General features: G+C 45.1%; 2 protein-coding genes across 8 annotated transcripts; one reads left to right on the top strand and one right to left on the bottom strand.

Annotated features, from left to right (window-relative positions):
- Positions 1–11525: 11525 nt before the first annotated feature.
- Positions 11526–30780, bottom strand: SPMIP8 (sperm microtubule inner protein 8). 2 transcript variants are annotated; one of them, XM_059713699.1, is made up of 8 exons: positions 30698–30780; positions 28589–28813; positions 20528–20589; positions 17449–17623; positions 15819–15880; positions 14252–14316; positions 14133–14165; positions 11526–11891 (listed from the first exon to the last, which is right to left on the bottom strand). In XM_059713699.1, the coding sequence occupies exons 2-8, from the start codon at positions 28809–28811 to the stop codon at positions 11861–11863; spliced, it is 651 nt and encodes a 216-aa protein (XP_059569682.1). In that variant the 5' UTR covers positions 28812–28813; positions 30698–30780; the 3' UTR covers positions 11526–11860. The 2 variants fall into 2 exon arrangements, with proteins under 2 accessions (XP_059569682.1, XP_019352822.1); XM_019497277.2 differs by having other exon boundaries at positions 28589–28816; positions 30694–30772.
- Positions 30781–49658: 18878 nt separating this feature from the next.
- Positions 49659–118746, top strand: CNGB1 (cyclic nucleotide gated channel subunit beta 1). Of its 6 annotated transcripts, XM_059713693.1 has the most exons (30): positions 49659–49715; positions 49856–50815; positions 52627–52702; positions 54779–54826; positions 58539–58581; positions 59685–59838; positions 60343–60412; positions 60955–60991; positions 67839–68004; positions 68578–68634; positions 70986–71042; positions 75068–75299; positions 77291–77345; positions 82089–82242; positions 92611–92697; positions 94569–94726; positions 95454–95636; positions 96424–96632; positions 102961–103011; positions 103672–103758; positions 104983–105047; positions 105898–106020; positions 107846–107987; positions 108346–108505; positions 109490–109587; positions 109681–109764; positions 110754–110872; positions 112177–112323; positions 114001–114196; positions 115709–118746. In XM_059713693.1, coding segments are annotated over exons 2-30 (3267 nt in total). In that variant the 5' UTR covers positions 49659–49715; positions 49856–50813; the 3' UTR covers positions 115916–118746. The 6 variants fall into 6 exon arrangements, with proteins under 6 accessions (XP_059569676.1, XP_019352816.1, XP_059569675.1 ...); XM_019497271.2 differs by lacking the exon at positions 49659–49715 and having other exon boundaries at positions 49727–49898; XM_059713692.1 differs by lacking the exon at positions 49659–49715 and having other exon boundaries at positions 49727–50815.
- The last annotated feature ends 4782 nt before the right edge of the window (positions 118747–123528 follow it).

The following is a 123528-nucleotide window of genomic DNA, read 5'->3' as shown; positions in this document are numbered from 1 at the left end:
GGAAGCCCTGGCTAAATTCTAACTGGAATAAGTATTGGAGCTGGTCAACTGATGGGGAAAATGACTGCTTCTGGTTTTAAACTTCTTCCTGTTTACTGGGGTTCAACATCAGACCCATTTGTCTGGGTGACGGACATTTTTGCAGTTTTCTAATTAAAATTATATTGAAATAGCTCTTGAAACAATTATAGAAATTTGTCATCTGCTAAAATCCATTTTCTTATTGGAAACAGGGCTGTCAAAAAGGACCACTTTCCATAATTAAAAAAAATGAGTAAAATATGTCAACTAAGACTACAGAGATAGGAGAATTTTCACAGTGCTGGCAATCTTTCATAAAACTTGATATTTGAAAGGAGATGTTCTGTCATAGCAAAATCTATGGTACACAGAATTTGACCAGTTCCAATCATTTCATTCTGCTTCTCTAAAATTCTTCCACCAATTTTACTTGCACATGGTATTATTCTCATTGTTCCTAACTCCTTTGCACAGTGCACCTTTAGACTCTTTATGGGCTATACTCTTTATCCCCAAAATGATCTTATTTCAGGAAAGCTGAAGACCAGAGGTCTATTCTTGCCTCTAACTGATCAGGTGAGTTACCATTGGACTCTCCTCATTTGTCTCCTTATGAAAGGACACATCAAGATTTTTAAAAGCAGGTGCATCTTTAGCTTGCTCCCTGGTGGGTGGGGAGGGGGAGAAGCACTGCCAGAACAGGGGTTTGCTTGGAGCTAGCCCTCCTGCTCTTCAGGACAATATGACCTGGTAGGGATCATGGAGACCAGGTGGGACTCCTCGCATAACTGGAGTGTAGCTTATAGTTTCATAGTAGCTAGGGTCAGGAGGGACCTGAACAGATCATCTAGCCTGACCCCGTGCCACAGGCAGGAATGAATGCTGGGTTCACAAGACCCCAGACAGGTGATCATCCAACCTCCTCTTGAATTTGCCCAAGGTAGGGGCGAGGACCACCTCCCTGGGAAGTTGGTTCCAGATTTTGGCCACCATAACTGTAAAATATTGCCTTCTGATCTCCAACCTAAACCTATTCTCCATCAGCTTATTACCATTGTTCCTTGTCACCCCAGGTGGTGCTGGGGAGAAAAGAGCTCTGCCTATTTGCTGTTGATCCCCCCTGATGAACTTGTAGGCAACTACCAGGTCCCCCCTCAGCCTCCTCTTGCTGAGGCTGAACAGGTTCAGGTCCTTCAGTCTCTCCTTGTAGGGCCTGTCCTGCTGCCCTCTCACCAAGCAGGTGGCCCTCCTCTGAACCCTCTCCAGGCTGGCCACATCCCTTTTGAAGTGCGGCGCCCAGTACTGGATGCAATACTCCAACTGTGGCCTGACCAAAGTTGCATAGAGGGGGAGTATCATCTCTCTGGACCAGCTTGAGATGCACCTTTGGATGCATGACAAGGTATGGCTAGCCTTGCTGGCTGTGGTCTGGCATTGGCAGCTCATGTTCATCTTGGAGTCATTAATGACTCCAAGATCCCTTTCTGCCTCTGTGCTTTCAAGAAGGGAACTCCCCAGCCTGTATGTATGCTGTGGATTCCTTCTCCCAAGGTGTGGCACCCTGCATTTGTCTACGTTGAACCCCATCCTATTCTCGTCTGCTCACTTTTGTAGTCTGTCTAAATCTAGTTGCAGCCTCTCTCTCCCTTCAAGTGTGTCCACCTCACCCCACATCTTAGTGTCATCAGCAAACTTGGACAGCATGCTTTCCACCCCCTCATCCAAGTCGCTGATGAAGATGTTAAACAGTGCGGGCTCGAGGACCAAACTTTGGGGTACCCCGCTGCTCACATCTCGCCAAGTTGAGTACAACCCGTCCACCACTACTCTCTGGGTGCACCCCATCAGCCAATTTTTTACCCATCCAACTGTGCAGGCATCAATGCCGCAGTCACTTAATTTATTGATGAGGATGGAGTGAGAGAGCTGTAGAGGGCTACACCCTGCACAGAAGGGACAGAGCGGGAGAAAAGGCAGAGGGGTAGCTCTATATATGAGGGCAGTACACCTCTCTGGAGGCTGACATTGGCTCCAGAGATAAGCAGCTTGAAACCCTCTGGGTCAAGCTATGAGGGAGGGCGTGGAGGGTTAAAGCGGGGGGGCAAGGTGAGAGAAACCTAACTAGGCATTTACTGCAGGCCCCCAAACCAAGGAGGGGAGCTGGATCTGGAGTTCTCTAGAGAACTGACAGAGGCCATGTGTGCAAGGGACTTTTTTGTCATGCGTGACTTCAATTACCTGGACATAGATTGGGAGGAACACTTGGCTAGATCCGATCATTCATGCAGTTTCCTGACTGTGATTGAGGAGCAATTTCTGACCCAGGAAGTGCAAGGGCCAACCAGAGGTAACGCTCTCCTAGACTTGGTCTTGGCCAAAGAAGATGATCTGGTGTGTGGCTTGAACATTGAGGGTAACCTGGGTGACAGTGACTATGAAATGATCAGGTTCACCATCTGCTACAAGGTCAACAAATCAACCAGCAGGATCGAAGTCCTGGACTTCAAAAATGCTGACTTCAACAGGCTCAGAGCATTAGTAGGGGAGGTGATGCGGGACCAGGAAGGGAAGGCGAATGGGGTGCATGAAGAGTGGTCGTTGCTCAAGGATATGATCCTCAAAGCACAAAAGAAAACTGTTCCTGCAAAGAGGAAAGGAAGCAGAAGGGCTGACAAGCCCTCCTGGCTTAATAGGGACATTGCGGTCCTCTTAAAAAAGAAAAAAGAAGTGTATGCACAGTGGAAGCTAGCAGTGGTCCTCCTTGAGGACTATACAACAGTCCTCCTTGAGGATTATACAACAGTGGCCAGCACTTGTAGGGAAATGATCAGGAAAGCCAAGGTGGTGACTGAGTTTAGGTTAGCCATGGGAATCAAGGACAGTAAGAAGTCCTTCTTTAGGTATGTAGGCAATAGAAGGAAAACAAATGGAAGTGTGGGACCCCTGCTTAACACCTCGGGGCAGCTGGTAACTGACATTCAGGACAAAACTCAACTCCTGAATGTCCATTTTGTTTCAGTATTTCACTGGACCAAGGGGAAAGTCAAGCGATATAAGGTTTATAGGGGGCATGCTGGGAATGGCAGCCTCCCCACTGTGGATGCTGAGCAGGTGCAATACCAACTAGAAAAGCTAGATATTTATAAGCCAGCAGGACCGGATAGACTTCATCCGAGAGTGCTGAAGGAGCTGGCTGAGGTCATCGTGGAGCCCCTGGCAAAGCTCTTTCAGAATTTGTGGCACACAGGGGAAAATCCCTGAGGACTGGAAGAGGGCCAACATTGTGACTGTCTTCAAGAAGGGGAGGAGAGAGGACCCAGGCAACTATAGGCCAATCAGCCTAACCTCTATCCCAGGGAAAATTCTGGAAAAGCTCATTAAAGAATCTATGTGCGATATACTCGTGGAAGGTAAGAATCTGAATGACAGCCAGCATGGCTTTGTCATGGGTAGGTCTTGTCTTACCAATCTCATCTTCTACTATCAGGTCTCTTGCCACCTGGACATGGGAGATGAGGTAGACATTATATACCTAGACTTCCAAAAGGCTTTTGATCTAGTATCCCACGATATCCTTGTGGGAAAACTGGAAGATTGTGGGCTCAGCTGCTTGACAGTTCAATGGGTGGGAAACTGGCTACAGGATAGGACCCAGAGAGTTCTCATGAACAGATCTGTGTCATCCTGGCATGAAGTGGCCAGTGGTGTCCCTCCCTCAGGGGTCTGTGCTTGGACTGGTGCTTTTCAACATCTTTGTCAATGATTTGGATGGGGGAGTGAAAAGCTCGCTGGCCAAGTTTGCGGATGACACCAAGTTATGAGGAAGTGTGGTCACGCCAGAAGATAGGTTGCAGATGCAGGCGGATCTGGACAGGCTCGAGAGTTGGGCAGACCAGAACCAGATGAAGTTTAACGCTTCCAAGTGTAAGGTGCTTCATCTGGGGTCAGATAACCCTCAACATGCATACAGGCTCCGTGGTGACCGCTTGACTTGCATCACAGCCGAAAGGGACCTAGGGGTAATGATTGATCGTCACATGATTATGACCAATTAGTGCGAGGCGGTGGTCAGCAGGGCAAACAACACGCTGGCATGCATCAACCGATGCATCTTGTGTAAAACTAAGGAAGTGATACTCCCGCTCTACTCAGCACTGGTGAGACCACAGTTGGAGTACTGTGTCCAGGTCTGGGTGCCACACTTCAATAAGGACGTGGAAAAACTTGAGAGGGTCCAGAAAAGAGCCACCCGTACAATCAGGGACTTGCAAGGCATGCCATACAAGGAAAGGCTGAGGGACCTGGGCCTCTTTAGCCTAAAGAAGAGAAGGTTGAGAGGGGACTTGATAGTGGCTTACCACTATATCAGAGGAGGGCATCAGGAGGTCAGTGAACAACTGTTCACTAGGGCACCCCTGGGGAAGACCAGGACCAGTGAATACAAACTCCTGGAAGGCCGCTTCAAGCTTCATACCAGGAAAAACTCCTTCACAGTCAGGGTGTCCAGACTGTAGAATAAACTTCCTCCAGAGGTGGTGCAGTCACCTACCTTGGAGGTTTTCAAGAGGAGACTGGACAGTCACCTCGCTGGGGTCACCTAACCCCAGTTGTCCTCCTCATTGTCTTCCTGCCTAGAGCAGGGGGACTGGACCCAATGATCTGCAAGGTCCCTTCCATCCCCTAACAATCTATGAATCTATGGCAGTAGGGTGCCTGTATTTGTTCTTAGGCAGTTGGTAAAGGCATAGTTTGGCTGAGAAGTTCTGGGTCTGTTTATATGCATGTGCCGCCTAGGGCTAGTGCCTGGAGTTTCAGAGGCATGCTTGATGGGTACAGTTGGTTACCTTTTCTGGACCCTGCTGGAGATCACAAAGCTTAGTCTCATACTGTTAACCCTTTAAAAGTCAGTATTTCTCTCCATTAAAACAGGCTCTAGCACAATTTATAAAAGGTTTTTATTTAAAGAATGCCTGATTGTTAAGAATGCATTAGTGGGAAAAGTATGCAGGTTATTTATGGTCTGTAGGCACTATAGGAATGCTATCCCTTTTAATTCATTCTGCTGTGATAGAATACACCATTGGCTTTACCTCTTCTATCTATCCGCATGTAGCTCCATAACTGTACCTCCAGGCTTGACGGGCTTGACAAGCAGCATTAGTCTGTTCACAGTATGCAAACTGACTGTTGGCACCAGAAGACTGCTTGCAGAAGTACATGGAGGCATGCATGTGACTGCATGTCACTTGAAATCAGCACTGATATGCATTATTGATATGAGATGGTTGGGATACTTAGTCAGAAGGAAGGCCACCTGTGGAGACTGAACACATGTGCACACATTCAACTAACACAATATTCTGATATGGTTTTAAAATGAGCTGCATGACAGCCTAACCGCAGATTTCTGTACCAACAGCCCCCTTCACACCTTTTGATTTTTTTTTTTCCAACCCTTTAGTACTTTTTTTCTTTGTGTTGAAATCTCCTGGCAAGTCTCGGATCACTGAGGATGTCTCAGGAAGTGATGGCTCGGACAACAGTCATCTTGCAGATACTCCTGGTCTCCCAAGAATTATTTTCAGAAATTCCAAGTATGTTCCAAGTACTAGATGTTTTTGTCCTCCTCTTGGCCTTATTTTGCCAATGAAACTCTCATTTGAGAAGCTCCTTGGCCTAAAGGGAATGTAGCTAAAATCTAGGGCTAAGGTACCACCCACCACATAGGGGACAAAATTGGGACTTCTCTGACTGTCATGTTTTGTACCTATAAAATTATATCAAGTAGAGAAGGAATATGTTTTTATTTTGACTTTTTGTCCCCCATCCCCACCACAATTGCATGAACTTATGTCCAATAATATACATTTAATGACTTTTTAAAGCCAGAGAGAGAGAGTTAGCTATGTTAGTCTGAAGTCAGGCAGAAGGCAGATAGATTTGCACCTTGTAGACTAATCAGCACTATATAACATAAGCTTTCACGAACCCAAGCTCAGTTCATCCAATGCTATGAAAGGGCATGGGTTCATTAGCGGCAGGTCCTGTCAGACCAACCTGATTGCCTTTTACGACCAGGTCACACAATCCTTAGATGCAGGTGTCACGGTGGACGTAGTTTCTCTGGACTTTAGGAAGGCCTTCGACACTGTCTCTTACCCCATTCTCATTAAAAAATTAGGTGATTGTGACGTTGATGCCTACACAATCAGATGGGTCGCAAATTGACTAGAGGGCCGCACCCAGAGAATTGGTCAGGCCGCAGTTGGAGTACTGCGTCCAGTTCTGGGCTCTGGTCTTCAGGAGGGATGGGGACAGCATGCAGAGGGTCCAAAGGAGGGCCACTCACATGGTCAGGGGGCAGCAGGGCAGACCCCACAAGGAGAGGCTACGGGACCTGAACCTGTTCAGCCTCCACAAGAGAAGGCTGGAAGGGAATCTGGTGGCCGTCTATAAACTTACCAGGGGGGACCTGTGGGGAACGGGAGAGTCCCTGTTCCCTCTAAGCACTACCAGGTGTAACTAGGAATAACGGCCCCAAGTTGATTGAGAGTAGGTTCAGGCTAGACATCAGGAAGCACTACTTCACAGTCAGGGTGGCTAGGATCTGGAACCAACTTCCTAGGGAAGTGGTTCTCGCTCCTACCCTGGGGGTCTTCAAAAGGAAGATACATAATCACCTAGCCGGGGTCATTTGACCCCAGTACTCTTTCCTGCCTATGGCAGGGGGTTGGACTTGATGATCTGCTCAGGTCCCTTCCGACCCTACCAACTATGCAACTATGAGACCTGCACAGACCAGGGTATAACATGGAGAGAATGATTTGAATACAGAAGACAGGGATGGGAGATGGGGAAGTGGGGCAGTGCTGGGAGAAGCAAACAAGCTATAAACCCATAGGGACAAAAGGGTCACAAAGGCTAACCCAGGTAATGGGCTAAGAATCTGTAGTTCCTGTTTGAACCATACTTCCTGGAGTCCAGTCTGTGGGTGATTTCTTGTTCTGCAATTTCCTGTTCAAGCTGTTTTTTAAGGTTTTGCTAAGAACAACTGCCTTGAGGTCAGCAGTGGAATGTCCAGGGAGGTTAAAGTGTTTGGCTGCGCCAAGTCTTGGATCTAATGTCAGATCAGCTTTTTAAAGCCATTCAGAATTGGTCACTAAAAGCTGTTCGGAGTCTTACATAATGTACTCTTGTATTCAAGTGAACTTGCCGTTTGAAGCTGAATATGAATAGCCCACAGCAAAGCTGTGCTACAGGCATTCACTCTCCCAACGAGCTACTTCTTTTGTCACTGAGTGGGAGTAGCTGAATAAGCTTGATAGTTTTTTACTGCATTGTGTGCTTCTGTAGTGTGTCTGTATTCAGTCCAGTAGCTTGTCATCTCTATGCTAGGGCTGCATCACCTGCTGTTGTATTTTTAAAAAAATATGGCATCAAGCTCTGGCATTTTTCTAAATGCATACTGTATATTTTGGGGTATCCTAAGCCCTTTGGAAAGGACCCATGAAAACTACTGAAATAGCTGAATTCATTCACCAGTGACAATGTAGCATCTTGTGAGGCATTATGCATGCTAACGTATGATGCATAAGTTAAAACCAGACCAAACTTCACTGGGAAGATACTAAATAGAACAAAATTTAAGGAGAAGAGTTTGTTATACAATACCAACGGCTACAATTTGCTGTATCAAACTTAAGGGCACGGAGAATAGTGGATCAAATAAAGCTTAAAAGATAACAGGGAACAGTATACAACCCCATCACTTACAAGTCATAGAACGGTATCAAACTTAAGAGTAGAGACACAGTAATGTATTAAAGCTTAATAAGAAAACAGTGTGTATTGTACAATACCAACAGATCCAAGTTAGTGAAAAAACAATGTTACCATTTGGGTAACTTCTGAGGCTCAGATAAGGGAGGGTGATCTGTACTGCTTATCATGGAAAGTGAGGGTTGGAAGGGACCTCAGGCAAACATCTAGTCCAACTTCCTGCTCAAAGTAAGACCATACCCAACTAGACCATCCCAACCAAAGCTTTGTCTAGCTGGGTTACGAAAACTTATTTTGATTCCCTCCCCTGCCTCCCACCCTCTCCAGGTCCCATCCCTTGTATTAGCTGCTTCATAATATTTTGTACAATCTAAAATGTTCCAGTACCACCTGGAAGGTGTGACCAAGATCAGGACCTCTATTTGCCAGGTGCTGCCCACACAGACAATGAAGACTTTACAGTCTAAATCAGGGGTCAGCATAGGGTGACCATCTTTTCAAAATGAAAAGGTGGGACATGCCTGCCTTTCCTTCCCCCCCGACTTCTCCTCCCTCTTTGCCAGTGGCATGGCCAGGGCAGATGGGGGCTGCTTGCTGCAAGCTCACAGTTCCCCATCCTGCTGCCCTTCCCTTGGGAGGCCTGCACTGGCCATGCACCTGCTGCCCGTTTGACAGCAGTGGGGGGCACGACTCTATGCCCAGGCAGGGGGTGCCTCGCCATGGTGGCATAGCCAATGCAGGGCTTCCTGGGCATGGCTGCAGGTTGGGGATCCCCAAGCCCACAGTGGGCAGCCTGTACACCAATCTGGGGTGGGGGGCATATACCCCCCCATATCCTCCCTGAGGGGGTGTGCGCAGCAGCAGGGAGCTGCCCCTCCACCCCTGTCAAGCTGCCCTTGGCTCCACCTGCTCCATGCCTCAGCCCCATACACTGCCCTGGCTGGGCAGCACCCCCAGCCCCACTCCCTCCCTCTCCATGGGGGGCCTCAATCTTTCCTGCCCCCCTGCATTCCCCACTCCCCCATGCCCCTCCCCACTATAGACTTACCTGCAGAGAGCTTCTCTCCACACTGCCTGCCTGTATCCCTGGTCACGTGCATGTGTGCAGGTGCGCATGTGCACGTGGTGCCCCCTGCATTCTGCTCCCCACAGCACCTTGCAGGCTGCAATGCTGCTAGCCTCCAAGGGGAAACCTGCAGTTTTCTATGGTTTTCTGCAGTGAACAGAAGACCCAGATCCCTGCAGGATACTGCGAAGCTGGGATAAATGCTGTCCCAGGGTCACGCAGCCCAGGACTGGGACTTGATGGTCCCATTCTGGGACTGTCCTGTCCAGTTAGGGATGGGTGGTCACCCTAGGTCAGTACAGGATACCCTTTGTGATGCAGATCCTCCATGGCTTGCAAGTCTCCACCCCCAGGTGAAGCCATCTGCCTGCACTTACCTTTACTACTGATGCACATCCCCTCTGCAGTGAGGTTAAGCATGGATGTGGTGGGGCAGCAGGTTTTGTAGCCAAGGGGAATGCTGCAGAAGTGATGGGTGACACAGTGTAGCTGCGTGTCACACAGCTACACTGTACTAGCACTGCTAAAGCAAGTACTAAATGACTCCACAGTAACTGCCATTACTGAGTAGTCCCAGAGGCGCATGGGTCGTTTCTAACCATACTACACAGTAGTAACGAACTAGTGTACAGTAGCTCATTGCTACTGTGCAGCAGCATTGGCGTCATGGTTTGTGCTTGCCAATTGTTGTCTAGACACACCCACTGAATCTCCATCAGACCTTTGTGAGCTGAATTGGACCTCTTTGTGGGCCAGATGTCGTCTGTGGGCTATAGGTTGCTAAGCCAAAGGGACAAGACACACAGCAGGAGGGGGAAGTGAAATCAGAGAAAGGTGAAGTGACTTGTCCAAGTTGCACGCAGGTTAGTGGCAGAGCTGGTAAAAGACGTCAGCTATCCTAGACTACTAGTTCTGTGCCCTCTTCATTAGGCCACGTTGTCTTCCCCTAAACCACTACAATGCACATATTTAACTGTGCATACAGCCTAGTCGAAGGCATGCCGCATGAACAAATGCATATTTGATGTGATAAACCATAGCTTAATTCAATCCAAAGATAGTTCCCCAACAATACAGCATGACCTAATGTTGGGCTCCTATATACTATGTGGGCCCGATCTTGGGCCACTGAACTGAACATCTGGTTTGTAATGGTTCCTTTTCCTTTACAGCAGAGTCTTCCCGGTGTGTTTGGTATGCATTAATATACAGCCCTGAGCTCACCACACTCAAAGCCAAGCCACAGAAATAGGTATGTTATACTAGTAACATGGAGATTTGAGACTTCTCATTTTAGTACTAATGGTTAAGACAATGTTTTCAACCTTTTTAGACTCCAAGCACCCCTTGTAAAATGCCAGCTCTTAGCTTTCACTTATTTTTTGAGTATGGAAAAATAATACAGCATTGTGTCTGTTGCAAAGAACTCCAAAAGGCCACAACAGGGAAGACTGTATTTAATACTGTGAAATCCTGTTTGAAATCTCTGGGTTTATTTTGTGAATCTCTTTGTACACCTAATAGTGCTAACATTGCGTGGCAGCCTGCAATACCCTTGAAAGGATCTCAAGACACCCGAGGGTGCTGCAGCACAGTGGTTTCAAGTCAACTGTGTTAAGAGGTGGACTTCAAAATACGCTGGCTTAGTAAGTAATGTATGTCTCCCTCTTGTGGCTTGCCACAGCTGCTCAAACTGCCTGCAAATAATGCTTCCTCTGCAGTGCAGTCAGTCACTGCAGTGTGTTGTAGAGATGCCTGGGTTTGCTTAACACTAGCTAGCTTGAGCACTGATAGCAGGCTGGCTGCAGCAGCATGGATCTCCATGCAGGCTGCAAAACTCACTGGAGGAGCAAAGTAAATTAGCACATGCTGAGCTCTGAACTGCTGTGGCTGGGCTGCTACTGCTGCAGTAGGGACATCCCTTTAGGCAAAGCAGCAGTGCTGAAGTCAGCCAAAATGAAGGGGGAGCTACGTTCCATTAGCTTTTTAAAGAAGTGAAAATAACGCTTAATGCAAAGGCCAGTGGGGGTAAAGTTAAGCAGCTTCTTCCTCTTTGTCTGACAACAGTGCACTGGCCTTGGTATCATGTAGAGGCCTTTGTTTGCTCAGCAGGGTCAAATTCCAGTACTGGCATTCAAACTTTCTGGTTATGTGTTCTGTTACCTGCAATACGTATCTATGTGCTTGGTAGCTCAGAGAGACTGATGGACTCAATTGAGAGATCCATTGGTTCCATTTTTAGGTCTGCACCCATTCTAAAACCACAGTCTAAAAATACTGAATCTATCCCAGGGCTGAGTCCATTCTGCTGCACTGTGGAGAACTCAGAGCTGACCTGGGGCTGAGAGTTTCTGTTTGGTGACAGCCTGTGCAGTGGTAGAACATGTTTCCATCCCAACAGGATCAAAAGAAGCTCTGGGAAGAGGACTGGATTGGAGAGTGGAAGGCAGACCCATCCCAGTGCCACACAGAGCTCTCTGGAGGTAGGGTCTGGATAGGTGAGGGACTAGACACTGGGTAACGGACAGGCTGAGGCTGGAATGGAAAGGGAAGAGACCATCTCTGTATGTGTCCAGTGTCTTGCTGAATGGTGCTCTATTCCTTGACTGGAGCTTTTCAGGGTTTCTGCAGTGCAATTAATGAATTGGTGTCTATGAAAATGCCCAGAAAACATTTTTCTTCAGCTCATGGTGCCCCACAAACAAAAAGGCATGGGCTGTTGTTTCCATTCCTCATAGCTCATGTTAAAAGGGCACTGGGGGAAAAGGGAGAAAGGTCTGAAAATCCCTGGGAAGTGCCTTCTAGTTCAGCCTCTTCTATTTAGGCATCTTTTGTTTTCAGAGACATTTTTATTTGCTAGGAAGCACCATGTGTATATACTGGTCATCCACAGGGCTGCTGTTAGATCCTATTCTCATGGGACTTGTGGAAGCTGGCTGCCAAATGCCGATCAGATTCACCTTGGGCTCCACACCCTTTCCTGTTTCCTGCTGTCTAGCGCCAAGGCTGTAGGTAGTGAGAGCGGCTAGGAAGGAAAACAGGCACAGTGTTTGATAAAGCCCCAGTAACAGGCTTTAAATGCTTTCACCATGTGAGCTGAACAACTTGAACAAAGGACATCCTGGCCTTGGGCTTTGGCAGTGCTGAGAGGAGCCTTCTGCTCACCTGGAATGAGGGGAAGACAAATCTTCCATTCCTGTGGGAGCGTGCTGGGGGCCCTCTGAGACTGACCCATGTCCCCTGGATTGTGATGTCCCGGATTTCAAAATGAACAGAAAATAAGGTGCTCTGTGATATGCTGCTCTTCACAACCCTTAGGAAGGCCTTGGCCAGGAATTCCACCTGCCCTCCAGCTCTTCATAGCTGTTTCTTTGTTGTATATTCTTTTCCACTCACCTATCAAAGGCCTGTACAGCCTTGGAAAACTCTGTAAGAGTGTGCATTAAGTCAGACAAGCTACTTCTCCCTTCTTGGTTCATCTACACATGCAATAAACTTTGGAGCTTATTGCTCCCAGGCACACCATTTGAACATGTGCCTGGGACCGCAGCATGTTGAGCCAGGTTGGAGCAGTCCCAGCTGGTAGGGGGCCCCAGAAGCCAACCTGCCAGCCCGAGGCTGCTCCCCCCAGGCTCTGTGTGCTGTAGAGGGGCTGGCTGGGGCATGAGGATGATCCACTGTGGGGCTAGACAACAGGGCAGCCCTCTCAGTGAAGCACCCTCATGTCCCAGCCACCTGGGGGAGCATCTACACATGCACTAATACAGAGTAAAAAATCTTATTTAGTTTACTCCAGCCTAATAGGGCCACATATGTAGACATGCGACACTGCACAGCTAATTAGTCTACTCCACAGTAAATGTCTCATGTAGATGCACCCTCTGTGAACACCTCTCTCAGTGGATAGGCTGTAGCCTTTTTTGTCTTAAGCTCTTTCTTTCCCATGTCTCACCTTGGCTCTTATTCTGTCTCCAAGGACCCTCTGTTTCAAGAAGATCCAACCCTTCTCCTCTTGTACATGCACAGTCAATGTACACCTGTTTGCAAATAAATGTATTTCTGTGTCTGATGGATGGACTACATTATGTGCCTGACTTGGAGTTCTATAGAACTATCACCCGTTTTCAGCTTGTACCCTGAATTTTATTTATAATGTGAAAAATATGTGCTATAGTAATGACATGTAGTGGCAGGGAAGTTAAACACAAAACTCAGCAAAAAGAAAACTTATGACTTGTCACAGTGATTGTGACAATGTATATTTCCCTATAGTATATGCACTGTGTTAATTATGGTGATCTATGCCCTATTGGTAAGGGAAAGAAAGTGTACTTACTGCAAAGATCAAACATTTCAGCTTTCCTGAATACTGTGCTTCAAAACTTATAACCATAGTGTGGCATTTGATACTCTGCTACACTATGACACTTCTTGTAGGGTATTTATGCTGCATACAAAAAGGAGTCTGACACTGTAAAAGACTTTAAACTGCCGGGAAAATGGAAGATGAATGACTGCTCTTCATGCATTCCCTGTATGCACTAGTTGTATGCACATGTTCATGATAGAAATGGTGTCTTTGTCAAGAATAATAGTAGAGTTGCTTAGTAAATCATTTTCTTGCCTATTTAGGCAATGCCAGGGGATCAACGAGAGCCACTTCCATGTAGTGATTGATCCCTGGTAATGCTTGATGGCGAAGAGCTTCCAAATCGACAAAAAATGCACAAAGATAAAAATACAGACACCATTTTTGTCATACGAAAGAAGGCAGTGATGCCAATGGCAGCATGGTGAGGTTTACTCTATCATTCAGAAAGCAGGAATAAAATATCTGATCTTCCTGGCATGTATATGTGCATGAAAAGTCCAGATTGGCACTTGCATGCTAGAAAGGGAGGAAGAAACAAGCATGTTCCATTTCCTTCCTACGTGGCTGTAACCTGGAGACTGGCAGTTCTGTGCTTCCAAGCCAGGCTCACTTTCCTCCCGTTTGTGAGTGGTTACTCACATGAGTAGTGCCAGCAGAAGGAGCATGGAGCTCACCATCTGCCCTCTCTGACTATCAGACAGAGGGAAGGCTACAAGGGATTCCATGCAAATGATTTTCTTCTCTTTTGGCAGTTTCCCTTTGGTAAGACCAAGCATATTACTCTTTGGTGAACTCTTCTTCCAAAGGCTCAGTCCATCTCTCCCTCTCCCTTATTCATGCTTGGTAGTTTTTACTACTATGCCTGTTCCACCTGATGGTCTCAAAAGCACTTACCTGTATGCTGTCCCAAAGCTCCTAAATATGTTGCTGTAAAGGAATAGAAAACAAAGTGTGACTGGCAGGAAAGCCCAATGCTACCAGCAGCAAAAGAAAACAAGCCCAGGGATACTTACTTGCTGGTGTAAGGGATGGGCTTCTGACCATATTGATCCAGGCTGGGGTTCTGATTGAGGCAGTACTGGAATTACACAGGCAAGAGTGGAGAATGAGACATGTTCACCGCAACCAGTTTGTACCACTCTTCCCATCGAAACCACTTTATTGCCACACATCCAGCTACAAGAACCTAGATACTCCTGGCAGCTGGGTGTGGAGGTAAAGTGTTTCACTGCTTTCCCTAGCAGGCTCTGTGAGGTGTGCTGTATGACCCCCTTGGCCCCTGGCCTACTTCTCCTACACCCATTTTGTGCCAGTGTAATTCACTAACTTCAATGAAGTCACTTCAGAATTATGCTGGGCTGTTTATAAGGGGTGCATATGCCTTGAGAAGAGTAACTGAAATTCAGTTTCCCAAGAAAAAATGTACCCTTGCTGTGAGCTGGCAAAACCTCTGAGAAGAGCCAGGACGGGTCATACTTTGAGTTGGGAATGATCATCTTGGAAAACCAAGATGCTCTAGGCAGTGGTGCTAGTGTTTCAATAGATGGCGCTGTTGACTCAGCCAGTTCTGAGCCAATGCCTTTGCTGCATAGTTGATCTTATAAAATGTAAAGCTCAACTCCTGGCTTCTTCTAGTCAACTAAAGATCCTATAGGGCCTCCCCTCCCTCATACACAGCAACAAAAAGCTTTGTTGCAGGTATAGTAGGGCTGCAGTTTTCCACCCCAGAAGCAGCAACATTTTGTTGGACAGGAAGTGGGCAGTAAAGCTTCCAGGGAAAAATTCCCAGACAAACAATGAGGGTGATGAGCCTTGGGAAGAAAATGCAGAACTTCTAAGCAGCCTTCCCATTCCATTCCTGTGATTTAGGCTGTTGCAGATATTCTACTGGTGGTCCTGACTGCCATGCTCTGTACTGTCCTTCACTTCCTCCTTTTGATCTCTCCTTGCAAATGGGCAAACGGGCAAGCTGTGTCTATTAATACAGATCTCCAGAGACTGGCTTTGTAGGGGCAGCCATGTTTGAGTGTGTACCGTGTGAGGGCAGTGCGCACAACAGGGCCTCTGGTGTGTTGGGCTGTTATCTGCAAGAGTGGATCCCAAGAGGCCTGTGAGATGTTGAGCTGTCTGCAGTGGGGGAGCTGAGTGGGACATGAGAGAAGTTCATAGCTGGGGAAAGACCGAATTAACTGACGTGGGTCACTGAATTCCAGAAGGCCAGGAAGGAACCATCCTATCCTCCTCCTGTGTTCATGCAGGTCCATCTGAGTTTTCCCCATAGATGGCCAACAAGCCCCAGAACTGAACTGAGTGACATGGCTCCATTAAACCAGTGGGTCTCAATTTTCCCTAGACAGGGACCTCCCAGAACTATCCTCCTCTGTAGCTAGGGCCTCCAACTTGTATAGGAATATGGAAAGAGCAGGGCAGGTGGTATCACCTCACACTTCCCTCCTTCCACTTGCCCAACAGGCTGAGAGCCTTTGTGGAGGAACAGAAAAATACTATGCAGTGCAACACACAGCTTCCAGTCAAAATTCCCCTTGCAATGCATCACAGTGCACAGGCAATAGAACTCACCCTCCATGTCTGTGTGACTTCAGGCTTTAGATATCTAACAGCATAATAACTGAACCCAAGCACTGTGGAGAGAGAGAGAGAGGTGCACACATCATCATCGGTGATAGTATCCCCTGTGCTCCCCAGCCCTGTACCCTCATACTTTAATTGTGGGCTTAACCCATTGTCTTCTGTGCACTGACACAACATTTAGCAGTAGAAGGTGCTGGGAGAGCTTGTCCGGGCAACTGAAGGGGGATGGAAAAGACTGATTTCTGCATTGTTAATATCTAACTGGCATTTTGGAGTCTCTCAAAGGCTCAGAGAGATGAGTGTGAACCTCCCTCCAGACTCATACCAAAGGCTGATTCCCATTATCCCAGGTGTGAATGGGCACTTGGTCATTCAGGCTGGGGAATCAAAGATAGCTAGGTGTAATATTAGCCGTATCACTTCCTTGTGTGCCATTGGCTATGAAAACTGGTGTGTCTTAACCAAACCAGCCCAGCAGGCTGCTAGACTCAGGTGGATTTTTAACCTTGATTCTACAGATCAGTCTTCTCCAAGGCTGAGAGCCAGAATGGCACCTCTTCTGAGGCCTACCAACAAGGTGGAAAAAGGTCTGGTTTTAATGTGCAATGTAGTCAAAATAAATGGCCTCTCAAGCCCTCCCCCCTTCACTGCCCTTTGCAGTCCAATCCCTCCAGGTTCCCACTATGGACCTATGGTTTATTTTAATATTAGTTTTAGTATATCTTCACTAGGCAGTTTGTTGCCAATTTTGGAACACTGCTATAACTGGCTGACACAGAAGTTGTGAGGGGAGGAAAAGGCTGAGCCAGTTGAGTAGCGGATAATTAGGGCTTGGGCTTGGGGTTGATGTAAGCACTTTAATCAAATGTTCCTGCTGAACTGATCAGCAGGGAAATACTTAACACTGACTTTTCATTTGTTATCACCCTACTACCAGGTTAACGCCTCAGCAATCACAGGGAAATTTCATACCTTTTTGAGTGATGTAACTTCTGACCCAGGTACTGGTTATATTCATTTCAAGCAAGGAAAGTTGTCTTTACAGCCATAAGGGCTAGATACTTGATATTTTCAGATGAAAAATAAGAATAAAGAATACCATTCAGGGACAGCTAAACCAAACTGAAAATCTGCAGCAGCTATTTGCATGGCTACAGAAAGAACAATTAACTAATTATTTTTTAAAATAGAAGGAACTGGAAATGGCTTTCTGCATCAAGCTAGTCTAGGTCTTTGGGTCAGATGCATATGGAATAAGAAACCATCTGCAGCCTGATCCAACAGCATGGATATTCCAGAAAAGAGAGAGATGCTCATTGTGTGGGTAGGTGGCACATCTGCCAGGAAACTGTGGAAATGCCACACTTAAAGCATGCTGGCCATATAGACAGGCCACTGGCACATGCAGCAAAGTATCAGTATCTTTGCTGCATATGTTATCAGAGTTGTAACATTATAGTCTTGTTTTACCTTCAGTTTACTCCCCAGAGGAGGCTCCAATTCTTTAACCCTAGCTCAGACCTCAAGAGAATTAGACATTGGCTCAGCCTGTCTCCGATCCCAAATGGAAGGGGATGGGGGTTGTGGAAGCTTTGTTTCTAGCATGTGCCAGTTGTACCTTTCTTATTGATGCTGGGCAGCCTGTACTCTCCAGCAGAAGAGACAAATCGTGACCAGTCATCCATTGCACATGTGTAGCTTGGCCATTCATCCTGGCCAGTGCCAGGGAGGAAAGGAGCCATCTTCCTGGCTTGGTACTTTGCAGTCAGTGACCTTCCCAATTCTGTCATCCCCTGAACAGAGAAAGGCAGGCAAGATGTTATTACAAGCCTCCACCCTGGGCCTTGCCTTGTGCTACAAATATGGGGCTCAGCAGAGAGGGGTAAAGTTCAGGACAAAAGATAATACTTTGCATTCTCACCTAGGTGTGCAGGCAACTACAAAAATAAATTGCACCCTGGTTTCAAGAGATATTTTAGGCCTCTCCCTGTGGGCAGTGTGAAGTCATGGATGAAGAAATTAACTGTGGCCTAGGAGACTTGGGTTCTATCCCCCGGTCTTCCATTACTCTGCTGGGTGACTCAGACAAGTTGGTTCTCAGCTTCTTTAGCTGTACAATGGAGCTTGTGATATGACCTCTCTTTGTAAAGAGCTTTGAGCTGAGATCCATGAAAGGCAAGTATTATAATAACCATGTTGTTGTTGTTATTATCAGTTTACCAACCTCCAGCCAGTAGGTAGAAAATCCAGAGCCATGTTTTCCCTCTGGTAGCCTCTTCCTGTCACTCATCCATGCCCAGCTGCAGGGACCTGGCTCCAGAGCCTTGCCTGATTAGTTTATCCTTATGCAGTAATTTTCTCAAAGTTGGAGTGCTATAGACTTGGCAAAATGCTCTTCAGCATTAACTAATTAAAAGGGGAGAGGTGACTTTGTGCTTATGCAAGGGACTTGAGAGCCAGGAAATGTGCTTGTGGTTCCCTGAAGTACCACACATTAACTTTGCCTCAGTTTCCTCATCTATTATGTAAATCCAATATTACTTAGTGACCTCCAACTCATCAGCAGTTGGAAAATGTTTATGGAGCCTTGGATGGAAGGTGCTACAGAACAGATCAGAGAGATATGAAAATGATTATCCCATTTAACCAATGGGGAAACAGAGGCACAGGCCCATATCATGATTTGCAATTTGAAATCGGGGGTTGCTGTTGCCTATGCTCAACTCAGTTCACCATGCTGCCTTGAAACAGAGGAAACTTTGGTTTCTGTATCAGTCCCAACATAAAGTTAAACAATGGAATGCATCTGAATGGGTCAGTGTGTATATAGTGAGGACTTCCTTCATCCTATTGTCTGCCAGCTAACCTATTGCAAAGCATTTTGTTTAATAAATGGCATCACTTTGTCTGCCCTGAAAAGGATCCCACTTTTGGGTATGAGTTATTGATTGAGCATCCAAAAATGAACAGCAGCATCTGCTATGCCCTGCTCAGAGCAAACAGGTCTTTATGGTACAATCCAACATCCTTCACCTTCTTCCACAGCAAAATTGCCAGTGGTCATGTTTGCTTATGTCTCAAAAACCCTTGTATGAATGGTTGTTGTGGGCTTGCTTTGGATTCTACAATCCTTAAATAATGGGACCCACAGAGGTTATCTTGCTGCCTTACCCTCTATGCCCTGTAGTTTAGCATGCACTAAGAAAGAATTCAAGGGCATGGGAGTTAACCAAGAACAGACTTGCAAGCTACTGGTTTCTCTTCCAAAACAGGAAAGTCTGAAGCCTGACAAAGCTCAAAGCCAAATGTATCAAACCCTATGGTGAAGGGAGCATAGGGGAATCCTGCTTATAATCAAAGCTTACAAATGAGTTCATCTTTATCTTCAGTTGTTCTTAGCAGATACATTTGGAGAAATTGAAGCCTTGGGTTAGGGACCTATGAAACAAAACTGAGGCTAAGCTGCCTCTCAGTGACCATATGGAGAACAAGAACCCTTTTTAGGAGGGGGGGGGTGGACACACACACGCGCACGCATGCACGCGCACACACACACACATACACACACACACACACAGCGCATTCAGAAAAATTGGGGTTGTGCCTCTTAGAAAGAAACCGCTTCATTTGGCATGCAGTTAAACATCTTAGTCCCACTGCCGTTCCCAATATCACCACTTCACCTGACCCCCTTCCTTCACTCTTCCCACCTCCTCTCCCCAGGCTTTTAAATCCTTTCTGGTATAATATGTTTCTTTCCCAGAGCTTTTTGGCAATGGTCCTGCCCCATTCCAGCCCCACCTAGCACCCAGTGTCATGGCCCTCATGGGAGAACACCCACAGTGGTTATTCCATGTGTCCACATTAGGACCCCGAGTCTCATTTGTGTGAATGTCATTGTAAGTAAGCAGAAAATCCTTTCATTCTGGTTAGTACAAATAAGAGAGAGGACCTAGATGCCTTTTCTTACAGATTCCCCCTTCTCGTACCCCTTGTTCACGTCAATCATTTACTAGTCACAGTGAGATTGGTGGGCTTTTTAGCTACCTTGCTATTTGGCCCTGCTCAGATCAGGTCTAATGACATGGTGGTGTCATGTCCACCTTAAGACTCCCACTAGTGGAACTAGGCTGAGGATAGCAACAGTCTAATACCAAAACAGGCAAAGACTGCCAGCCACTGGTCCTCTCCCAAGTCATCCCTTCCCTCCTGTTACTGCCAGCATGCCAGCAGTACCCTGGGTGGAATGATGCATCTGGTATGTTTGGGTAGCCGGGGTTGGAAATGATTTGGCCCTGTCTAGTAGCAACCACATTATTTTCAACCCTAGTTGAGGGGAAAACTGGAAATTAATAATTGATGCCTACTGCCAAGTAACAGAACAATTTCTAGCATAAGCAGGGCCGTGTTTATCTGAATTGGCTTGTCTGTATCTGTTGTACACATTGGCATGTAGGCTGTATCTTCATATTTGTTTGTACAGAAATGAGCATAGGGCTGATGTTCAATAGCAGGGATCATGTGGAAACCACTACTGATGTTTACACAAAGATGGACCCAGGTAAGATCCAGAATTTCACTTTCAGGGTGGGAAAGGTACAAGATGGATATGTGAACACCACGACAGAGACCCACAGGAAGTCGGCAGGATGTGAGTGTTCCCGCTAGTGCTCTGCTCTTTGGCTGATGTGACTTACCAGGCTTGGGAGGCGCATGTTGGGAACTCCCACCAATGTGAACGTTGAATTGTTGAAATCCTCTGGGAACAGAAAGGAGAGAAATGAGGACCATGGGCTGCTTGTTCACCTCCAGTGAGCAGAGAATGGGCTTTCTCTTCCCCATAGGTTTAGCACAGTGCAAAGCACTGGGCTCTGAAGCCTGTTTGAAAACTGGTTTTGAAGTGATTTAAGTTTCAGCTGAACTGGTGTCAGACTCAGCTCTGCCGGCCTTAGTGGGCACAGAAGCCAACTCATTTAAAACATGTCATGGAAAACATCATAGGTTTTATTCTAGGCCCAGAGTGGAACAGTCCTGATCTGCATTAGAGCAGGACCTGAAAATGACTTAAAACAGTTTGGCCCTGCCCACACTGGTCAACAAAACCCTAATGAGAGCAGTGTGGCCTATAGGATAGGACACAAGGTAAAGGGTCAAGAGACCTCAGTTCTGTGCCTGGGTTAGCCATCCACCTGCTGTGTGACCTTTGGCAAGTCACTTCTCCTTTTTGTGCCACTGCTTCTCCTTCCCTTCCTTTGGCTGTTTAGGACAGAAGCTCTTTGAGCCATGGACTGTGACTTACTACACGTCTGTATAGCACCTAACTGAATGGAGCCCTGCTACTGGCTGACACCTCTACAGCTCTTCCCTTGTACTACTAATAAAAAGCAATGTTGCAAGCTGGTTTAGCCAGCACTTGGTTAAGGTCAGATTTGAACAGACAGAGCTGCCAAGGGTTTTTAATCTTCTGGGAACATCCCAGACTGGGTGCAGCAATATCAGTGGTCATAAGACTGGGCTGTGAGTGCAGACAGGACACAGAGATTAATGCAAGCATCTTAACCTACTTGGGTGCGTCTACATATACATTAGATCCAGGAGCAGTTTACTCACAAGATATCCACACATGCAGGGAAGCGGGAGCAGATTTGCTGCTATTGGCAGCAAACTGCTTCTGCTTCCTAGGTCCTTGCAATGGGTGGCAGGGGCTTGCAGGGAGCACCAGGCCAAGAGACAGCTCTCTCCTGGCCGGGGCTGGGACATTGCACATTGCTCCTGGGGGACTGCCTGCTGCCAGGGTGGAAACAATGTCCCCCTGCCCAGCAGCAGGGAGCTCCTGGCCCTGGCTCCCCAATCACCCAATCGGGGCATGGGGCTGGGACCTGCCCCTGACCAGGACAGTTCCCAGCTTCTGCTCCATAATCACAGGGCCGGGGACTGGAGAGCTTGTTCCGTGCTCAGCTTTGTGAGCGTGGAGCTGGATCCCCTGCCTGTTCCCCACCCAGCTCCATAATCATGGAGCTGAGCAGGAAACAGGCTTTCCAGTCCCTGCCAGCAGGGAGCTCTCAGTGCCAGCTCCACAACAGCAGGTCAGGCGCACTGCCAGTTCCATGGTCATGGGCCTGGCACTGGGAGATAAAGATCTTCCAGCCCTCACTCCCTGATTTCAATCTCAGAGCGGAGGGCTTAGAGCTCCCTGCTGCTGGGGCAGGGGACGTAGTCCGTACCTGGGCCCCGGTAGCAGAGCCCACCCTGTTAGCAGGCAGTTCCCGGGGGCAGGGAACAATCTCCCGCTCCCTGGTGGCTGGCTGACCAGGAGCAGATTTGCTCCAGGCCAGGCATCGACAAGAGTGTTACTGCGCAGTAACTAATTACAAGTAAATTTGCTACTTGCATTTGTAGGTAGAAAATTTACTCGCAAAAAGCAAGGCTTACTGTGCAGTAAGTGTGTGCACATGTAGAAATCAGGACTTGTGGTAGAGTGACATCTTTTATTAGACCAACTAGATATTGCAAAAAAAATTTCTTTAATTGCAAGCTTTCGGGCACAAACACCCTTCATCAGGTATAGGACAAAAGATTATAAAAGTTCTCCTGGGTAGAAATGAAAGTTCATATTTCATAGGAGAGTTGAAGGTATGCTAAAATCTCCTGTTTGGAACAGTTCATTTTATATGTAGATTAGGCTCAGATGCACATGCTTACTGCACAGTAAACTATGCTATTGCATAGTAAAGGGTCTCGTGTAGATGCACCACATGTTACTAGGCCTCTCCTCCTCTGGATTAGACAGCACTGTGGTAAAAATGCCACTCCCCTGAGCACACTTACTGCTCCCACTGTTTTGCCACTAATAGAAGTGCCCCAACACATTTCTGCATCTTCTCACCAACAATGGTGGAGAGACCGGAGCTGGCCCATGGGAAGTCCTGCAGTTCACTTCTGCAACTGTTATGGGGTGCTGCCAATATCCGTATGTGGATCAATTACATAATGGTCCAAGGTGAGTCCTCTCAGACACACTGGGATTGAGCTGGGCTCAGACTATTGAAACTTGATTGATAATACATTTTAATGGTGAATGAGGCCTGCTCTACACACACAGTTTAGTATTTTTAGACTGCTAACTCTACACCAAAGGAAGTGGTGGTTCTTCTCTTGATCTCTTCACATCAAGACCAGACACCTTCCAGGAAGATGCAATAATATTGGATTAAATCCTGGGGTAACTAAGTGAAATGTAATGGCTAGTGATAAATAAGAGAGCAAACAAAATGACTTTGGGGTCCCTTATGGCCTTAAACTCTGAGTCTCTGAATCTATGGAAGTTTGCATAGACAGCATCTATCTTTTTGTTCAGTGTTTGTACAGAACCTAGCACAATCAGGGCCTGATCCAGCTTCTACAGTGCAATTACTTAATAAACCAGTGCAACCCTCTAAATCCGTCTCAGCCATGCTTATAATTGACTTAGCTTAAATCAGCAAGGAACTGAATTCAGTTAAACCAACATAAACTGACATGAAACATAAGTTAAGTGTGTTCATACACTGTGTGCACAGCAGGGAGGTGCATCAGTTTCATTAAATCAGTTTGGTGCAACTGGTACAATGTTCTCATGTAAATGAGGCCTGAAAGGCGCAGGCCAAACCCAGAGGGATAGTTTTAAATGGATGTAAGTCTGCCCATGTAGCAGCAAACGCTGAAGGTTTGTCAGCATTGGGAAGGTTATGAGTTTACTGCCCTGCGATTTTACTACCATAATTAAAGAGGCATGAATCCTTGTGTACATGCTGCTAAGTAGCTTTACTATAGTTCATTGGGACTTTCACTTGAATGTTACCCTGAAGACTTCCTTCCCCTGATTTTATGCAAACCTTGAGTTTGGTGTTGCTTTAAACTGAGGCTGGCTGACCTTGATGGGATGAAGCCTATGTTTTGCTTTCTCCTAGATTGGGTATCCCACCTGCTCCAGAGTATGGATGCAAGCTAAACCACTTGAGTGCTAACTATCTGCCAGTACCTTCCCACAGTTCCCTCTGTGTGGCCAGAAGGACAGACAAGGCCTTCCACAAACCGCTGGAAAAGCAGTGAGGATGAAGTAATCAGGTATGCTTTTGCAATGTTCCTATTCACACCAGGGATTTGCAAACCAGGGTTCTCAGGGCCCAGGAGCCCATTATAAGAGTTAACCCTGCACTGATGAGATCCCCTTATTCCAAAACGGGAGTGTTTCTTTCCATGTTAGTCTCTCCCACTTTATGCTGCATTGTACAATTATATGGCACAGGTAGGCTGGTAAATGTTACACACTTCAATTAAATTGACTCAACTTTGTATGCAGACAAGGTGAAAACTTATGCTACTCTCCCTGCTCAGGCAGGGAAAAAGGTGTTACATAAGTATTTAATAATTAATAATTATTCATGAGAACCTTAATAGTTCTTATTCAAAGGGGAAGTTTGCTTACAATCACAGCAGGAAATAGTTGCCTCACCACCATGCCAAAAAACACCTTCAGGAGGATACTGTTAATTGTATATTGCCGAGGTGTTAGAGAAGATCAAAAGATCTCTTTGATATGGTAACCACACCCCATTGCTAATTAAGGAGGAATTCTCAGTTTTGGGGGGTGGGATGGAAAACTTTATTAACAGTGTCTGGGTGCTAATTGAGCCAGGGAGATTGACTGGAAGTCTGACATTTAATGAGGAATTCTGGCACCTCCAGACAAAGGAGGCATTGTTTCTAAAGGGGAGGATACAAGCCCAGGGGAGACCTGCACTGATGGTGGGCCTCAACAAGCAGAGGGAAGAACTTCTGATGTGGTATTTGTGAAGGTGGTGTTGCTGCCATTGCTTCTGTACACTGCACTGGTCTTCCCCCCAGGGACCCAAGTGTGTCGCCCATAGAATCCAGAGAACTGTGTGCGTCTTCTGGGGATCCAGAATGGAGAAGGTGGCAAGAAAGACCCTGCACATGAAGAAATGGGCCAGGGGCAGGGGGATGCCAGACATCCACCTGTTCCTGTGGGCACAGTACACGAGTCAGATCTGCAAGCTGGTGACTGGGCCAGCAATCAAAACAGCCTGTCTTGCCAAGTAATTTACAGGTCACCATCTGAGACTGGGGGGGGGGGGTGTATGTACCAGCCAGAGGGAGACTGTGCACCATGGAATACCGTTGGTTCTATAGTGTGCTGAAGGAGTTCTGGAGCGGGTATGGGCTACAGAAGGAAAGCCCAGAGAACATGTCTAACCACAGGAAGATACAAAAGGCAGTCAGAGACAGAGACAGGCTATCGACCATGGAGCTGCTCCCTGATGATGACTGCCAGGCTGTCTGGAACCAGATCTTCCACAAAGACCGAAGAAAAGACCACAGAGACATGAACTGACTCATAACTCACGGTGTACTCCCAGTGAAGGCATGGAAGCACAGAGCGAGATAAGAGTCTAGATCCAGCTGCCCCACAGCAAACTGCCAAGATGAGAACAAGAACATTGACCACCTCTTTTGACTCTGCCTTTGTGCCAAGGGAGTGTGGAAAAAGCTAAGCTGGCTCCTTGAGTAAGTGACAGGAGTCAGGCTGATGACAGGGGAGGTGGCGCTGTACGGACACCTGACTAAACATCAGGGGTCCCAGACAGCCCGCTTAAACCAGATTGGGTCCTGCGTCAGGAGCACCCTGTGGCAATGCAGGAACCTCCTAATGTACAGTCACATTAAGCTTGAGCAAATGGACTGTGTTAAAATGTTTCTGAGTGAACTCCAGCCCTACTACCAGAAAGCGATGGCAGAGGATGTAGAGGATGCAGCCAACTCCACCTGGAAAAGGGATGCGTGGTGCAGGGTGTTCAAAGTCCCCCTGAGAAGGGAAGTGGACAGGGAGAACAAAGGGGACAACGACACAACTGGACCTGGAGACAACGAGGAAGACAACGACAGGATCAGCAGTAGGGGTGTGTGAAATGGGTGCTATTTGATTCAGATTTGGATTCAGATTTGGCCCATATCGGGGGCAGTGATTCGATTCATTGATTCCAGTTGCTGTCCCTGATTCAATTCGGCCAAATCTGAATCTGAAGATTCAATGCTGATTCAGAGAATCAGCGATTCGGACACAGACACAGCTTTAAAAGTTTTTTCTACATACCTTGAGGTACCAGGCATGGCTTGTGATCACTGTGATGCTGGGGAGCATGAAGCATCCCATGGGAGTGCAGGGGCCCGCCATGTGCTCGGCAGTGAACCCAGAAGTAGACTGGAAGTACTTCCAGTTCACTTGCGGTTCTGTTGGGGAGCATGCTGGAGGTACGTAGAAAAAACATTTAAAGCTGTGTCTGTTCGAATCTCCAAATCTTTCCGAATTGATTCAGAGGGTTCCGATTTGATTTGGAGAGATTAAAGGGTCCTCTGATTCCATTTGGATTTGGAGATTCGGCCACTGAATCGGGCTGAATCTCTGCTGAATTGAATCGGATACCAAAGCTTTGCACAGCTCAGACCAGCAGCAGTAGAAATGGCAGAGACATCAACAATGATAAGGACAGTGAATGAACTGAGAAGGGAAACCCCAAATCAGGCCCTTGACTGACTAAGGGACTGTGTTTGGGTTAGGGAAGAGCAGAGGGTGGGTGTGTGTGGGCGCAGGGGAGCAGGTGCGGTTATTGTAATGGGTGCGTGTATTTCTTCAGTTGGTTTTTTAAAAAAAAGGTGCAATGGAAGCCTATAATAGAGGAGATATATTCTAATTTAAATAATCTGATGAAGTAAGCTGCTGCTTACCAAAGCTTGTGCATCTCTGATTTAGTTAGTGAATAAGGTACAAATCTACCCTGCCTTTTGCAAGGGCAATCTCAACCATGGCTGAGATGAAAGACTCGTACCAATAGTGGTTGCTGCAGAACATGGCTCAGCTATGTAGGCTTTGTGGAGTCTCCAGCCAGTTGTGTCTTATTCTTCTTCATGCTGATTTACTTGAATGTTTTTCTCAGACAAATGAATCTTTTTTTTTTTTCTGATCATTGGAATTGCATGTTGTGACTGGGGGTTAGGGGCTGTTCCCTCCAAAGGAATCAAGCCATGTCTGGTCCCCAAAGAAGGGGAATGAGGTCCTATCTTCCAAAAATGACTGAAAAGCTGCTGGCTGAGAGTACAGGGAGACTCTGGAAGCCCAGAAAGCATACCAGCCTTGAGCTGACTTAATGTGTATGAAGAGGTAGGGCAGAACTGACACTGGAACCTGTTGGCTGTGCCATGCTTGTCCAAATGATAAGCAAATCTCAAAGCCCTTTACAAAGGTGGATCAGAATAATTGCTTCCATTTTCATAGTTTCATAGTTGGTAGGGTTGGAAGGGACCTGAGCAGATCATCAAGTCCAACCCCCTGCCATGGCAGGAAAGAGTACTGGGGTCAAATGACCCCAGCAAGGTGTTCTTCTAGCCTCCTCTTAAAGACCCCCAGGGTAGGAGCCAGCACCACTTCTTTTGGAAGTTGGTTCCAGATCCTAGCTACCCTGACAGTGAAGTAGCGCCTCCTGATGTCTAGCCTGAACCTACCCTCTGCCAGGTTGTGACTGTTATTTCTAGTCACTCCTGGTAGTGCTCAGGGGAACAGGGACTCCCCTAATGCCTGCTGGTTCCCTCTGACTAGTTTGTAAACGGTCACTAGATCCCCCCTCAGCCTTCTCTTGTGGAGGCTGAACAGGTTCAGGTCCCTTAGCCTCTCTTCATAGGGCCTGCCCTGCTGTCCCCTGATCATGTGAGTGGCCCTTCTCTGGACCCTCTCCCTGTTGTCCACATCCCTCCTGAAGTGCGGTGCCCAGAACTGGATGCAGTACTCCAACTTCGGCCTGACTAGTGTCGTATAGAGGGGGAGGATCACCTCCTTGGACCTGCTTGAGATGTATCTGTGGATGCATGACAAGGTATGGTTGGCCTTCCTGACTGCGTCTCCACACTGTTGGCCCATGTTCATTTTGGCATCAATAATGACTCCCAGATCCTTTTCTACCTCTGCACTAATGAGAAGGGAGCTCCCCAGCCTGTAGGTATGCTGCTGGTTCTTCCTCCCCAGGTGCAGTACCTCGCACTTGTCAGTGTTGAAACTCAACCTGTTCTCATCTGCCCACCCCTGTAACCTGTCTAGGTTCACTTGCAGCCTATTCCTCCCTTCTAGCGTGCCCACTTCCCCCCACATCTTAGTGTGGGGGAAAACTGAGGCAGAGAGGAAGAGTGATTGGCCAGCAGCACTCAAGTGCCCCGAGTCCCTGTTCTATGCTCTTATCAAGTAGGGATTTGTAACGTGCACCTATAGCTCACTTCCTGCGAGCTGCAGCCGCAACATTACCAGTGGATGTACCGTGAATGTCTAAGGCAGACAGATTATCAGGAACCTGATTTCAAAAGTGCGTTTCCCCTGCTCACTTTAGCTTCAATGGAGGCTGGAGCATCTCAGAAACTTTGAAAATTAGGCTGATTATTTAAAGAAGATGAAAGGAGAATGGCAGAGCTGGAGTCATATTGGTGTTATTTGCTACGAGCAATAGTAAGACTGAGGGTCTCAAAGCATTTGCATAGGGGGTAAGGATTGTTATCTCCATTTTATGGATGGGACAACTGATAATCAGAGAGGAGGTGTCACACAGGAGCTCACTAGCAGAGTCGGAAAGAGAGTCCTTGTCTTCTGCATCCCAGTCCAGTGTTCTCTCCTCCCCAGGACTGTCCTGCTGCCTTCCAAAGCTCAGTGCTGACATTACCTTTGGTGCATGCAGTGGCTGTCTGGGAATGTTCATCAGGGAGTTTGTTCATTGCCGTGTCCATGTCCATCTGACGTAAGGTTGGCAGGGCTGGGTGGTAAAGCCTGTCCTTTACTCCAGCCAGTCTGGAAGTCCTTGGCTCCACGGGCAGGAGAACAGCAGGGATGGCACAGATATTATGGCCATCTTTTGGCCATGGGACCAAATCAAGTATTTGGGCCATTGCTGCTGAAGAGAGAGGACAGTTAAGTGAACAAGTCTGTAGAGGCAAGGCTTATGTGTAAGCAACTGACAGGCTGCATCTCCTGATGACAATATGCACAGACTATAACTCATAATAACATCATGGACTCAGGCTGTCCACATTGTTCGAGTCCCTGATTGTACTGCGCTAACAAATCGCATGCAATAAAAGGAGTACTGTTGGCTCACTGGGTATATCTAGAATCTTGTGGCCCCTTTTGAGCCTTCAGATGCCTGAGAGAGACCCACAGCATCCTGCAGCACATTGCACAAGTGGTTAAGAGGCACCACAGGGATACTCTCACTCTGTGGTTCCAGTTCTGTCCCCAGACCCAGCTCCTGCTGGCATCGTGGGGGGGCTGTATATGCCCTCTGAGCACAGGAGTGCCAGTATGTGCTTCTATGTTCCTCAGTTTTTCAGTGATGACCTGAGATGCCAAGGGGTTAATATTTAGGCATATCACTCTAAGGGAAGTCTGCAGGAATGGTGAAGGCATGACACTTCTGGAAGCCAGGCGAAAGCCACCCCGACTCCAAGGCTGCTGTATCAAAACCTGGCCTTTAACATTTGTTTGTGCCCATGATTCCTTCTAGGTGCTCCCCTGGTTCTTTGCTTCCCTCAGTAGCTCAGTCAGTGTTGCCCTTTATCCTGGGAACAGTTTTCAATCTCACGTGAACCAGGTGCTCCCAAAGATCTAAACCTTGTGACTCCTACAAGCTGCACAGTCCATTACACACATCTGGCCTTGTTCTGTAAGGTATGGATCTACTCTATATCTTGTTAGGGCCTGAGCTAGCTGTCCCTGATGTCAACTGTAAGACTCTTGCAGCAGTAGCAGTCAGACTGGGTCCTTAGTTTGTAACCTCACAGGGTAAAAATTCTGATCTTGCACACTTTCCCACCTGCACCCACACATTGCATTAGTATTATAATCTTCCTCAGGGCCTGCAGAGGGTACATGCTTCCAGAGAAAGGGAAGGGGAGGAGGGGGGGAGGTGGAGGGTGCAGAGTACTTCCACTTTCCAAAGCAAGAAAGAAGAAGAAATGCAGACTGATAGGAGCTTGGAAATCTAATAAGCAAGCCCTCCAGGAAGAAGAGCAGAGTTGATTTAATGTGGAGAGCTAGAGAAGAACTTTGTTAAAGTCAGTGCAAAACCTCAGTCTCTTGTAGATCAGTAAAGTTAATGGTGAAAATAACCCAGAACACAAAGGCACAGTGAAGCACTAAAATGTGCAACTTTTATTCAAGAATCATCTTCTTTCTTGGGCTGATTCCATTCTCAAGCACCTTAATTTGCCATAAACTAGTGATGGACCGGAAGCAAAGCACTAAATCTGCTCATCCCCAAACATAAAGTTCTCTTTCACATCTGAATTATTTCATGGATAACCCCTGGTTCCAAAATAGGACTGAGCCAAAACCCCAAGCTCCTAATTCCTCTGAATTCAGAAGTGTTCAGCTCCAAATCTGCATTTTAGTCCTATCTCTCAACTGTTTTCAGGCTTGCTCTTCAGCCCCAGGCTAACAGTGAACACTTGGCATGGAGCCCACTGGATGTTTCCTTGCACTGCTCCACTGGAGCTGTGTGGAGTAACTTTGGCTTCCAGGAGAAAACATTGCTGCAGTTTAATAGAGACACCTCCATCTCAAGGTGGGAAAGTTTTACTGGCTCTATTTTTTTAGTTTCCTTCCCTTTGAGTGATACCAACTGAAAGTGAGGCTAAATAGAAGGCAAAGGCAAAGAAAGAGCACTTTAGAATAGATTATAAATATTTCTCTGGTGCATACACATGTGTAGAGCCAGCCACAGATTTGAGTGCACACACTGCAATATAAATAATAATAAATGGTCATAAATACCTACACTGAAGTGATACTTATTTTCTCAGCCTTCTTTGCATGAGCCTTGTCTCAGGCCTGACTTGGGCTCTAGTCATTCTGTTTGCTGATCTCTTATTCCCATGGCAACAGGCCACCAATATCAAATGTAGTTGTTAGGTGATGAGGACAGGGTTGCTAGGTAACCAGAGCAGTGTCCCTGCAGTTACCTGGTAACTGGTGACCCTCATTCATCCTGGCTCAAAAAGAAGGTTACAAGCCCTGCAGGCCTGCAGCCAGCTGCTGCCATGTCCAGACAAAGCTGGTTTGTTTTTGTGGAGGGGGGAAGTCACAGAGCTGGGCTGCGTCCCCTGTCTGGAGACTAACACAGGGCTGGTGGGGGGAGCATGCTGCCCTGTGATCAGAGCTATCGCCCCCACCTGGAGTGCAGAGGTCCCAGGGACCTGACACCCTACTGTACTGTTGTCAGCTGCATCTTTACTTGGCCATGCACGCTCTTAGCCAGCAGCATGGAATTATTCCTCAGACAAGTGAAGAGCCCTGGTGTCGCACTGCTGGGATAGGAAAATACCTGACCTCACTGTAAATAAGTGGACCAAGCCCACTGGGGTCAGTTGGTCCCACTAGGCCAAAGCCAAGGGTCTGTCCCAATAAACTGATAAGGTATATGCCTGTTAGGGACACCTCATTTTGCAAGGGGCCTCTCAGTTTGTGAACACATGTCTGAGGGTGTCAAAAGGGCACAGCAACCCCCTTGGCTCAGTAGAGAGCTCATAGACCTTGTACACCAAAAAAGAGAGGTGTATAAAGGATGGAAGACAGGAATCGCCACAAAGGAGGAGTATTTTGCGCTGGTCCGCACCTGTAGGGGGCGAACCAGGAAAGCCAAGGCTGCAACCGAACTTCAAGCGGCTACACGTATCAAGGACAATAAAAAGTCCTTTCTCAGATATGTGGGGAGTCGGAAGAAAAGCAAGGGTAACATTGGACCCCTGCTAAACCAAATGGGACAACTGACAACCGACACCAAGGAAAAAGCCAACCTGCTTAATGGGTACTTTGCACCAGTTTTTCATCAGCCCAAAGGGACCGCCCTGCATAGCATGATATGGGACAGCCAGGTTGAGGGTGAATTTATATCCAGCATTAGGTAGACCTTGTAAAGGAACACCTTGAGAGGCTGGACACCTTCAAGTCAGCTGGTCCTGACAGATTGCACCCCCAAGTACTTAAGGAGCTGGCAGGCGTTATAGCCCAGCCACTGGCAAAGATATTCAAAAACTTGTGACACTCAGGTGAAGTACCTGAAGATTGGAAGAAAACCAATGTGGTGCCCATCTTCAAGAAAGAGAGAAAAGTAGGTCTAGGGAACTACTGGCCAATCAGCTTGACCTCAATCCCTAGAAAGATTCTAGAAAAAATGATCAAAGAGACCATTCTTGACAAGCTGGCTGATGACAACATCCTGAGGGGTTTGTTGCAGGTAGGTCTTGCCTGACCAATCTCATCTCCTTCTTTGATCCGGTGACATATCACCTGGACAAAGGAGAAGAGATTGACATCGTATTATCTGGACTTCAAAAAGGCCTTTGATCTGGTGTTCCGTGATCTCATGGAAAAATTGGCCAACTGTGGCCTCAGATACATCACAATCTGATGGCTGGGAAATTGGCTCTGACGTGGGACCCCGAGAGTGGTAGTTGACGGAAGTGAATCATCATGGCGCTTTGTGACCAGTGGTGTCCCCCAAGGCTCTGTCCTTGGACCTGTTCTTTTTAATGTCTATTAACGATGTGGACACCAGTGACAGAAGTGGACTGGCCAAGTTTGCCGATGACACTAAACTTTGGGGTAGAGTGTCCACACCTGAGGATAGGTTGGTGATCCAGGCTGACCTGGATAGGCTTAGAAACTGGGTGGATATAAACCTGATGCCCTTCAATACAGAAAAATGCAAAGTACTCCACCTCGGGGGGAGGAGGGGGACCCGCAGCGTGTTTATAGGCTCAACAGTGCTACACTCGCTAGTGTGCAGGCCGGGCCCCGATCCCACCTTCGTCGCCACGTACGGCGGTGATTCCAATCCTATTCTCGCTGCCATGTGCGAGCCGGGGGCGAACCGGGGCAAACTGGACCCGTCTTCATTGCACACGGGCTGTGGCCAGCAGCCCGGGCTCACGGGGCTGGAGAGAACCGCGGGGCGGTTTAGCGCATGCGAGTTAGAATTAGTTACGGAGGCGTAATGGTTGATTGAAAAGATTGTTTACTTACACCCAAAGATGGTATTGGTGTAGGCTGGACAGGTTTCCAGGCACAGCTCCCGCTTGAATCCCCGTTGGAGGATTACGACAAACTCAGTTGCTCCCGCGGAGTTACTGAAGCTCCGTGGGTTTTGTTATTTAGTTCCCAGGCCCCCGGAGCTGTTAAGACTCCGTGGGTTTGAAAATTGGGCTCGGTCCGGTTTCTATTCCCCGGAGTTGCTGAAGCTCCGTGGGTCCGGTTCGGTTAGGTTCGAAAAGTTTCCCCGGAGTTACTTAGGCTCCGCGGGTCCCAAGTTACAGGAAAGGGATACGTCTAGGATTGCGCTCAGCGACGGGGAGAGGCTAGAAGCTAAAGCTCCGTAGGCTCGGTTCTATTGCCTCTATTACCTGCTTAGGGGAGGCGCGTCGGGTCCGCGAGGGTCCGCAGCGCTTGGAGATCTTCACGCAGAATCTCTCTCGTCCTCCCTCTTCCGACTTGGGCGGAAACTACCCAAGCCTTTTATATGACTAGCAAGCCAATCGCTAGCCGCCACGTGTGCCTACATTAGGAATGGGCCAATAATGTGGCGTAAATCCTAATACAAATGGCAGGAACTTCTTTACAACGTGTATCACTACGATGCCAAAGAGATGCACCCTGCAAAGAAGCTGTAATCTGGCGGGAAATCCCCCGTTGCACCAGAGTTCTCTCTTGCAGCAGAGAACTCTACCGTGCAAAGAAAGCGACAAATTGGTGGGAAATAATTTAGCGGTGCCGAAGCGCGCACACAAACAAAAAATCACAACTTTGGGTTGTGACAGCTAGCACCACGGCTGAAAGAGACTTGGGGGTCATAATTGAACACAAGATGAACATGAGCCACCAATGCATGTTGCAGCTGGTAAAGCAAACAACATTCTGGCTTGCATCCATAGATGCTTCTCAAGTAAATCTCAGGATGTCATCCTCCCATTGTACTTGGCTTTGGTGAGGCCATAGCTGGAGTACTGCACCCAGTTCTGGGCTCCACAATTCAAGAAGGGGTGGAGAAGCTTGAGAGAGTCCAGATGTGAGACACACGCATGATCAGAGGGCAAGAAAATAGGCCTTATGATGAGAGGCTGAGAGCCATGGGACTCTTCAGCCTGGAAAAGCACAGGCTCAGGGGTGACCTGGTGGCACCCTATAAATACATAAGGGGTGTGCATGAGGATCTGGGGGAATGTCTGTTCACCAGAGCGCCCCAAGGGATGACAAGGTCCAATGGTCACAAACTCCTTCAAGACCATTTTAGTTTGGACAGAAGGAAAAACTTCTTTACTGTCTAAGCCCCCAAGGCCTGGAATAGACTCCCTCCAGAGGTGGTGCAAGCGCCTACTCTGGACTCATTCAAGAAACGCTTGGATGTTTATCTTGCTGGGATCCTTTGACCCTAGCTAACTTCCTGCCCCTGGGCAGAGAGCTGGACCTGATTATCTTCTGAGGTCCCTTCCAGCCCTAATGTCTACGAAACCTATTAAATAAATGCACCCGCCATCACCCAACTGCATCCACTCACAACCACTGTACCAGCCAACCCTCTTCAGGTATGTCTATGGCACACACTGAAATACAGTGCCAACTGTATGTGCCAGCTCCAGACCGATGTGGAGGCCTCTACCCCATGGACGATATGGGTCTACCTCACTGTCTACCCTGCAGTGTTTGCCTGGATGTTCCCAAGTGTGTCCTGCCCACCTGCTCTGGCTTGCATGCTCTAAACCCAGTTGTGTGCTGGTAAAGCCTCTCTGATTGCTGCAGTCTCTCTCAAGCATGTGATAAACCATGGTGCAAACATACTCACCCGTTCTGGTCCCAGCACCAGTATGGCTACCGCAGTGTGGAACTCTACCTGGGATACAGTTAGTTCTGTTTCCGAATGTGGCCAGTGCTGACATGGCTACACAGAGTCAAGAAACAGTCTAGATATCTTTGCACAGCACTGTCTGCTCCGTATCGATGTTACCTGATGTCACGAAGCTGTGTGCAGTTGTACAGCCGAAGGCTATGGGCCATCATTTGGCTGCCTGCAATAGCTACTTACACCCTTACCTAGGTACTGGAAGCAGTGAATGCTGTGCATCTCTGTATGAGGCATCTCCTCTGATGTGCACAGGCTCTTGATTCAGTGCCCTATCAGGCCTCCTGGGCCCTTCACTCCTTTGAAGGTTGGGGACTGGGAGAGCCAGGGGTACCTTGGATGTCTGGGGACATCTCTTTCATAAACTTCATAGATTTTTAGGGTCGGAAGGGACCTATTAGAACATTGAGTCCAACCCCCTGCCCTGGGCAGGAAAGAGTGCTCTGGGGTCTTTCTCAGTCTCTGCCATATCTGACCTACTGTGAATAATCACAAGCCACATTTAATGAGACATTATTGCTGGCAAGGGGTCAAACGGCTTTTTTTTTTTAATTATAAAACCATATAAATTACAAATATAATACACATCACACTTTCCCATACATACATCAAAATTAAATTTCAACACCCATTATCAACATTTCTAAACATCACAAACAATTTAAAAAAACACCATTTTTACTCTCAGACAAATTATGTATCCCTCTCCTTATTCCACACAAAACTACACGGTCCCATCGTCCCTTTCTCTCCATCCCTCCACCCCCGACCACACCAGACTACTCACTTAACTTACTCCAGTTGGCCTAAGCAGGGTTCTCCAATTAACTGCTCCCAAACAGCCACTTTGATTTCTCCTCCCCACCCTGGCACCGTCACCCCCTTAACCCCACTGTTCCTCCAGATGCATTGGGCCACCAGTTTGATTCCACAGACAAAGTGCCAGGGACAAAAGGCACCCCTGCTGCACCCCCTTGTCCACCTTAAACTCATCTCCCAATAATCCATGAACCAATACCCAACTCGTTGCATTCCCATACAATACCCGTACCCACTCAAAATGTTCCAGGAACCCCATCTTTTCCAAAACCCTAAACAAAAAGTCATGCAACACACTATCATAAGCTTTCTCTAAATATATACTACCCACCATCACTTTCCATTTTCTGTCCCCCACATAGCACAGTGCATCTCTTAAGATCCACTGACTATCTGTCAGTCGTCTTCCTCTAATGGCACATGTTTGGTCCTCTCCCACTACCTGATCAAGTACCTGCCCCATGTGTTGCGCTAGCACTTTTGCTAAGAGTTTATAGTCAACACTGAGTAGAGTTATGGGCCTCCAATTTTGCAAAAGCTGCTTCCCCTTTTTATGTAACAAAACTACCCCATCCACTGCAAAACCCTTTCCTGCTTCCCCCTTCCCCAGTGCTTCTTTGTATACCTCCACTAAATCCCTCCCTACTAAGTCCCAAAAACTTAAATAAAATTCAACTGGCAGCCCATCCAACCCTGGTGTCTTATTTCATTGCAGCAGGCTCAGTGCTGCTGGTACCTCTTCCAGTGTAATGTCCGCTGGCAAGAGAGGCTTATCCTCCTCTTTTAACTTTCTTCTGCAACATTTCCATGAAATGGTCCTGCTCGGCCCTATTCACCGGTTGTGCTTTATATAAATCCTCATAAAAATGAGTAATCTCCCCCAATTTCCCCCAATACACCCTCCTTTTCAAGCCATAACCCTTCCCCGGTCTTCAGCTTCCCCACTTCCCCTTTCCCTTTCTGTACCTGCTTCTCAAAATATTTCCCCCATGTCTCCCTTTGCCCCACCCATAGTGCACGTGCCAAAAAGATGTGTCCCTGTTCCCTATCTCTGAACCAGTTCTCAACTGTTTGTTTAGCTTCGTGCAGTTCTTGTTTCACCTCCTGCCCGTTCATTGCTTCTTTGATTAAACCTTGTACTTTTCCTTGCAGTTTGGTCAAGGCCCTACTTTTTTCCCTTGACTGCTGTTTCCTGGTGGCAAGAAACCATTTCTTAACTCTGTTCTTGACTACCACCCACCAGAAAGAAATTCTTCAGTATACGCCAGCCTTCATATTCCTTTCGAAAGAACCCAGAATCCCAGTCATCTTCCAACAGGAGTGTATTTAAACGCCATACTCCCTTCCCTCTCTCTCCCCTGGTTCTCAGTTGTAAATCTACCCGGAGCAGACTGTGGTTGCTAAAGCTCACGTCTACAGCCTCTTTCCTGCCCACTCCCACACCCTCTGAAATAAAGATATAGTTAATCAGGGATACTTTACAACCCCTCGGATCAACCCTTGTTCCAACTTTTTCCTCCTCCCACACATCCCTCAACCGTTCTTCCCACAATCACCCTTTCAGCCATTGCCCCGTGCTGTCCAGTTTTGCTCCCCCAACTCCCTCTCCTCAATAATACAGTTCACAGTCCCCTTCCTCAATGATAGTTATGGTCCCCAACCACCACTCGTTACCTGCCTCCCCCGGCACATATTCCTAATTTCCGGAAACACCCCCCCCCTCACTCTGGTCACTCCGTGGGGGCATAGACATTGAAGATATCCACCCCACTACCACCCTCATTTTCTGTAATCAGCCCTGTATAAATGTTTGCACTGATTTTACATTAACCCACCCTGCATCAACCAGGATACCCAGCCCTGCAGCCTTATTGTCGTCCAGCTCTGCCCACCAAGATGGTCCCCCATCCCACCTCTTTCTCAAATGGGTATATTCTCTTGCCAGTGCTATTCTGCATTCTTGCAGACATATAATGTCTGCCTTAAGTGCCTGTAAAGTCCCTTTCGTTCTCTCCCAGTGGTTCCTTCTCATGAGGCCGTGAACATTTAATGATACAATTGTGAAAGCCATGGTCAAGCATTTAAAAAGTTAGTTCCTCCCCCACCACCTTCATCTGAGCTGCTGCTTGCAGAGGACTTGGCTGGGATGGCTGTCTCTCCCTGCCACATGTTGGTTGCTTCAGCTAGGTTCTGGATTGCCCTGGGGTTTAAGAACCCCTGTGTGTCCTCCATCCCATCCTCTCCTTCGTGACATGCAGCTGTTTCGGGGTGGTAGTTTTATTCTCCTCCCCTTAACCTGTCCCTTCTTTTCTCCCCCTACTTTCTTTTTCTTAGGTTTCCCACTTAAGTTCTTTTTCCTCTTACTCGAGCCTATTTCTTTTCTGGCAAGGGGTCAAACAGCTGCTGCAGCTGTAGAGCACAAATGAGTGGCCTGTTTGGGGAGAGCTGCACTCTAGGGCAGCAGAAGGAGGTTGCAGGTGGATGCCAGCAATGGTATGGAGAAATAAGTGATCTCTGTTTGGAGGGAGAGGGGGAAAATCTACAGTGTCTCCAGGGGAGGGGCAGGCTGGTGGAAGGGTATCCCTGGTATGCAGGGATCTCATAGGATACAGTGACCTTGTCCTTCTCTGCTGAGCTGCTTCCAGGCCTGGAATTTGGAGCTAGTGGGTCAATCTCTCTTGTAATTAGGGCATTTACATGCAGGTTCAACTCCCTCCTCTCCTGAAGGGACTTGAACCCACATCCCAGGGCGGTTCTTTATCCACAGGTGTAGGCTCTTTCAGGGATGGGACAGAGTGGAGCATGAGACCCCTTAATGTCTCCTGCAATGCTGTTTCACTTTGCATAAATAATTAAGCATGCACCAGAGCATGGACTAGCACTAAGCTGTCCAACCTTCCGGGTAAGCCTCCTACCCACCAGACCAGAGCATCAATCTCTCTGCCTCAATGAATATCCAATTATTTATATATACACAGTGGAACAATTCTAGCAGGAAAGACTGAGGGAGACCCAGCACAGACAAGCAAACCACCTAGGGTGCTCCTCTGGGAGTTCCAGGCTGTGGGTTCAAATCTGCTGGGTGGGTGGGGAGCAAAGCCTTGCTCTTACACAGCCTGGTTGAGTGCTTCAACTACTGGGTTAAAAGGGGGGAGTGGGAACCATGCCTCTTCCTTTCAGGATTCTAGCCCTCTGCTTGCTTTGCTGTTCTCATGAGGGCTTCACAAGGAAATGTGCACTGATGGAATAATTTTCTCCTCACAAAATGGAATATTTGAATTTTGGTTTCACCTTCCCTGACAACTTGAAAAATGTATTTTGCTTGGATCCTGAGCAATCTCCCTCCGACTTCTTTTGCTTTGGGTGCTGACCCCCCAAATCACCAATCCCTACCAGCTCTATTTGGAAGTGGCCTCAGGGAACATGTGCTGTCCTGGTCTCAGGGAATATCTGGGGGCTGCTCCTGAGCCCTGCTGCAGCGGGGGTCCATGCTCAGGGTTTGCACCTCTCCACAAAGAATGTGAACGTGTAGGCCTCAACGTGGGAGGATTAGGGACAGTGGGGAATCCAGATAATTCACAGTGTCAGTGGTAAATGGATCAGCCTGCAACTGGCAGCCTCAGCAAGCTAAGCATTAGCTCAATGACAGTTAGCCCCAATCTGCCCCCAGACTTGCTCATTCTCCTGCTTGGGTTGGCTCATGGAGCGGTGGTCCTGAGAGAGGGGCAGTGCCCTGCATCTCCCTGCCTTATCCTACCCCTAGTTCTTCTGACAACTCTCTTTCCCTGTTTAATGTCTTATACTTGCATGCTCCTACAATCAGAGGCAACCATGTACCTCAGTTTGTTTGGCTTGGGATACAGCTTTGCAGATATCTATTTGGGAATGCAGCCCTGTAGTGGACAATGACAGCAGGCCTCCATTCCTGTAGTTTGTGTCTGCTCCATGTTTTTTGTTTGTTTGTTTGTTTTTAAATAAAATTCATTTCCAGGGCCAGATCAGTTCTGAATTAAGTTGCAAATTTTGACTAAGCAGAACTCAGTTGTTCAAGTCTGTGTGGTGCTAGCACTGGCAAGTATTCTACTGCCCAGACTCATCAGTCTGGGGCTTCAGATGCTCCCAAATCCATGGCAGGCATCCTATGTGCAAGCCCTAAACCTGGAAGCCTTGGAGTTCAGATGCTTCTAGCCTTGCCCCCTCCAAAAGGCCAAAAGAACAAGCTAGAGAGAAAGCCCAAAGGCAATCCCGCATCGCCATAAACTGTGTAGCTGAGATCCTTGCATTTGGAGGCATTTGTAGACTCTTGCAGGGGTCAGCCTGCCTGCAATGCAAGGGACAGGCCTTTACCCTCTAACTACACCAAGTCATTCGAGGCTGAGAAGATGCCATCTCCCCTGGCGTGACTGATTTTGGGGCAGCCTTGTACCACTGCCTTACAGTATCATTCTCTCATCTGTGTTAGACATAAAAATGGAGGAGTGGGGGAGAGAGAGAGTATTCATAGATTCATAGATTGTAAGGCTGGAAGGGACCTCAGAAAATCATCGGGTCAAGCCCCCTGCACCAGGCAGGAAAGACAGCTAGGGTCAAGTGACCCCAGCAAGGTGACTGTCTAGTTCCCTCTTGAAGATTTCCAGGGTAGGCGATTGCACCACCTCTGGAGGGAGCTTATTCCACAGTCTGGACCCTAGCTGTGAAGAAGTTTTTCCTAATGTTGAGCCTGAAACAATCTTCCAGGAGTTTGTGGCCATTATTCCTGGTTTTCCCTAAGGGTGCCCTGGTGAACAGTTGTTTACCGAGCCCTTGATGTACTCCTTTCATGTAGCGGTAAGCTGCTACCGAGTCCCCTCTCAGCCTTCTCTTTTTCAGGCTGAAGAGTCCCAGGTCTTCAGCCTTTCAGTTCCCGAGCAAGTGCTGTTTCGGTGAAGCAACAACGGAGTCCTGAGGCAAAGACTCCCCAGCAAGCCTCATGAATGGTGACTTCTAAGTAACAGCAGTGGTATTAGGCATGGATGTAACATATTACTGCGCAGGTGGATCCTTAATCTCCCGGATTCATAGGAATCTGCAGATCCACAAGTGTCTGGGGGCTGGCCCAGGGAGAAGCAGAGGCTGGTGGTTGATTAGATATCAGACTTTCTTTTGGTCAGTTGTGCCCTGGCATTTGAGTGACAAATCTGCTCACACCTATGCCTGGAGTGATTGGGGCTCTGAGCAGTGTAGATATGGGACAACTCTGCCCTGTTAATCCTATTTGCATATGGTGCTGTCTGCTAATCCCCAGCAGAGCCCTTGAGAGGATTGCTATCGGTTAGCAGAGGAGCAATATTGAGTTCAGGGTGATTCAGGGTCTTTCACTAGCTGCTGCAACAGGGAACAACAGGGAAGGAAACCAGTCCTTACCTTAGCTTATTTTCTTCTGGGTGTCTTGGACAGGTGGATTCCTATGACACAGGGAAGAGCAGGACCTCTTTGTTACTCTAGAACATCCTTGAACACAAGTCTTGCAACATCAAGACTTCTGTGAGTCTGGAATTAGCAGGGAGGTGAGTAAAAGTCAGAGCAGAGCAAGCAGAAGTGATGTTGAGGAAACACCTCTGGGGGGCTGTAGCACAGGGTGTGCTGCAGTGCAGATGGTGCAGGCTGAATCCAGCCTTTAGACCGTAACTGTGTTGTTTAAAGAAGGTCTTTGAGATTGAGTATAAAGGGAAAGTGGGAGGGGGATAGGAAGGGGTTTACTGGAATGAGGGAGAGGCCATGCAGTTGGGGTGACTACCTTGCTGTGCTCCTTGTGATATGTGGCTATCTGAGCATTTTGGACTAGAGGTTCAGTACTGGGACTCACCCCCTAATCAGGAGCATGACTGACCTCCTGCCCTGCATGTCCAGGGGAACTGGAAAGCCAGATCCTACAAGTGGTGGCAAGGGGACTGGTTAATGGCAATGATGTTGAAGAGGAGGGGGTGGCTAACATTTCCAAGGCCTCCCTCAGAGGCAGAAACTGCACAGCAGCCCCTTTCCTTGACTTGCCTGAGTTAGCTACTGGAGTGGGGAGGTAGATCTGCATAAGTTAGATGGTCCTAAATCAGGACCTTGGAATCAAACACCTCCAACGGGCGATACTCTGCTCAGCGTGTGTGTGTGGGGGGGGGAGGGAGAGAGGGGGGAGTAGCGGATATTGCAGAACTGATTATTTAACAATGGATGTATGTAACTGAGTATGCAAAAATATCATCATGATTGTGCATATAATTTTCTCATGCAGTTCTTCAATTGCTATATTCCTGGCTGTTCATGTGGGCAAATCCTTAGCTTTTCAGTATTCATATTTCTCCTGACAACTACCTTCTCATTATACCCACAAATATTAACCTACCTCTCTATCATACCATTATCTTCTTAGTACTGCACCTACCCTTTAAGATAGGAGGGACTGTTTCTGCCTGTCAGTGCAGGACCTAGCACAGAGTAGGGCTCTGATGATAATCATCACATATGATAAACAGCAAAATTCCCAGTCAGTGATGTTATTTATGCTTGCAATTTTTTCTGCACTTCTGACCATGTCACCTGCACCTAGCTGTGAAACAAGTCCCTGCTGAATCTAACTTTAATATTCCAAACCTCCAAGGTAGCTGTATTTCATGTAAATGACCCCAGAGAGAAATGCTTCCATCTTTCCTGCTGCTTTGCCAGTCCCACCGCCTATCTTCCTGCAGAATCCTACCTGATTAGTGCAACAGTGCGCCAGGGAAGGCTTTAGGCTCCAGTATTCCATGACCCACTGGGCTTCATAGCAATAGGGAAAGAGAGAAATTTCAAGTTTTCCTGCATGATACAGTATTCACCTCTGGCCCTGGATGGTTTAATTCATGTCCAGATGGGATGAACTGCATAACTTTCTCTTGGCTTTGCTACTGGTATGTGATGTGACTATTTCAAAGCCAGAGGGTTAAGCTGCTATCACACGTATAAACCCATCACCTGTTCTTTCTATCACCCCATTTACCCAGAGGTTCCTCCAAGAGAACTGTCACATTTTGGTTCTTCAGACCTCCCAGGATGCTTTTGTCTAACATCATTGTCTTTTTAGGAGTTCTTTGAAGAGAGATGAATCTGTGGCTCTCCCCCTATTCTCCATATTTTGTATCACGCTGAGCCCACAGCCATCTTGTAACTAATAATGAAATAGCCTGTCTGCTGAATACGTAGCCAATTGCCACCTGCACTCTTGGTCATCCATGAGAATTGCTCATGCAAATTTGGTGTGCCACTGAATGTATATTTGTACACCCAGAAAACATTTATACCACTAGTAATTGCTGTGCCTAACTCATTAATTGGCTAATTGTGTGCCTAAATATGGATTTGGTACTGGGCTTTACATATCTACGTTTTAAGAGGTTTCTCTTGGTTCAAAAATGTTGTGATCATGCAAGCTGCTGCTTTGCTAAGGTGGAATTCCAAATGCTGAGCTGTTTCCATGGAGCAGGAGAAGTTTATAACCTGCAGGGTACAGAGGATTGTGGCTGTGCATTAACATAGGATCAAGTTGTCCTTTGGCTCCCAGTGAGCATGTGTGGATTAAGGAGCTCCAAATAACCCAAGTTCTTGTTGTCTCGTACCCTGGTGGAGTCCACCAGTTTAACTGAGAGTTCTTTTTAAAAACAGATGGTGTGATATGGTCCAAACTAATTGTTAATAATTTGGTCTTGAATAGGATCTTATGGAAGTCTGTTTGGGATTTAATATTATTCAATGTCTTCATTAACAAGATGGTGGTTGGGAAAGGCACAAAACATATCTGCTGTTGCTACAAAGGGATTGCCAGTAATTGAGAGGAGAGGATTTAAACACCCTACAATCTTGGTGACCTGAACAACCAGGCAAAAATCAATAATGCAACATTCTTTGAGGAGAAATGGAAAAGAATTCTTACAGCAAGAAATGCTCCAGTGTACAGTCAGATATAGAGAGAGAGCTGGGTACAGGCCCACAATAAGTTAACCATTATACGGCACAGTGCACAAAGTATGAATGAACAATATAATGTTAAAATAAAAGGTAAATGTTATGTTTTGTTACATTGAGAGGTGTCATGTATCACACAGCGATATATTTATCCACTTTATTGGGTACCAAAATTATTACTATAACTTGCACTCAGGAAAATATATGTTAAATGTTAGTAATTGAAAAAGTTCCCAGAGGATGCTTTGGAATAATTGTCAATGTAGATGATACAGTATTGAAGGTTGTGGCGGAGCACCTTTGGGGTGCTCGCCACTTGAGGGCTCTCACAGGAGCTGAGGGGAGCCTACTTTGGAGGAGCAGCAGGGGAAACCTCTCTCAGGAACTATTTTAAGGGAGAAGGTATATGGCAGGGCACTGTGGGTGCCTGCCACTTTAAGAGCAGAGCCAAGCAGCCAGCAGGTGCTTGATTGCGGTGCCCATTTTAGATCTCTGACTGCCTATATAAACAGGGCACTTCATTGCTGGCAGCCTAGGCAGTAACATCTCCTGGAGATAAGGGCAGGAGCTGTAGGGGATGGCTAGGAGGCTCCTGAGCGTGACCTAAAACTGCACCTTGCTGGGAGTGGGTAATCTGGTGGGGCTCTCAGTGGCGTGGGAGCCCCCCGGAAATGCCAGGCCAGTTACCACTCCAGTGAGAGGCAGGTCGGGGTGCCTTAACCCCAGCCCTCACGTTCGGGTGGGTTACATAGCATCAGAGGGAGTTGGGGCCAGGCATGGCTGCGGCCACTTGAGCCCTGTGGGGTGCAAGACCCCGAGGAGGCAGAGTGGGGGCCAGGCATGGCTACGGCCACCTGAGCCCACCGGGGAGAGAAGCCCTGTGGCCCCAAGTGAAGGGGGCAGTGTGGAGCCCCGAGTGAAGGGGAGTAGGCCTAGGTATGTCTCCGGATGCCTGAAGCTGTAGTTTGGGCCAGAGGCTGAGTAAGGGGGCTCAGTCCAAGAGATGGGGATGAGTTCTGACCCTGGTAAGCCCTCCACTGCTGGGAGGCCGAGTGTGGGTCGAAAGTAAGACCTATAATAGAGCACAATGACGTGCTGCTCCAGTGGGGGAGTGAGAGTCCCCATGAGACCCTGGAGCACCAGTTGTGGTGTGGGATAAGAATGCCCTGGTGAGGGGTAGCCCCAGAAAGGGGGCGGAGATGAGGAACCCCAGTGGGGAAGAAGAACCAGAGAGCTGAAAGCCCAGTATGTTTTACATGTATAGAGTTACCCCCAGAAGGGGCCAGAGCAAGCTTAGACCCGTTTGGGTAATTGACTGGCCACTACCCTGGTGAGGGTTGCGGGAGAGGCCCAAAAGACCTCTCCTGCAACCCGTTTGCCACCCAAGGTATGAACTGGATAAAGCCTAAGGCCTAAGGGGCCTGCTCCAACAGGGAGCAAGGCAGTATAAGTTGTTGACTCATGAAAGAGACACTGAGAGAGAGGTTGGAGTGTGAGAGGCCCTAGTGAGAGGAGGGCGGTATGAATGTGTGTGTGTCTGAGGCCTGACAATGAGGCCTAAGCTCAGTGCGGCGGTAAGCCAGGAGAACTGTGTCATCTGGATGCCATCTGTGAGGCTTGGGCTGCGGTGTAGGGGAGGAACAGAGCTGCAGATAGTGCCCCCTGGCATCGGGGTAAGAATGGGCAGCCTCCCGCCGTAATTAATTATCAACAAGGCATGGTGGGTGAGACAGCTAGGTGGCGTGCCTAAAGGCAAGTGGGGAAACTAGCACTGTGGCCAGTTGGGGAGCCCCACCTTGCCACGAAGGCTAAGACTAGGCACTTTCTGGTATCCCTGAGTAGATAAATTCTAACCCCCCTGAAGGCCAAGGAAAGGATAAGATGACTTACTTCAAGTCCCTTCCAGTTCAGGTTATTCTTTTTATAACCTTTCTCTATTAGATGTTCCATTAATGGCTTCCATTCATAAAAGAACGGGGCCAAGCAGTTGAGTCATCCATTTATTCATCCATCCATCCACCCGCCCAACATCACCACAGAACCTCCCAGGCCATAAAGATATTAGTATGTGCTTCATTCTCTTCTCCATTCACCACCACGTTGGTGGTTGGATACTATTTATGAATAAATCTGAGAATAAGCATGCTATTATGGAAAGGCTGGATAAAGAGAAGGCAGTTGTACGCAACTCTGAATGTGACTCTGATGATTATAGTGCTCATTCTGATATCTTCCAGCAGTTCATAACTTACCTTTGTCTAGCTCCTAGAAAAATTCTGTCTCCTGTATTCATGACCCTACATCCATTGGTCAACAGTTTCAGGAAGGTCATTGTTGCAGAGAGTAAGTCCATCTTTTTGGTAGCCAGGACTGATGCTGTGCCTGGCTATGACAATCAAGATAGTGACCTTTAACTGGACTCTGTGTGCAATGGGAAGCCAGTGCAGAGAATTGCAGATCAGGTTGTCATGTTCAGGTTGACCAGTGCTGCTGAGCAATTTTGCTGCTCCATTGTGAACCAAGCTGGAGCTTTCTCAGGGCTCCCTTCATCCTGGAAGAAATCCAACAGTCTAATTGAGATAAAGCCAGGCCTGCATTTGATTAGATGATGTGGATGCATTTAGCTGGCTGCAGTTGGTGAGCATTTCTTAGGTGTCTTGGGGTGTATCTACACAGCTAATTCACCTCAGGCTAATTCACCTGTTTCTTGGCTGCTTGTTCAGAGTCTTGCAGGTTTCTGCATAGCACTGCATTATGCAGTGGGTACCCACAGGTCCACAAGATGCCTAGTGGCATCTTGCTTTTTTATCTAGTGCCTCAGAGAGGGCAGCCTTTTACTGCTAGGCTTTTGCCATTCTTTGCCTCAAGCTTTAGTTACACTGTTTGACTATCATTGCTCTACCATCTCCATGTGCTGATGGACATTGATAGGGAAGCCTGGGGTGGGTTGGATGAACTCTGTGACTCCCTTTGCAAGGGGGAGCCCTGCAGTTTTACTGCTCCAAGACTGAACCCTGGGTCAGCACTGATGTTTCTTATCATGGCCATTTTCAGTAAGTCCAGAAAAACTCAGGCTCCTGTTAAAAACTTGTTTCCCTGGGGGAGATCTGCATCCAGCAGATGTTCTGCAGCAACACAGGAAAGGCTTTCAAAATGAGTCAGCTTTAACTGGTTCTTGGGCCCACAGTAGTTCAGGGCCCTTAGAAGTTTGGATAGAAGAGCTAGATTTAGGTGCCTGTACCTGCTGGCAGCATGATCTGCTTCCAAGGCCCCAAACATCCAGAACTCCCTCTTCCCCCCTGCACTGTTCAGCAGAGAGTTGTTATCCCCATGTCCTTTCTCTTCTATTATTTGTCTCCTTGGCTGCCATTGTCTTTCTGTGTGTTTCTGTGAGTAGTCTTTGATAGGGAAACCTGGGTTGGTGTGGATGAACTGTATGGCTGATACCCACCTCCTGTTCTGATGTCCCAGAAAAGAAATCCACCCTTTGGGTCCTGGTATCTTACAATACAAAAGTGGGTAGGGAAAAGAAGACACTTTTTTCATGCAAGTTATTAAGAAATTCCCCATATTTCCCCCAGCATCCAAATACAGAATATAGCCTGGAAGGGTTGCTAGTTTCTGCCTGATTCCACAATCTGGGGGCAGACTCCTTTGTTGGAAGGGATGATTATGAGCTGACAAGTTGCTTCCCAGCAGGATTACTTCAGTCTTCTCTGGGTTCCATGTCCATAAGCTGCTCTTCCTCCAGAAGCATCCAGATACCTTGGGGATGGAGTTCTTATCAGTTGACATAATGGAGATTCAGAGCTAGGTGGTGTTTTGCTAGCTGTTGTGGGGTCTTTGTGGTTTTACTGATGCATGTTTCTGGGAAGAAGCACTGATGTAACTTTACCTTTAGCAGGTGACAGGATGCTTAGCTGGCTCGAGAAGGTTGTGCCTCAGCCTCCTGAGACTGCCCATGTCCCAGGAGAAAAGGATGAAAAAAAAGAGGAACCCAAGGTAGTGATTGTGGAACCCCAGTCTGCAAAGGTGGAGCAGGTGAGTAGGGAGGGAGCAGCCCCAGGAGATGGGCTGACCACTGCCTTGATCACTGAGTCTGGGATGAGTGAGGACATTAAGTGTGTGATGCATATACACTAGCTCATTTGACCAGTTGATACTGATCAAACTAAGTCAACTGCAATTCTTGGTTGAACAGATGTCAGGGAGACTCTGGAGACTGGCTAAGAGAGAGATTAGCAGAGGGACTGCTGGTTAGGAGTGAGCTACTTTTGCAAATGGTGCTAGTGAGGCCTTTGTAGTCTGTGCCAGTGCCATAATGTGCAGTTGTGCTATCACCTTTATTCTCTTTCTTTCATGAACAAATTTTCTGGCTGCTTTGAAATGTGACTACTTTGGTGTGAGCACTTGAACACCTGGGTGTGAGAACTTGTGATCCAAGAAGTGAAACTGACTGAAACCAGGACATGACCTTGTAGCTGGAGACACGTGGATGGGTGCTTGTATTGGTTGTCTTCAGTACCTGGAAGCTACCAATTGCAGGGCACAGGCTTAAAGAGAAACTGAGTGGCAATGACCTTTGTTTCCATGGTCTAACCTGAATGAACAGTAGAAAAGGAGCAGAGAAGGCAGAAAGATCTCTGGATTTTAAAAATACTTTCAGTTTGGGTCAGCTCAGGTGGTGTCATCAGTAGCAAAGATAAGGACATTACAATATGTGACTTTTCACTTCAAGCTGTCTCTTCTGTGTTTTGACCTTTAAAGCCACCAGAAAGAGCCACTAAAGCAGCAGAACCTCCCAAAAGCAAAGGCACAGAAGGTGAGTCCTTGTTAATAGCATCCATGCAGAATGTAACTACCACATGATACTGTGAGCATTGGTGGGAGTATCCATAGCTTAGCCAGTCAGCCAAAGTGGAAAGGACCCTGGAGTAGGCAGTTGGCTACTCGTGTTTGGGAGTGGGAGTGTGTGGGTGAGGTGTGCCCCTGGGAGCACTGGGGAAGCAATGCAGGTATATCCTGAGGAGCCTGTGCTAACATCCATATGCAAGAATAGACCTCTCCAGTTGCCATCAGAGCATGTTGTACACAATCACTGGTGCTACCTGGTTGAACTGGCATCTCTCTACACAAAGAGAAACAGAAGAGTGGCAGATCTGAACAGAGTATTTTAAAATGCTTTTCTTGGACGTAGCTGCCAGGTTGACCTGGATAAATGACACATGGTTACTTAGATCAGTGTTATGGTGGGTCCTTCTTACACATGACCTTGCTTTACTTTCATTTAGGAGTAGAGAAGAAAGTAGAACCTGCCATGACCCATGACCCAGGACCACCACCAGCATCTGCAGTGGAAAGGTTTTTGTCTATCATGTGTCCTTCCTGCTAGTTAGGAGTTGGGATTTAACATGCCAGCTGGTAAGGGACTTCAAACCAATGTGAATTCTGGCTCTATCTCAGACACAGGCCTGTGGACAGATGTGGTGGTGGTAGGTGGGGAGATCCCTGTGGAAAGGGGTCCTTTGTTTCTAGCTTACATACAGAAAGGAGTTGGCTGCCTCTGTGGCACCTCCCTAGCCGATGGTTCCTGAGCTCATATGGGTGCAAGGATTGGAGGAACGAGTGGGTAGGTTAAGGGCAGAGCCAAAGGTTCATGTGCTGTTCCCCACTGAGCTGTCTGGAGCTGACTAAGAAAGTCTGGAACTTCATTAATTTTACTGTGGAGCCCACTCTGCAACAGGAAATACCCAGTCAGGAGCCTGTGGTAGAGTAGTTTGTCTGGAATTGAGAAGGGGCAGGTGGAGCTGTGGAGCTCACCCTGGTCTCCTCCAGGTTTCACAAGAACCACAATGTTTCTAGAGGATTCTGCTGCCCTCACTCTGCTGATGGAATGTTACAGGGAGCCTTCACAAGGAGAAGCCTATGGGATGATTTGGTCCCTGGGGTTCACCTCACCTGGTGTATTTGAGCCCTTCCATTCTCTTGCAGCACTGGAGGAACTGTCCTCTCCTGGCTGTCTCAGGGGCTGGAAAAGTTTGTTCCTCAACCAGCAGAAAGGCTGCAGAGCCTTGGGAGGAGCTTTGAGACCAGTTTGGATATCCTTCAGCAGGTAGGTCTCACAACCCGTGGAATCAGTCAGCAGAGGAGTCTGGTGTTCATGCATTGATTTCTGTTATGAGAAGACGAAAAATGGTCTTTACCAGTTTTGCTGGTGGTTTTAATTGTGTTTTGTGTGTGTGCACTCTGCAGCCTGAAGTCCCACCTGTCCAGCAGCTGGATGTTGTCGTACAAGGTAAAGTTATGAATGATACCATCATATTGATGCCAAACTCCTTGGGATCTTTATTTCTCACAGATCCCAAAGCATTGTGCAGAGCAGGCCAGTGTAATTAACTGAACCACAGGCAGGCAAAGCAGCTTTCCTGAGCAAGTCCAGTTGCAGATTTAGGCACAAAACCCAGGATTCCTGAGTGCCTGTCCAATGCTCTCTCCAGTTGGACACCCCTCCTAATATAGATGTGTGAATGGAGTGACATAGCTTCTTCTGTATCATCAAAGGCTTCCTAAAAGGGAGCAACTTTCCTCCTCCTGCTTGGGACAACCAGGATGTACCCAGTCAGGAGAGAAGGTGTCACCTTGCTGCTCTCTCAGTGCTGGGAGTGACTGTATTGTTTTCAGAATGCTCCAGCATATCTTCAACCTTCTCTTGTCTGTTCTGTTTGTGATTCCTCAAAGCAGTTCTAGGGGCTGATCCCAAGTGCTCACAGTGTCTGTGTGTGTTAGAGAGAGAGAGAGGATCTTCCATTTTCATGCCTTGCAAACGTAACTGGCACTGAACTATCTGTAGTAATGGGAGAGACAAAGCTGTCTTTGCCTTCCCATCCAGTACCACTTCCAAAGGAGGACAAGTCCCTGCCCAACCTCCCTCAACAAGTTGTAGGACTGGGAGAAGAATTCCCCAGGCTTTTGGGTCCTCATAGCCATCTCCTTGCTTGATGCCCCTGATTAAAGTCCAGTTTTAAGATCACTGTTGGGAAAGCAAAACATAAGATTAGTCAGGAAGCTCTTCACAGTCCTGTATTTAGCACACCTCTGTGAGACGGTTAACTCTCCACATACTGTCTTTCCCCCTCAAGAGCCTCCTGCACCCAAACCAGAGGAAAAGGAGCCTCAAGATTCTAAAGAGTTGCAATCCAGCTCAAACCAAATGTAGGTTCTCCCAGCAGTGTAGAGATACCTGTGTAGCATGGCAGTGCTTGTAGACCTAGTTGCTGTCCCTTTTTATTTCAAGTAAAGTGATGTTAACCACTAGAATGCCAATCTAATAGAAAACCCCATGTACTGGATTACCATTTGTTTTCTTGACTATCAGCCAGGTTGGATTTAAGGTGACTCTGACAGCCATACTGCTGGGGGGAGAGAGGAGGGGTGTTACTTTAAAAGATAATAAAGATGTTGACTGAAAGATCTACTTTTTTATTCACTGAACTCTGTCTCTGGTTATAAGAGAGGATGGTCCCACTATATAGGTTTGGGCCCCAAGGGCTGAATGGATACAGAGCCTTGACTCCACTCTGAATGCATAAAGAGATAATCTCTTTGGGTATGTATGTGCTACATCCCCTGTACATCAAGGGTGCCCACCCATTCCTGCTCTCTGGAGATAGAGGTCCCAAAAGACATAGTGAGGAGGAGTCCCTGGAGCAGCTTCACCACTGCATTTCCAGGTTTGTTGTGTGAGTGGCATGTACTCACCAGCAGTCCTCTGTGAGAGTGCTGGAGATGTCATTTAGACACAGCCAGAGGTCAGTGCTAGGATCCTGGCTGACAAAGGGTGTCTTTCTTTACAGCACGAAGGAGGATACATTTTTTTTAAAGGGTTGATTTTCAAATACTTGTAGTAGTGTCTTGCCACCAGCTCTCGACTGTCACCCTCCAGTGGTGTATGTCATCACTGAGGCTGTACTTTTCTAACCTTGCTAGTCCTATCCTGTAGGCTTGACATTGTTCTGCCCTCCTCCTTGAGCAGCGAATGCAATGAGATGCAAGCAGGCAGAAGGGCTATAGGATCAGCAAGGGGATGTTGGAGAACTGGTAACAGTTCCCTCATGGTGGAGGAGGAAGAAGTGAGCCATGGCCATTTTTTCTCTTTAGTTTAGTTTACTCCAGTATGAGAGGCCTCATGTAGCCCATAGCTCTTCAGTAGCAGGCTTGGCCAACCTTCCTAAAGAACCTCAGAGAGTTCAGACCTCTACCTCCCTTAGGCCACAAGCCCAACCTGTGGCATTTCCCATCCTCACATCTCAGGGTGGGCATTGCTTGACAGATAAAGAGAACTTTAGCGATTTGCTGTAGATCACAAGACCTTTGCTCAAGATCTGTTAGTGCCAGAGTTGGGAATTAAATTGGGTTGTCTGATTTCCTAGTTCATTATTCACTGGATAGCACTGCCTCCACTCTTACATCTGCCTATCTGAACCTTCACCAAAGTTTCTGCACCCTTAGGGCTACAAAAAAGGGTGGAGACATCACAAGAATGGGCTTTTCTGTAGTTTTTTTACTACTAGTCAATGTCAACTCAGCAACAGTGAGATAGAGACTACTTATTATTAATAACTATTAATGCTCAAGAGAGGTTTAAAGTAGCTAACCAGGAGCTGTGGCAGTTCAGACTCCAGCTGCAAAGCATTTACCCAGGATACTGGTGTGCTCATACAGTCCACTTTGAAGCCTGTGTTTCTGTAGCCAGTGTGCTACCATGAAGCACAGTCTCACTCCTGACTGCAGGTTAGATAGAGCTTCTGCATTCTGGCTCTGAGTTATGTGTGTTGAGGGCAAATTCTATCCCTTCCTCCCTACACATTGAATGGACCCTGGTTCTGAGGGTTAGCCCTGAATATGTTCCTTTGTCTCTGAGCATAATTCCCCAAGGGCGGCAGAGGAAAGGAAAGTGGGTCTGCTATGGTTGTAGTGAGGGTGTAGGGAGAGCTGTTATGACTGTGTGTGTTCTCTTTCTGCAGGTTTGGGAGCGGAGTCATTAACTGGCTGGTGCAGGGTTTTGAGAAAATGGTACCTCAGCCAGAGAAAAAGCCTGAGGTGGGTGCAGCAAAGACCAAGAATGTGCTTAGTTACTGTAGCACAAGTTATGTCTTAATACATGCTCAGGAGTTTACTGGGTACTAGAGTATGGAGGCATTCATTCCCTTTCATAGACTCAAAGTGAAATAAAAATATGTGCAGCTACTCACATAGTCCCATGACACTGCAGGATGGTTACCAAGATGCAGATCCTATTTCCCTCTTAGATGTCTACGTGGAATTCTATTTTAACTTGCTTGAGTGCCTGAAATATCATTACCATGTCCACTTTTTCCCATCAGAACTCTAAGACTAATTCACAGAAGCTGTGAGAAGTTAGAGGAGGGGGAGAACTCATTCAGCTTTTACATTAACACGCTTTTTAGCTGCTCCAGCAGGCTGGAGTTTTCTTGTTTAAGATTATTGAAACAGAAGAAGGAAATGGGAAGGGCAAAGGACTGCAGTTCTGAGCTCTTAGCAATTGTAGGAGCTGGCTCACCTCATCTTAATGAATCTTCCATACTTAGGGAAAAAATTTTCTCAGCCCCAGATCTGATCCAGAATTTTCTGCAGGTGAAACTTCCATGGTAGTGGAAGAGCTCAGGATCTTTTCTCTATGGAAGCAGAAATCAGTGGTATTAAGTATCTGCTCCATTCCTGCCCATGACTTGTGTCAGTGCCATGTTACTCATTTTATTTTTGTTCAAATGTACATAAGGGGAGTCTGCTAGCACCTTGAGGTAGAGAATTTCAAACATTTTCACTCCTGGAGACGCACAAGGCTACTGTTGCCTGGTTACTTGGTTCAAACAGATGCATATTCAAGTCCAAATGATCCTTTTTGAGGACTTATTCACTGTAATAAAAATAAAGTAATCCCTCTTAATTCCCTCTTCTCTAAACCTTTGTAAGCTTAAGCACTTCTCCTTATATCATGATGGTAGAGACCCTTGATACTGTTGATCAGTTTAGCAACATATTTCTTAAAATTTCCTGGCTACTCCCTTGCAAAAATGTTTTGTTTTAAAAACATTGGGTTTTCTGAAGCTGCAAAAATTATGGTGTGGGATAGCTCTCTCCACAGATCTGTCAGACAACAGATAATCAAAGAGTGGCATATTCAGTGCTTAGTCTAACATACAGACACACACCTACACACATACGCACAAGTGCTCTAACCCTTAAAAATGTTAGTATCCTTTTGAGTGAAACTAGTCCACCCACAGTTTTCCCACTGTGAATGGTACTTACTGACAATTTGGGTGATTTGCAAAAAGCTGTTTTCTAAGGGAGCTGTTACTTATTAAAGCAGCTTTATCTAAATAATTAAATATTATGCTATTGAAAAGTGAGGTCTCAGTAACACATTTTATACTGAGGCTTTTATAATGCTCAATCTATTTCTCTTTTCAAAGAGGAGTTTAAGAAGCAACTGGATCATGGCTTGTAAAAACCTACAGGGGAAGAAAGTTGAGATTAAGGCACCATTTGATCAAGTTGATCAAAATAACAGCCAGATCCAAACAGCTGGCATTAAAGTAAGAAACATTCCAATCAGAAACGTATTTCCTAACAGTGAGGGGTATTAACCATTGGAACAGCTCACCAAGGCATGCAATAAATGCACTGTCACTTGGAGCCTTTAACTCAAGTTGGATGTTGTTCTGGGAGATAGGTTGCAGTTCAACTACAGGCTGCTGATCTTAGTAGCCTCCAATTATACAGGAGGGCAGAAAATGTCCTCTTACCACAGGTTTTATTGGGTGGAATTCCATGGCATAGGTTATGAAAGAGTCAGGCTGGACATGCACATTGGTCCCTTATGACTCTATGAAAAGTCTGTTTAAAATCACTGGTGACTGGAGTCCTTTGCCTTTCCCCCTCTGGCTCCCTAGGCGTTATGAGAATACAAATGATAAAAACAATATCAGTGCCAGGTTCACAAGCTGTCAATCCCAATGAGGAAGGACTGCTTCTAGGAGAGAGAAGGGTATTCAGAGGGGCATTGGTAACTGTTCAATCCTTAAGCCTTCCATTGAGGGTCTCTGAGGAGGCCAGTTAGTACTGTAATAGTAATGCCTTTCTCCCATCCAGGTCTGTGCTCAGCAGCCCGTTTTATATCAACCTGCAAACAGCTGTCAGGTAAGAATGGGTTCCAGTTACTATAGACCCATTTCTTATCTGGACCCATGAGTGAGGCATGGTGACCTCCACAAGTAACTTCTTCTGTCACCCCAGTCTCCATTGTGCTACTTTTTAGAATGGCTTAAGTAGCTATATTTGTGTACAGTGCTATGTGCTAGGTGAAGAATAACCTCTTCAAAATAGTTTGTAGCCCAAGTCCCTAGTAATGAAAAATGAGAAAATAGATATAATTGTAAGATGTAGCACTGGTATTTGTCTCATTGTTATTCTTTTACAGACCTTTTCCTGAGGCATCAATGAATATTTTACTACATCTGTGTTGACTTTCTAGCTGCTCAGCTGCTGCAAATGCTGTTATAGTTTCTTGGGCCTGGTCCTCGCAATAAATTAGGTCATATTAGAATATAAGCTGGAGGAGTCATGTAAACTAACACAATATTAACACAACTTTTAGTAAGAGTAGATGGGAACAAGTTGTATCAGCTGCTTGCTGTTAACCCTAGAGTTCCATGAGGGTTTATTCATAATGTTGAGTATCATAATCCATGTCTGCATGGACTACCAAATTGTACTGAACTTTTTGTTAGCTTGCACAGCTCCTCAAGGTTGTTGTCCCTTTTGATCCAATTTTCTCATGCAGACCAGCCTACAGAGATTTTTCCCTCATTTTTTGTTTTCAAAGCAGTTTCTTAGACTACTTTTTAAAAAATTAAAGACAAATTCTGCATTTAAAGAACTCCCAGCTTCTGACTCAGTGATCAAGGTCCAATATTAAGTTAAATAGCGCAGGACATGGTAAGGGCAGCAGGCTTAAAGTATGATAATACAGCATGGTTTGTAAAGTCTTATGTTGTTCATCAAATCTGCTAACATATGGGCATTCAGTAGTCAGATAAAGAGAGTCTTAGCTTTGTGCTTCCTGGCACTTGGGATGCAGATAATAATGTTCTTAAGAAAGCAACCAATGAATGTGTAGAACATCATTTGACAGCTAAAGGCTTGATCCTGCGAAGTGCTGAATACCCTCAACAGGCACTGGTGCCAGTAGAAGATATATGGACTCACATGGCATCTTTCAGGATCAGGCTCTTAGAGCAGTACCAGCAAGTCTTTCTTACATATTTAATCTGGGCATCTAATAGGAACCATTTCCAAGTTTCCATGCTCACAATGTTAACATTATAAGGGTTCTCCTAGTATGTCACATACTACATCATCACTGTTATTGCCCCCAACAATTGCCAGTGGACCAGCATTAATGCTCTACCTGTTGTTAGTGAAGCTGCATTGAAATGGGAGATATCTCAGGTCCATTGTAATGACAGCCTCTCTGGTCCTGCTTGGGCAGGATTCACATTTGGCTTAAACCAAGCTCCTACTAACTCAGTTTTTATAATTACTATTGTTTTACACTAGGTCCTAGAAACCTCATGTGAAATCCATTGTGTTCTGTGGTTTACACACATACAAAAAGACAGCCCTCACTTATATTATGTATAAATACATAACATAAATATAAATAGGCAAGACAAACAGAGTGGAACAGAAAGCAAGCACTGGTCTCCGTCTTGTCAGTAGGGAACTGAACCACAGTGGCCGTGTCTACACAAGACGCTGACTGTGCAGTCATTGCTGTGCACGGTCATTTAGTACTTGTATAAACAAGTACTGAATGACTGCATGGTAACTGGAGTTACCATGCAGCAGTGCTGAGGAATGGCTTTTTTGTGATGCTGACTGCACAGGAGCTTGTGACTACTGCACACTAGCATCACGTCATGCTTCCTGCCATGTGATGCTACTGTGCAGTAGTCACAGGCTGCTGTGCAGTCAGCATCTCACATAGACATGGCCAGTGAGACTCAGTGGATTACCTTGGGTTAACAGGAGATTGGAGTAGAGCTGAGAAGTGAACCCAGATCTCTCAAGAGCTAGTAAAGTGTTTTGAAAACAAGACTATCCATTTTCTATAGAAACTGCACACAGGGCCATATTTGCTGCCTTGAAGTGGCTGAGGCTCTCAAAGCCTTTTAGTGCACAGACTGCCATCCAGGGCTCTGCTTCTTCCTTGCACAAGCTAAACCACCTGGTCTCTGTATATGGCACCAGTGCTACTCAGGGTGAAATTGCTTTCCTTCTGTCACAGCTCAAACATAAAGCTTTTGTTTATAAACATAAAGCTTTTGTTTATTTAAAGTAACTGAATAATAAACCCTCTCTAGTGTTATTTTTATTTTCAATGCAGAGCAAACTTGAGTGGTTGCATCACAGAGTCTTCCTGGTTAATTCTTAATGGAAGAGTAGGTCAAGAAGGGATGGCTTGGTAGGCAAATAAAGAACCAATTCTCCTTTGATCCTTTATTGGATTGGCCCTGGAGTATTTTCCTGCTGCTCTTGAAAGAGCCTAGCCTATTGATGCTGAACATTGTCCTGAAAGGACCAGGGCAGGGAGAATGACTTTTCAACATACAAACAGCTTTAGAATTAAAAATAAACAGATTTCTATCAAAAGGCAGGATTCTCTTGCGGAAGCATCTTTAGCTCAAGTAGGGTATGTTCGCTTCAAAGTGAGCAAGAAACACTGCCATTCCAGTCAGGTCAGCAAAAGATCAAAGAGAAACATGCTCCTTTTCCTGTGTTTTGGTCTTTTTAGCCACAGATCTCTTAAGGAAGGAAATACAGAGGATATTCTGTTGAGAGCATTTTGGAGGTGGGGGTGGGGTGCAAAACAAACCACTTTTTGTTTTAATCCCCATCCTCACAAGTCTGATACTGCTCAGCTCTACCATTGCACACAGGACTCACTCAGTAGAACAACATGGGCGTTAGGCCTGTATAGGATCAGAATTGGCATGATCTTCCGAGCTCCCTTCCAGCCCTAATGTCTATGAAATCTATGAAAAAAGGCCTGGAAAACATGATTTATAAGGACAGGCCAAAATAACTAGAGTTATTTAATCTGAAGAAGAGAAGATTGAGGGGCAATTTGATAACCATCTTCAAATACTTGAATAATGACCACAGAGAGGATGCAAAAGGGTTTTTTCTGTGGCCATAGGGACAAGACTAGGAGCAATAGCCTCATGCTGAAGCAGAAGAACTTTAGATTGGAGAACAGGAGGAACTTTCTAATTATGAAGGTGGTCAAGCATTGGAACAGGCCACCTAGAGAAGCTGTGGAATCTCCATCTCTGAAAATTTTCAAGAGCAGGTTGGATAGACATTTGGCTGAGATGGCTTAGTCAGAGACGATCCTGCCTTCCACTAGCGCTACCACCAATTCACATGAAGCAGACAAGACTAGGACATCTAGCTGTAGTGCTCTGTGTAAAGAAAAGGGAGAGTTTTGATTGCTCTGCAGGATTTTCAGGCTGACATACCCCCTTGTGACTGTTTAAGATGTATTACATTTTGCAGGATAATTTTTTTTAATCTCTCTCCATTATGTACTTCCCCTTTGATATCAGAAGGCAGCATTGGGGAAAGTAGATCTGGATTGTGACATTAGCAAGTGCTGGGCAGTCAAGTCACTTCCTCCACTTCGTCCATTTTGTACGTGTTGGCTCTCATTCCTCTGCCAGTATCTCTGCTATCAGGCTAAGGCTCAGAAGTATGGATGCAGGTGGGGGTGGGGGCTGCTACTGGCTACATCTTCATTTGAATTCAGGAGTCAGTATGTAAATGGATTTCTTATGTGTCTGTATAACAGGAAGCAAAGGAAAAGAAGCCTGAGGAGACTGCCAAAATAGAAGGTGAGTGATTTTGGGAAAAGTGGATGTGCTTGACTGTCATCTTTTCTGAAGAGGATACAAACTTTGCTGCCTGAAATCTGCTAAGAGTCAAGACCCTTCACAAGCACTCTCATTAAGCACTTCCCCTCTTCATCTCAGTCTTGGAGCCTTGAAGCTGCATTTCAGTGAAAAGCAGTAGAAGACCTTTACTAGTGCTGTGGAGATCCAGTGTGTGTGGCAAGTCCTGTGCTGACTGATGGGCTAGTACCCACCCTTGCACTCATGGGCTATTTGTACTGCTACAGGGAAGAGTTAGTGCTCTCTTGTAGCAAACCTGCCCTGATGCCTTAAGAATACAGAGGAGGAAATCAGCTACGTTCTTCATTGGAAAGGTTTAAAAAATTGCACAAAAAGGGCAATCCTGTCCCTCAGTGCTCTGGGGCACCTCTGATTTTGTTTCACCTTCTGAAACATCTCTTTATGCTTTAAAAGGTCAAGTCAAAACTGTACATAGACCTCTGTACGTTGTGGTTGTTAATTTCAAAAGCCTCCTATCTATTCATTCTTCTCCATAGAAGGGTGGTTTTAACTAGAGTTCAAAATGGTGGTGGTCATCTGGGAGCCCTGGAACAGAAACATGACTGCCCCAGTGCTGACACTGGCATGTCTGGTCATTGTACTTTGGAAGCTCATCAAGACTGTAGCTATCTTTTTTTCCCTGTGTTTTGTACAGCACCTGGCACAATACAGCTGACTGGGGTCACTAAGTGGGACTAGAATAGAAAGGAAAGATTGTATCCACTCAAAGGGCTACTAGCAGGTGGCTGAGTCTTACAGGGCTGACTTTTAAATCTGGGGTTCATACAGGGAGAAGTTCTCCCCTCTGCTGGGTGTGACTATACCATCTAAATACCCTGTGACTATACCATCGTAATACCATTTACACCCTCACAAAGAGACTCTGTAGCTCTGATGAATCTCTTGGCTCTGACCCTCAGCATAAAGAAGACTTTTACCCACAGGGCTTTGCCCTTAAAGGCCTTTAGAGCTGCTGTTTAAAATTAAACTAACTCTGCTGCTTTTCTTCTCTCTCTCTCTCTCTCCGTCTCTCTCTCTGTGTGAAGAACCAAAGCTGGAGCCTAAACTGGAACTGAAGCTGGAGCCCCCACCAAAAGAGAGTGCCAGTGAATCTTTAACTACATTAGAGGCAACTGCAGCTAGCCAGCTGGGGCTCGGAGTCTCTTTTTTCCCTCGGGCTCTAGGCAGTGATGGTAGTAGGTAATGCAGCTCCTTGGTTTCTGTAAATTTGGTTTAAGGCATGTGAAAGAAAGCTTATGCGAAATGCTGTGTAACTATAACTATAACTCGCTACATATATTTAATTTTTTTTTTTCCCCCAAAAAAGAAAAAAAGGTTTCTTGGATTCTTAGGTTCCTTAATGCTCTAAGCCTCTGGTCCTTTCCATTGCTCCTGGCATGCAAGTGTATGTCTCCTTGTAGTTGCTTGGTGGGATGCTCTTAACAAGGAAGACAACTTTGCAACATGTAAAGTATGTCTCAGCATTGCTGGAACCTCCTTGTTAATAGATGTTCTCTTCAGGGTGTAAACAGTAGATAGGAGGATTCATTTCTTGTCAGGGAGCACAGATTGGCACTAAATATGCCCCAGAGCAGGGTGGTGGGGGGCCCAAGGGGCCGGCATGCCCTACTGATGAAGGAAACAAAGGATCAATAACAAATAGGAAAGGAAAAAGAATTGTAATGGGAATTTTCTGCTTGGCAGGATGCTTGACTGGTTTGTTCAGGAACTGGAGAAGATGGTTCCACAGCCTGTGATCAAGCAAGCTGATTCGGTAAGTGGTTAATGGGGTAACGATTCGGTGCTTCAGCTTTACCTGAGCGCAAGCAGGTTCTTGCATGGTGATGAATTAGCTGGCCCAGTGCTGAGTTCTGCGATGTCTGAGGGCTGCTGTGCAGTCCTGTCTATCTCAGTGGAGACTGGAGAGGGAGGAGGCCTTTTAAGAGCCTAGCCCTGGAGACTTCAGCAGAGCCTATGTGGACTGGGCAAAGTTATCTGCCGCAGTATTTGGGAATCATGTTAGTCAGATGATAAGTTATTATAAATACATTTTTTAGCAAATAGTCAAGATCTTGATTGTATATTTCTTGCAGAAAATTCTTAATAGTACGACATAGCTAGCTTCATGCTGGGGTAGGGGTTCAGTTGTGACTCACAAGAGAAGGGTGCCATCTACTGAATTGCCAGATGTATTGAGAATGAGAGAGTAGAATAGTGGCAATACAGGCATACTTACATGCACACACATGCACCTGCACATACATCGGTGAAAAATAGCTGACAGTAATATTTTACTCTATTCTTTTTTCATGTTAGGAAGGAGAAGTGGTAACTGCGTGTCCGGTGGAGGAGAGTAAGTAATCGGTACTTCCCATTACATTACATTACATTATTTCATTCATCACAGATGTGTACCTTCTTGATCAAGATGAAGTGGAAGGAAGGGCTGCAGCACAGTTAGGAAGATGCCCTTGAACAGGCCTGGGTTGGGTTTCATGTTGCAGAGCTTTGAGAGAGAGATAGGGAAGCAGTGAGAACAATATTGTTAAATTGTCCCCATTGCATTTTTTTTAGTTCACTTTGTTGAGTTTTACTTTCAATACATTCTTGATTAGTATCAACCTTTTCTCTTGTGAAAGCTGCCTTGTAGATTTGGGATGTTGTTGTGACTCTCCAATCCTTTCATTTATCTGACTCTTCTTAGTAAGAGACTCGCATTTTAGGGGTATCTTCTCCAAATGTGGAGAATGTCCCAAACTGAGAAGCTTTGTGATTTTCATAGTGCTGTTGGAAGCTCTTTAAAACACAATTTCTGAGTTAATTTGTTATCTAGGTGCATGATTGGGTTATGCCAGAAGGAATTTTCCAAGTCCTTAAAGGTTATTGGAATTTGGATCAGATACACACTTATAACCCCTTCCAAACCACCTCTTTAAGTTCACTCATGAGGTTCGAGCTCATGCCTTTGGGAGCTTGAGGTGCCCAGAGAAAGACATCTTCTGCACAACTAGGAAGAGAATAAGTCTTGCAATAGGTGACATATTTGGGGTCCCTAGTGAGACTGACAGGCGAAGTATGTAGCCTTAACTACAACCTTTCCCCAGTAGTGTAACTAGTTGTGGGTGACAGGGACATGAGCCTCAGATGTTGACTAAGTGGGGGCACTGGAACAGAAGTAGGGGCTGCTCAAGACTTCAGCAGCTCTGGTCATTGGTAACACAGAACACAGGAACATGGCTAGGACCCAGCATTCAGTGGGTAGAAGCAGGAGGGGTTGAGGCTCTGGAGGGCAGAGGTTGGACCCTCTGTAGTCAAGCATTTAATCCCAAAGCCAAATTTGGCTTTTTATATTGTTGTTTGGCATGGCTTTTGGCAATTCTGTACTGGCAGAGCCCATAGTGGCTGGAGTCTGGAGCATCCCCTCCCCTTCCCCCACCCTTCCGCACCCCTCACCTTTATTCCAGTGCCCCCCTGCTAGGTCTTCCTCTGCTGCCAACTTCACTACAGAATCTAGTTATGTCTGTGCCTTGTTCCACTAGTGTTGTGCATCACAGCTTTGTAATAAAAAAGTAAGGTGATTTCTGTCATGGCTAATTTCACAAAGCAGACATACTACAAAAGAATGCTATGATGTCAGGTATGATAATGCCACCTGAATGTTACACGGCAAAACTGAAGGACTTCACAAGGTCACCTTGTCCAGTCCCCTGCACAAGGCAGGATCGTCTCTGACTAAACCATCTCAGCCAAATGTCTATCCAACCTGCTCTTGAAAATTTTCAGAGATGGAGATTCCACAGCTTCTCTAGGTGGCCTGTTCCAATGCTTGACCACCTTCATAATTAGAAAGTTCCTCCTGTTCTCCAATCTAAAGTTCTTCTGCTTCAGCATGAGGCTATTGCTCCTAGTCTTGTCCCTATGGCCACAGAGAAAACCCTTTTGCATCCTCTCTGTGGTCATTATTCAAGTATTTGAAGATGGTTATCAAATTGCCCCTCAATCTTCTCTTCTTCAGATTAAATAACTCTAGTTATTTTGGTCTGTCCCATGTTTTCCAGGCCTTTTTTCATAGATTTCATAGACATTAGGGCTGGAAGGGAGCTCGGAAGATCATTGAGTCCAGCCCCTTACTCTCTGCTGGATTCTTTCCAATCTGTCTATGCCACTATTCTTAAAGTGTGGGGACCAAAACTGAACACAGTACTCTAGGCAAGGCCTCATCGGTGGCTGCATCTACAAGAGCAGTGGATTGTGCAGTTGTTACTGTGCAGTCATTTAGTACTTGCATAACCAAGTACTTAATGACTGCACACTACAGTAACCAGCGTTACTGTACAGTAGCTTCCCTGCATGGTTTTTTCAGATGCTACTGTGCAGTAACTTGTTACTACTGCATAGTATCGTTGTGTCATGGTTAGTGCCCACCAATGCTACTGTGCAGTAGGGCTGCGTGAAATGAAACACAAGTTGAAACGGAACAGTGCTGATGGAACAGCGTTTCATTTTGAATTTTGTTTCAATTTGAAACCTCCATTCCATTTTGTTTCATCGAAACAGTGACACTGTTTCAATGCTGTTTCGAGTTTTGCCCATAGGCTATAATGGGGAAGCTCAAAACAGCCTCTCTCATCCAGCAGGCAGATTGGAAGCCACAACCCTGGGAGGGCTGCGGGGGCTGTGCCAGTCCTCCCGGGGTTGCAGGCCCTGATCTGCCTGCCAGATGAGGGAGGGAAGCCGGGTGTTGTTGCCTGGGACCAGTGCCAGCACACCACCAGTCCCAGGCAGGAGCACCTGGCTTTTTTCATCCGGCAGGCAGATCGGGGGCTGCAACCCTGGGACAGCTGTCAGGGCTGTGTGATCGGGGTCAGTTCACTTCTCCAGCCCAATTGAGCTGGAGAAGGGAACTGAGCCCCATTGCTCAGTTCCCCACCCCAGCGCTGTGATCCATCAGGTTAGGGAAGGGAACTGAGCCCGATTGCTCAGTTCTCCTCCCCAGCACTGCGATTGATTGGGCTGGGGAAGGCAACTCAGCCCAGCTGAGCTGAGTTCCCCATCCTGGTGCTAGGACCTGCCTGGGGAAGGCAACTCAGCCCGGCTGAGTTCCCCTCTCTAGGGCTAGGATTGGGCTGGGGAAGGGAACTCAGCTCAGCTGGACTGAGTTCTCCTCTCCAGCGCTGTGATCCAGGCTGGGGAAGGCAACTCAGCCCAGCTGAGCTGAGTTTCCCTCCCCAGCCTGATCCTAGGGCTGGGGAGAGGAACATAGCTCAGCTAGGCTGAGTTGCCTTTCCCAGTCCAATGGTAGTGGTGGGGTGGGAAACTCAGCTCTGCTGGGCTGAGTTGCCTTCCCCAGCCTGGATCGCAGCGCTGGGGAGGGGAACTGGGTGATCGGGCTCAGTTCCCTTCCCCAGCTAATCCTAGCTCTGGGGAGAGGGGGGAACTCAATCGGGTTGCTTTGAAACTCAAAATGTTTCAAAACTTTTTAAACATTTCAACTGCCCTCATTTTGTTTCAAGGCTGTTTCGAAGCCCTTCATTTTGTTTTAATTTCGCTGTTTTGAGCTCAAAATTAGTTAAAACGGTGTCAAAACAAAACAGCTGGTGAAATTTCACACAGCCCTACTGCACAGTAGCAATGAGCTACTGTGCAATGGCGTCTCATGTAGATGTGCCTATTCCTGACTAGAGCCAAAGAATCACTTCCCTTGATTTGCTGATGACACTCCTGTTAATACAACCCAGTATACTGTTGGCCTGTTCTGCAACTGTTGGTGTAGATTCAGCTTATGGTCTACTGTAACCCCTAGGTCCTTTTTGCAGTACCGTAGCCTAATCAGTCACTCCCCAGGATGACATATAGGAAAATATTGTATAGACTGCATAGATAATATAAAGGAACATTTTGCCATTTATTTCAAATTACTTTTGTGCAATGCATGGGTTCATTTTCCTGCATTGGGAGTTTAGAGGAATTAGGTAGGAGACTGGATCTTACTGGGGAGCTCTGGATTCCCTTACTCAGTTTGGGTCTGACACTATGCACATTAGGTGATGTCTCAGATGAGGTATTCTTCCTTTGCACCTTTCCCCTGCATTTGGTAGGGTGGAATGTTGACATCATGGAATGTCTTATCATGCAACTATGTCCACTTTGCCTTAACCCTCAAAATGAAAACTTATTCTCATGGGATTTGAACAGGGGAAATGCTAAGATGATAGTGTGTTTCTTTGTGGCTCTCTACTAGGCAGAGAAGCATTGGCCCAGTTGTATGAATTCTATTTTGCTCTCTATTGAACAGTCAGTGGCTGGTGATGCTGGTCACCAAAAATCACTGATGACTCTAGTTTGTGGCAAATCATATAAACAAAGCTCCTCAAGTCAGGGTGAAATTCATCTTTGTCCACAAGGCCCAGCACAAGGCCAATGCTCTATTTAAGCGTCTTTTAAGCCCTATTTTATGGTATTAAGCAAAGAATCAACTTTATGACAGCTGCATGTACAGGGGAGAATTTCACCCTTCACGTGTAACTGGCTTAAGTCAAATCCCCGATTTGGTATGTTGTGGTATTTTGAATAGACTTATGTGACAAATGAAGGAAGTGAATGGATAAAATTACTCACCTTCTCCCAAATCCAAAACAGCAAACATCTTTATTAATATATTCCCTCTCCTTTTGTTTCAGGGGGGAAAGGGGCTTAGAGCCTCTGAAACAAATGGAAAATGAAGACCTGGGAGAATCATCTTTGCACAAAATTAAATTAAAACAACCTGAAGAGAAAAATACAGTTGGGGGTAGAAACAAAGAGAAAGATCTGCAAGTTCCTTTCTAATTACTCCCCATGCCAAACTTAAACCAGGAGTAAAACCTAAGGCTCAACTAACTCAGTTGCTCCATTTTCAAAAGGGAATTTTAGATGCACATCTCAGTAGCTGAAGTCGATGCCCCCTTGGCTGGAGTTAGACACATAGTGACTGTCTGCCTCTCTGCTGGCTAGAAGAGGATTTTCTGCTACTGGGAAGAACCTGACTCTAATGCCAATTCCAGTCAATAGTATTGTCATTTTCTTCTGTTTTCACTTGACATTGATTTGTCTGGGTACGTCAGAGGCAGAGATTTTGATTCTTCAGAATATGGCTGTAAGGTTTAATTTGTACTGGGTATAAGAGCTGAAAAAGATCCTTTGAGCAACCTTCTAAGCATGGATCTTCCTTACGTCACTTCTGAATTCCTAAAATGATTTTAAAGCCACAGCATACCAAAATGTTATCACTGTGACCTTCAGCTGAAACCTGCTAACAGTTTGAATTTGCTTGTCAGAAAACCTTAGCACAATACCCAAATAACACCTAGCTTCTCATCATCGGAGACTTGTGTTCTCTTTCTCCCACTGAAAAGGTAGTTCTGACTTAGCAAGTGGGAAGGGGCCTGGTCTGGAATAGAAAATATTAGGTGTATAAATAAGGTTTAAGTGGCACATAGGCTTTGTGGCTGTTCTTTGAGCAGGGCTTATTTAATGTATCCCAAGCAATTGTGACTTTTCCTCAGACAATGTAGCTTCTCTGGTCTAGCCTGTTAAAAAGTTTCAGAGCAACTCTCAGCAGTTAAAACATTCCAAGAGAGGCTATTGTGTGAACTGAACACCTCCAATATACAGACACATAGACACAGGCACACACATGCATTCATGCATGTTCTGGGCTGGGTTGTTAAAGAACATTGGGTTGGACTTGATCTCATGTGATCCCTCCTAACTTTACTTTTCTATTACTATGATTAGGTACTCTTTTCCACTCAAGTATCATTTACTTTACAACAAGCCAGGCACCCATAATGAGGAGTTCCTACCCATGCAGCTGAAATAACATTTCTTATCTGTGTGTTTATAATGTGCTCGCTACATGGCAACTGAGTAACATTTCTGAATCTTACCTATTTTGATATATATTCTCTAGCAAACAAAATCCAATACTTTTAGCAAAGTGTCTTCTTTTTCTTCTCCTTTGTATTTTAAAAACTGTTTATGAACAATATTGACTAAATACATTGCGTGGCATTAGTACAATGCAATCTGGGGTAGTGCTGAGTGAATGTGCATTGGAATTAAAAATAAAATCCAAGCTTGGATCACAAATGTTGCTTTTTCTATTTTTGTGTATTTTTAAATGTCCACACTTTCTTGTTGAACTCTTTGTAGGCTTTGTTGAGTTGTGGTATTAGTGGGACCCCAGAAATCCCTTCTCTTTTTATAACACCTGATTTGGGTAGTTTTAGTTCTTCCTCTTGTTTTTTTTGCATGCAATTAGCATGTATCTGAGATAACAATGACTGAGTGGGCCTGACTTAATGGAGGCTGAAGATAATGGGAGGAATCTCATTGACTTCACTGGGCTTCGGAGCAGACCCATGATGACCCTTCCAGAAATGTGGTCCCCCATGTACTTCCCTGCAGCATTGGTAAATGATTGGGCTGTAGAGGTAGTTACTGTTTGCAGTGTAGAATGCCATGTCATAGTGTTAATTACTACTTGGGGATAGCTCATGACTTCAGCAGGTGCTGCTGTCACAGGTGTGCATGAACATGTACATTATTGATAACAGCTCCTGGGGGCATTCTGCTTGCTGAGAACACAGTCAGGCAGAATAAGCCTGGGCCTATGGGAGGAGATGTTATTACAAGGTGCAGAGCAGGCTTGTTTGAGCCCCAGTTCCAGCTTCTACACTGGGGTCAGTTTCCAGGATGGTGTTGTGGCCATTCCTGCACTGGAGTGCAAGGAGGCAAGAGCTTTCTGAGTCCTTTCCCACCATTGAGTCCTCGTGTAAGAGCAATCAGACCATAGCTGAGAGATGGATGGGCCAGATCCTCATGTCAATCAGTGCGGCTCCGGTAAAGTCAACAGTTCTACTCCAATTTACTCCGTCACAGGGTTTCATCCAGTAGTAAGATGTATAAATGCAGAGAAACCTATATTTTTATGGTATTTTTATTTTGGCCACATGTACACCCATTAGGAACACCAGGGGCTGAAAATGATACAAAGTTGGGGAACACTGGGATATGCTGGCAGTCTGGTGTATTTGACAATCTCTGTGCTGAGCAATATTTGTATTAAATGTTGAGGGCTTTAAAAAATAATGTAGATGGATTTGAGTAATGAACGTGCTGCCTTCATTTCACTGCTTCCTCCCCTGTTCCTACTACAGTTTGTATCCTCCCCGAGGAGCAGGGAGAGACCAAACTTGTCATTGAAGACATTGAATCCAATGAAGTTCTAGAAGAAGTGAAACCTTGCGATACCGAGATGGAACTTAAACTGTCTTCTGCTCCTCTCCCTTCAATTGAAGAGGAAACTCAGGAGGAAGAAGAGAGGTAGGAAGAGAAAGTTCATACCTGAAAAGCCACCTTGTCTGTCAGATCCTATATTATAAGGAATCAAGCCCTCCAATGTGGAGGACTCAGAGGGTGTAATATGATCCGTATGTGTTTTGTTCTTTCCTTACATCCATTCAATATATTGCGTGGGTTACTTAGCAGCTGGTGATTTACACAACTAGCTATAAAAGTGATATGCACTGCAAGGACCCAGAGTTACTAAAACAAGCAATTGGCTTTCCTTTCAATTTCTGTGAGATATGAATGAAAAGAACAGAGGAAATGCCAGGCTGAGCTCCATCCAGTACAGTATTCTGTCTCAGATAGGATCCAGCACCAACTGCTTGAGAGGGTATTGTAACAAACTGGTTAGGCAATAATGAGACCATATGCACTAAAGAGAAAAATTCTTTCTACCCTCTAGTAGTTGGAGGTGGACTTATTACCTGAAGCAGGAGGGGTTGGGTCCCTTGCAACACTTTCTTAAAATGCTGTTATCATCACTGACAATGCCTGGCCCATTCTCCATATCATTTATCCCAATCTCTTCCTAAAACCTCTTACTTACAGGGATGTCTGTGGTGACTGGTATGTGTGTCCAGCCCCAGAGGTACCTGCAGCTCAGCGGTGAGTTCAGAGACCCATATCTGCAAAGTGCAAAGAGGTTTGGGGTCCTTCTGGGTATAAACTACTTGACTAGGTAGCAAAGACACTGCTGTGCCAGCTTGCCTTGCATTTATTCTAATACATGTCATTTCTGGGCTCTCGTACCTTCAGGCAACTATCTGTCAGATGTGCAGAATCTCAGATACATTGAACTGTATTGTGCTTCAGTTACTTCTAAATAAGCATAAAGATGAGTCCAGCAATGTCCCTGCACAACCCTGTTTTAAGGCCTGATCCTGCAGCTTTTCAATTTCGTTATTGATTTTAGTGGAACAGAATCAAATGCTTACACTGCAGTATAACTAAAGAGTTACTAAACGCATCTTCTCCTCACTCTCGTGGAAGGCTCCAGCCTCCAGATTTGAAACCTATGCTTAAGAAGCTGGAAGGACTTGATTGTTAACCTTCATCAGTTACGCATCTGAGAAACAGTAAATAACATTTTCCAGCCAAAAAGTGTTTAGCCGTTAATATGCTTCCACAGGCTGCTTGTATATTGTACAAGTGCCTTTGAGCCCCCTAACAGAATTTACAGGTGAGCCGAGATTTTCAATTGCTGAATTTCAGGTTTTCAATAAAACATCATTGCCCAGCTGAAAATCCTGGCTGCAGTTGGCTCCCCTGTGGTCACAGATTCTGATCCTATAAAAGAGATTTTCAAACAGAAATGCTCTGCACCAGGATTTCACATTATGAGCCATATGACATGAATATGAAGGAAGGAAATCTGTTCTCCTGTGCAGCAGGAGTTCAGTCTGGCCTATCAGAGGGATCAGCTGTGTGGAATCAGGAATTTGGTTATGGGAAGGAGTCTGAGGGTGTGTTCTTTTCTTATCCTGAGGGACAAGGTGAGGTTCCTCACAGGAGTGACAGGAAAGGGGAATGAGTTTGATGGCTAAATCCTGTTCATCTTACCTGACTCTGTGCATAAGGTTAATATCAAGGGTATCACCTTCAGAAGAATCACGAGCTGAGTCTAGGAAAAGGAGGCACAGTGTCTGTGCTATGTGCTGTGGTAGGATAACCTCTGGAAAATTGATCGGTGCTCCATCTTTGAGCAGGAAACTGGGTATGGGATATATCTCTTGGAGTATCAATAAGCTATCGTTTGAAGCTGTCCACAGAGAAGGAAACTAGTTGATGAGCCTAGCTGACCAGAGGATGTCAGCAATTCTGTGTGCACTTAAGAAATAGGTGTGTGGCTTACTCTATGCTAGCAGCTAAAATGTGACAGTGAGGGAGTTGAGCAGCCTGTTGGCTGAAAGATGGGAGCCAAAGTATTTTGGGGCTTCCAGAAGGCTTTCTGGCTAACTCAGTCAACGTTTCTCTGGGAGGCTGCTTGCCAGCATAGCAGGCTAAACAGTCTCCAGAAGGTATTGCCAGTCTGTATCAACACAGACCAGCGGTTTACCTTGTCCACTCCTTGACTGATGCTAGCCACTAGCTTCAGAAGAAGGGATAAAGCTCCCATCATGGATTCTGGCTGTTGTAGTTTGCACAGTAAGGTACACAGGACCGGAGGTGGCAGGAGGTGACCAGTGGGAACGCTGACCTGGGATAGCAACTCTGGTGTTCCTAGAGCTATGCCTGAGAATTTAGCTCAGAAGTAAAAGGCTGTCTTTTACAAGTGAATTCAGCCTCTAGGCCCTGGATAAATACTGATGCTCTGCATGTCTGAAGCTCATTCCTTCTTGCTGATTAGTTTTCCTTAGAATAAATAGCAACTATGCTAACATAAAATGATTCCCAGAGCTCTGTTCCTTCTGTTGCTGTTTACTGGTGCTTCCTTCCAACCTACTAAAGATAAATGGATTTATGAACATTCATTACACAGGCTTTTTTTTTTTTCCTAATACACAGTCCTGGAAGGAAACCTAGCATTCCACACAGCCAGTCAGCAATTTCCTGCCCTAGAGCATGAATTCCAGAAGGAGGTTTTGTTAAAAAAAAAGGTTGGGGTGGGGAAGAGGGTAAGAGAGAGAAGACTTCCTGCAGAGCAAGTGGAATTTGAAGTCTCCAGTATGGTTTTTCCCTATATTTCTTTAACATTTTACATCATTCTTTTGTATATATTCTTTATTTCCCCCCACATGTCAGAACCTGCCATGAAAGGCTGTGAAATAAGCCTAGCCAATATTTTCAAGTCAGTCATCTCCAAATGTTTCTTTTAAGATTTTGAGCTGATACATACCTCCCTCTTGCCTATATCATCTTGGCAGAAATGTCTACATCCACAGAGTGTAATTTCAAATAGCCACCTGAAATTCAAAATCCATACATTATATTTACCATAAAAATACTTCCCTTGAAAGGTTGCAGACATCCTATTTCCAGAATGATAGTGACGAGGAAGAAACCGAGACTGCAAAGTAAGTGGTGTTCAGAGTTGTAAGAATTCTTTCAAGATTCACTCGAAATGTTTTTATCTTTTAATGAGAAGTAGCTCATAAACATCATATCAAAATGACTGTAAATATTGTAACTATTTCAAATAACAGAAATGTGATTATAGAAAGGATAGAGATGGGCTTTTGTCTGTGACCATAGGGCAGGGGTAGGCAACGTTTTTTGGCCAGAGTGCCGAAAAACACCACAATGCTTACCTTGGAAGGTGCCGGAGTGCCAGCATGCCAGAAAAAGAAAATGAAGGTAGGGGGTACATGGCAGGATGCCCTACTTGTGTCCCTTGCCCCCCACCCAAATTTCCTGCCCCCCAGCCCTGCTGCCCTGTGCCCCCCAGCCCTGGCTCCTGGCTGGCAGCAGCTACCCAGAGCCGGGGCTGGCTGCAGCTGGGAGGCTGCAAACAGCTGCGCCGGGCTTCAGACCCCAGGCATCAGCTTTGTAGTGGAGCATGCACCTGCGCATTGGAGCAGGCGGTGGGAGGGGCCTGAGGCAGTGCAACCCCGGTCTCTTCCCCTGCTCCTGGCACAGAGCTGGTGACTGGGCTCTGGAGCCCAGCGCAGCTGTTTGTAGCCAGCCTGGGCTCTGGTGTGCTACAGCAAGCAGCGGGCAGGCTGCAAACAGCTGCACCGGGCTCCACAGCTCTGGCATCAGCTCCATGCTGGCAGCAACTGCATGTGCACCTCAGACCAGACAGCAGGGCAATGCAGCCCGCCCCAAGGTGCATGCGCAGTCACTGCCAGCATAGAGCTGATGCCAGAGCTGTGGAGCCCAGCGCAGCTGTTTGCAGCCTGCTTGCTGCAGCTGCCCAGAGCCCGGAGCAATGGCCTTGAGCTACAGCAGAGGAAATTGAGATTGGAGATTAGGGGAAACTTTCTGACTATGAGGGTGATCCAGCTTTGGAACAAGGTATCTAGGGAAGTTGTGCAATCTGAGTCCTTGGAAATTTTCAAGAGCAGGCTGAACAGAGGGCTGAAGTACATAACCTTGTGACATCCCTTCCACCCTGCTTTCCTATGATCCTATGTGAGTTTTCAAGACATGGAATTAAAAAGGCTCAGATTTAAATAAACTTTGTTTTCACAGAGCTGATTATTTATAGCAGAACCACAGGCAAGATTCAAGTTTGAGTTCATGTTTATTTGCATGGGTTAACTGTTTTCCCTGAACTAGAGGAGATTTATAGCCCTGATGGGAAAATAGTGACATGATTTGCTCCAAGTGTCTGCTCTGTGTGAACTAAGTCTGACCTCAAAATGCTCCAACAAGCAGCTGACTAAAACTGTTTGCATTTACTCTAGAGAGAGCAACACCATTTATTTCCATATTTGCTAAGAAGTTTCAAGGCACAAACACCAGTTAACAGATGCAGTTTACCCTTAACCCTCAGTGGAATTTGAATGTCATTGGAGTTTAGGTCAAATGTGCCCTGAATTTTTGGTCTTTTCCTGATGACAGTGGATATGATCTTTGCTGTGCATACACACATCTCTGTCTAGAGGGCAATACTGTTTTAAGAGATGAGCCAGGAAAGGATGTTTTTGCTAACTTGGCTTATTCAAAGGCTTTCTGATGACGTATGGTACCTAGTAACCAGCAAGTGTCTCCTAGCGACATGTTCTCTTTCTTAGCAACTGCTCAGCTTCCCCTAGCAACACAGTCTTTTGGTTCCTACCTGCTTCCACAGGGGGTTCTGAGGAGCTGTCCACACAGCAGCTCAATCCGATTAACAGAAAACAGGATTTGCAGCTAATCTGTAGACTGCAAAAATGAGGGAGAAAATCTTGGTTTCAAAGTGGTTCCAGATTATTTAAAAACATGTATGTTAACTAAATGTATTCAGGAGCATTATGAATATTATGAAGCTGGGTTTAAAGATGAGATTATGTGCTGTATCTGCAAATACACTTTAATACAAGTAGGTGAATTTTAAAATCATTTTTCTATTGCAGAAAATTACTGAGATGCCCATAACCATTAGAAATAGTATCTTTGGGCTAACTAGTGCTTAGAAAGTGTTTTTGCCTAATTGATTCATTTACTTTGGTTTCACTTGCTTGTAAACATTTAGAATGTCATATACTAGCATCAGAATGCTGTACTCTGCCTTTTGCCTAAAAAAACAGAATGCCCAGATTTTCAGATGGAAGCAGAAAATGCATGATTGATCAGTGTTTAACCTTTTTGCTGATTCTTGTGTCAAAACCCATTTTTAATTTCTAATGTGCTGTAATTTACTGAGCTTTCTATGCTTCTGTAATCCTCTCTGGGGTTTTTAGTTTCAGTTTATAATAATTTCAGTTATGGTAATTGAGATATTGTTTCAATACTCAATGTATTGGGATTTTTACTGGCAAAGAGAGAGAGAGGATGGTTGTGTTGCCTAAGATAGGATAAAAAGAGTTGAGATTGCGTTTTGGGAGAGTTTCTAATAAATCAAAAGATAAAAGAAAAGTCCTGTGAAGTAACATTTTTTCACTCGAAGCAGTAAGAACATTTATTCTCAGATGCGATAGTATGACTTTTAGGTTTTCAAATACTCAGCTATTTTCCGATGTATTTTATTCATTTTTCTTGTTCTCCTCCAAGCAGCAACTGATTCCAGGCTAATTTGTTTATTAAAGCTATAGAAACATTAAGAAAAATGATCACCAAGCACCAAGGGACCATTTTTTTTCTCATTAAAGTCCTGTTAAAGCAATAATATCTACCTTGTGAGCCCTGTTTGTCAACAATGGATAGTAGATTAGGAATTGCAGATTCTGTATTTGGGTGCTGAATTTGGCTTTTGGGAACAGAAAATAAGCAGTACTTGCCATTTTACCAGTTTGACCACACAAACATGGGATGATATTTGCAGGTCTTGCTGCTGGAACATTTGGCTTCCAGCTTTTTATTTGGTGGTTCCTAATTAAATTAGAAATATTTAGCAAGACACATTCATTTTCCTGCTCATGACCTGCATATTTTACATTACTTTGACCACTTAATATTTTTTCCAACATTTTAAGTCAATCTCCTCAATCATGTAGTTAACTTTATAGCACATATGTTAAACCAAGATTGATCTATTTCTAGTAAAAGGCTGCATGTTTGTTCTAGGAACAGGTGCAGTAAACAATTAATATTCCTTATTTGTAGAGAAGGCTTTCCAGTTTGCTAAATGGGTTATGGTTGCTTTTAACAACAGCAATTAATAAGAGCCTGTACATAAGACAGACTTGCAATGGTGTAACTTGCTTTACACAGATATAAACAAGAAGTGCAGAGATGACATAAATTCCGACATTGGGGTAACTTCCCTGGATCTGGCTTCTTTACTTTTCATTCCATCCAGGAAGAGCACACACCAACTGCTGAAACTTCCTTAGCCTGACGAAGGGATTTTGAACCCGAAAGCTTGCTTAATAACTATTCTCCAACTATTTGGGTTGGTCTAATAAAAGATATCAAATTCACCCAAGGAACCTTGTCTGCCTGAATCTGATGTAGAATTTACCCATGAAAGATTTGGTTAAAAATCTGGCATAAAAACACCGGCATAAGTTTATAGCAGTGTAGGGGTCACGTGTCCATAGGTTACTCCAATATAGCTGTTTGCTCAAAGCAAAGAAGCTATTACCAGATCCCGTACCATTTAGTGGTGGGTACAGCGACAGCAGTATAGGTTCTACCATACTGAAATCTGGCTGTTCCTCTGTCTGCTCTGGACACTGATATAAATTTACCCTGATGTACAAAACATATAAATTATACCAGCATAAATGTCTTACCTGTCTGGGCCCTAAGACTTAGCCTCTCAATTCCACTGCCTGCATCTGGGGTATACCCGCATATCCTTTTTTGTCTATAAGCAGGATTCAGTAAAGCAATGGCCTTTCAACTTTGACATTTAAAGATCTTTGCGCAGTGGGCAGATACACAATGCTATGATGACCTGTGTCTACAGCACCCTTCCTGCATTATTTCACTACCTTTATTCTGCTTTTTATAGATTCCTGCCTCACTCTTGTATTATTTTTAATGAGGACGTGGGTGAGCATTCTTTTGCAGTAGCTGCTCCAGATGGTTACCATATAGAAGAAGAACAAGTGATTGAGTTCAGCGCTGCTGCTCCAGATGTTTGCCAGCCAGAAGATGACCAGCCAATTGAGTTCAGTGATGCTCCAGATGTTTACCAGATAGAAGAAGAGCAAGTGACTGAGGTCAAAGACCCATTGATAAAGGTAAAAAAATGTATCTTTTCCTTATAATTCAGGTGCTCAGGTTGAGATCACCATGGTCAGAAACAGTTGAAGGATTATCCCTGTGGAGACATGGTAATTTGGTTTATGTTAAGAAAGGACTCTGCAGGGAAAAGTAGCTGAATTACTGTGACGCAATGACTCAAATAACCTCTGTGGCTGTTGCCCCTTGTATAGGGAAAAAGTGTCTGTTCAGTCCTGCCAGGGGCACTCTGCCTGCTGCAGGCCATAAGCACCCCAAGGCCTACCACCTGTTGCTGCTTCCACTGGTGGCGGGGGCTGTGCACCGTGTGGGGGGCATGTGGCAGAGGGCTCACACAGACACCCTACCATACCCATCCCCCCACAAACCCCACACCAACACCCCACACCTTCACCTCACCCCCTTACACACACCCACCCCTCAGCCACACTCCACAATCCCCCACACACAATATATAAGAGCAGGACTTTATTTTGAACTATTATGCAGGACTTTATTTGAGCTATTATGCAATCACCTTTATATACACTAAGCCAACATACATAAATCAGGAAAACATTTTTTTTTAAATAAAATTAAAATATGTTATAGCAGATGTTTGATTTTTAGTATATGATTTGGTTTTTTTTCTGGTTCCAAGATAGCAAACCCCCTTTCCAAAAGGAGTACTTCCAAGGGTAAGGGGGAGGGACTTATATTGGCAAAGGTCAGGTTTTAGGAGCAGGACTTCTGGTCCCAAGATGGTGACCAGGGGGTGGGGCACCTGTCAAGGAGTGGGGCTACCTTTGCAGCCCTTGACAGTTCACCAAAAGTCATTAAGCGGGCCTCCAGCCAAAATAATTGCACATCCCTGCTTTAAAGGCTTTTGGAGTAATTGTCTATTATAACTACCTGGGTCCTTTCAAATGGGAATGAATTCAGCCACTTCAATACTAAATGATCTACTTCAGCAAATATAGTCATCAGTACATTGTTGAGTGACTGTGCTAAAAGTTGCAAAGTGTTACAGTGAAATGAATACTGAGATACAAACTCTATCCATTCCCATAAGGAAGTATTTTTTAATTGGTTGGTAGGGCTGTCTCCATGATGCGTCTCAGCCTGTAAAGTAACCAGGAATTTCTTCTGTGTTGGATGTTGGATCTTTGGTGTCATTGCATTCTCATTTAGCACTTGTATCCCATTCTGCGGCACCAGAAATGTGGGAGATCCTTGTGTTGTCTCTGCAATTAAATAGACATCTCTTAAAGTCAAGAAAAACAAGACCCAAGTCATATTCATGGTACCAGGCTAACTTATATGTCCTGTGTTCAGTTTCCTCAGTCACTTCAGTGATGTTAGGAAAATCGCTTAATTTCACAATATCAGTACTTAGGAGTGTACTGCTCCATGGTGAGCTTTGAGCAGAACTTAGACATAGGGCAGTGTGGGAAAACAAATGTGGGAGATGGACCGTTGCTGTGCACTGAAACTGGAAGTAAGTAGTCAGAATGTTCCTGTATAAAACAACAATGGCCCCACATACTGTCCTACTGGGAGAAATAAAAAAGTAGCATCATAAAGGTTAGAGCAGCCTGCATAGCGCTGCATGCAAATTCTGTGGAACTGACATGGTAAACTTCAGACTCATCAAATGATATCAGTATTTCTAGCGTGGCCAATTTTGCTTACAGTCACTGTGAAAAAATAATGAAAAGTGTGTGTGCAGGCAAATCTTCTGACATGTCTTTCCTTTGCAGTCTTTTCCCTACAATGAATGAATTAGTCTATGACTTCTCTAGTGAAATAGCCTACAGCTGTTATGATGTTAGATCATCTCTGTCTTTTTTTACCTGACAGATGGAAAGGTTCTGAAATATTCTAGTAATATTAACTTTCAGTTTGCTACTAAAACTGCATTAGATTTCAGCCTGTATAAAATACTGCTTTTCTGTTTTACTTTTGGTAAAGGAATGGGATGTTTTTACAGTGGACTGATTGTTTTGTATAGGTGGAAGAAGTGCAAGCAGAACCTGAATCAGAGCCTGCTGGAAAAGATACTGAAGGTACCATATATAACACATAATGGCAGTCAGTTCCTAGCAACCAAAAAAGGGACAATGAGATACCTTAACAGAGGAAAACTTGCCTTTTAGAATTCTTATTCAGTGTGATTCTTGTGTGTGACGGGCCTGCTTTCTGAAATTACGCTTACCTCATTTAAAGCATCTTATGGGAGAAACAGTGGCAGAGTTGCCATCAGTTATACCCAGATATGGAAGGTGAGAGTTAGGCAGCAGTTAATCTTGATTAAAATAATTTCTCTCATGATGTAGGAAGTTGTCCTTCAGCTGAGGGAGAAATGAAGGGGAAAAAAAAGATTTTTCTCTGCTCCCTCATTCAATTTGGGGAATAACTTTTGTAAAATGCATTTTACTTTAACCTTTTAGGAATGAATGAATAAAAATTAGAAGTGGAATTTAATGGGAACATCATTCAAAGGTCTGTGTTTATTTCTAGTACAGCTTCTTCAAGGTCTCTGGAATTACTCAAAGGGTGATTTGACCCATAGCCTTGTTTCATTTCTGAGAGTTGTTTTTAACTGTTCAGTGTGTTCTTGCAGATATGCTTAATATTACATTATTATTATAATGATAACACAAACCTTACAATTCAGCAACAATGCTATGGGTCAACAGATGTGTATTTTCTGTGGGTAGAACTTAGAAGCACTTATATATTGCTTAAGTTGCACATACACCTTGCAGTAAGATCTTCAAGTCTTACAAGGGGCTTTTGCATTTAGATAAAATTTTCCCAAAGGATATTCTGAGTATAATTCTCCTAAACCCTCCTTTCTACACAAAATCAGAAGCAATCAGCATTCATGCCCAGTAGCGATTAGCCCCTACATGAACTGTGGGTGCAAGTTCTCTTTGGTCCCCTTTCCATTTGGTCCCCTTAGCAGCCTGAATAGGAGAGAACCTGGCTTGGTCTCCCTTGCTTGGGATTCCAGCTGTGTACTGGGACCAGAACTGGCATGTCATCCCTGCATAGACCCTGGAGCAGATGTTGGGGCAGGAAGTAGGCTTGGCTAGAATGTGCTGCGCTCAACTATCCAAAGTTGGCAAGCAATCTTTTGTGGACTGTTGTCAGCTGATGCAGGTTACAGCAGCCCTCATACTGCCCTAACATACTGAGAAAGAGAGAGCTGATAGAAGTTCTCAGTGTCCTTAGTGGGCACTCAAAAATAGAAGCATCTAGAATTTATAGACATTTTTGCAAAATTGTCTCATAATGTTTCTTTAAAACGCTAGGCCTCCACTTATCTGTGGGATGGATCAATTTACATTCGATCGTAAGAGGGAAGGTGTATGTCTGATCCATTATGGCTTGTGGTTTGGAGACTGGGCATTTCATATTTTGCAGAATTTATAAATGAGAGACTAGATTGGAAGCAGCCTTAAAGTGAAAACTGTAAGTTTGGGGGCAGGCAGAACAATTAAAGCCATGGAAGATGTTACTTACCCTCTCACTTCTGGAGAGCATTGTTTGGGTAACAAGTGAAATGTGTGTCGTTGGACTGCCTGATTCCTTGCTTGCCAATTGTCAGTGCTGTGAACACAGTCACAAAACTATGCCTGATTCTGTTCATCAGTCTTTGTGGAGAAGAGCCTCAGTAGTGAAACAGGATAGGTGCTGAATGTCAGGATGCAGGCCCAGCCTGGTAGGATGCAACTCTCCTGGTGGTGTTATCTTTCACATCTGTGAGTGCAAAAGGCCAGAGATTCACCAGAGCCTAGTGGCCTATTAGGTTAGTGTGGTTCAAGTATGCCAGTGGCACACCAGGGAGTGCTGTGGCTATCATCACTACCACCTGCCCTTGACTACTCAGCCAAAATGGCCAGGTATCCATTTACAGCTGAGTCAGTTGGGGAGGGCCTTTGGCATAAGCTTGGAGTGATTCTCCAATTGGACCCTCTGGGGCCCTAGTGGAACTTTGTAATCACTGCCACCACACTCCACACTTGTGAGTACTGAAACAAAGCTTATCTGAGCACTGTATTTCTTGTTGACTAAGCAGCACTCTTTCATATGATTCTGTGTTTCTTGTTGCAGCTTCAGATGCGCTGTCCCTTGCTTGAAGTGCCTAGGCTCCTAGCACCATGTCCAAGCAAGCCAAAGATGTTGAGTTAAACCGCCTGGTGCATGACAAGCCACTTGACCGCAGAAGCTCCTCCCCTTTCTCCCAAAGCATAGTAGAGCAGTTACCCAATGTTCCCAGCTACCAATCTTCTACCACCTCACGCATCCCCATCCTCATCACCAGAAAGGGAAAGGCTGGTGTGGTGAACCCCAATTTTCTGAGAGAGGAACAGCCCCCTCCTCGCCCCTTGGGTAGTAGAACCTATGGCTTTTATAATGTGCTTGCACTGCTTTGTGTGGGGGCCTTGATCTCTGTGCATCTTTTCTGTTGCTATTTCCTTTTTTTTTCCTTTTCCTTAACCATGTTCTTCTATTGCAACATAGCAATACAATAAGAACCAGCTTTTTAATATGGAATGTATTTTGTATTAACGCACTGTATTAGAATGACTGTGGTTTCAAAGTGCATTTTGGGGATGTCTGGGTTGGAAGTAAAACCCTCTCCCTGCTAAATAATCCCAAAAGAAAACCTTCAGGTAAAGGAGTACATCTCTATTATGCATGAACTCTCTTGCTAATCAGTGAGAGCCAGGGAGTGGAGTCTTGTTCCCTCTTATAAACAGTTTAGTCCATAAATGTGAATTGGTGCTTTTCTAATCTTCCTGGGCTGGATTTGTTAGAACCACATTAATACCTTTCTGTCTGATTAAGTATGGCAGAATTTGCCCCTTAATGTCATTCTAATATTCTCTGTTTGTTGTGTGCGTTTGCTTTGTCCTGCTCAGCCAACTCGGTCATATAGTAATCAACAAGGGTTTGGAGCATGTGTGTCTGTGAATGCTTTTATACCTTTTGGTGACTCTCGCCCTGTGCAAAGGCAGTTCACCCAGCATAAGTGGTGCACAGTTACCTGCTCAGGGGTGAGTTTCACACTCTGTAAATGAAAATATCAAGGACTTACTCATGAGCTGTGATTTTACATATCCTAATGAGAGTAAGTGCCTCAGCCAGTCAGAATGTGGGGATACTAGACATTAGGGCTGTGTGTAGACACAACGGGGGACGTGTGTGCACAACACTTTAAAGCTGGCTAAATGCTTTTGCACTGCTTTAATGGTGTCAGTGTTTGCACGCCTCTGAAGTGTATTGTGCATTAATTCCAGCCACTGCAGGAAATTCAATGGCATAATGCACCTTAAATGACTTGGGGAGCAGCAAACTAAAACTCCTTGAAGGAGTTTTAGTTTGCTGCCCCTACAGCCACAGAGCATAGCATGAGGCTCCATGAGGCTTTGCAGGAAGCCCTGCCGGTAGCCTGGCAGCAACCTGGGAAAGCTAGTCCACCCAAGAGAAGTGGCGAGCCTGATTCCCACCCCCCCAGCAAGCCTGCCTGCCTGAGCTGCGTGGGGGCCTGGTGCTTCTGTCCGTGGCTATGGTGCCCAGGACCACCTGAGCCGGGTGCCTGTGGGCAGGTGCCACCTGGTGTGGGTGGGGGGCGGCAGGGGGTGGCGCACGCCACTGCCACAGAGGGAAGCACCAGCCCCTCCGCAGCCCAGGGACTGCTCCACCCGCTGGCAGCTTGCCTTCCTCTCCCTGTTGTATAGGCAGGTAAGTCAGCAGGGTGTGTGCATGACACAGGGGTTTAATCAGCCCTAAACTGAAGCGGTGTTTTTTAAAACCCACTGCTTCAATTTAAGGCCCCTGTTTCATCTACACACGCCCTAAACTCCTAGCTGAACTTTTATTTTTCAATTACGTAGTTCCCTGTGCTCTTGGCCTTTGAATTTATTTTCTCTTTATTATCTCAGCCTTCAGCCATTTCCTTTATTTAGCCCAGGAAGTAGTTATTACCTCATAAAAAGGGAGACCCCATCAGGTTATCATTTAAATATTTCCTTGTGTGGTATAAGTGTGTGCTGTGTTGTAATTTGAAATCCAAACTAAGATGATGCAATTATGATGTCACACCTATTAGGAAACTTTATGGATTCATGTATGCACACATTGATGTAAGAAACTTTACTTATGACACTGATAGACTTAGTGACTTCAGAATATATTTTTCCATTGTGTGGAGCAAATTATTCAATTTGTTTAAAAGAAAAAAATATTTGCAAGGTCTGAGAGTATAAGAAAAGCACCCACACATTTTCTGGCTTTTTTGCTTATCTGTTAAAAAAAAGAAATGAATAAACTCATGCAAAAATATAAACAAGGGTTCATTGTGGTCTCTTGTGTGACAGATAAACAAAATAAGTTAAACACGCAAGGAGATGTTGTTTTTTATGATACAGGTCTCAACTGAAGATAATATTGAGAGATGTTAACTCAGGTTCTTGTGCTTCATAGGCCAGATTCTCAGGTGGGAGGACACTGAACTCAATGGACACATGCTGATTTACACCTACCGAATAACTAGCCTAATACATCTTTTTTTCTAAGCCATCCTTAGAGCAGCCTGGACCTTATCTATGAATTTTATGGAGTTTTTCCAAACTGATGGCTACTGAATGTTCTTTTAATATAGATAAGTAGAGGCACAAATGAAGGCTGGAAGTTGATGGCTGTGGGTTTACTAATATTGATGCTGAGCCAAAAAACATGTCGCAGACGTTTCCTTTTTCCTTTTCGGATTCATTTTGTATGTTTCTTTTTTTTTCAAGAGCCATCATCAATTGCCTACCCCATTGTCAGCATCAAGGATGTGGATGCCCAAGGTGAGGCTCCAGCAGAAGACACAAGTCACCCTCCTCTGCAGCTACCCTCTGATAATGTATCCCAAATGCTCACTGTACCCAGCCGGACAGGATCTAGTAGGTAAGGATCTGGAAAATACCATTAAATATATTGTGTTCTGCTATATTTCAGTTCAGCGGGGCATCCCAAACTGATGAGGTGGCCATTTAACAACAGTTACTTTGAGTTGTTTTTTAAACCATTATTCTCAACTCTGTCCAGAATGAAGTCAGGTTCTTCTCCTTTATTTGGAGCACTACAGGTGTCTGTAGATACCCACATGGAAAAGCTAAGGATGATGCAGCATAACCTCCTCTTTTCCAAGTGTCTTTTGACATCTCTTCATTTGCAAACTTCATATTCACATTAAAGAATTTGTGCGAGAAGAGCAAAGATCAGTAACATGACGAAAAGCGTTCTTATTCAATATCAGACAAAAGGTTGCACAAGACAGTTTATATATAAAACCTGAGTTCTGTGATGCAGATTTGTGGAACTACCAGTATGTGTAAAGAATGGAGGAGAGTAGGTGTGATGTCGGAGGTCTTATGGCTAGTGCCACCCGTCGGTTAGGTGGCACTAGCCATACGACCTCTCTCTCTCTCTCTCAGCATGCTCCCTGGTGGTCCACTTCTGGGTCCACCAGGGAGCATGCTGGCCCCCCCCCCCGGCTTAGCGACTGGTGCCTCCTGGGGCTGAGGGGGGCACCTGGGACCCTCTGTGGCTGATCACTGAGCTGGGAGGGCACCAGGGGGCTCCCAAGTGCACTCCCTGGCAGACCCAGAAGCGGACTGGAAATACTTCTAGTCCACTTCCCGGTTTGCCGCCAAGCTTTCTATGTGCATGGAGCGTCCCACAGGAGCTGTATTGATTCGTTGATTCGGATCACTGTCCCCGATTCAATTCGGCCAAATCCAAATCCAATAGGGACCACTTTGCACACCCCTAATTGGGATGATATCATTTTGATGGAACAGCAAAAATGTCACAGTGGATGATTGACATTTTGTTTATTCAGTGTCTTAGAAACTGAATCCGCACAAAATTTTTGCACCTGAAATCAGACTTTTTGTCTAGCTGAGGTGCTATAGTTGGCAGCTGCTGCTGCTATTATATGTTCAAATAAATTGTTTATTGAGCGGTCTTTGATGAAAATCAGTGCACAGTGGCTATTAATTCCATAAAAGTAGACCTGGGTGAGAAACAAATACCAAAAAATGAACACAAAACCATGAATTTTTCCCAATTTCTCCTCGGTTATTCCCCAGCTATAAGATCTTCCAAGATGTATGGTTTCCATTTCCAAATTTAATTTTTTTGTTGTTGTTGCTTGCTTTCCTTTGAAACAAAAACCCAATTTATTCTACTTTCTGGAAAGAAATTGTTCTTATTACCAAGCAAATCCCAAATATTGTTTGACTGAAATTCAGATGTTATATTAATACTTTGGTTTTCTATCATACCTTCCAACAGAGGATTTCAAACTGTTTTAAAGATATTAATGAATTAAATGTCATAACAAACCCATGTGGTAGAGTAGAATTCTTATCTGTGTTACATGAGTGCAAGCACAGAGGCACAGCAAAATTAAATTGCTTACTGAAAGTCACAAAGGAAAGATACATCAACACTGTGAATAAAACTTAGATTATAAATTGTTCCCATAGAATAACAGTGAGAATGGTATAAATAGTTACAGATATATAGCAACACCTAGATCCCCTCCATGTTGCCGCAGTGGCAGGCATTATATCTGTTTACATATTTAAGAGAAGAAAGATGGATTTGTGTTGTCAGGCACTGGATGGGAACTCAGGAGATGCGATTTGCCACAAACAACCTGTGTGACCTTGAGCAAGTTACATAATCTTTCTTTGTTTCGGTTTCCAATCTGTAAATTAGGGATTGTCTACTTATTTGTAAGATCCTCAGAGCAGGGGCTGACTCTAACTCTGTATTTACACAGTGCCTACCACCATGGAGGTCTCCAATCTCATTGAAAGCTTTAGTTGTAATGCAAGTAATAATATATTTGGAAGTTGTCTGTCGTAAGCATCCAAGCATGGTACATCAAAACTTATACGGTACTGATGTCAAAATAATAAGGCATCCAGTCCAAACATGCAGCCCATACAAGCCAAAGGCTCTGCCAGAAGGGCAAGCCTGATAGTATTCTAGCTTAACACCTCAGTAGTTGAAATAGGTTATTGTTGGCCTCCCATACTGACACAATAACAGCATCTTATTTCTGCCATTTAAGGAGTTCTGACTTTACTGAAATGCACGCTTTTATCTTGCCACTGGACCATTTGCAACAATTTTTGGTTGGTCTCCCAGCTTTGTCATTCACTCTGAACAATCTTTTCAGAACACAATAACATGCTTGACTTCCCTTCACACCTTCTCCCTACATATTTCTTGTGCTATGTCTTTATTTAGGCAATTATGCCAGCTACCTGTGAGCTTGAAGATACAATTTACATTTTTATCATTTGTATGCAAATTCCTTCATACTTCATTTCCTCCATATTTGTATAAGTTTGATTTGTGCATATTTTCTTACTTGTGCTACATACTCCCTCTTTTAAAATGTTCTTTTTCTTTAGTTATTTTAAGCTCATGGCTGTATGCTCTGTTGAGTTTGGTTTTTATTTTGTACAGCTTTCTCAAAGGTCAAGTGATCATATACTACAGCTATTTATTTCAACTAGGTACTAATAGGCACATTTATTGTGACAGTGGAAAAGTTTGCAGATTTCTGTATGTGCACAAGAGACTGGAGTTATTTCCTTAGTTTTTACTCCTGATGATTTATCTGCCAGCGGCCACATCTACATGAGACACTGACTGCACAGTCATTACTGCACAGTCATTTAGTACTTGTGTAAATGTTGCTGAATGGCTTTTAGGTGACACTGACTGTGCAGCAGCTCATTACTACTGCACAGTAGTATCACATCATGCTTCCTGCCATGTAATGCTACTGCGCAGTAGTAACGAGCTACTGAGCAGTCAGCAGTTTGTGGAGATGCAGTCTGTAATTTCTTTTCATCTTAAACTTTTCCTTCACACAAGCACACTTCATCTATTAGATAGTTATGGCTTTAAAATAAGGTAGGGTCTGATCCAAAGTAATGAAATAAATAGAAAGACTTGCACTGATTTTAATGAGCTTAAACCGTTGATCCCTTAGAGCCCAAGCTTTACCTGTGCTATGGATTCACAGTTCCTGTTGACTTCCACTGAAGAGGCAACTGTAATGTATCTAAGAGTAGAAATATCCCAGAGTAGAGGAGATATAACACAATGGCTCATTTCTTTCACAAGTGAATAAGAAATTGAGACCACTAACTTCTGCAACCCAAGCACCTGCATAGCTTCATGAGGCACTTGTACACATGACGGGGGTTTAGTCTTCAATGTCCACAAAATTGAAATGGTGGGTTTTTAATTGAAACCTACCATTTCAATTTAGGGGTTTTATTTTTCCATTATGTTACGGCGAGGGACCTGATCTCTTTTTTTTTCTTCTTTTTTTTGGCAGAGCCTGCCTGTGGGTAGGGGGTGAGCTGCTGGCAGGCCAAGTGGTCCCTGAGCTGCAGGGGTCCCTGGTCCTTCCCTCTGTGGCAGTGGCACCCCCAGGAAAGAGTGGGATCGGGCCAGGTGCTGCCTCCAAGCTGGGGCAGCACCCAGCCGACTAGCAGCCCACCTGGGGGTCCCCAGGGGGTGCTGCTGCTGCAGAGCAAAGGCCTAGAGCCCCCTGCAGCTCAGAGGCCACTATCAGTGAGGGGACCTATCATTTTTTTCTGTGCAGCCTGCCCACCTCTCCCACGGCCAGGGGATGAGCTGACTAATAGCTGTAGTGCATCATTGCAAACTAAACTACATTGGGATATAGTTTAGTTAACAACGATGCAAACTCACCTAAAAGCCCCCAAACTGGCACATATCTAATGTGTGATGCCATTAAGCCACACCAAAGTGACATTTTTGTTATGTGTATATTCACATGTACAGTCGCCCATGGAGTTTAGAAGTGATATACCCATTTCCCACAATATCAGTTGACCTTTACATTCCTGTCTTGGGAATTTGCCTTCCCTCCATCTGTACCATCTGCCAGGAAAGAAGGTGAGTTGCATATTATCAGTTATTTCTTTGAGTCGCCAGGCTCAGCCTTTTGGAGAACAGCTCTCTTTTCCTCATCTTCCCAAGGGCATCTTCTGTCCATTTGAAAATATGTTTTGATGCATTTTTCCTCAAGCTTCACCTTCCACAGAAAGACAGAGTGTATGTTTCGGTGGATGTGAAGGAAAGGGTGAGGAGCAAAAATCTTTTAGGAAGTGAGATAAGGTGTTTGTATCCCTCCATCAAGGCATTCATTAATGACTAACTGCTACTTTTAAATGTCATTTGATAGATTCCAGAGACTGCAGTGTTAAAACTGCTGTTTTATAGTACTGGTGCTTTTGGAAATATGTGGGCTTGAATAAATAGCACATGCTCTTAGCAAAAAAATATAAGGGTCTCCCTAAATTCAGCCACAGAGCCCTTCTTCAGAGCTGTCACCTTTTTCTCCTTCCTATCTAGTACCCTTCCCCTTTACATTTCTCCTTAACTTGATGTCCTGAGATCTGTTCTGACAAGCCCTTTTCTGTTTCTCTTTCTGACAAGCCCTTTTCTGTTTCTCTTTATATCACAAACAACTTGGTGGGTGCCAGATGCAAATGCACCCCACAAATATTTCCACCAAATCCCTAAACTTATCCTTTAAAGTAAAGCAGCTGTTAATGTCCAAGAATCAAGAGCACATATAGCACCTGAAGGTGTCAAGCTGCTTGTGAATAAACAATAGTGAAGCACATGAAGGAACATGGGCTAGATAGGGATCCAGCAGGAGGAAAGGGACTGTTGTCTCAAAGGAATAAACAAGGGAAGGGAAAGGAAAGCTGGAAAGCAATTTGCTTAAGATTTTGCATATGCAGGGTTATTGAGAAGGAAAGTAGGATGTACTGGGGCAGTCCAATCAGAATCAAAGTGCTTGTGAGGAATATTTTTATCAGGGATGGATAGACCTGGTATGACTTCTGTGAACCTCTGACTGTTTCTTGTGTTTGTAAAACTAATTCATGTTTCATACCCTTTCCCCCACAATTTAAACTTGTGGGTCCTGAACCTCAGCTGTGCTGGACTTCTGCTGACATTGTGAGAAATCAAGTGAAGCATCAAGGGAAAAATAGTTACCTATTATTATAGTAACATTATTTGTTAATCTGCTTTTGTTTCAGTTGTATTTATAAACTGAAGTAACCAAGGATTGGTAGAAAGACCATTTTTTCAGTCCACTGGCATCTCTAATGGAGAAGCCAGCTCATCCATTTGTTTAAAGTTCCAGTAAAATTAGATATATCTAATTCTTGCCAAGTTAAGCTTTCTGAACTTTGACTGCAGGACTAACACTTTTAGTTATCCTGTTTCTCTCTCTGTAGTTTTGCAAGGAAATTATGCAAACTGGTCGGTTTTTGCTGAATTCCTGAAATTCCACACTAGATAATATGAGGTTAGTTGTTTGTAATCAGAACTCCAGTGTTCCATGCCTTGCACACTGAGACTTGATGTGAGTGTGTTTTGTTTTTGTATGGAAATCCTGCCTGTGTTTGTTTTAATTGAAATCCTTATGAATCTAGGGTATCAGAATCTAGTGTGACAGAAATTGATTTATTTGTCAAATTCAAATTAGCCCCCTCTGGATCTTTATTCTGGACAGTTGCAGAACCACTTTTGTGATTCATGGTCTCATCAGGTATTCAGCTGATTTAGTACTCAAGGACAATGTTTGGCAGATATTGTAGAGCTCTTCCTGGGTTCCAAGTAGTCATCATATGTTGTATCATCCGTTCTGTTTCACACCACTCACCAGCCATTACTACTTACATGTCATGTCTCAGGTATCTCTCATCTGTAATGGAGTTCATTCTTTGCCTCAGGTGCTGACAAGCTGTTACAGAATTTAGTATGTCCTATGTAATTCTTAGTAGTATTAAAGTTCATTGTGTGCATTTTTTGCATTCTATAGCTGCCTGTATCTCATTATTGGTTACATTTTCCTCACTTTTCTCATAGAAAATAGAGATTAATAATACTGTGCCACTGAGAGAGAGAATATAATTTGCATACCTTAAGTAGAAGTCTTTCAAGAAAGTACAAATACCCATTCAAAGAAATTAGACACGCACTTTTAAACTGTTCTAAAATGATTGCTTGTCCAGTCTTTTCATGCATTAAAAACCTTGCTATTTTGCAAGAGGAAAATGCTTATATGAATGGATGAACTGTACTTGTACTTGGAAGAAAGATAACCTCCCCTGAAGTCATAGGTTCATAGATGTTTGGTTCAGAAGGGACCTCAGCTGGTCATCGAGTCCGACCCCCTGCCCTGGGCAGGAAAGAGCACTGGGGTCAGACGACCGCACCTAGGTGCTTGTTCAGTATCCTCTTGAAGACCCCCAGGGTAGGGGAGAGCCCCACCTCCCTTGGAAGCCCATTCCAGATTCTGGTAACCCTTACTATGAAGAAATTCTTTCTAATGTCCAACCTAAGTCTGCTGTCCATCAATTTGTAGCCATTGTTCCTAGTTATTCCAGGGGGTGTCCTAGTAAATATAGCATCTCTTATTCCCTGCTGCCCTCCCCTGATGAATTTGTAGGGAGCCACAAGATCACCTCTCAGCCTTTCCTTGTGAAAGCTGAAGTGATCTAGGTCCCTCAGTCTCTCCTTGTAGGGCCTTGTCTGCAGGCCTCTGACCATATGAGTGGCCCTCCTCTGAACCCTCTCAAGATTCTCCACATCCCTCTTCAAATACGGCACCCAAAACTGGATGCAGTACTCCAACTGTGGCCTGACCAGTGCCGCATAGAGGAGAAGCATCACGTCCCTGGACCTGTTCATCATTCATCTGCTAATGCATGATAAAATGCGGTTAGCCTTGTTGATCACTTAGTCACATTGATGACTCATGTTCATCTTGGAATCAACTATGACTCCAAGATCCCTTTCCGCTGCTGTGCTGCTGAGAAGGTCATCCCCCAGCCTGTAAGCATGTTGGTGGTTCTTTCTGCCCAGGTGCAGCACTTTTCACTTGTCTTTGTTGAACTGCATCCTATTTCCTTCTGCCCATTTTTCCAACCTGTCCAGATCCGCCTGGATCCATTTCCTACCCTCTGCTGTGTTAACCTTGTCCCACAATTTGGATCATCTGCGAACTTGGACAGGGTGCTCTCTATGCCCTTATCCAAGTCACTGATGAAGACATTAAATAGCACCTGTCCAAGGACCGAGCCTTGCAGGACTCCACTGCCCACATCTTTCCAGGTCGATATTGACCTGTCCATCACCACTCTCTGGGTGCGACCCCTAAACCAAGTTGCCAGGCTTCATGGCCTCAGCAGGGGCTAGCAGACCTACAGCTTTCACCCCGCTGCGCCTTAACACACACAGTGTCACCCATGTCACGAGTTTTGCTTATCTGCAGCTTGAGGTACAGTTTCCCCCAAACCCCTGCACCTATCTCCTTGAAATGTGGCAGGATTTGTGGCTGCAGCAACAGCTACCATTCCTGCAGTTTTCACCCCAATGTGGCTTAACACGCACACATGACACGAGTTTTACTTGTCAGTAGCTTGAGGTACAGTTTCCAAGAAACCCCTGCACCTATCTCTTTGACACTTGGCAGGCTTTGTGGCCTCAGTAAGAGCTACCACCCCTACAGTTTTCAACCCACTGTTAACAAACACACGTGACCTGAGTTTTGCTTTCAGGATTTTGAGGTGCAGATTCCCAGAAACCCCTGCACCTATCACCTTGAACCAAGACATGCATCTTGCTCTCAGCAGAGGCTACCATCCCTGCAGGTTTCATCTGAATCAGCCAAAAGACAACAAAGTTATAGATATTTCATTGATTCCCCATTATACTCTATGGCTGAATCTCCGAATCGATTCGGAAAGCCTAAAGCTTCCGGCGATTTGATTTGGGTTTGTAGATTCTGCCTCTGAATCATCCGAATCGTCTCCGAATCTGAATCGTGATCCGAAGCTTTGCACAACCCTAGTGTCCACCATTGCACTTGGAGGAAACTACTGTTTCCTCCATTTCTTCATGTTGCTTCTATGCCCATTGCACCTGTTTGTTTTTATTTTCACTAGAGATAAGCAATAATGTGATGTTTGTATCTTAATATGCTTCATTTACTCGGGGTTCTGTTCTGCCAGGAAACTATTAACTACTTCTTTTTTTAATCCATAGTACAATTCAAGCTTAAGACTTTGCTGAGCCTGAAATTAATCCTTATATAATGAGGAGGTGAGTGATGATTCACCTGATATGTTTAGGTACTTGCTACAGGAATTACTTGCATCTAAAATTTAAATCTTGCCCAGTGCACCTTGTTTTTAGCTCTCTAGTTTTATCAGTTAGCTCAGGACTATCAACTGCATGAGTCTTGATGTTATCAAGTATGTGAGAGAGAGACTCTGGTTCAAGTTATTGTTTGTTTCACTTCTAAAACATCTACTGAAATTACCTGAGAGAGAATTTTGGTCCTCACTGTCTTTTAAATCAAAGTTTTGTGTTTTTTTGTCCTTACAAGCAGAGATGGCTAGAAAAAGCAGGGTATGGGATTCATTCAGGTTTCCCTGGAGTGAATTTTGACCTAGGCATAAAATGAGGAAGGAATTTTTCATATATTTTAGGAATGACCTGCATAAGAAGGGTTTGTCTGAATATTGCTTAGCCACTCATTATGATCTGTGTAACTTAGGGGGTCATCTAGTTCCTCATGTAACCAGATTTCTCACATAGGACATACAAATGTAAACTAGTGTGCTGTGTCTATGCTTGTAACTGTATTTTGTTGAGCCTGTTACAGTGGGCTCGAACACCTGTTAACAATGGCAAACCCACTTCTCAGAGACTGAGAACTTTGTTCTCTGGTATTATAATGACTTCTTCTTTTTGCGTACATGGATTCCTATGGTTGCTCCAGAACCTGGTTTCCTAAATGACAGTGCAGGTTACTACCAAGTGATACACTGAGCAACCCCATGCTGGTTTTATTTTTATGATGAGGATGAAGATTTATTATTTCATAGAATCAATGGACTGGAAGGGACCTGGAAGATCATCAAGTCTGGTCCCCTGCTATAGGCAGGAGGTTAATGAGCTCAAACTAGCTCAACGAGGTAGTTATCCAGCCTCCTCTTGAATACTTCCAAGGATGGCGATGGTATCATGTCTGCCGGAAGTGTGTTCCAAGTTCTAGTTAACCTTACGGAGAATAAGTTCTTCCTTATGTCCAGTCTAAATCTTCCCTCTGTTAGTTTGTGGCCATTGGTCCTCATCATCCCAAGAGGTGCCTTCCTGAACAGTTGCTCCCCCAGATCTTGGTGCTCACCCCTGACATACTTGTAGGTGGCTTTCAAGTCACCTCTCAGCCTCCTCTTACACACACTGAAGAAACCTAGTCTCTCCTCATAGGACCTATCCTCCAGGCCCCTGATCATGCAGGTGGCCCTTCTCTGCACCCTCTCAAGCTTATCTGTATCCTTCTTGAAGTGCAGTGCCAAAAACTGGGCACAGTACTCCAGTTGCAGCCTCACCAGTGCTGAGTAGAGGGGGAGAAGCACCTCTCTGGATCTGCTGGCAACACATCAGCTGATACACAGCAGAATTCTATTTGCCCTGCTGACAACTTCATCACACTCTTGGATCATATTCATCTTCTGGTCGGTTGTGACCCCCAGGTCCCATTCAGATGTTGTGCCAGCTGCACACTAGTGTATTTGCATTACATTAGTGCTTAGAGGCTTTGAGAGAGATCAGGTTCTTGTTGTGTTAGGTGATACCTAAACATACAGTAGAAGGGAGTTTCTTCCCCAAAGAGGGAAACATTTGTAAATGTTTGTCTGGCATTGATAAGGAAGAAAAAATTATTAATAATAAGAAGAGTGAGCAATATTATGTTTAACATAATTACCTACCAAGTTGTTGCTTTCATAAGGATAATGATATATTTTCAACAGGCATCATTTATGGACTGCCTTTCTTTGGCCGAAATGCAAGAGCCAGGACTGCAGCTTTCTGTGAAGTTCTGTAGTTTTACATAGTAAACCATTTTGATCTTCTGTTTCCTTTTTAAAAGCCTGCACAAAGATTTATATGTATGTATGTAAGTGAAAGGAGGGGCAAAGAAAACTTTCTTTCTGACTATTCCTCTTCCTAAGATCATCATCTTGCTTTTAATTTTCTATTTATATTTTTTCCCTAAAATAGGGAGAGAACAAGGAAAAAGGAAATAGGCAGAAGAACATAAAGATAAATGCAAAGGAAGCAAGAGGGGAAGGGAGAGTGTTGGCTTCCATTTGCTAAGTATCAGTTGTTACTTTTCTTTAGGAAGAAGCACGAATCCCATGATGACACCCTGGAGGAGCTCACTTTTACCTCTCCACTGCCATCCCCATCCAGAGACTGGCAAGGAAGGTAACCTTGTGAAATGAGAAACCCAGATTTATGCAGCCATCTTCTAATCAGTTTTGTTATTAAGATGTACAAGTGCAGTGCTTAGAGTGTGCAGTGAATATGGAAATAAGCATGCATTTGCCAGAGTAGAAACTGCTCCTTTAGTTCTGCATGTAATTAGGTAAAAATGTTCTAATTATTATTACTGACTTGGTTCTTTTGCATCTAAAATCATAGAACGTGTACTATGTAGTGAGAAAATAACATAGTTTTGAATCAAAGATCTAAGAACCTCTTTTAAAGTTGATTTTAATATCTATTTTATTTTAAATTATGCATTGCCAAATATTGCCATCTTCATAAGCATCACTAGAAGACTTGAGTTATGAAACTCATGATTTATGAGGAAAGGTTGAAAGAACTAGCTTTACTGAGTCTGGAGAAGAGAAGACTGAGAGAGGTTTTATAATAGTCTTCAAATACCTGAATGGAGATTATTAAGAGAATTTTTAGACTTCACATTTTTAGACTCAAGGCAGCCCTCCATAATTTTTGTGAATTGAGCAGCATCCAAATTTTAAAAAATGAATTTTATTTATTACAACACTTATTACAACAGGGGGGCTGGGCAGTGAGGACAGGAGAGCAGCCAAGCAGGGAGGAGTCTGAGTCTGCATGTATCTGCTTATTTGCTCACACCTCATGGCACCCTTCAAAAGATCTTGCTGCATCCCAGGAAGTCATGGTATCCTGGTTAACAATCATTGAGATAGACTATTCCCTGTGGCAGAAGAGGACTGAATTAGGAGCAGTGGCATAAAACTACAGGAGAGAAAATTTAGGTTGAAGATTAGAACGGAATCTCTGACTATGCAGGTGGTCAAGTACTGAAACAGGCTTCCTAAGAGGCAATTGAATTGCCATCCCTGGAAATTTTAATTAGCAGGTTAGATGAATACTTGAGTGAGATGATTCTGCCTTGAGCAAGGGACTGGACTATATGACTTCATAAGATCTCTTCCAGCCCTGTATTCTTATGATTTTAAGACTTGGTTCAACATGAAGAGGAGTTGCATTTTTAATTTGAAGAGCATTAGAGAGATGGTGTGCTGCCAACTTCTATTGATTCCACACAACCATCCATTTTCTTCCTTCTGGAATACAAAGGGAATATATTTATCACATACACTTAGTGTTGGATCTCCTTATGATGTTCTACAAATGGAGCAGTCTTGAGAAGGACCATCTGTTCGCCAGTTTGTATTCACTAGAGAAATTTATAGTGCAATAAAAGACATTGAGGAGTTACTTTAACTAATTTTTAAGTAGGATTTAGCAATCCATATAGATAGGGACTGTTGTATCAGCTAACCATGTAGGATCTTTAGGATGAATAACCAGCAATTAACATGAAGTTAAACATGGATGGTATGTGTCTACACATATGTTAAACTTGACTTTGCAATTATGTCAGATAATGCAATCTAATTTTAACCTGACCTAATTTTTAGCAAAAATAAGTTCCAAAAAGCTGGACCCTAGGTGTTCCTGGACTTTCACCCACTTTTCCATCTGATGTTACACAACCAAAACCTTCTCCTAGTATCAGGAGCACAGAGATACATGGCAGATAGCAGCCTTTGATCTGAGGAATTTCCAAGTCTTTTCTAGTAGAGGCCCTTTGAAACATCTGTACTTCATGAACCTGTGACATTGACTGAAATCTGAGAATTTATACAAGATCATGTGTGATATGATAACCTATTTGATGGCAAACCTGGCAGGGCTAAATCCTAACTAAGGGAGCTACAGCTTAAAAAATAGATCTTGGAATAGATCCCTTGCTTCCCCCCACCCCCCAATTAGGAAATTCTGTGTTGGTTTCTCTACAGTATGCCAGATCACATGGGTTCACCAACCAGCCAGAGCAGTGCAATCATCAATGACCGGCTGCAGGAGCTAGTGAAGCTCTTTAAGGACAGGACTGAAAAAGTGAAGGAGAAGCTGATTGACCCAGATGTTTCTTCTGAAGATGAAAGCCCCGTGGCATGTGAGTTAGAGCTGAGTTGGAAGCTCCTAGGTGATGGGTATAATGTGGGTCAAAGGATGAAAGTCAATGAGGACAGACATCGTAGCAACTCAGATAGGTTTTTGTTGCTTTATAAAGCCCAAGGAACAAAAGCAATTATTTGAGTTTGTACATTGAAAGCTGGTCTTCCAGAGTAACAGAGATGTATTCCAAAAGGGAATTATTGAACAAATGTTTGGATTAGATGGTTTGTGTATATCAGTAATACTGTTGGAGCAGAGTTCAGTGAAATGATTGGCAATTTCAGTGTAATCCTCTATGCAAAAAAAAAAAGTACTTTAATCCCTTTTCCCCATTTGCTCCCCATACAAAGTGCCATAACTAGCAATCTTGACCCTGTACAAAGGAGTAACAACCCCTACATGACTCAAAGGAGTGTTGTAACACTAAGTATATTGTTAGCTTAACAGTGTTTTGAATTTTTCACCATGAAGAGGCTGCATATATTTTGTTATTCCTGTTGTTAAAGACACAGGAGTGGTTTGATATGAAAGCTGAGATACTTCTAGGTCTTTGACAGGCTGGTCTATAAAGGTAGCTTGAAGCCATGAACAAGAACTCTTTGCTGTTAATGTAAAGTGGCCTTTCATGAAGGTGGCCATTTTAATAGACACTTACAAAACAAATATAAGATCTGTAGTTTGGCAAAAATTTGCACTGTTTTCAATGTTTCTATGGGTTCTCCTAGCCCCTGCCAAGAAAAAGCCTCCAGAACCACTTCCCCCACCCCCTGCTGAATTAAAACCTGAAGCTGCGAAAGTTGAAGAGGAGGAGCATTACTGTGAGATGCTTTGCTGCAAATTCAAACGCCATCCCTGGTTTGACACCTTGAAGAATTACCAGTTCCCAAGTAGCATAGACCCTCTCACCAGTGAGTAACTGAAAATTATTGTTTAGTTGAGATGAACTACCCCTGTCTTCAGGAATGTAAAAGGAATGAGAGAACTATAACTAAGGAATGAGAGAAGGAGAAAAGGAAGGAGGTCATGGAAAGGGGGAAGAAAACTAGGGAAAGATGAAAGGAACAATTTTAATGTGCATATGGATGTGCCTATGACTGGATTTTTTCCTTTGGAAGTGCAAAAGAAAGCAATACATTTCTTTAGATATCGTTGGTAGCTAAAGGTTTTCCTCCACAGCTGTGACTGTAGGAAGTTTCTCAGTCAGTGTGCGGAGCAACATGCCAAAGTACTTTTAGCCCTTTTAGCTGACAAAAAATTGGTTAGACCACTGCGAAAAATCCCTGGAAAACCAACTCCTTCCCTCCCATACCTCACCCATTTCTAAGAATCGCTTCTCTCCAAGAGCCAGCAGTCATAGCTAAAGAAATAAGTAACCTTGAAATAATGAAGTTAGAAATTAATTCTTAAGGTAAAGTGCTGAGAATTTAGCAGATTTTGGTACCCATCATTTTAGTGCCCAGTTCATTTACCCATAAAGCCAGTCCTGTTAGCAGTAGGCAGGTACTCCTGATCAAGTGCCATTGGTGGTAGGACTCAGAAATCCTGCGAGGTACTTCTCAGAAGGTGTTACTTTTGCTGTGCACTAGATCTTTGGCAGCTTTGAAGCAGGACATGGTATTAGGAGAACTCAGCTTGTGACTATTTGAGAAAAGCTTGCTGACTTCTTTTTTCTCACTTTTGCTTTCCTCTGCTTAGATCTGATGTACGTGCTGTGGCTGTTCTTTGTTGTAATGGCCTGGAATTGGAACTGCTGGCTGATTCCAGTCCGTTGTACCTTTCCATACCAGACACCAGATAACATCCATTACTGGCTTCTTATGGACTATCTCTGTGACCTCATCTACCTTCTAGACATCCTTGTCTTTCAAGCCCGCCTACAGTTTGTCAGAGGAGGAGACATTATTGTAAGTGGCAACTGGTAGCCTTTTCCCCTCTTGGGCAGAATTTTATAACAGCAATGTGGCTTGCTTGGGATATCTCTCTGAAATCAATGATACTTCAAATCTATGAAAAGGACTTCTGATAAACCTTTGGAGATAAGAACTGCTGACTAAGAGGCAGCTATTCTATTGTATCCCCTGCAGCAGGTGTGCACAAAATATGGCCCATGGGCCAGATCCAGCCCACCAATTGATTGTATCTGGCCCACAGCTGCCCCCATGGCGCTCTGCATGGGGCTGAGTCCCACCCAGCCCCAGCTAGTGTGGCTACTTATCATGCTGGGTGGGCCAAGTGGATGGAAGGTAGCCAGGAGCTGGGGCTAGAGTCCTGTATGCTGGGGCAGGAGCTGCCTGGCTGCAGCTTCCCCCACTGACTGGCTGGGCATGTGATACCCAGGGAACTGCTGGAGGTGGGAAGAACTGAGCAGTACTGGTCAGGGCTGTAGCTGGGACCAGGTCTGGAACAGTGCTGTTAGCAAGCGTGGGGCAGGTGTGGGCAGGAACATGGTGCAGACTGCTGTGGGCAGGAACAGGTAAGGTTTGAGCATCGTGGGGGAAGCCAAGGGCTGCTTGGAAGGGCAGGGTAGGGAAGGGGGAGGGCAGACCACACCGCACCGCCTGGGTGAACTCTGCTGTATTTGCCCCCTGCCTCCCCCTCCCTCCCTCCCTCCCTCTCCCCAGCCCCAGCTGCCTCCCAGGACCTAACACGCAGGCAGCCCTCCACACACATGTGTTCACTCCTCCACACACCCCCCATCCCCACCCCCCATACACCCCATTCACCTTTACCCCCACCCTCCCACATGAAATTTACAAGAGTAAGACTTTATTTTGAGCTATTATATAATCACATCTATATACACTACTCAAAGTGGAATAACTAGAAACAATAGCCACAAACTGACAGAGAGCAGATTTAGACTAGACATCAGAAAGAACTTCTTGAAGGTAAGGAGACATCAGAAAAAACTTCTTGCACAGCCGCTTTGCCTGGGCAAAGTGACTAGTATTTGCCTCGGATTTGGCCGATTCAGGGGACAGTGATTTGATTCAGTGATTCAAATCACTATCCCGAATCGATTCAGCCAGATCTGATTCGGAGATTCGGCAGTAGCCCAGGCCCAGGCCCAACCCCCGCCCACCCCAGCTCTGGGCACTTTGAAAAAAACAGCCCCAACTCACTGGATGCTCCAGGGTGGGGGTCGATCCCTGCTGCCCCCCACTGCCCCATGCTGCATGGGGGACTCTGCACACCCCCCCCAACTCCCTAGCACCCCCATGGCTGCCTCACCTGCCTCAGCTCCAGCCCTTTAAAGAAAAAAAAATACCCCCAAGCTCTGGCCTCACCAGTTCCTGCCCAGTTGGGGGGAGATCCCCACTGCTGTACTCCACGTGGGGACTCTGCCACAAGCCCCATGAAGCCCTGCAGGAGCTGGTGAGTCCTGGGCAGGGGGGGTGGGGAAGGGGTTGGGGGAGGGGGAAGGGTTCTTAAATGGCCAAAGCTGGGGCGGGCAAGGAAGCTGTGGGGGGGGGCTAGGAGAGCGAGGGTGGGTTGGGGGGCTTGTTGAAGAGCCCCCCATGCAGCATGGGGCAGTGGGGGGCAGCGGGGATCACCCCCCAACCCCCCTGGGCAGCACCCTGTGAGCCCAGGGCTTTTTTTAAAGCACCAGGAGCTGGGGCTGGGGGAGCAGGCAGGGGATGGGGCCAGGCAGAGGTCCCCCCATGGTCCCCTCCCCCCTCCTCCAGCTCCCTCTCCCCTGGCCCCTACTTACCAGCTCCAAGTCTGGCTCCAGCTCCCTGCTGCAGTGGGCAGGGACTGCCCAAATCATCGAAGCTCTCTGAATCTTTTTTGAAGATTCAGAGAACTTTGAATCAATTTGTACCTTTTTATTGGTGCCCTGATTCGATTCGGATTTGGAGATTTGGTCACTGCATCAGGCCAAATCTCTTCTGAATTCAATCAGCACCCGAAGCTTTGCACAGCCCTAGTAAGGGTTACCAGAATCCGGAATGGGCTTTTAAGTGAGGTGGTGCTCTCCCCTACCTTGGAGGTCTTTAAGAGAAGACTGGACAAACACCTGGCTGTGGTCATCTGACCCCAGCACTCTTTCCTGCCCAGGGCAGGGGGTCAGACTTAATGATCTACTGAGGTCCCTTCCAACCCCAAAAATATATGAAAAAGCGTAAATCAGGACAAATAATTTTTTCATTATAAAATTAAAATGTTATAGTAGATATTTGATTTTTAGTATATGATTTGTTTTTTATCTATAATTTGTTAAAATTATATATTTTGAAAGATTTTGTGTATGCAGCCCTCCACAACTCATCAAAACTCATTAAGTGGCTCACCAGCTGACTTAATTGCTCACCTTTGCCCTATTAGGTCCAAAGTAGGGTATTTTCTTATCCACCCTGCTTGGATGTTTTATCATTTCCAGTTCCCAGTGCTTGATCCATTCATTTGCAATCCCTTTACAGGCCCTTTAATTGATATATTAACAATCCTTATATCTCCAGAAAGAGTAAATTGTTTCTCTCTCAGTCTCAACAGCTGCTCATTCTGGTGTTGCACATCCCAAAGTACTTTGGTTCTGAAACTTGGGATTCTTGTGCACTAGTACTGATAGCTTTCTTTATGCTGGCATTTAACTTGGTGCAGGGCTGCTCCACCAGGTAGTGATGCCCACAGTGAAGCTAACATTATTCAGCTTCAGGATTCCTTTAACTCTTCTGCTCCCCTGGCCAATAAGCTGCTGTAGAAAAGCCTTCAGCCTATATGCCTTGTCACTCAGGGCTGGCAGTCTCATAAACAGTGCTTTTAATTTTCTTGAGTGTAGTGAGCCAGAATAAATGAATATGGCAAAAGTGATCACAAAATCAATATTTGGAGCATGTGCTCGAGATACAGGATGATGTTAAAATCTTTGATTCAGTTTCTGTATCCAACCAAATGAGCTCTGGGAAGCAAGAGCTAAAGGTTATGTTCTGCCCATTACTTATAAAAACACACAAATTGGAAGGCTTAGCTTGAAAAATCAGTGGCTTACATCATTACGGAAGCATCCCCTTAGTATTTGGATGATGGGGTTGCATTTTCATGTGCATTAATGTGCTTTTCCTCATCAAAGCACTTTTTCTGACTCGGGAGGTGCACGAGCCAACCAGAAGTAACACTCTTCTAGAATTGGTCCTGGCCAAGGGAGATGACTTAAACATAGAGGGAAGCCTGGGCGATAGCGACCATGAAACCATCATGTTCACTGTCTGTCGCAAGGCAGACAAATTAGATAGCAGGATTGACGTTTCAGACTTCAAAAATGCAAATTTCAACAAGCTCAGGTCACCAGTAGGGCAAGTACTGCAGGGCCAGGGACTGAAGGTGAAATGAGTACATGAAGAGTGGTCATTCCTTAAGGATATGATCCTTGAAGCACAAAGGAAGTCTATTTCCACACAGAGGAAAGGTAGCAAAAGGGCTGGGAAGCCCTCTTGGCTAAACAGAGAAATCATGGTCCTCTTGAGAAAGAAGAAAGAGGTATACAGACAATGGAAGCTTGGGACATGCCCCAAGGAGGACTATACAACAATTGCCTGTACTTGTAGGGAGCAAATTAGAAAGGCTAAGGTGGCAACTGAACTAAAATTAGCAATGGGAATCAAGGACAACAAGAAGTCCTTGTTTAGGTATGTAGGGAACAGGAGGAAAACAAATGGGAGCGTGGGGCCACTGCTCAACAACTCAGGACAGCTGGTTACTGGCACTCAGGAGAAAACTGAACTCCTGAATGACTACTTTGCTTCAGTTTTTCACCGGGCCAAGGGGAAAGTCATGCCAGATGGGGTACAGAATGAGCAGGGTAAGAATGAATGTTTTCCTACTATTGCCATAGAACTGGTGTGTGATCAATTAAAAAAAATAGACATATATAAGTCAGCAGGACTGGATGAACTTCATCTGAGAGTGCTGAAGGAGCTGGGCAAAGTTATCACAGAACCCCTGGTGAAACTCTTCCAAAACTCGTGGTGCTCTGGAGAGGTCCTTGAGGACTGGAAGAGGCCAATGTTGTGCCCATCTTCAAGAAGGGGAGAAGGGAGGGCCCGGGTAACTATAGGCCAATTAGCCTAACTTCTATCCCAGGGAAAATTCTGGTAGCATTCGTTAAGGAGTCTATGTGTGATGGGTTTGCAGAAGGTAGGATTCTGAATGACAGCCAGTATGGCTTCGTCATGGGCAGGTCTTCTCTTACCAACCTCATCTTCTTTTATGATCAGGTAACTCACCACGTGAATGAGAGGAGGTTGACATTGTATACCTTGACTTCCAAAAAACTTTTGATCTGGTATCCCATGATGTTCTTGCAACAAAATTGGAGGATTATGGGCTTAACTGCTTGACAGTTAGGTGGGTAGGAAGCTGACTGTGGGGTAGGACCCAGAGAATCCTAATTAGCGGATCTGTGTTGTCTTGGTGAGAAGTGGCCACTGGTGTTCCTCAGGAGTCAGTGCATGGTCCAATGCTATTCAACATCTTCATCAATGATTTGGATGTGGGGGTGAAGAGCTCACTGACCAAGTTTGTGGATATCACCAAGTTATGGGGAAGCATGGTCATGCTTGAAGATACAGGTGGATGTAGACAAGCTGGCAAGTTGGGCAGATCAGAACCAGATGAAGTTCAAGATTGAGAAATGTAAAGTGCTCCATCTGGAGACAAACAATCCCCTACACACCTACAGGCTTGGCAATGCCAATCTGATGAAAACTACGAATGAAAGGGACCTGGGGGTAATAATAGACCACGGTATGTACATGAGCCAGCAGTGAGATGCTGTAGCCAACAGGGCAAATAATACTCTGGCATGCATCAGTTGATGCATCTCCAGCAAAACCAAGGAAGTGATTCTTTTACTCTGCTCAGCTTTGGTGAGACCACAGCTGGAGTACTGCATCCAATTCTGGGTGCCACACGTTAAAAAGGATGTGGTAAAGCTTGAGACAGCCTTTCCTGGTATGGCTTGCCGTACAAGTCTCTGATCATATGGGTGGCCCTTCTTTAGACTGAGGGACCTGGGACTCTTCAGCCTGAAAAAGAGAAGGCTGAGAGGGGACTTGATAGTAGCTTATTGCTACATCAGGGGTGTACATCAAGGGCTCGATGAGCAACTGTTCACCAGGGCACCCTTGGAGAAAACCAGGAGTAATGGTCACAAACTCCTAGAAGATTGTTACAGGCTCAACATTAGGAAAAACTTCTTCACAGCTAGGGTGTCCAGACTGTGAAATAAGCTCTCTCCAGAGGTGGTACAATCACCTACCCTGGAAATCTTTAAGAGGAGATTGGACGGTCACCTTACTGGGGTCACCTGACCCCAGTTGTCTTTCCTGCTTGGTGCAGGGGGGCTGGACTCAATGATCTTCCGAGGTCCCTTCCAGTCTCACAATTGATGAATCTATGAATCTTTCCTAATGTGCATTAAATTTAGTACCTCCATTGTGAGGTACTAAGTAAATGTGCATTAGGCTGCTCTATTGTCCAGTACCAAAAGTACACATTTTTCAAGTGACGCTTAATGCACAGTAGCTTATCTTACTGAACTTTACTGTAATTGTACTTTTTTTACATGTAGCGTTAATGTGCAGTAAAACAGTAAAGTGCTCTTGTAGACGTGTCCTTGTAGCTGCATAAAATAGGAAGAAATGGCCAAAAATACCACATACAGAATTGAGATCCATGGGAACGGATAGAATGAAACACATGGATTTCTGTTTCCCTGCATATTGCTCCTCCTTTCTTAGGATAGAAAGTGCCTTTTAGACTGCTCTGCTGCTATTGGCTCCTTTCATCTAACCAGTACACTGCCTCCACCAGCTGGGAACATGGGGCAGCTTGTGGAGGTTATGCCTGTTTAGAATAGAGATACTGTAGGAGTCTTACGGGTCTATGTTGTCCTAAGAAAAATGTTCAGGGAACTGAAATGGCAACTTAAGGACCCCCCTTGCCCATTATCCCATCATCAAGCCATATGCCTTCTCTCAGTACAAAAGATCTTCCAATATGTTAACTATACAGAGGTCAGTTGGGCAAAAAGGTTATGTGGTCACATTCCCTTCCATCTCTCTTACCTCCGTCCATTCCTCTTATCATTAGGACTTTTCTGATCTTCTTTGTGGTACATATTTGTAAGGAAGCATATGGCCAGGTCTGTGGATGTAGCTCTATTGCCTTTTCAGTTAAATAAAACTCATAGTAGAGTGATGATGCCTCTTTCTGCCTCTTGTTTTCACCTAGTGTGATAAAAAGGACATGAGAGAAAACTACATGAAAACTGAACGCTTCAAGGTGAGATGCATTTTATATGACTTTTGTTTATGTATGTTAGTATTTGTCAGAGTACAGATTAATAATGATATACTCACTCCTGTTATTGGTCACGTTTGTAAAGAAAAAACTGCAATAATTTAATATATATGATTTTTATCTTGCTAATGGCCTTTAAATATACTGAAGACCAGACTTAGGATATCCCTGTCTTGGGTACGAAAGGAATAGAAGGAATGCTAGTGCTTTTCCTCACACCCTATGGCTGTCTCTGGACAGGGACTAACCATGAATAACTCGGGATCACAGACAGTATGGTAGGTAAGTTCTGAAAGAAGCAGTAGCACCCTCAGAGGGAGCTAGGAGTATCGTGATTTGGATATGGGCAAGAGAGCACATAGGATTCAAATAATGGAGTTCCCATTGTAATGTGAGCCTCTCTGGAGCCCCAGTTATTATCTAGACAAGTTAAAGGGTGTTGAGTTTATCTGTGCCTATGGAATATGGTTGTGTTGTTCACTGACTTGCATTACTCTATCCATGGATCATCACTGTTGATTTCACTGGAAAGGCAGAAGTGGGTTTCATAAATATTTGCTTGAGGGCTGGTTGAAGCAAATGAGTCCCATGATGTTTTTAGTTCACCACCATGTTTTCTTCTTTGGTCTGAATGGCTTTTAGATGGACTTGATCTCCCTCATTCCTCTGGATATATTTTACTTCAAAGTTGGTGTAAATTCCCTTTTACGTTTGCCTCGCTGTTTAAAGGTAAGCCAGAAATTTACAAAAACAGGGGAGAACATGCATTGCCATTAACTGTAACTGAATACTCTGCTATTGTTGATGAGTTATTGCTTGCTGTAGAAATAGGCTAAGTGCAGATGTCAAGAAAATTGTATGAGGGAAGAGTGGTGAAGAGGTTTGTTCTGCTGAAGCTGTCACGTGCTTCAGCTGTAATTTGGATATCCTTAATTTATTTTCAAGGTGGGTTGTGAAAACACATACTGAGAGGCTGATCCAGCTCCTACTGAAGTAGGAATGTGTATGTCCATATTGCAATCATTAAACCTGATGCAAGCAGAGAAACAGCTCCTCTGTGATAGATTAAGTTTCAAAACAATTAGAGGTCTTTCAAGGAAAGCCACTATTGCTTTAAAAATGAGAACAATGAAAAAAGTGTATATAAACACAAGACTAGTCTCAGTTAGAAGATTAGATGGTTGAAGAGATACCACATTGGCTATGGAGACAATAGTCCAATTTTACATCAGATTAGTAGCAGGTGAAAGTAACTATGACATGCATTTTGTGCTCAAAAGCTTATCTAACATTTCCCCCAACAGTATAGTTGGTGCAAGAAAAGATATTATCAAACACAGTCCTGCTTTTCACCTATTTTCTTGTATATGGGAAATGAACGGATAGTCCTGAATAACAATGGACCAGCAGTAATCTGCAACATAGAAAAAGTCCAAGATTTGGAAGTCATATGGAAGACTTGAGCCTTCAGGTCATCAAACTAGCACTTGATGTCAACTCTAAAGTGCACTTAGCATTTTAGAATACAAAATACAGTAAAAAAATCAGTCATAGGTTAAAAAAAAACAGTGGTACCTAGGTCTTTCCCAAATTACTCCTTTTGTAGATCATGCCATTTAACTATTGGAGGAGTAAAAGCAAAGGAGAATGGGACTATTTTGGAAGGGATACAAGTGTGAAACATGGTTCTAGTAGTTCATCATTTTTCATTTAAGCTTTAGTCCAAAGTAGTTATCAGTTACAGAAGACAGGGAGCTGACACACCCAGAGAGGTTGTAGACTCTCTATCCTTGGAGGTTTTTAAGACCTGCCTAGACAAAGCTTTGGCTGGGATCATTTAGTTGGCGATGGTCCTGCTTTGAGAAGGGGGTTGGACTAGATGATCTCCTGAGGTCCCGTCTAACTCTAATTTTCTATTATTCTGACACCTATTGCATTCATTCTCTTCAACAGTACATGGCTTTCTTTGAGTTTAACAATCGACTTGAAGCTATTCTGAGCAAGGCATATATTTACAGGTAAGATAAACCGTTGATGCTTGTTTATTTTTGTAGGACATTATTTTTAGGATTCCTCTTTATTGGAGTGGAGAGAGATGTAATTCTAGAGATACAGAAGTCTTCATCCAAACAATTCTTTATTGTCCCCCTTTTCCAACTAAATAAATCTAGATAGAGAAGGTTCCTCCTCATAATTATCACAAAAGTCAATTGCTTTGTGGTAGGAAATGAGATGGACACTAATACATCATAAGATGATTGGCAGAGAAACACTGGGATCAAATACTACGGGGCCTCGTGGCCCAAGCACTTAACACTTGGTTCTCTCTGCAACCAAACAAAAGATTAATTTTTCAGTCACTCTTCAGCTGATTTTGACTCATAGCACGTGCCACTGCTAGCAGGACACGACCCAGAATGACAGCATGAAAGATAACCATAGAAAATGTGTCTATATTAACAGTAGTTTCTATTAAAGCTTTTAAAGTGCCAGCTGCATGTGGTAAGTACTATCAGTGTTATTAGAGATGATATTTTTGATCTGAAAGCAAAGGGAACAGCATGGGGGGGGGGGGAATGGGATGGGATGGGATGGGAGAAGGGTTACTAGGGGAAAGCCATAGATAAGAAATATGCTGGTACCTTCATTGTCTATGAATTGTGCCGAGCGTTGGCTCTTTCACCTCTGGGGCTTCACAGGGATTCATTTTTCTTTTTTTTTAAATATAACTAGAAATATCAGCATCCACCCCATCTTTCTATTAATTGCCTTTCACTTTTAATGGTGATATTTTGAGGGGGAATTTAAAGTGTTTCTCATTATCAACTACCTTACAATTTTCCCTTTTCCCCTTCCTTTGGTTTACAGAGTGATAAGGACCACAGCCTATTTACTCTACTGCTTACATGTGAACTCTTGTCTATACTACTGGGCATCGGCATTTGAAGGGCTGGGTTCTACACACTGGGTGTATGATGGGGAAGGAAACAGGTACTTATCATGTTTGATTTTTTCTGTTGTGTAATCCAGTGAAGCATAATAGGAGTGACAGAGACTGCCAGGGTATAGCCAAGGCTGGATTAATATGCTACTTTTAATAGTAAATAGGTTGGACAAAAAACAAACAAACAAACAAAAAAACCCAGAACATCATGCTATGGTACATTTGATAGTAACCCACTGACATTCATAGATGCACAGAGTCAACAAGGACTGAGAATGCGGGGTGAGAGGGCTGAGAGCTGGTAAGGGAATGTGGTACATATGGGAGGGGAAACACAAAGATCAGAGGAGCTGGAAGATAAGGGAAAACAAGAGGCAGGTGGAGATATGGGAAGGAGTTGGGAGATGGGTAACAGACTGAGGTGGGTGAGGAGCTTGGGAAAAATAACAGACTGGAGCTAGTAACTGTAGAAAATGGGAGAGAGATGAGAAACTAAAAGAGGAGAGTGTGGCTGGCTAGGTAAGGAATCTAGGATTAGGATGAAGGGTCTGAGGAGTAGAAACTGGGACTGGAGTAGATAGACAAGGAAACTGGTACTGGGATGAGGAGCAAAGAGTGGGAGAGAAACAGGACATCAACTGGTTGCAGAGGACAGGGTCAAAAGTTGTTAAGCCTGGGAGACCAGCTAAAAAGGTCCTTGAGTGTTAGAGAACATGTTTCTGCAAAACTAAGAGAGGAGCCCAAGAACCCTGGGTTTCCGCAGTCCTCTGCTGGCAGATCTGGGATCTTTGCTCATGTCTGCAACTGAAATCACTGGGATGCTGGAATATGTGCAATACTACTCTGAAAAATCAGACTCGGGTATGTCAAATCAAGCACCCAGAATTAGGGACTTTTTTTTTTAACCTTAATCTCCCTGTGCTGCAGATTCTTCTCTTCAATATCAAGGTGATAACACTGAACTCACTTCACAAGGTTGTTGTGAAGATGAAATTATAATGAGCTCTCCCCTGAGTACTGCAGAAAATCCCATATGAAAACATAATAAGTTGTATTCAGAGCAGGAGCTGGATATTCTACCATAATTAAAGCTGAGGGCCAAATACTGACCAATGAGGGTGACACAAAATATTGAAAATGTGCTCATTAATTGAGTTTCATCCATCCTATACACTGAATGAGGCAAGGATCCTATAGAAAGAGTATGTGATGATCATATCCACACAGGGGTCAAATTAAGCTTGCAACTACTAACCCTAATTCTGGTAACAGATAACCTTTACTCTTTACTTTGGTGTTTGGCTTTGCAACCTTTATGCTATTTGTTGGTTATGGGGATGGTTTTGTTTTGTAATATGATACAGGCAGAAATTGAACCCTGATCTCCTGAGTCCCAACCTAGTACATTAATCACAAGATCTATCTATCTATCTATCTATCTATCTATCTATCTATCTATCTATCTATCTATCTATCTATCTATCTATCTATCTATCTATCTATCTATCTATCTATCTATCTATCTATCTATCTATCTATCTAAATGACCTTACATACACACACAATAAATGTGGGTGACTGCTTTTTTCCAGTTTGCTATTAGTGCTACTGATAAAGAGGGGATGAGAACCCAGTTGGATAACTTAACCTAACAAATTGGGATTTCTAGGTAAATGCTAAATCTCTTTGCTTCTATGGGATTTCCAAGAACATTTTCTTTGAAGGAAAAAGAGATTTAAGTTCATTAGTTTCCCCCCAACACTAGAGACAAAAGACTCCAGACTGGATGAGTGTAAGCATGCAATCTGATAGTAAAAAGTAAGTAATGCTGCAGGAAACCCACAGAAGCATTGTTCTTTCTTTTCCTTGTAGTTATATCCGTTGTTACTACTGGGCTGTCAAGACCCTGATTACCATTGGAGGCCTCCCAGACCCTCGAACACTGTTTGAAATAGTCTTCCAGCTTGTGAACTACTTCACGGGAGTCTTTGCCTTCTCTGTTATGATAGGTCAGGTAGGCGAATAATCACCCCATTGTCCATTCCCTGTACTGTAAATTGACAGTGTGTTCTTTTTAATGCCTCTCCCTCTGAAATGATGCTTTGGTTATAAAAGCCTACTCTGCACTTTTCAACTTCCTCCCACAGTGTCAGGGTAATTTCAAAATTTGTTTTATTAACAGAAAGGCTCCTGACTTGCAGATTGCCAGTGATGTTCTAAATCAGAGCATGCGGGTGCTAAAAATCTCTATGACAATCCACAACGTGTGTTCAGCCTAACAACTAGGTGTGGAGTCTTTAGAATCCTCAACAACTCTAAGTAACAATGAATAAATGCTTTTCCTTTGTTTTGTACTCCTGCCTCCAACCCAGATGAGAGATGTAGTTGGTGCTGCTACAGCAGGACAAACCTATTATCGGAGTTGCATGGACAGTACCATTAAGTACATGAACTTCTACAGAATTCCCAAAGTTGTTCAGAACCGGGTCAAAACATGGTATGAATACACATGGCAGTCACAAGGCATGCTAGGTAAGAACATGCTGTATATAGGATTATTGCTAATATGACTTCAGGTTCATGCCTTTCTGTTTTTTTTATGGCAGTGTTCTCACTAAATAAACAACAGTTTGTGCATGCAGCTAAAATGCTGATTACTGTTATCAGCACCAACTGCAGATTCAGTTATTTGGAGAAAAAACAAGAGACACGGCTGCCTATTCCCCCTTCTAACAGTCAGTGGGCATGTCTACACACGCACCTGACTGTGTAGTAACCGCTGGTACTGCACAGTTCCGGCGCTGCCTGGGTTGTTTCTGAAGCTATTGCACAGTAGCATTGGCATCACGGTTCATGCCCGCTGATGCTACATTGCTGTAACGTATCGTGTAGATGTGCCCAGTGGCACTAAGATATTCCAGTTAAACCCATACATTGAGGGCATTGCAGCCACTTTGCAGAGACAGTGGCAGCACAGCTTGAAGGTCCCATCCCCAAGCATTTTGAGTAGAAGGGAGAGGAAGGGGATAAGGAGAGGGGTCTTTTTTTTTCTCATCCCCCCCCCCCGGGGCAGGCTCGTTCTCTCAGATTCAGTCATCATATTGGTTTCCACTCACTCCTGGACCAACTCCCTTCTCAGAAGAGTGTTGCAATATCAAGCTGATGGGGTCATACTTACCTGTATATTGAAATCTCTGTGGTTTGACAGGATCCATCTGCAAAGAGTTGCCTTCTACTGCCAACAAACTTTTGAAAGCATAGAGCTCCAGTTGTAGTGATCATGCATAGCAGCCTCTGCAGAATCCAAAGGAGATTGTTGTTTAAGTGAAATACACTCTTCCTCTGGACACAGCCTAGGTCATTGTTGTAGATTTTCCTGCTTCCTAGGTATAAAAGTGGAAGCCTTGATTCTTAACGGCCATGACTCTGCACTGACTTGTGCGCTGAGACCCATACTTGAAGGCCAGCAAATTTCTGCAAGTCACCAGCATTTTGTTTTCTATCCCAATGTGACAGATGAAACCGAGCTGTTGGTGCAGTTACCTGAAAAGATGAGGCTGGATATTGCCATTGATGTGAACTATGCTATAGTCAGTAAGGTGGCGCTCTTCCAGGTACTGCCAACCTTCCCATCTCTGACATGAGTTAAATATGGACATGTGCCCACACACTAAATAATGATTCTTCCTTCTTTGTCTTTGCTTCAGGGCTGTGACCGGCAGATGATTTTTGACATGCTGAAGAGACTCAAGTCTGTTGTTTACTTACCTCATGACTACGTATGTAAGAAGGTAACAGGCATTTCCTCTTTAAACAAATTATCTTTATAGAATTGAAAGTAGAGTGATGCTATGTTAGGGTAAGGGAGAGACAAGCCAGTTGCAGAAGCTCATCATCAAATTATTTGAATGGGTGTGGGGCATTTATTTTTTTTACCTCATACATTTGGCAGGGGGAAACGTTGAAAGAGACAGGAGCATATTCTGGTTGCTGCTGTTGATATTGTTCCAGCACAAATTGACCATAAAGGTCCTTTTGGAACTTCAGCCAATGGAGGCAGCAGCATATGGTTGATGTATGCAAGCATATGCTACCCTTCTGCATAGACAGTGTGTATGGGGGTACTACAGAGGGTGTGAATAGGATCAAGAAGGAGGTATTATGGGAGTGAGAATGGGGAAGATGAGGGAAGTGTTCCTGATATTCCTGACTATGGAGCAGCTCATAGGCAGTCATGCCAGACTACCGTAATTAGTGCAGCCTCCACAAATATTTTTTTGTAGCTTACACCAGAAGCTGCAACCATGGTTACACAAAATTAAGAAGCACAAAGGTAGAGCAGAGTTGTCACTTTTGCCCTTTCTGGGCCGCACTTCTGAGAGGTATCTGAGGTAGAAAGATGTGGCCAACAAAACATGACAGGAAGGATGCACCTTTTTGTAAGGGAATTCATAGCAAAACTGTCGCGTACTGTTGTTGAAGCTGATTATAATGTGCAGTGAGTGCCCTCTGTTGGTTTAGATGTAAAAAATATTAATATTAAGAAGGCAAAAACCTGATTTTGAACAGATTTATTTTTACTATAACTGTGGTTGCCATTAGTAACAGTAACAGTTAAGAGGAATAGGATAGAATAATATGAGAGAGAAAAAAATACTGTGAATAAAGAGAGCTGGAGGAACAGTGTCCCCCTATGTTCTGTATTTGACCATCCCTCCTTTCTGGAATGTATCAGTGCAACAACTGCATGCCCCACAATTTGTTCTAATCTTTGTTTTAGGGGGAAATTGGCCGAGAGATGTATATTATACAGGCTGGACAGGTGCAGGTGCTTGGAGGACCCGATGGCAAAACTGTGCTTGTGACACTGAAACCTGGGTCGGTGTTTGGAGAAATCAGGTTAGAGGAGGGATCAACGGGGGAAGTCATGAAAATGAAGGACAACTGGGATTAGATGGAATTTGAGGATATATAGCAGAAGTTGAGCTAAGCACAGGTGGGAAAGGCAGATACACCACTGGGTTCTATTTTCTGCTATCATTGAAAGGGATCAGACACCAGTGGTGTCTGTTCACACAATTAAGTGACAGGTTTTTATTTTTACAATTTCAAGTTTCCCTAATCACCTTGCCTTATTTCTACATAAGCTTCCGTGATATAAGCTGACTTGGTGCTCTGACAGTAGCAGAAGCAAGACTCAACTTGTGGGGGGGCAGGGAGAGGGGAGGAAGAAGAGAGGAAAAAAGAAACATCAGATAAAACTACCATCATCACCCTCCTGCCCAACTGAAGAGCATTGAAAGGGTCCTATGAGATCCTTCTCAGATGAAAGGATTGGTGATCTCACTATGGAGACTCAGATTGTAAATGGTGGGTCTCCTCTGTACCCTGGTTGAAAATCTGTGTGACCCCATCTTTATTCAATCTTAAAAGCCGAACTCCTCAGTAAGTGTATTGTTGATTTTGAAATAAACCAAAGAAAATGGAGAATTCTCTAGTCTGACTTGGATCACCCCTTTCTCACGTTAGGTGAAAAGAAATCACTGCAAGCTTACTGTTCTACACCACTTGACCTGTGTAGGTATGGGTCAGGTAGGGAATCCTTGTGGCTGAAAATATGAGAGATCAAAGTGTAAAGTGCGATGACAATAGTTCCTGGTTATCAGGAAAAGCATGCATTTATAATGAACTCTTCAGGTCAGCCAACTTCAAGAAGAAACAGAAATGCTAGTTATAGGTGGAATATGACTACAAAAACCTACACATCTCTATTAGCAAAGATCTGCATGCTCTGCAGTGACAGTTGGAAAAGTAGAGCCACAACACTGACAACCCCGATAAAGGTCCTTGCTTTCCCTGTAGTATGTGAACTATAATGCCTATTGTTGTTTGAATAGCTAATACCTGTGCATAACTGCTCAGAGTTATTGTATTGATTGGTGAGTCTGTGGTTGCTTTTTCTATAGCCATTTCTGTATGAAGCTTGTTTTATGTCATCATAGTTACAAAATTACAATAATGATTTTTTTTTAAAAGGTGCTTTTCTGTTACTGTTTCACAAAACCCCCCACATAAAATACCAGACATGTGAAAATGTCATTGTTGGTAGAAGGCAAGCGCTGAATATGTAGACAACTTATTTACGGAAACAAACCCTGTCACACATCTGGTTTTAAATTAACCTCTCTTGCTGTTTTAATTAGCTTGCTGGCAGTGGGAGGTGGAAATCGCCGCACAGCAAATGTTGTGGCTCATGGATTCGCTAATCTTTTCATTCTGGATAAGAAGGACTTGAGTGAAATTTTGGTGCATTATCCTGACTCGGAGAAGCTTCTGCGTAAGAAAGCAAAGTGAGTGACAGGTTGTTTTTTGAAGTGTCATTTCATAGTTTCGTAGTTGGTAGGGTCGGAAGGGACCTGAGGAGATCATCTAGTCCAACCCCCTGCCATGGCAGGAAAGAGTACTGGGGTCAAACGACCCTGGCCAGATGTTTGTCCAGCCTTTTTTTAAAGACCCCCAGGGTAGGAGCCAGCACCACTTCTTCTGGAAGTTGGTTCCAGGTCCTAGCCGCCCTGACAGTGAAATAGCACCTCCTAACGTCTAGCCTGAAACTACCTTCTGCTAGCTTGTGTCCGTTGTTTCTTGTAACTCCCGGGAGTGCTTGGGGGAACAGGGACTCTCCCAATGCCTGCTGGTCCCCTTTGCCTAGTTTGTAGACTGCCACTAGATCCCCTCTCAGCCTTCTCTTTTGGAGGCTGAACAGGTTCAGGTCCCTCAGCCTCTCCTCATAGGGCCTGCCCTGCTGACCCCTGATCATGCGGGTGGCCCTCCTTTGGACCCTCTCCATATTGGCCACATCCCTCCTGAAGTGCGGCACCCAGAACTGGACGCAGTACTCCAGCTGCGGCCTGACCAGTGTCACATAGAGGGGGAGGATCACCTCCTTGGACCTGCTTGAGATGTGTCTGTGGATGCACGAAAAGGTATGGTTAGCCTTCCTGACTGCGTCCCAACTTTGTCGGCCCATGTTCATTGTTGCATCAATGATGACTCCAAGATCCTTTTCTGTCTTGACCCTTGCGAGAAGGGAGTTCCCCAGCCTGTAGGTATGCTGCTGGCTCTTCCTCCCCAGGTGCAGCACCCTGCACTTGTCAGTGTTGATTTGTATTATGTAATAAATATTTAGACGGTACAAACCTTAGAGTCAGAGAAATCAGGTACATCTTTGGGGCTGCACACCAGGTACACACACACACACACACACACACAGAGGGGGTTTAGTTGAATCACTTCTCATAAGTTATATAGACTCAAATCTGATCAGGACTTGAAAAAAAAATCTACCGAATCTCCAGTAATTTGAGTAGAAGCTAGAGGGTGCTCTTTGAGGTAGCTTGAAGCTAATGTCGGTAGAAGATGGCTGTTAATTTCCTTTCCTAATTCATAGCTGTATTTCATCCTAGAGGGTTTCAGCAGATCATTTTAAATCCTACAGTTGGAAAAGATTAATAGGATCATTTAATTCAACTCCCCACCCCAATATTTTAGAAGTATTTTCTGTTTACTAATATTTTGTACAGCCTCATTTTAAATGTGTCAAGCAGTTTGAGTGTCCCTACATCTTTTAGAAGATTATTCCTTGCTTGTCAGGCCAAGTTTTACCTTTGATAAAAACATATCTGAAGAGTGCATGTAATTCATGTTTGTGTGTATACATTTGAAGTTTGCTTCTGCAAATAATGATTGTGACTGCATTTATTTCATGAACTGATTTGAACAACACTGTATTACTTGTTAGCTCCCATGTTGTATGAACTGCTTGGGAGCACTGGCTGCCCACACATGTAGCAATGTGAACAAAATATTCAGATTATTTTTGTCTCCCTTTCCCAGCTCTACCCCACAACCAAGTCCAAAGTTTTAAGAATACCTTCCTTGTTTGCTACAAAATTGAATCTGTTTGTGTTGGAAAATGAATTTAGCATGGCATGTTCCCAGACAGAACTAGTTTTCTTTTCTGGCTCTAGGAAAATGCTGAAAAACAACAATAAACGGAAAGATGAAAAAGGAATTCCCAAAGAGACGCTCATCATTCCTCCAAGACCTGGGACGCCTAAACTCTTCCAAGCGGCTCTGGCAGCTGCAGGAAAGATGGCAAGAAAAGGAAAGCTTGCCCACATCAGGTGGAAACTGAAAGAGCTGAAAGCAATGCAGGAAATGCAGGTGAGCACAAAGGAGGGGAATTTTTGTTCTTTCATTCACAACGGGATGATCATTTTGTAATACAGTTAATAGGTTGAGCAAGGTGTAGCATAGAATGTATATTCCAGCTGAACAATAACGAACCCAGTCTGCTTTTTGGGTTTGCTTTTCTGGAGCCACAGTCAAAAAAAAGAGTCAGCTGTTGGTAATAATTGTGGTTTTATAAAGTCAGTTCTTAAGGAACAGAACTGAGACCTCTATTACATTTCACATAAAGGTAGCTAAATTTGAGAGTGATTGAAACAAACAGAAAAGTGGTTGTAGATGAATTAAAGACAGCCTTCAAGGAAGGTGTAGTCAGTAGCAGGCATCAGCTTGCAGCGTGGCCCAAAAGGATAAACACATTAGCTTTCACCTCTGGAGCTTCTAATTATGTTAGGTGACAGTCTAGTTTTATTGTGTACATATCCACATAACAAAACCTCTACTTCATAAGATTCAGAGCCACTCAGAGTTAATCCATATAATAAAATAATGGGCAAATGCAGAACCAGATATCCAGTATCTACAGGGAAGTATATCCATCCAAATCTTTAGCATTATTCATTTAACTGGAATTGCATTTTGATATTCCACAAATTCAGTTAGTCAGATTTGGATAGAACCAAAGAAATTAAAAGTCTTAATATTCACATTTTCTGGTTTGCTTTCCTGGTCAAACAGTAAAAAAGGAGCCACATTTAATTAAACATAAATGTCTGTTTAATATATCCACGTCTTTTCTTAGTAGAACACAGGTATTGAAACACCAACAGGCATTCAGAACTCTGATAATGGACCATATTAGTATCCAGAAAGAGACACAAAACAATGAAATCCAGGTCTATATTTCCTTTCATAGAAGTGAGGCTTCAGATAATTAAACATGGTAACAAAAATTAAAAAACATTTAAAAGCAGCAGCAGAGATGCTGCTGATTTACCACACATTCTGGATAGCCACCACAAAAATAAATGCTGTAAGTGATGCATTTACCAAGAACTCCAGCTTCCTTTCCTAGTCTATATTAGTTCAGTATGGTCTTTTATCCTCCTTTATCAGATTTTGAAGATTGCATTTTCTTTTTATTAGCTTTCATTGTAAATGCCTGTACTTTTAGATAGTCATTTGGTGTTTGAGGTGCACTGACAACATATTTTTGCAAAATGTTACCAGGATAAATCCCTTGGTTATTTCCAAAAAGGACTGAAATGTAATGACTAATCTCTGTAACAGAAGTTACAGAGTGGTGATACTGATTCCAACCTGTTTCCTGAGCATATAATTTATCTTCCCCTACAAACAAAACTCAACCAAACAGCAGTAAAGTGAAATCGTAGTGAAGAGCTCCGATGCCATAAACACTCTTGACATCCTGTTTTCTCTGCCAGACTACACTAAGCATTAAGAATTAATTAACAGTAGTAGTGGCCAATAGGGTGTGATCATGGATTAAGGCCTTGTAAATTTGACTTTGTTTGGTGTATCTTCCAGGAGGCGGCTTCCGCTCCAGTTCCACCAAAATCACCAATGCATCATCGATCCCCGTTGGCCTCCCGCCGCAAGTCAGAAGAACAACAAACTGAGGAAGTTGTCACTGTGACAGGAGATGATTCAGTCTCTTTCCGCATGACACCTGCCCCACAAAGTGGGGAACAGATTCTCACTGTTGAGGTTGTAGAGCCGGAAGAAAAGAAATGAAAAAAGCAAATGATTGTCTCTCTCCTAGAAAACTGCTGCCATGTATTTCAGCCCAGCCAATGTGTCAGATAGAAGAAGGTTTCTGTACAATGGCTAGAGGTTTTGCTAACTAAGCTAATTTGATAGGCTCTGCCTTTCTTGTGTACTTAGCCCACAACACTACTGTTGATGAAGCTCTGCCACATAATCTAGAAGGGTACACAGCTTCTGCCCTCCAGAAATCCAATTTTCTTTAACTCCTTTATAAGCATTCCCAGTAAATACCATGCCAACCCTCTTGCCTCCAAATGCAGCCTTACAGTGAGGGAGCCTTGCAGTAATGAATACTAGCTTTTTACAGCTCTGAATGGATCGAAAGTGTCTACTTACAGTAGACATCACTGCTGCCGCTTCAGATAGTCACTGTTATTTTTAATTCCAAATATGGCTCAGATTACTAGAAGCAAAGAATACAAAAACCGAGATTCCTACCTATTTTATTCAAAGATGTGGAAATGATGAAGAAGCCTAGGCAGGTCTGAGGAACAGTAGAGAAAAACAGGGTAACTGATGTCTCCATCAAAAATGGGGTGTCTCTCAAGTTTAGAAAATAGATCTACACCATAGAACACAACATGGTTTTGTAGACGTATCAGTATTTTAAACTGCACATTTGCAATTCTTTTATATTATTGGGTTGGATCTTAGTCACTTTGCCTATAGTGATCAGTAGGGACCTACTGAATTCATGGTGGGAGCGGGGTGCATTGTGGCTCCTTTAATCTTGCAGGTTCCCCCCTGCTCTCCTCCCCACCCACTGATTGGTGAAGGGGTCCTGCTAGCGGCTCACTCTTACTCAGCGGGGAGGAGAAAACTGTGGTTTTAAATGTGGTGCTGTTTTTGCCTCCCGCCACTAATTGGCTGAGGGCCCCCAGATGGCCCTGCTGTTTGCTGCTGACTGGTGGGGAGGCAAAAACAGTGCCATATTTAAAACTGCAGTTTTAGCTTCCCTGTTGACCAGGAAGGAGCAGCAGGGTCCTTCGCTAATCACTAGCAAGGGGGTGGGGGGCTAGGCAAGAGGCAAGGTGTATGCAAGGGAACATGCAAGATTAAAGGAGCCACCACACACTCTGCTTCTGCTGTGAATTCAGTAGGTCCCTAGTGATCAGGCTGCTGCTTTGAATAATGCTTATTATTGCAATTCTGTGCTTGTCATCTCTTTAGTTAACTTTTCAACCAACTGAAAGTACTGTGTTTAGGACAGGCTAGCAAAAGTTAGCTTGAATCATTCTGTGAACATGCAATGTAGTTAATCCAAAATACCTTGTTAGTTACCTAGGTTAGCAAACATTTAAGCAACTTTTGGGCTTTCTAAACATTTCCATTTCCAGCGAGTAAGGAAAGATTCCAGTGTATATTCTAAGTTGTATTTCACCGTAAATTATTTTTTCTAAATATAGATGCAGATGGAAGTCTATCCCAGTAAGCCAGCCCTCAAGGAAATAAAATTAAACAAAGGTTTGCTAAGCATTCAAATTGCCCTCCTAAATCAGACCCCTGCTTCATCTATTCTGTTATTCTAGCTTTGACTGCCATGTCATCCCTAGGAATTGAAGAACTGAGGCAGTCTAATGTACTGTTTGGAGAGTTTGGGGAATGATAGTGTGGGACTGAGTTTCAAGTCTAAGAAACTAAAAGGTAGATTTCTCTTGGTTTCTTTACAGCAAGCATAACTTGTTACATATACTACTACACTATATGTCAAGAAACAGGTTCTGTTTTGCTAGCTGGAGATGGGTGCGGTAAGGGCGAGTTAAAAAATACAGAAACCTGAGTCCCTACACACACGCACACATGCATGCACGCACGCACGCACACACACACCCACCCACCCACCCACCCCCCTCTACCTATTTTCAAATTCTGACCAACAAAAGAAAAAGTGACGAAGCTTTTGTGAACAGAAACTTCATGTCTCCCTCAATCAAATTCCTGCTTTCCTGTATGCTGTGCTGTGCATACTTAGCACTGGTCTAAAAAAATCCAAGAAGCTCCCCCTTGCTTGTTTTTATATCTCATGTTAGTGCTTCCTCTCCAACCTGCTCCACAATTAGGTTCAGCCATTTCCACTGTTCCTTGTGGATATCCATTGGCCTCTCTCTGACTCGCTTGTCTGAGTTTAGCTTGTTTCCCAGTTTAGTTCACCTGGCTCCACTGCTCTAGGTTCCCTGAGTTGCTGTCTGATTGACTCAGAACTTGAGTCAGCTCCAGCCCCTAATTAGTAGAGGGTGTTGTTTTACCTTTAGGTAGATGGGATGGGTGGGTGGGTGAGTCAGGACTTGTCTATCCTATGGCAATAGTGCATCGTGGCCAGAATGGGCCGGAGCACATCCTGCCCAATTGTACCCTCCCTGCAGGAACACTCCAAACCCTTGAAGTTTGCTAGTGAGATTGATCATAGGCATCCCTTTCGAGGGTGCTTGCAAGCCCTCAGTTTTTGGCATGTTTGAGAAAGGCTCCAGCATTGATCCTGGAGAGCAACTCCCTTTCCATGCTCCAGTCTGGGGTTGCCCTTCCACTTCCTTGTGAATACAGCAAGGCAAAACTTAATGGACAAAAACTTTTTTTTGCAAGTTGAAGCAACAACAAAACCTTCCCTGAATTCTAGGTTTGACTGAATAATTTGCTTAAAAGGAACACCAAGAAATACCTCCCTTTTTAAAATGTTGTCTCTTGACACTTGAAAACTGACAGGTTCTGATAGTCATTTGGATGCAAAACACAATGTTTCTAACATTCCTTCAGGTTTATTTTTAAACAATTAAAAACTTCTTGAAAGTTGGAAAAAATCATCCCTTTGCACCAACATAATTTTTCTTTCCAAGTTTTGCATTGGTAAAAAATGTCAACTGGAACAAATTGCTACATTGTGGAAACTGGCAGAGAATCAAAAAGGAAAAGTGTTTCTTTTCCTGGCTGTACATGTGAGGGAGTCTCACAAGAAGTTAAAAGCAGACTTGTTCCCTTTCTGGTAGAAGAAAGGAAGAGGGAGAAAGAAGGGAAGATGAAAAGACTCCCCTCACACAGCCCCCCAGGTCTTTCACACACCAGAGACTCCTCATGGATCCCCCTGCCCATCCAAGGGGGAACCTGACCCCCAATTTCCACCATCTTTGTGGTCCCATTCTCCTTCAGGGCTGCAGCAGCTGGAGATGGGGTGCACTGTGGAGATGGTGGGGGTAGGTGGGGGAGGCTTTGTGCTGTGGGGGGCTGGGAGGAGGTGTACTGGAAGGTGGAGGATGAGTAGGGGTTGGGGGGAGCTTGGGGGGAGGCTTGGAGGCAGATGGGGGAGGCAGGCAGATATAGGGATCCACTGGAGGAGGGGGAGGGTGGGGATAAGTGTGGGGGGGCTGCTGGGGGGGCTGTGCGGAGGCAGGGGTTCACTGGTGGGGCAGGGGGACAAGACAGAGCAGTGTGCAGGGGGGCCAAGGGGTGGCGGTTCTGGGGCAGGGAAAACCCTGGTCCTGGAGGGCTGGAGGTGTGGCATGGAGGGTGTGGGGGCTGTGGAGTAGGGCAGGGTGTTGGCATTCTGAAGCATGGGATGCAGGGCTCTGGAGCTGACGTGTGGTGGCAAGGTGGGGTGCTGGAGGGGTTTGGGCCATGGAGGAGCTATGCTCAGGTCCTTCCTCACCCCCCTTCCAGCCCTGTGCAGCTAGTGGCAGGGGAGGCGCAACTGGGATGTGTGTGTGGGGGGGTGCTACCTGACACCTCATCACTCCCTTTCCTGTGTCCCAGGAGCTTTTTCAAGGTGACCAGAAACCGGGCCCATGCCCAGTCCCACTACTGGAATATCCTGCCCCTTGAGAGGGATAGTGAGTGACCCCTCCCCTTCCATTTCATATGTCCCCCTGGGGTCACCCCAAAATCACAGCCTCCAAGGAGCGCCCCACAGCTCTGTAGTCCCTCCTTCTTGCTGCCTCAGACCCTGCCCCCAAGTCCCTGTGCCATCCTGGGCTCCCTTCTCCTGGGCTGGGGGAGCTGGGCAGGGAGGATCTCAGCCCCTCTCCCTGTCTTGTCTTCCTCAATGAGGAGAGCAGTCATGTGGGCTGGGGTGGGCTGGCAGTGCCAGTCTTGGGCCCCCCTCTATCTGCCTTACCCCATAACATGGAGGGGGTCCATGCTGCATCTCACCACCCTGGAAGGGGAGCACAGAGGGGACTTGCTGAGCTGGCATCAGGAATCTGTAACACCCAAGTCAATACCTGTGATGAGAACAGTGCTGTGCCCTTTGCCTCATACCTTTGCCAGGGCCAGTGATTCTCAGGGGGTGGGGAGAATGGAGGCCCATGGAGCAGGGGCTTTCCTCCTCCTTCGTCTCCTCCTCTTCTCCCTCCGCTTCCTTTAGACAGCAGGTAAGTCCAGATCCCCTCCCTACCAGAAGGGCCCTGGTGGCTCCCCCTTGGGTGCAGTGTGGTGAGTCACTACCTCTCACAATGCTTCCCCCCACAGAGGCCCAGCTGGTCCTGATGCTGGGACTGTCCCCAGTGCAGGCTGCACCAGGGTGCTGACGCCCTGCTGCCATGCCACTTTGCTGTCCGAGATCAGAGCATCCAGCTGAATCAGCTTTACCTGAAGTGGATGCGGGGGAACCAGTGCCTGGCCAAGAACCTCAAGGGTGTACAGCTGTACCACCCAGGGTCCAGGCTTTTCCCAGAGGTGCTGGGCTAGGGGAACTGCAGAATGTGAGCCTGAAGGATACCGGGAGCTATGTCTGCAGCCTCATCCACACACCCAAGGAAGAGGAGCAGGAGCTACACTTATTGGTCACTGGTGGGTCCTTGGACTCCTCTCAAGCTTCCCCTGTGGGCCCTATTCATTTGGGATTCAGATTCGGTCTGAATCGGGGACTGATTTGATTTGTTGATTCAGATCACTGTCCCTGATTAGATTCTGCAGAATCCAAATCTGAAGATTCAATGCTGATTCGGAAAATCAGGAATTTGGCCATAGACACAGCTTTAAATGTTTTTTCTACATACATCAAGGTACCAGCACGGCTCATGAACTCTGTGATGCTGGGGCGCATGGAGTGCACGTGGGGTGGGCCGCGCTCCACATGCTCAGTGGCTAACCCAGAAGCAGACCAGAAGTACTTTTGGTCCACTTCCCAGTCTGCTGGGGAGCGCATTGTGGGGGGGCCCCCCCGGCTTGGCAATTGGTCATGGGGGACCGTGGGTGCACCCCCCCCAGACTCAGGAGGCACCAGTCACTGAGCTGGGGAGGTGTGGGGGGGCCCCCAGCATGCTCCCTAGCAGACCCAGAAGTGGACCGATCTGCTGCTGAGCGCGCTGGGGACCCCCCCTGTGCTCCTGTGGGACACGCCATCCACCCCAGCATCACAGCATTGATGAGCCGCTTGCTACCTAGAGATATGTAGAAAAAACATTTAAAGCTGTGTCTACGTCCTAACGGCCAAATCTTTCTGAATCTCTCTGAATTGATTCGGAGGGTTCTGACTTGAATTGGAGAGATTAAAGGGTCCTCTGGTTCAATTTGGATTTGGAGATTTGGCCACTGAATCAAGCCAAATCTCTGCTGAATCGAATCGGGGACTGAAACTTTGCACAGCCTTACTGTGAACCCACATATGCAGTCAGACGCAATTGTAGGAGCTGCAAACACGGGTCCATGGCAGCTCGGCCCCCACTGAAGATGGACAGGGCTTGATTTTTCTCACCTCTTGGTGGGCTACATTCCCAACTATGATGTCACACTGGGTAGTTCTCGTGCATGTGTCGTGCTTAGGGTCTGACACGGTGTTGCCCAAGCTAGGGGTCTCATTGATGAGACTGTGGCTGTTGCATTTTCTCATTTCTAGTTGCCACAGGAGTTTCTGTTTCAAGACAACTAGCTGTGGCTGGTGTGGAGACCTTCCTTCTGTGCCACGTGCAGGGTTTCTTCCCTGAGGATGTGAAAATAGTGTGGTTGGGAGATGGGCAGGTGCTGAACAGCTCCACCCACTCCACTCCCAAAGGAACCCAGATGGGATCTTCAGTGTCACCCTGGCTTGTACCTTCATTCTCACCCAGAGTGACTTTGGCAGGGTCTTCTGCCATGTCCAACACCTGGCACTGAAGCAGCCCCTGCAGGAGGAGTTCCCCCTGGAAATCACAGGTGAGAACCCGTGTGGGAGTTTCTTTCCTGACTAGAGGGTGTTTGCAATGATTCAGCCATGGGCAATGCTGACAGCTAAGGGGATCACAGAGAAATCACAGATGAACTTCAAGAGGTTGCCTAGTCTAACCTTGCTGCTCCCAACTGGACTGTCGCTATCCAAACAATCTCAAACAGATCTAGATTGTCCTCAGTGTGACACAGTTCTTGAAAAGGCCGAACTCCTGTTGTGCCTTGGCCTGTCAGGAGCGAGCGCTACTTCTGTGAACGGTGGTGTGCTGCAGCGGCATGGGTTCTGTAAGGGTGGGCTGAGACTGGGGAGGGAAGATCATAGAGTCAGAGAGTAGTCAGGCTGGCAGGGTCCTCAGGAGGTCACATCTAGTCAGACCCTCTGTTCCAGGCACAATCCTCTCTGTCTAAACTATCTTAGGCAAGGGTTTGTCCAACCTGCTCTTAGAAGCTTCACCAATAACCTTTTCTACAAAACACCCTCAAAACACCCCTCTAACTTGGCACAGGTAAAGCAGAGGGACAAGGGTCCTGCCAATGTCCTGCCACTGTGGGGGAAGGGAGGGGCTGATTTAAACACACCCCAGAGATCTTAGGCAGAGGACTGTGCCCCTGTGACAGAAAAAGGCCAAGCCAATCTGACCATGGGGTAAAATCCCTTTTTGATCCCAACTGTGACAATTGGTTTGGTTCTAGGTGAAGGAGCAGGGCTGTCTAACCAGGGACCTCTGGGTGTTTTGTAATAGCAACAAGAGCATTGGCAAACCTCAGTCAAAGATTTGGCACACCCTAGTCAACATCCCCAGCTTTGGCTGAGGCCAACACCCAATGTTTCTGAAGTGAAAGAAACCCCTTGACACCCACAGCAACTAAAAGGGAAAAACTTCTTTCCCCTTGGGAGAAGGGTCAGAAGTCCTGGCCGGGTTTGAAACAGTTTCTAGGAAGACTAGAGCAGTGACAGGGTCAATGTCCTTGTAGCCAGCCCCAGAGGGAACAGATCCAACACAGCACTACTGTTCCCAGGTCCTCATTTGGGCAAGCAGCACATTGGGAACGCCCTGCAACACGGCTGCCCCTGGCCAGGCACCATGTCCTGCAGCGGAGATAACGCCATGCTGGGCTGTAAACACATCCTTTCTGCTGCAGGGGTTTAGGCTGTAGCCGTGTTGGTCTAAGGACATAGGCAGACAAGGTTCCTTGGGTGAATTTGATATCTTTTATTAGACCAACCCAAATAGTTGGAGAATATTTATTAAGCAAGCTTTCGGGTTCAAAAACCCTTCTGTCAGCTCTGCAGGGATAGGGGGAAAAAAGCCCAGTCCAAGGGCTCATGGTACAAACCTGAAAGTGCTTCGAGTTCCCTGGGGTGGGTGCCAGACTGCATAGGGTTGGGAGGGGAGACAGCCATGAACAGAGCCTGAGTCTCACTCTTTCCCTCCAGTGCCAGACAC

The sequence above is a fragment of the Alligator mississippiensis genome, chromosome 10 (genome assembly GCF_030867095.1).
Source record: "Alligator mississippiensis isolate rAllMis1 chromosome 10, rAllMis1, whole genome shotgun sequence".
Taxonomy (NCBI): Eukaryota; Metazoa; Chordata; order Crocodylia; family Alligatoridae; genus Alligator; species Alligator mississippiensis.
This window is presented reverse-complemented; position numbering and strand designations above follow the sequence as displayed.

Coding starts and splice junctions, on each gene's coding strand:
- SPMIP8 (XM_059713699.1), bottom strand. CDS start 28,811: ATGGCCCAAATACTTGATTTGGTCCCATGGCCAAAAGATGGCCATAAT. Junction 14,317..15,818: donor AAGTCACACAGACATGGAGG/GTGAGTTCTATT, acceptor GTGTAATTCCAG/TACTGCCTCAATCAGAACCC. Junction 11,892..14,132: donor AGCTTTGGGACAGCATACAG/GTAAGTGCTTTT, acceptor TTTCCTTCCTAG/CCGCTCTCACTACCTACAGC.
- CNGB1 (XM_059713693.1), top strand. Junction 68,635..70,985: donor GAGGTACCTGCAGCTCAGCG/GTGAGTTCAGAG, acceptor TTCCCTTGAAAG/GTTGCAGACATCCTATTTCC. Junction 103,012..103,671: donor TGAAAACTGAACGCTTCAAG/GTGAGATGCATT, acceptor AATGGCTTTTAG/ATGGACTTGATCTCCCTCAT.